Here is a 144,179-nt window from a genome sequence, read left to right on the forward strand (position 1 = left end):
TAGAATTTGATATATAATTCTGGTATTTGTAAATAAATGTAAAATACAGGCATGTTTCTTGAGTGTAAAAGAATATTGTGAAATGTGGAACTGCAAAATATGTCACTCTACTGGCCCAGTGAAGCATGTTGTGACCCTTGCATGTTAGAATTTGGCTCCAGTGCGTCTGGATGAAGGTTTCATGCCCATTGTTTTAAGGCTAAAGTTTATGACCAGAATTTACATATGGAAGGTGCTTTATTGCTCTAGTTTCTGCTAGAGTGTATATGTGAAATGTCTTGTATTGTTGTAAGTTTCAGAGCAGGTGTTAGATTGCTAAATAATGCAGTTTGTGGCCTGAGAACTCAGACTAGGTGTTAACATGATGCAATATGAATACTGGGAAAACCTAAGTGTCAAAAAGGATGTAATTTGGGAGGGCCTTAGAGACATGTTTGTTAGTAATGTTTAAATACTATTTCACACAAGAGACTAGGAGCATGTTGATCTTGGATATCTAACTCAGCACTCTGCCTAAGCTCACATGCACGTTTCTAGCACTGTGATTTCTTGTAGGAATAGTTAAAGCTAGTAAAGATTAATTAGGTATTTTTCTTTGAATTCAGACCTGCCCTACTGTATTATTTTAAGTTCCTGTGTGATCTCTGAACTCTTAGATATCTCTGTGGTGTAGTAGTTTTGTCTTGTGTTTTAATTATTTATTATTAAATATTTTTAAAACCTTCTACCTGTGGCTGGTTTGTGTAGAGATAAGCTCTAGAGTACATTGCATATTTATAGATGTTATTGTAATAGGCCACTCTAAAGTAAGCCTTGACTGTTAGTCACATTACCACTGGATTATAATATTGCACAGTAATAACTGGACACCCTTTTAATGGCCTTTTAGTAGCTGATATTTTTAGCTGGGTTGTGGCAGTGATTACTACCGTATAATCTGGGTAAAGGGGCACAGCTGGAGAATCTGTGTCAGCCTTCCCCAGGAATGTCTGAAGTTGTATAAATACTTATCTCAAAATGTGTGTGTGCTGTGTCAGCTACTTAGCAGGGACATAAAGCACTGGTTGGACAGAGAGGGTACTGGAGGTTCTAGCTTGCCCAGCTAGTCTGAGACCTGGACCCTATAGCTGTGCCAGTGGGTAGTCTTATTGGGGACCTGGTGAGGAAAGGAGCAACCAGCCCCATACTGACTGTGATCTCTGTGTGCACTTAAGGAAAATTGTACTTTACTGAGTGTATTAGTTGTCCTTTCCTGTCTTCTAGGAGATTACCTCCCTGGTGTTAGTGGTGAGGATTGAGGCACCTTGATTGCTGGGCCAGGGTACGGTCGTCACATGTACCAATAAATTATTTTTTAGTTTAACCAGTGCCTTCTGGATGACTTTCATAAAATAACCCCTTCTCAGGATCATATTTACTGAAGTACCCATTTCCTTGTATAATTCCTTTTCATCAGTACATAGTCTGTAGACTCTCAGTAACTCTCCGTAGGGTAAAGTATCCAGCAGATGAGATGGATGGCAACTGGTTCTATGTAAAAAAATGATTACTGCTGTCAAACTTTCGATGAATTTTAGTTTTAATTTTCTCCCCCACTACACCTGTCAATTAAATATCCAGAACACTTATAGTTTGGCCTTGTTGAAGTCCATCAAATTTTATTTGAAACCTGTTTACATCCAAATCTTTAACAAAGGCAGATAAATTGGTAATCCCATCCTTACACAAAAATACTAGGTCATCTATAAATGTATAATAGGAAACAACACAAGTTCTGAAAAAATGTTGTCTATATAAATATTCCACCTCGTAAAGGCCCATAAAAAGGTTAGCATAGGAAGTGCAAATGATGCACCCATGGCAGTGGCTATTTTCTGAAAATAAATATCTTCACAAAAACAAAAGTAATTATTAGAAGCAGAAGCCCGGGGAGAAAAGCTTCAAATAGACAAACTTCCATAGATTACATAAGAAGTTCAATAAATTTATATGCAGTATTTCCATTCATTTTGTAAATGGAGCTTTACTCCTATCCTGTATCAATTAAGGTAACATCTGTGGGGTAGAATTTTTTAACAGGGCAGATTTGCTTGTGCCCCTGGTTCACATCAAGTATTCAGATATAGCTGTTTTTGCATAAGTAGGGAGGACCATTGAAAGGGACATATCATAAAAAGCTTTTTTCACTGTAATTGTACTAACTGGAAAGTTTGGGTCCTCACTCTTAGACTGTGTATGTGCCTTCTAAATTGAATCTAAAACTTTTTGAAGTTGACCAGTGCACAATGCAAGGGCTGAGAGGCTGTTCTTCTATCAACATATAAGCTGTAAAGTTCTCCTGTGGTCTGTGTCTGAATACCCTTTAACGAACCCAGTTCAAACTAGTGGGTTAAGTATCTGTGGATGGGTTGTAGTCACTCTGCTAGACTTTTAGCATAAAATTTACCTTCAGTATTAATCAGGGAAAGGTGTCTGTATTTTTACACCTTAAGATCATCTTTCTCTATTTGAGCAGTGTGATAATGCTGGATTATTGAAGTGCTAGTTTTGAACATTTCTTGAAGCAATAGTAATATTGGATTGTTTAGTATATTTTAATATTTTCTATAAATTTGATGTCAGATAATCTTGCCCATAGGCTTTGCTACTCAAGGTAGATTCATTAGCTAAAGTGACCTAACCAAGGAAGATGGGTCTGTTGAGGAGGTCTAAATTGTGGGGGGGGGGAGGTGCAGTGATGGAAACTTCGTGTTTGATAAGAAAATGTTCTTCATGTTAACTCTTTGAGGTTGGATGTTTGGATTTCTCTATATAAAGTGGGGTAATATCTTGGAATAGCTTGAAAACATCTTTAGGGGATATAACCATCTAAGGTTCCTGTTCTTATGGGACAAGTACAAGCTCTCTTTTGATGCTTTTTAATCTGTAAACAAATAATGTAATGCTGCTCTTTGCTGCTTTGCTGATGTTCTTTCCTTTATCATGACGACTAGGTCAGCCTTAATAGCCTTATATAATTTCATGTCCTAGATTTTTTTTTTTTTCAAAACTATGCCTCCTGCACTTAGTTAATATTCTGATCACTTTCATTTTTAATTCTTTATCCTGTTTGCTAAAATATCATTTCTTTGGCAACTACACATAATAATTAGAAGTTAAGTTTGCAACTTTTCCACCAGTAAAAAATAGAACTCATAGAAAATACATAGCAAGTGGGCCATCTTACCATTTATGACTTGCTAGCCCACCCGTCCAAGAACTTTCTTTACTTTTTCAGGGAGAAATAGGCCAGTTGTGCCAGGTGGGGGAGAGGCTTGTCAAACATATCTAGTTGCCTAACTACTTTTTAACAGAAGACAATGTGCCATATTTCTTGATCTGGACTGTAGGTTTGATCCAGAGATGTGGTATTCATTGCTTGTTTAATCTCTCTCTCTCTCTCTCTCCTCTGTAATTTATCTGTTTGCTGAAGCAGGTTCAGATCTCTTTCCTAGTGTTTGCTGGACTGTTTGATTAGTAAATATATAAGAGGCCTTGAACCACCAAATCTCAAATGGCCCAAAAAGCAATGCACAGATTGCCTCCTAAGGAGTCTATAGGACACCGAAGAGAGGGACAGTGCCTATATTCTCCTCAGCTAGCTCAGGTATTTTAGTAACATCATATTTTTATTAAGAACTCTGGTGGGTCTCTAACTGCCTAATATGGCAGGACTGCTGAGTACAGGGAACATATGTGATACCAACGCTAGGGGATTAATAATATACAATTTTTCTAATTCGTGTTAACAATACTGGATTGTGTCTTTGCTTTGCAATGTCACCATGTGTACTCTGCATTGTTTACGTAGTTGACCTTCCTTAGGTGATGATGTGCATGTTAACAAAACCCCTTCATGTTCTGAAAGGACACACAAATATGATATAATATCTAGGATACCTTTCAGCAGAACAGGGGAATAATAAACAACAATCTGTTCAGCTTTGTGATACATTACTGTGAGAAAGGGACACATATGGCCTTTATTAGAGTTGTTCATGATTATTTGACATTACTGATAAACACAAAATGCTCTATAATATAATTCTTTGCATATAGTTCCAACCTGCTTTATATGGAATTGGGCATAAAATAAGAACAGGATCAGGGCAAAGGGCTGAAGGACTTCAAATAGGGGTGCAAAGAAGGAATAAGAATTAGTGTTAGGACCCTACATACTCCTTAGAAACACTGGTCCCTGCGTAGTAGTTGTTTTCAGTGAAGCCCACCAGCTTTCGTTATAACTTAAGAGTTAAGTACACACTAGACTGACTTTTCATTTATATAATAAGCTTCACAATGTTTAACTATTTTCGTTAAGCTTCACACCTGAAGCTTGTGTAATATGCTGTTTATGTTTGTGACGTTGCCTAGAGCAATTTTCAACATCAGAAAATAAAACAGTATTTTCTTCTTTTGGATAAATTCTACTGCTTCTTGTAGGGAATCAAAGATCTTCAGTCCTTCTGGCAAAGTGATTTTTATTCTTGCAGGAAAAAGAATATGAGCTTTAATATTGGCTTTTTTCAAGGACTTAATTAGAGGACCACACTCCATAGGGTCCTGGGTTTGAGACCTGCATGGCTGTTTATTTTTATATCTGACATGGCTTAGTGGTAAATCACTTTGGGTATAGTGTGCAGGGTCCTGGGTTTGAGACTTGCAAGGGCTGCTTATTTTGGGGGGAGGGTGGCCTAATTGTTAAGGTGTTTGCCTTACAAACAGAAGGTACAGTGTTTGAATCTCACAGGGGATAACTGGCTAGGCTTAAAATGGCTCGCGAGGGCAGTTAGCTTAGTACTAACCTATGAACTATGAACTTTCTTCTGGATATGACTGTAGAGGTATAGTCATAGTCAAAACGAATAACTTTTTCACCCATCTTGATAGGGGAGTTAGTCCAAGCTGATGTCAGCACTAAGTCCTTGTCTTGTGAGGAAAGAAATCTAACTATAATAGACCTGGGGTTAGATAAATTCAGAGATGAAGTTGAATTTGCCAGGGACCGATGAGCCTTCTCAGTTCCAAAAGAAAGGGATTCAGGCATGTTTAGTGCTGATGAAAACAACTTATTGAGGAATTGAATCATATTATCACCCTCTTCTTTCTCAGGAAATGTATGGTACCTCTTCTTCATTATATTGGAGATTTTATACATGGAAATTTATGAATAGGCGTTTCTATACTCCACATAAAATAAATCTTATACTCAAAAACAGTGAAAGTAAATGTTGGAAATGTGATGATTTACTAAAGGCCAACTGGGTTCATATGTTCATTGAATGTAGAAATGTTGTTCAATACTGGAAGGACTTCAGATATTATGTAAAGGCTTTATGGTTTGATAACTGTCATATTTCTAACTCACTAATCCTATTCAATGTTCCTTTACCTAATGTACTCTGATTCAGTTACTCTGGTCAATTCTTGCAATTGCCAGAAAAGTATTACTTTGAACTGAAAAGTAAACAAGATTTGATGTTTAAAGAATTTATTAATTTAGCAAAAGTTGTTTGTAAAAAAGAACTGCAAACCATTTGTTATAGAACTCATAACATTACTCATAAAAATAGCATGGCAAAAATTGGAAAATGTTTTGAACAAATACTAACTTCTCATTGATAAAATGATTGTTTATCATCGATGAATGTAAATATTGTAAATAGTTTTGTTATTGTTTTATTGTATCTGTTATATGTACATTTGCATATGTTTTTAATGAAAACAAAATAAAAATGTTTTTGGAAAAAAAAAAAGAAAACAAAACAGTGTCTAACAGATCACAGAAAGGTCGGTGGAGTACTCCATTCTATCTTCGAGTTAAGGCTTCTTATATTTAGTGCTAGCAGTTCACAAGTGATCATATGCACCTGGGATCTAAGTACCTTGCAGTCTCACTAGTAAATCCAAAAATACAACAAGAAAGTACCAAAAGTATGAAAATATGACAAAAAGTCAGTAAAAAATGTAAAAATCACCAGCTTGCACTTTATTAACAAGAACGCATCAAGTCTCTAGCGTTTCGGCAAAAAATGCCTTCTAGGAGTATATCACTAAGGAAAAAAACAGTGCCACTTTTTACAACATTAACTATCAATTGTAAAACACAACTAATTAATTAATATCTAAAACATTAAATACTGTATTTCTATTATACTAAGAAAACAAATATATCAAATGTTTCCATGAACTTCAGTATTAAGTCCACAAGGACTTAAAGTATTGTATTTTAAAATATAAATACTTTCTTTATATAACAAATTATGTTTATTCTTAAACTCAGAGTTGCCAACACCCCAGTTAACTTGTTCTAGGATGCTGGCTTACAGAGAGTCTGGAGTGCTATTGTGAACAACTTAAAATGCATGGCAACAGGACTAGCAACTTTTTTCCATTTTTATGTCTCTAATGTGCTCCTGCAGTCTCAGTTTAAAATTTCTCTTAGTTTCACCTATATAAAAGAGACTGCAGGAGCATCAAAGAACATAAATAACATTAGATGTTACACAAGTAAAATGTCCTTTAGGACTAAATGGAACACCATTGATATAACCTAAAAAATTAACAGCATATTTGCATGCTGAGCATCTAGTACAGCCACTCCTGCCCAGTATACCTAAGGTGCTGCATAACTTATCCACTGTCTTAACAAATTTATTGTGTGCAATAATGTCCTGTATGTTCCTATTTCTAGTGTACGAAAATATAGGAAATCTGCATAATGTATCACAAAATACTTTATATTTAAATAAAAATGGCCAAAAAATGCTTGATTATATTAACTTGTTCATGAGAAAAAACATTATAAGAAATAACAATATACATTTGCCTAACTTCTAACTTATCTTGTCTAGTATTACTGCCTGTATATCCTCTGTAGTGTTTCATAACAGAGGTACTGGCTGCTGATAAATTATTTTGTACTGTGACGGTTGGGGAGAGATGTGCGAAGGCTGCCAGCCTAATCAAATAGAATTTGATATATAATTCTGGCATTTGTAAATAAATGTAAAATACAGGCATGTTTCTTGAGTGTAAAAGAATATTGTGAAATGTGGAACTGCAAAATATGTCACTCTACTGGCCCAGTGAAGTATGTTGTGACCCTTGCATGTTAGAATTCAGCTCCAGTGCGTCTGGATGAAGGTTTCATGCCCATTGTTTTAAGGCTAAAGTTTATGACCAGAATTTACATATGGAAGGTGCTTTATTGCTCTAGTTTCTGCTAGAGTGTATATGTGAAATGTCTTGTATTGTTGTAAGTTTCAGAGCAGGTGTTAGATTGCTAAATAATGCAGTTTGTGGCCTGAGAACTCAGACTAGGTGTTAACATGATGCAATATGAATACTGGGAAAACCTAAGTGTCAAAAAGGATGTAATTTGGGAGGGCCTTAGAGACATGTTTGTTAGTAATGTTTAAATACTATTTCACACAAGAGACTAGGAGCATTTTGATCTTGGATATCTAACTCAGCACTCTGCCTAAGCTCACATGCACGTTTCTAGCACTGTGATTTCTTGTAGGAATAGTTAAAGCTAGTGAAGATTAATTAGGTATTTTTCTTTGAATTAAGACCTGTCCTACTGTATTATTTTAAGTTCCTGTGTGATCCCTGAACTCTTAGATATCTCTGTGGTGTAGTAGTTTTGTCTTGTGTTTTAATTATTTATTATTAAATATTTTTAAAACCTTCTACCTGTGGCTGGTTTGTGTAAAGATAAGCTCTAGAGTACATTGCATATTTATAGATGTTATTGTAATAGGCCACTCTAAAGTAAGCCTTGACTGTTAGTCACATTACCACTGGATTATAATATTGCACAGTAATAACTGGACACCCTTTTAAGGGCCTTTTAGTAGCTGATATTATTAGCTGGGTTGTGGCAGTGATTACTACCGTATAATCTGGGTAAAGGGGCACAGCTGGAGAATCTGTGTCAGCCTTCCCCAGGAATGTCTGAAGTTGTATAAATACTTATCTCAAAATGTGTGTGTGCTGTGTCAGCTACTTGGCAGGGACATAAAGCACTGGTTGGACAGAGAGGGTACTGGAGGTTCTAGCTTGCCCAGCTAGTCTGAGACCTGGACCCTATAGCTGTGCCAGTGGGTAGTCTTATTGGGGACCTGGTGAGCAAAGGAGCAACCAGCCCCATACTGACTGTGATCTCTCTGTGCACTTAAGGAAAATTGTACTTTACTGTGTGTATTAGTTGTCCTTTGCTGTCTTCTAGGAGATTACCTCCCTGGTGTTAGTGGTGAGGATTGAGGCACCTTGATTGCTGGGCCAGGGCACGGTCGTCACATGTACCAATAAATTATTTTTTAGTTTAACCAGTGCCTTCTGGATGACTTTCATAAAATAACCCCTTCTCAGGATCATATTTACAGAAGTACCCATGTCCTTGTATAATTCCTTTTCATCAGTACATAGTCTGTAGACTCTCAGTAACTCTCCGTAGGGTAAAGAATCCAGCAGATTAGATGTATGGCAACTGGTTCTATGTAAAAAAATGATTACTGCTGTCAAACTTTCGATGAATTTTAGTTTTAATTTTTCCCCCACTACACCTGTCAATTCAGTATCCAGAACACTTATAGTTTGGCCTTGTTGAAGTCCATCAAATTTTATTTGAAACCTGTTTACATCCAAATCTTTAACAAAGGCAGATAAATTGGTCATCTCATCCTTACACAAAAATACTAGGTCATCTATAAATGTATAATAGGAAACAACACAAGTTCTGAAAAAATTTTGTCTATATAAATATTCCACCTCGTAAAGGCCCATAAAAAGGTTAGCATAGGAAGTGCAAATGATGCACCCATGGCAGTGCCTATTTTCTGAAAATAAATATCTTCACAAAAACAAAAGTAATTATTAGTAAAACAAAATTCTATCAATTCTAATGCATAATTACTTAGTGGACTGTCTCCTAAGAAAAACTTAATAGCTTCTAAATCATGTTGATGTTGTATAGAAGTATATAGACTTTTAACATCAACAGACACCCAATACATGTCTTCAGTTCACTCAATGACTTTAATTTTACCTAAAAAATCAAAATAATCTTTTATAAATGATGGTAACTTCATTACCTAGGGTAATAAATAACTATGCAGAAATACACTTATGTTTCGTAAAAAATAATGAGTAGCAGAGGTAATGGGCCTACCTGGTTGGTATTGCATGCTTTTATGAAGCTTGGGTAAACAGTAAAAATATGCTATAGAATTATTTTCATTATATAGCTTTTTATCTACATTTTGTTTAGAAAAATACCCAAGACTGTAACCTTTAAAAAGTAAGTGCTGAAATTCATTTTGTGCATTTTGATAATCACTTACTGTTACCGTAACATATACTTCAGTATTACTAAAATGTTCCATGCACATTTCCATGTACTGGTTAGCATGCATTACTACTAAATGATTCCCCTTGTCAGAGGGTTTAAAGACCAGTTTGTGTTGTTCCCCCATATTTTTAAGAATTTTCCATTCATATTTTGACAAATTGTAAGAAAAATAATTCCCTGTTTGCATAAATTCTTTACATGTATGTTCTAAAGAAAAGTTGTCCATACCTGAAAATTGTTGCACACCCTCATGCAAAAAGGTGGGACAAAATCACTGGAATATTTTACAGATGTAGTGTCAAGATAGCAGTAAACATTTAACTTATCTATATCAGAAGAACATGAATAAAAACTGTCATCTGTATCTGAAATGTCTTCAGTAGAAATTAAAGTATAATTAATGCCAGCATCTGAATTATTTCTAGAAAAATAGTTAAGCCAATGTAATTTTCTACACATTCTATATACTTCAAGTTTAAACATGTAGGATCTAGGCATCACAGTAGGTACAAATTTAAGACCCTTATTTAAAATATGCATTTGTATTTCACTCAATTCCACTTGTGATAAATTTATAACAATGTTATTCTCACCGTTTACACCAGAATCACAATACATAAATTCAGTTCCATCTAGTCCTTTTGTTATGCTGTTGATAAGCTCCTCTATTACTAAAAGTTTGTTGTTGGTTGTGCAAAGCATCCCTGGTGTTTCTTTCCAAATCCACTGTTCTATTGCCATTCCAAAAATTATTGTTCAACTACTGAGGCTTTTGAGCTTGAGGCAAAGATGGATATTGCTGGTCATCCATGTCCCAGTCTGTAGAGCCTCTAGAAGTCTCTGAAAACACTTGATGTGAACTGCCTGCACCATTATAACCCCTTTTGATACTATTAACAAGCTGTTGACATGGTGTGGTCTTGTTTGCTTTCCAAATGAAAGCCTTGCGGTTATTGTAGTCCCTTGAATCTCTTTGTAGGTTTTTTCTTTTTCATGAGATCCTGTTCAAGATCAATCAATTTGTCATTAATGTCAACCAGCTGGGTCTGTAAGTGAGTGGGACTCATTTTAGCTGCCAAAGAATTACACAAAGTAGAAATTTCTTCCTTCAGCTTTCTCTGCAATACAATGTCCCATTCTATACAGATATTTACCCACTCAGTGGCACACCAATGGGCATCTGAAATCCATCTATCTTGAAGCAGTTTTTCTGCTTCGTCTGAAACATCAAAAGGTTTAGATGGATTTTTAAAGGCATGCAGCCCCCTTGGTGTATTGTCAAGCTGAATATAACATTGCAGGCTGAACATGTTAAGATAAACTGCAGTTTCTTTCATCATAAGTTGCTCTAGCTCCATGGAAAAATAAACAGAGTAGTTCTTACCAACACAGTTAAAAGGACTGGCTATATGTTGTTTACGACCGTCTTCAATAAGATGTTCCCAGTTGATAAAATTCTGCTCACCTCTCAAACCAGTTCCTGAAGATGTCTCTCGGTTAGACAGCACATACTGATTCCTGCTTTTTTGAGTAGCATCCATACTCTCATCTCTCAAAATCCTTGGTAGTTGGTTATTAGGATCACTGGTAATGTTGCAGCAACAAAAATACAAGAAGACAAAAAGGACCAGTAAAAAAATATAAAAATCACCAGCTTGCACTTTATTAACAAGAATGTCTCAAGTCTCTAGTGCTTCAGCAAAAAATGACTTCTAGGATATATCAGTAAGGAAAAAACAGTGTCATTTTATACAAACATTAACTATCAGTTATAAAATACTTAACTAATGAATTAATATCTAAAACATCAAATACTGTATTTCTATTATACTTACATTTGTATATGTTTATAATGAAAACAAAATAAAAATGTTTTTGGAAAAAAATAAAATAAAACAGTGTCTTTAACAGATCACAGAAAGGTCTGTGGAGTACTCCATTCTATCTTTGAGTTAAGGCTTCTTATATTTAGTGCTAGCAGTTCACAGGTGATCATATGCACCTGGGATCGAAGTACCTTGCAGTCTTACTAGTAAATCCACTTTGGAAAAAAAATAAAGAATAGTGTTATGTCAGTCAATGAGGTAAAATGTGCACTCAGTTGCAATGGAAAAAAATTAGATCGTATCACATCACGGAAAGAAAAAGATATGCACAATGGAAACCTAAGGTTGGTATAATGGTTAAGATGTTTGCCTTACAGGCACAAGGAGCAGCATTTGATTCTCACATGGGGTAATAAACTAAACTTAAAATGGCCCACAAGGGCAGTTTGACTAGTGCTTATCTATGACCCTAGAAGAACTGAAATATGTTGTGAACCTAATCAAATTTAAATAAAAAAATATGTATTGATATTTAGCTTACTTTTAATGACAGAGTGTGTATTGTTTTAAGTAGATTAACATAAACAAAACATGTAAACCCCTATATATCCACATTCCTGTACACTGCTAGGCCTAGATAAAAAGTTTAGATGAAGGGAATACTATCAAACTCAAACTCAATGGATAATTGCAAATTATGTAATGACCATAGATTACAATTTTATATGCCTTTTTTTCACTTCTCTTTGATTCCTTTTTCTATAAGGACCATTTAATAAGTAGTCTGAATGCACTAGCATGCAGTTGCTTGGTGTTGATTCTGCCTCTATAGAGATCCCTGGTATTTCTATCTACTGTGGTTCTATGTAGACTAATGCATGTCATTATTAAGTGACTTCAGTACTCAATGGTTTGCCAGACAACTGTTAGAGATTATGAATATAAGGCTGAAATTAATTCTGTTGTAAATATGCTGAAAGATAAAGCATAGAATAAAAAGATTGCTTGAATATCTGTATAGAGTTTAGCAATGTAAAATGTGCATTCATACTATATGTATAACAGACAGGCTTCTCTTCGCAACATCAGAAAAGCCTAACAAAGCAATATTGGAAAGCAAGTATCACATGCTTTTCTCAAGTTTGCAGAACAAATATCTAAACTCAGCAATACGCAATGTTTTTTCAATAGGAACAGCTTGCACAGATGTTTACTTTCATATTTCTGTTAATGGCATCCTCACGTCAGCAAAAGTGCTTACAAGTAAATCACAAAAAACACAATAGAAAAGTCTAAAAACAGACATTATGTGACTTCCCACAGAAGGCCAAAAAATATACCAAGAGAAAATAACAAAATCTATGTGTGTGACTAGCACTCTATATAATAATTGTTGTAATTCAGTTATGTGAGAAAGGGACAGAGAGAGGTATTTTGTAGAAGTCATCATTCATATCTGTAATGAAGGAAAACTTTGTAAATATATGCTACAAACTAACAGAAAGAGTACGTGTCATTTGTTATAAAATAAGTTATCTGTAACTGTGCTTATAGCGGCAAAATATATTTCTTTATTAGTGTGCAATTTGAAAGGCTTGGTGCTTTAAACAGACTACAGATAGAGTCATGCAAAGCTGTGTGTCTCTGATTCAGCAGTAAACAGCCAGCAAGATTGTGTGTCTTAAGAAGACTTTTGATCCAGCACAACATAGAAGCAGAGCGCACAAATTAAAATACATTTTTCGATGGTGACCCTAACGAACGTTCTTAGCCTGTATCCAAAAACAGGGGGAGTGAGTGGGTAATGCCTTCTATAAGGTCACTCCTGTAAAAGCACAGTAACTAACGTGTATGTGATGTACTTCAGATTTCTACAGTTTTCTACAGTTTGCAGCAATACAGTTCATTAGACGTCTAAATCCGGTGAGACTGCAGTGTAGGAAGGTGAGCAGCACCATACCATCTCCAAAAAAGGTACAATACAAAGTTGTAAGACTGAAACTGCCAGTTTTGCTGTACCAACTTCATAAGTGACTACAGAGACTTTTCAACCATCTACAGTAAAGCAGCTTGGTCATCTGCCTCTCTGTTGACTGGTAAGAAAATTGTTCTGTGTTACATACAGTATAAATGCCATAAAGGTAATAATAATAATAATAATAATAATAATAATAATAATAATAATAATAATAACAGAATGAAATGTATATACTGCATATTAGCAAATGTAAAACCTTATTAGGGCAAGTTAATAGTAAGGCATTATACAAATGGATTACAATATTTGACTGGTATCTGAAACAAAATCATGTGTGGTATAAAAAAATGTTTATTGTGTGTACAATGTCATAAAAATACAGTGCATGCCAATATTCAAAGGTTAGACTGTACAGACAAAACTTTTAATGGTAAAGAACCAGAAAAAGTTAATATGCTGACATTATATTCAGATGTTAGACAGTTATGTTCTGTCACCAGAAGTAAAAGGTTTATTTCAGAGTTGCAACAACAGTGAAATCAGTTACTGATAAAACCTCTAGTACATTTTGTTACAAAAGAATGTAATAAACTTCTAAAAGACAGACACAATGAGTTCAGGAAGCGTAGACAAGTTATACATACATTTTTTCAAAAGTGCTTAGGAGTTTCAGATTCAGCAGAACAAGTTACTGAAAAATATCAGAAAGACCATGCAACATTACAGGAAACTCTTCAACAGCAGTTGTAGGATAAAGGAAATAAATTAGCTGAACTGACAGAGACTCGGGACTTCCTGCATACACAGCTAATCTGTGCAAAAGAAATATATTTTATAATATGTTTGTGTTTTGAAAATGGTTAAGCATACATGCTAAGATCTGATGTCTGGACAAATCATTCTCAAACGTTTAAAACTTCCATTTAATTAAAGCAAGATATTTATCAGTACTACAGTAAAGTAGAGCATATGACTGCCAATCGCATAGCATAGTCAAAAGGTAAACAGAACTGTTCTAGTATATAAAAATTAAATAAAAATAGTTACACGAAACAGTTTTAGTGTATAAAAATCAAATGAAAATAGTTAATAACAGTAAAGATTTAAAGTCACAAGACTAACATGTTTAAATAAAGATTTAAAGTCACGAGACTGACATGCATGTATGTTCTTTTCATCTAAAATACATCTGTTACAATGTACAAGAATAGGCAGACAACAGCAAATATAAATAATGTAAATATAAACATATGTTAGTTAAGCTAATATCTATTTGTTTTTTTTTACATTTTTTATAATTGTATAGTAACACCACACCAAACAGTTAAAGTTATGAATTTTAAAAAGAAATAAAATCACAGATGGTATTAGTCAAACAGTCTTTGTAAAATTAATGGCAGGACAAGTAAATAAATAAATAAATAAATAAAAAAATACTGAAATCCATGTAAGCTAATTGTAAAATAATGTCTATTTATGTAGTATAAATGCATAGTTATGCAAATCACAATCAAATTAAACGAAAGTGCCAAAAGAATTAAGTATAGTTTATAGAGTCTGAAATGTGAGCTCAGACCTGCCTAGACTAGATGAATAGTTACAGGAAACATTGGAAAGATAAGATAAGAAACAAGACTGATTGCCAGACAAGTAGATTAAAATATAATTGTTAAAATGTTCACATGCAACATTATTTGGTAATTGCAATAAAAATGTCACAATTGTGCATATATGTCACTGATAATCTGTTTGCAAGTAAAGGTTAAAAGTAAAAAAAATACTCAGTTACATTATGTACAGCCAGCAAATGGGCTATAATATACATACAGTTCAAATAAATTATGCAGAAGGGTACAAATAATTACTAACTAATTACTAATAATAAAAACTAACAGAAAGAGTACGTGTCATTTGTTATAAAATAAGTTATCTGTAACTGTGCTTATAGCGGCAAAATATATTTCTTTATTAGTGTGCAATTTGAAAGGCTTGGTGCTTTAAACAGACTACAGATAGAGTCATGCAAAGCTGTGTGTCTCTGATTCAGCAGTAAACAGCCAGCAAGACTGTGTGTCTTAAGAAGACTTTTGATCCAGCACAACATAGAAGCAGAGCGCACAAATTAAAATACATTTTTCAATGGTGACCCTAACGAACGTTCTTAGCCTGTATCCAAAAACAGGGGGAGTGAGTGGGTAATGCCTTCTATAAGGTAACTCCTGTAAAAGCACAGTAACTAATGTTTATGTGATGTACTTCAGATTTCTACAGTTTTCTACAGTTTGCAGCAATACAGTTCATTAGATGTCTAAATCCGGTGAGACTGCAGTGCAGGAAGGTGAGCAGCACCATACCATCTCCAAAAAAGGTACAATACAAAGTTGTAAGACTGAAACTGCCAGTTTTGCTGTACCAACTTCACAAGTGACTACAGAGACTTTTCAACCATATACAGTAAAGCAGCTTGGCCATCTGCCTCTCTGCTGACTGGTAAGAAAATTGTTCTGTGTTACATATAGTATAAATGCCATAAAGGTAATAATAATAATAATAATAATAATAACAGAATGAAATGTATATACTGCATATTAGCAAATGTAAAACCTTATTAGGGCAAGTTAATAGTAAGGCATTATGCAAATGGATTACAATATTTGACTGGTATCTGAAACAAAATCATGTGTGGTATAAAAAAATGTTTATTGTGTGTACAATGTCATAAAAATACAGTGCATGCCACTATTCAAAGGTTAGACTGTACAGACAAAACTTTTAATGGTAAAGAACCAGAAAAAGTTAATATGCTGACATTATATTCAGATGTTAGACAGTTATGTTCTGTCACCAGAAGTAAAAGGTTTATTTCAGAGTTGCAACAACAGTGAAATCAGTTACTGATAAAACCTCTAGTACATTTTGTTACAAAAGAATGTAATAAACTTCTAAAAGACAGACACAATGAGTTCAGGAAGCATAGACAAGTTATACATACATTTTTTCAAAAGTGCTTAGGAGTTTCAGATTCAGCAGAACAGGTTACTGAAAAATATCAGAAAGACCATGCAACATTACAGGAAACTCTTCAACAGCAGTTGTAGGATAAAGGAAATAAATTAGCTGAACTGACAGAGACTGGGGACTTCCTGCATACACAGCTAATCTGTGCAAAAGAAATATATTTTATAATATGTTTGTGTTTTGAAAATGGTTAAGCATACATGCTAAGATCTGATGTCTGGACAAATCATTCTCAAATGTTTAAAACTTCCATTCAATTAAAGCAAGATATTTATCAGTACTACAGTAAAGTAGAGCATATGACTGCCAATCGCATAACATAGTCAAAAGGTAAACAGAACTGTTCTAGTGTATAAAAATTAAATAAAAATAGTTACATGAAACAGTTTTAGTGTATAAAAATCAAATGAAAATAGTTAATAACAGTAAAGATTTAAAGTCACAAGACTAACATGTTTAAATAAAGATTTAAAGTTACGAGACTGACATGCATGTATGTTCTTTTCATCTAAAATACATCTGTTACAATGCACAAGAATAGGCAGACAACAGCAAATATAAATAATGTAAATATAAACATATATTAGTTAAGCTAATATCTATTTGTTTTTTTTTTTTACATTTTTTATAATTGTATAGTAACACCACACCAAACAGTTAAAGTTATGAATTTTAAAAAGAAATAAAATCACAGATGGTATTAGTCAAACAGTCTTTGTAAAATTAATGGCAGGACAAGTAAATAAATAAATAAATAAAAAATACTGAAATCCATGTAAGCTAATTGTAAAATAATGTCTATTTATGTAGTATAAATGCATAGTTATGCAAATCACAATAAAATTAAATAGAAACGTGCCAAAAGAATTAAGTATAGTTTATAGAGTCTGAAATGTGAGCTCAGACCTGCCTAGACTAGATGAATAGTTACAGGAAACGTTGGAAAGATAAGATAAGAAACAAGACTGATTGCCAGACAAGTAGATTAAAATATAATTGTTAAAATGTTCACATGCAACATTATTTGGTAATTGCAATAAAAATGTCACAATTGTGCATATATGTCACTGATAATCTGTTTGCAAGTAAAGGTTAAAAGTAAAAAAATACTCAGTTACATTAAGTACAGCCAGCAAATGGGCTATAATATACATACAGTTCAAATAAATTATGCAGAAGGGTACAAATAACTACTAGTGGTAATAAACAGCAAATTCTTTATAAAAATTATCAAATCAGATAAAAGTCCATAGTTTATTAGTAACCTAATAAAGTAAATGTATAACCAAAGTATTGGGCTGACATACATTCTATTCTCACAGCATAAAGCGGATAAACAATAGTTCAATACTACAGGGGGAAGGGTACTCTCTCAGTTTTACACTAACTGTATAAGCAGTACTGCACAAGGGTCTAAAATAAAGTTACAGGAATAAATATCTCATTCCTTCTTGACAATACTATTTTAGGGGGGAAGGAAAAAAAAACAAGGTATTAGTGCATAAGAAACACTGGTAAACAGATTAAATCTGAAAGTCCAAGATATTTTATGCTAGTTATTATTGTATTGTTTGGTATTAAATTGTATTTACAACCTGTTAAACTGTAAAGCTATACAAGAGATGGTTTAAAAAACAAGATATGGCTTAAAATTGCTTTATTACAGCTATACAAGAGAGAATAAAGATATGTAAAAAAATGAAAAAGAATGGTCACTATTTTTAATATGTTTTTGGCAAAATAATGTTGGTATAAAAAAGCATGAATAGTTTTAATTGCTGTGTATGTAGTTTCAAATAACAGGACGTATGCCTTAGGTGCCAGTTCCACTAGATATTTCTAAAGAGAAAAACATTTTCCAAGATTTTGCTTAATATTAATGTTATTAAATTTGTAAGATTAGAAATGTACTTTACATTCTTTGTATGTACAAATGCAGAAGACAAATGATAGTCTTTGTACGTACAAATGCAGACAAATTCAGTACAAATTATAGTCTTTGTATGTACAAATGCAAAATAATTCAGTACAAATAATAGTCTTTGTATGTACAAATACAAAAGAATTCAGTACAAATTAAATTAATGTCTAGTAATAAATAAAATATTGTATTCATACTTCACTGTCAATTAAAGTGTATGGACAGTTAAGAAATATAACCACAATGTTATGGTTAAAATGACACTGAAACTGTATATTTTCAGCAGTGTATAAATGCTTGCAGTAACACATAGTTCTTGTCTCTTCTAGTTAATTCAACAGTTGCAAAGAGATAATGGAACAGTTCTAAGTCATAAATTAAATTCTGTAATTGCAAAAGAATACATTAATCAAGTTAAAAAAGTTTTTTAACAACAAAATTAAAACAGACACAGCCCATAACTGATGAAATATTTTCAGAGAATGGTCTGCAAAAGAAAAAAGTTGTTAAATACATTCAGTTTTGGTAGTAATACTTGATATATTGTATTAACTATGTAAAATTGCATTTTGACTTGTATCAAAAGAAGACTAAAGGTTTTGTTTCTTAATGTGTTTTCTATATAATGTGATAAAAAATACATATCAGTATAAAGTGTTTTGAGTATGTTTAAAAAAAACCAGGAAATTGTTAGAGATTATGAATATAAGGCTGAAATTAATTATGTTGCAAATATGCTGAAATATAAAGCATACAATAAAAAGTTTGTTTGAATATATGTATAGAGTTTAGCAATGTAAAATGTGCATTCATACTATATGTATAACAGACAGTCTTCTCTTCACAGCATCAGAAAAGCCTAACAAAACAATATTAGAAAGCAAGTATCACATGCTTTTCTCATGTTTGCAGGACAAATATCTAAACTCAGCAATACGTGATGTTTTTTTCAATAGAAACAGCTTGTACAGATGTTTCCTTTCAGATTTCTATTAATGGCATCCTCACATCAGCAAAATGCTTACAAGTAAACCACAAAAAACACAATGGGAAAGTCTAAAAACAGACATTATGTGGCATCCTCACATCAGCAAAAGTGCTTACAAGTAAATCACAAAAAAACACAATGGAAAAGTCTAAAAACAGACATTATGTGACTTCCCACAGAAGGCCAAAAAAGATACCAAGAGGAAATAAAATCTATGTGCGTGACTAGCACTCTATATAACAATTGTAATTCAGTTATGTGAGAGAGGAACAGAGACAGGTATTTTGTAGAAGTCATCATTCATATATGTGATGAAGGAAAATATATGCTACAAACTAACAGAAAGAGTATGTGTCATTTGTTATAAAATAAATTATCTGTAACTGTGCTTATAGCTGCAAAATGTATTTCTTTATCAGTGTGCAAGTTGAAAGGCTTGGTGCTTTAAACAGACTACAGATGGAGTCATGCAAAGCTGTGTGTCTCTGATTCAACAGTAAACAACCAGCAAGACTATGTGCCTTAAGAAGACTTTGGATCCAGCACAGCAAAGAAGCAACGCAAATTAAAATACATTTTTCAACAACCATCAATTTTATGATGAGCAGGCAATAATCTGGACATTCTGTGAGGATCCGGACAGTGGAGAGGTATCTGTGTACATGTTTTCCATAGAGTTACTGAAGCTGCACCTCTCAGCCTTCATCTATAAAATCTTATTTGCTTGTTTATTTGCACACTCCTGCAAAGATTGCTACCCTTATCCAATGCTATTAATGTATTTCTTAGGCACTTTTAGTCTATTTTCTGTCTTCAGCATGGCTTATGTCTACATATCCAATGCTATTAATGCTGAAACGCTAATTCCACCTAAAACGATGCTTTTCAGGGCTTCTGTGGATCCCTAGTGATATCTGCATTGCTTACTGTACTTATTTCCTTGTTTCATTTGAAAGAAACTTACTGTTTGTCATTTTTGCATTTAAGTTACCTGTAACACATTGCATTTAAGTTCCCTGGCACTTGCCCACTAAAGCAATTACATAAGTTAGCACTAAAAAATTAAAAGCACTACACCCTCACAAACTCCCCTTGAGTACCTTGTTCCCCATTAGCCCTTTTTTTTTCAATTATAAAGGAATTCCCAATACTATTCTAGCATGCCCAAAGGTCAGATGTCAATCTCCTCTCCGGTCCAGCTGGTGAATCTGGGAATCTTGAGGCAATGTTACAACTGCCTCATGTACATAGACAACCCTCTCCTCCTCCCAACAAATTCCAACACATGTGAGAGATGCAACCATATAGCCATACTGGAGGCTAAGCTCTCTCAACTCAGTACTGGTGTAACCAGTCAGGAAGAGAAGGAAACCACACTCACTACAATTCCAGTCTCACATAGACCTACCACAACAGCAAACCAAACACATAAACACACAAAACATACTGGAGGCTCTAAATAAAAATCTGCCTAAGCAGCAGAGACCTCCAAAGCAGACACCCAAGCAACCGCTACCCCAAAACAAAACACGTACAACACATAGCTCACAAAGCCAGTGTGCCGAACAGTCACAGCCCTTAAGGCTAAACAACACACCTGATACACTTGTAATAGGTGACTCTATCGTCAGGCACATTGACGTCCCGCTCACCAGGCTGAAGAAGGAGAAGGTCACGGTGAGCTGCCCATCAGGCGCTAGGATCCGTCACATAACACAAGCACTCAGGTCACTCCAAGGCAAGTACAAATATGACTCAGTCATTGTCTATGCTGGTGTGAATGACCTGAGATGTACCTCCCTGGACTACATGAAAAGAGACATGGAGGAGCTCTCTGAGCATGTAGCCCAGGCCGGTATGACCCTGACCTTGAGTAGCATCTTACCCTCACCAAGAATAATGCCACAATATGAAGACAAGATGATCAATTTCAACAATTGGCTTAAGTATTGGTGTCATTCAAAGGGGATCCAATGCCTGTCAGCCTGGGATGACATGCCGACAAGCCATGATGCTTCGCTAGGGATGGCTTGCACCTGTCACCCTGGGCTTCGGATATTGGCAAAGGCTCTTGCTACCCCCATAGTGCCTTTTTTAGGCAAGGCTCAAAAGACAAACCCACCTCCATAGGTATCACAAGGGATAAGAAACTAAGAGTAATGCTACTCAATGCCAGAAGTCTAAACCTCAAGATGCATGCACTCAAAACTCTCCTTAGCATGGAGAACATCGATATCTATGCAGTAACAGAAACCTGGCTCAAGGCTCCCGAGAGCACCCCAGCACTACCAGGTTATACCTCATACCATGCTTTTCGGCCCCAAAACTTGGACCAAACCACAAAAGGAGGGGGAGTATCAATATTCGTCAAAGATACCCACACCTCCAGGTTGGTGGCACAGCACGAAGCATCAGAGACTATCCATGTGCAACTAACAGTGGGTAAAACTACCTTCCAGTTTATCGCCTGCTACTGACCACCCTCCCAAACCCAGGAACCCCAGTCGGCCTTCCTGAGAACACTGGAAAATATGAAGGTCTCTCCAAACACCATTATATTGGGCAACTTCAACTACCCAAACATAGACTGGGAGCATTATTCTAGCTCCAACACCCTAGCCCAAAGGTTCCTAGAATTTATAAACTCAAATGCTATGGAACAACTTGTTACCACTCCCACAAGAGGGGAAAACATACTGGACTTGATCATCACCAACATGGGGACTCTATGCTCCAGACCAGAAGTGTATCCCTCATTGGTAAGATCAAACCATAAACTAATCTCACTGGATATTCACATCCCGACTCCACCCCCTGTACTGAAAACCACAGTGAAAAACTTCTCTAATGCAAATTTCACATTCCTCAAAACCGAGGTGGAATCCTTCAATGCCCCCGAGCCTGTGGAAAATACGGCCCAGACCGCAGAATCCTTTATAAACGCATTCTATGAACACCTTCAGGAATGCATGGATCATGCAATCCCAAATAAAACCAAGTCCCAATCCTCCAAAGGCAGACGTCCTGTCTGGTGGACCCCAGCCATAAACAAACTATACAATAGAAGGAGGAAGTTACTACATGATAGAGCCAAATCCCAAAAAGGGAAGGCATCTCTGATCAGTATTAGCAAAAAACTGCGGGCACTCATAAAATCGTCTAAGGCCAGCTTCTTGAGAAAAATTGCACAGGACACTAAGGATAATCACAAGGCTTTCTTTAGTTATGTTAGGAACCTGGGTGGGAATTCCCAGATATGCTCATAATTAGTCCAAAATGACAAAAAATACACCGAACCCACAGACATTGCCAACATCCTAGCTGACAGGTTCAGCGCAAACTCCCCACCAAAAGGGCAAATATCTATCCCAGCAGAGTGCTGCCCCCCTGAAATCTGAGATGCTCAGGAAAGAGGTGCCCTGTCCAAAGCAAAAACACAGCATCAATGGGACCAGACGGTGTCCCGGGCTGCATCCTACATGAACTCCAAGAAGAGCTAAACCCAAACATAAAACTACTGTTCAATCTCAGCCTTACTACAGGATATGTACCCAAAGAGTGGTGTACTGCAACAGTGGTCCCTCTCCACAAAGGTGGTGCCTCAACGGATCCTGGAAACTATCGCCCCATAAGCCTGACTAGCTTGGTCTGCAAAGCTATGGAAAGGATCATCATGGACCTCATAAATAAAGATATTGGGGACCTACAGACACTGGATCCTACCCAGTTTGGCTTTGTTAAGGGCAGATCCTGCCTCTTAAATCCGGTTGATTTCTTTGAAACAGCTACTAAGGCCATTGACGAGGGGAAGGTGGTCCACACAGTCTACCTGGACCTCTCAAAAGCCTTCGATACAATACCCCACTTGGGCATTATAGATAAGCACACCAGCTTAAATATAAACCCCTATGTCACTAGATGGGTTGCAAACTGGCTCAAGGACAGAACTCGCATGGTTAGAATTGCTGGAGCCATGTCAGACTCCAAACCAGTTACAAGTGGCGTCCCACAAGGCTCAGTCCTGGGACCTCTTTTGTTCGGTATATATTTCTCAGAGGTGCAGGCCAATACGGAAGGACTGTGGCTGACCAAGATTGCAGAAGACAATATGGGCGCCATAATCAACACTCCAGCCGACACAAGCATCCTCCAAAAGGGCCTCATAGAAACAGACAACTGGTGGAAGAGCTATGGCCTCAAGCTAAATGCCAAAAAGTGTATAGTCATCCCCTTTGGCAAAAACAAAGTGCCCACAAATTACCACATAGGTGGTAATCCATTAAGTACAGAAGAAGTAATTAGGGACCTGGGGACCCAAGTTGATAGCAATCTCTCATTTGACAACCACGTGGCCAAAGTGGTTAGAAAAACATTTTATACAGCCCACCTAATCATGAAGGGATTCACATCTAGATCAGGGAGGTCATCGTGCCTCTTTAATCATCCCTCATCAGGCCCATAATTGAGTACAATGCCCCTTTTGGGATGTACCTTACCAGACACCTGCAGCAACTGGAAAGACCCCAAAAGTACCTCACCAAGAGGATCAAAGAGCTCAAACAGATGCCATATGCTGCCCGGTTAAAGAAACTCCAGCTCTACTCAGTGGCATACCGCCTGCTCAGAGGCGATCTGTGCCTGACGTATAAAGCCATGTCCAACCCGAATTAATGGACATGCTGCACCTCAGAAAATCCAAATCCCATCGAGCTATGGCTCGAGAGACTTGAATCTCAGCACTGAAATAAATAGGACATGCTAGAGGGACAGATTCATAACCCAGAGGCTCCCTTCACTCTGGAATAAAATCCCAGTCCAGGTTAGGCAGAGTCCCTCATTGACTCTCTTCAAGAGGAATCTTGATGAGTGGATGGGAGATCATAGGTTTACCCCGGGTATCACTTCTGTGTCACTGTTAGACAGAGGCACAGTATACTAACCTCGAAAAAGGGCATAGCAAAATTATTTTAAAATGGGTGGTGAAAGCCAAACACACTCTGGCTAGGCTTACAAATGCCCTAGGGCAGATAGCCTAGTATGAACCTATGAACCTATGAACCTATATTTAGACAAAGTAGAACTGTAACTATGGTGGGGAAATGGGAATGGATGCTCATGAACTTACTGTCAGGAGGAATGACTGGTAGTACTGTGGAGCTGCCAATCAGGCATGAGTGGAGTGCGTATAATGCTGCAATTCATTTCCCCTGCCAGGGCTGGTATTAAGGCAGCTGCTGAAATTAATGCGTTTAATTACTTAACTGTAGCAAGGCGCTTGTATATACCTTGTGTTACAGTTCAGTACATCAGAAGACCTGTTTTTGTTTGGCACTCTGTTTTAAGTTGAGCAAAGTCACCTAGCTGGGACTGCCCAGAGCACCAAATGACCTATGGCTGTTCTCCAAAGCATTTAATTCCAGGTAGTAACACTGCAAATTGATGCAAACACACTGTAATGGTAAAGCCAGCCATAAAGAAAGCAGGAGGGAAAGCACAGGGCTCTCTTCCTTGATTGTCTGTTATGTCATTGACTTCCGAATTTCATGGCTATCGCCAAAATGTCAGATGTTGATAGGTAGATTTCCTCAACATGTCTCTGTGTATGGGGATCAGCAGACCCTGCCACCATGTTTCTGTACAGGTTAGAATGTTATGGAGTTAGAGTATTTTCACAGCTGTTGTAGTACCATTCTGACAGTTTGCACAAAAGTGAAGAAGTACAAAACAAGCAACAGTAAATATGGAGTAAGGTTATGTAAATTTAGTTGACATTTCAACAGGGTTCTCTGCAGCACAGATGTACAGATCTTCATTAAACGAATATGTAAAGCAATACATTACAAGAACTTAAAGGTGATCTAATGCAATTAATATGGAAGAACGTATAGTACAGCACAAATGTAAAAAAGAGAATTACTTACACAGTGCAGACAAAGTTCAAGTGATAACAATGAAAAGGGTATTTAATTTGCATTACATTTAAAATATAATTACAATACGTGGTGCATGCAATTAATGCTCTGCCCACGCAACTTACACAAGTTCCCCAGTATTCTGCATTAATACTGCTAAAATTATTCTAAAGCACGATGCAAGGCAGATGCATTTACTTAACCAGAAATGTACAAGTTGTTGCAGACATCTTGAGTGATAACAAACCTGACACTGTGAAGATAAATATACGCTATAGCAAAATGAGATTCAGTCAGCTTCCGAACATTAATATACAGGATAATTCTACATGGTGCGAGGTGTGGGAAACTTTTTTTTTTTCAGAAAGTACTGCTTTAGCATTTAATGGCCATTTTTACATTGCACTTAATTATTTAGTGGCAAAATCTGTTGTGGTTTAGAGCCTGCATTTGTTTCTCTTTTCAAGTAAATTCAAAGATTCATAGGTTCATAGGTAGGTACTAGGCTATTCGCCCTAGTGCCTATATAAGCCTAGCCAAAAAGGTACCCTGGCTTTCTCCACCCAAGAAAATTATTTTCCTGTCCCACTGTCGAGGAGAGCCACAGAAGTGATCCCCGGGGTGAATTTCCTATTTCCCATCCAATCATCAAGATTTTTCTTGAAGAGTGCTAATGAGGAGCTTTGTTTGATATAGATAGGTAGTTTGTTCCAGAATATTTGGGACAGGAATCTATACCTCCAGCATGTTCTGTTTATTGTGGTGACAAGGTTTAGGTCTCTAGAGCGTGTAGCTCGGAGGGATTGGGATTTCTTTAAGTGGAGCATGTCCAACAGCTCTGGGTTTGACATAGCTTTGCATGTTAGGCAGAGATTGCCAATGAGTAGGCGATATGTGATAGAGTAAAGCTGGAGATTTTTGAGACGGTCTGCATAGGGCATCTGTTTGAGGCTGGTAATCCTCTTTGTGAGGTATTTCTGCGGTCTTTCTAGTTGTTGTAGATGTCTTGTGAAGTACATACCAAAAGGGGCATTGTACTCTATAATGGTTCTAATGAGTGATGAGTAGAGGGGAACAATGACCTCTTTTTTCCTGGATCAGAAACCTTTTGTAATGAGGTGTGCCACGTAGAAGGAATTCCTGACTTCTGTGGCGATGTGATTATCAGAGGAGAGACTACTGTCCACCTGTATCCCAATGTCTCTTATCACACTTTCGGTGTTAAGTTTACTACTGCCTATGTGGTAGTTCATGGGTACAGAGTTTTTACCAAAGGAGATGACAATGCACTTTTTGGCATTGAGCTTGAGACCATGGCTTTGACACCAGACATCTGTCTCAGTGAGGCCCTTTTGTTGGATGTCCACATCGTTAGGAGTTTCAATTATGGCTTCTAGTTTGCAGTCATCTGCAAACTTCGTTAGCCAAAGACCATCTGTGTTAAAGTGTGTACTTCAGAGAAGTAGATACCAAACAGGAGAGGACCTAGGACTGAACCCTGTGGTACTCCACTTGTCAATGGTCTGAAGTCAGATTTGTAGTCTGCTACTTTCATGGTGTGGGTTCCGTCAGTGAGCCAGTTGGCAAGCCATCTTGTGACATAGGGATTTATACCTAGTTTAGTGAGTTTATCTATAATTCCAGAGTGGGAGATGGTGTCAAAAGCCTTGGCAAGATCTAGATAGGCTGTGTGAACCACCGTACCCTTGTCTATGGCTTTGGTGACTGCTTCAAAGAAGTCTATCAGGTTTAGGAGACATGATCTGCCTTTTACAAACCCAAACAGAGTGGGGTCCAGAGTTTGGAGATTACCAATGTCTTTGTTTATAAGTTCCATGATGATATATTCCATGGCCTTGCAGGCCAGGCTCATCAGGCTAATGGGTCGGTAGTTCCCCGGGTCCATGGTGGCTCCCCTTTGTGGAGTGGGATAACCATCGCTGTGCACCACTCAGTGGGCACAAAGCCTGAGATGAGGCTATGATTGAACATGGTACTTAGATGGGGTGCCAGTTCGCTCTGTAGTTCATGTAGAATGCAGCCTGGGATGTTGTCAGGTCCCATGGATGCTGTGTTCTTGGCTTTGGAGAGTGTGTTTTTTACCTGTGCAGCCGTGATTACAGGAACTTTGCATTCTTCCGGCATAGAGATGGGCCCTTTAGGGGGTGAGTGGGTGGGGGTAAAGTTAGCACTGAACCTATCTGCCAGGATGTTGGCAATATCAGTTGGTTCTGTATATTTAGTGCTATTGTGCTGTAACTCAGAGCAAATCTGAGTGTTGCCATTGAGATTCTTGACATAGCTATAGAATGATTTCTGGTTGTCTTTAGAATCAGTGGCAATTTTGTTTTCAAAGAAACTTTATTGTCATTTAGGAAACACAAGTGCTACCTAAACAAAATTTCGAGTGTCAGCACTTTTACAGGAGAAAACAAACACAAAAAGATAGGCATGATAGGTATTAAAGAATAAACAATAACTGTAGTACAAAATTAAATATCTAGGTAGCTAACACACATGCTTGTACACTATTAATATGCACCAGACAACACTGACTACTAGATGATTAACACATGAAAAGAAAAGTACACTATACACAGAGGTGAGATTGGTTGACAATGCACATAAGGAAGTGACTGGAAATGCACTTGAATGAGACTATATTAATTTTAGTATGCAATAAATAAATATAATTACTATATGGAAAAAAAGAAAAAGAATGAGAGAGTAACAATCTATTATAGTTCTGAAACATACAGATTTGCGTCTGCATTAATGAGTCTTATTGCAGTTGGATAAAAATTGTGCATGAATCTGGAGGTCCTACAGCAGATACCCAGCAACCTTCTACCAGATGCTAGTTTAGTGAACCAACCATACGCTGGATGAGAAGGGTCACTCAGTATTTTGCGGGACCTCATCTTATATATCATTTCAAAGAGCTCCTGTAAGGTAGGAAGACCAGTGCCCATGATCATTTCTGCTGTTATATTATTCTTTGCAGCTTCTTCCTTCCGGGCATTGTGCTGTTACTGAACCATACAGTGCAGTCGCTGGTGATAATACTCTTGATGGCTCCTCTGTCATAGGTATTTAGAGCATTCATAGAGAGCTTTGCTTTTCTAAGCCTTGTTAGGAAGTGTAGTCACTAGTGGGCTTTTTTAATTAGCTGGCCTGTGTTTGTACTCCAAGAAAGATCCTCTGATATATGTGCCCCCCAGGAACTTTGTAATTTGGACTCTCTCTTCACTTATTCAGCATTAATCTTGGGAGGGTAGGTACATGGCAGCGCTCTTTCTGAAGGCAATAATGATTTTTTTGTTTTATTGACGTTCAGGTCCAAATTGTTATTGCACCATTCAATCAGGGAGTTGACCTCATTCCTATACCTACTCTCATTATCAAGACTTATGAGTCCCACCACTGTGGTGTCATCTGTGAATCTGATGATGTGGTTGTTGCTAACTTTCGAAGTGCAGTCATGGGTAAGGACTGTGAACAGTAGAGGACTCAGCACACAACCCTGGCATACTCCAGTGTTGATTGTAATACTCCCTGAAGTGTTGTTATCAGCATAGGTTCTTTGTAGTCTTCCAGTCAGGAAATCAAGGATCCAGTTGCACAGCCCTTTATTTATGCCAAGGTTGATTAGCTTTTCTATAAGCAGCATTTGAATCATCAAATTGAATGCTGAGATGAAATCTATGAACAACAGCCTGGCATAGTTGTTCTTCTCTTCAAAATACTCCAATGTGAGGCAAAGTGCCACCAAAATGGCATCAAGAGTTGATCTGTTTGCCTAGTAGGCAAACTGCAGTGGGTCAAAGGATTGGGATAGTACTGTAGTCAAATCCCTTTAAACCAGTCTTTCAAAACATTCCATTGCATTTGATGTAAGGGCCACCAGTTTGCAATCATTTAGGCAAGTGGAGTTGGCTTTTTTGGGCAGAGGGATTATGTTGGTAACGTTAAAGCATGCTGGTACTTTTTTCCTGGACAAGTGAGGTAATGAAGATGTTCATCACGGCTATGCTGAGTTGGTCTGCACAACCTTTCAATACTTTCCCCAGAATGCTATCAGGGCCAACAGCCTTCCTGGGGTTTACTTTCCTCAGCTGGTTCCTTATATCCACAGCATTGAAGTTGAGTACTGCCTCCTTTTAGTCATCGAGAACCTTTACAGCCTTCAGGTTGTTTTTCTCTTCAAACCTGCCATAAAATGTATTTAGACTATAAATTCAGTGCTATCATCACATTGAGCTGACTTGGTTTTGTAGTCAGTTAGCTGTTGAATATTATGCCACAGGCTTCTTGAGTACTGGTAATAAGAATCCTTGCTTGTTCCACTGTTGATTTGTGTGAACTCTGATCATTCAGTGGATAGTATTTGCATAGATTTTCTTCTTTTGAGAACATATAATTCTATTTTCAATACATCTCAATTAATGAAGGTGCTTCTGAAATCAGCATCATTTCAATGCTGTGTTGCCTCATAAGTTAATGGATTTTTGAGTTCCTGGATTATTACTACCATCTTGTTTAGAATAAGTAAACAGTTTGTGATGCATGACCAAACTTTTTTTTTTCAAAATTTACTATGCTAGGCAGTAGATAATTAATCTATGTACTGTAATATATGTTTTTTTATCTTAATCCTTTAATCCAGATGTAGCAGGCTAATTACTTATGCACATAGTGGGAACAGTCCAGTACAAGATGAACCAAATATGGTTTACACATTCAAAAAACTTCCATTATCCTAAGAATTACAGTTTATAGAATACTTAAATTAAACTTACAAAAATTTCACAGAAAATCATTACCACTTCAGTTAATATATTTTACAACTTTTGTCCTTCATCAAACTTGATGATCCACATCTGTGTACTGTGATAGCTACCTCTATATTTAGTTTTACATATACATACAGAAACACACACACACACACACACACACACACACACACACACACACACACACACACACACACACACACACACACACACACACACGCACACACACACACACTCACTGCATTACAACAACTGTATATTGGAACATTGCCTATGGAAGGTGCGATGTCCTGCATTATCAACCTCACTTCAAATGTTTATTTTCTCATACAGTATATAGCATAGTGGCACAACAGTTAGCAGTGCTGCTTCAAGGAGCTTGGCTCTCCAGTTTTATTCTTGGCTGGGGTGCCTTCAGTATGGAGTGCTCAGTCTGCAAGGGTTTTAACTATACACTCTAGTTTCATCACATATCCCTAAGTGCCATTGCTAAATTTTCAATCCATCAAAATTACCTATAATTGTGCCAGCTGTGCATGTGTGCATGCATGCGCGCATGCCTATGCATATGTGTGTGTGTGTGTATGTGTGTGCGTGTGTGTGTGTGTGTGTGTATGTGTGTGCGTGTGTGTGCCTGTGCGTGCGTGTGTGTGTGTGTGTTTCTGTATGTATATGTAAAACTAAATATAGTTTGCTTACAAAGATATTTGCCCAGAAAGACATCTTGTGGCTGTAAAGAAGGGAGGGGGGAGTAAGTAGAAGGTTGTTATTGTAAGTGTGTTAGAAAGAGCTAAGATGAAGTGAGATTGAAAGGGTTAAGTGTTTTGAGGAAGTTAAGTGAGAATGGTACAATCTAAGGTAGGTAGGCTAGGCTTGAGGTTGTAAGTTTTTCTAGGTCTAGTTTGCAGATTGAAAGAGTCTTAGAACTAGCATCCTGGGCCAGTACTAGGAACCAGCACCCCACCCTTCACCTTTTCAAGAAGAACAACAACAACAAAAGGGATTCTCCTTCTATTAGCACACCAACCAGGTGAACAGATAGACAACATACCACAATTCCTCATACACCAGCCATTCAGGTCCCATTTCTGTGCCTTACCCCCAGCTCTCCTTCTACATTTTTTATTAAAAAAATTGTTTTATCTTTTAAATTGTAGCAAACTGTTTATACTCTGCCTGTACAGACCACTACAGTACTCATGTTTTAGTTTTCAAAAGAATTCTTCTTTTTAAACTGTAACAAACTGTTCACAGTTACTACAGTTTATAGCTACCTCTATGGAGTGCTACAGTGCTCAGGGTTTAGTTAAAAAATATATAATTTTTTTTTTACTTTTAAGCTGTAGCACACTTCAGTTTTGACCATAGAGTACTGCAGCACTCAGGATTGACTGCAAATGCAATATCAGGTTTTAAAGGCCAATACTGAATTAAAGAGATATCAGGATCAGCTGATCATGCCCCCTCCACCCCTACTCTGCCTCCAGGGTAGTTGCCTCTATTGTCCAACTCTAGATATGTTACTGGGTTTTTTGTGCCAAATACTTATCCACTTCCAAAGTAACCAGAAAATGTTGAGGCCCGGTAATAGGTAGTAGATAGCAGGCAGGGTTGTAAGGGGTCGCGCATTTGAAGTATGGTGGATGGTGGAAGTAAGGTTCTTGAATCAGCATAAATAAAAATAACAAAAAAAAAAAAAAAAAAAAACAGATGAGAAAGTTGTTTTATTTACTTCCCTGTCTGAGTATGTACTACTTATATACAATATATATATATATATATATATATATATATATATATATATATATATATATATATATGAGAGAGAGAGAGGGATAAACTATAGATAGCTATATATATATATATATATATATATATATATATATATATATATATATATATACAAAACCAACCCAAGCAGGAAGGAGCACTGTTGCAAAAATCGATGTATAGAAAATCCAATGAAACGTTCCAAAAAAACGTGCTGGAAATACCAAAAATAAGTAAAAGCTTTTAATAATTAACAGAATGTGAGCGCTTTCACGGATGCTATATCCGCTTCATCAGACATGTTCACAATACATTCAAAAACTGCAATAAATACTTTGCCACATCATTATGCATAATTATTCAATACACAATTAGTCAATAGGACAATAAAGCAATTAAACCATTAACCCTTAATGGGGTTAACAAAAATATATCAAACAACTAGAAATACTTTACAAACCTAATAATATATCAAAATAATGACTTAAGCATAAAATATCAATTTAACCAAAAAAGACTCTAAAACTTTTAAAATCCCTGAACTTAATAAAAATATCCTGCATACTATTGTAACTTTCTGCCTTTTAAATGGGGCTTAAGAGAGACAGTCTCATTAAGACCCCTACCCCTATGTGCTCCAAGTCTAAGTATCCAACGAAGCTCCGCCTGCTCAGTTTGGTTAACAATATCTCCAACACGTGCTTCCTCTGTTTGAACATGCAGTACCTGATACAAAAATACATGCTCTACTCCTTTTTGTAAACTATGCCTAGCTAGGGCACTATAGTCATGCTTCCTAGAATAACAATAGGCATGATCCCTGATACGTTCCCGTAGGGTTCTGTTAGTTTTGCCTACGTAGAAACAAAAACAAAAACAGGTTTTACAGTGTGCCACGTACACCACGTGTCTGGTGTTGCAACTACTACTATTTCTTAGTTCCCAAAGACGCCCACTGTCTGGATGTTTAAAATAGCGTGATTCATCTATTGAATCTCACTGTAGATGTGAGTTTTACCTCTTTTCATTTGAGAGGTTTTGAGGCGACTAAAAAATGTGGCAGGTGTCTACAGTATAATGTGGCACACTGTAAAACCTGTTTTTGTTTTTACATGACATTTATTTTGGGTAGGTGTTCATGGACAGTATGTCAGTTTCATCACATGTGTTCATGCTGGGGAAGGATTCATCTGGCAGCAAAATGTCGATGTAAGGAAAAGGGATTTGAGGGAGCAGCATCAGTGTCACAGGATAGTGTTAGACATCTGAATATTGGTCAGCCCCGTTTTAGGGGTAGGGTAATTTTACAAAAGGGAGCCTTAACTTTTCATGGGGTATTAGAAGTCTGTAGTCACTGGATAAATCCAACAATTTTGGGCAGGCTTTACATGGAAATCACATAGTTCAATGTTAGCTTCATTTTTCACCTTTGTCAGTCATTTGCCAGTTGGGGAGAGGGGCTGGTAATGAGATATTTGGTGCACAAATGGTCTTAGGGTGAGGCAGTTAGGTTGGTCAAGGTTCACTTAGCTCCTCTCAGTGTGGTGTCTAAGTTGTGTGGTTTAAAGGATGTAACAATATCTTGGTTGGTGAGAAGGATGCTAAAAGGCTGGGAGAGGGGTCATTGGATTGATGGAAGATAGTTGTTTTCCTTTGACTAAGCAGCTTCTTATAGAACTTCTGAAAGGTATGAATTAGTTGGCAGGAAGTCTGTTGTAGAACCCAGCCTGAAGAAGGAAGCATCACTCTGGCTGTGTTTATATATATATATATATATATATATATATATATATATATATATATATATATATATATATATATATATATATATATACACATATATATATATATATATATATATATATATATATATATATATATATATATATATACATATATATATATATATATATATATATATATATATATATATATATATATATATATATATATATATATATATATAGATGCATTTGGAGTGGGAGAATCGTTAGGTACCCTATTGTGAAAGGAGGTACACATTACGGATTCAGCTGTGATGATATGTTTGTAGTATTCAAGGATGGATCATGTAGGGAAAGGACAAACAGAAGTCTTACATAAATAATACAGAAAGATTGTTATGCCTAGTGGTATGGAGTAAACAGTTGCATAGTTTGAGTGGTGGTGTGCAGGTGAGCTTATATTTTGGTCAGGTAATAGTAAGGTCATTTGTGCAGGGCAGTTTGTTATACTGGTAAGAAGGGCACTGGAAAATCAGAGTGTTGTGGGGGACAGGTTTTCAGTCCATTCGGTTCATACTGGGATAGCATCTGGTTTAGCAGAGGAAAGCAAAGCAGTAGTGTTGATTAGGAGTGGGATGTTGGTCATCTAGAAAGCCTTTTTATCTTATATAAGATAATTGGTTGATGGTTGCTAGGTTAATTTTATTTTTGTTTTGCAGGTGGAAAATATGGTCATACTGGGCCATTCATTTATTTTCTGTGTGATAAAGAGAGCAGTAATAAGATCTGGAGGAAGCATACTGGCAGTACAAAAAGGCAGGTGGAATATCTTGTGGCATGGATTTAAAGGTGGAAGTAGCCCATGGTTAAATCTAAAGTGACACAGGCAGCATTGGGGGTTCCATGCATTTTAGAAATTTATTTAGTCAGTAATGATCTGGGCCGGATCCCTAAAATAAAGTTATTATCTCATACTGTTGGAGACTTGGCGAGTTTGAGGCAGAGATGTCCAGGGTTGATAATAGCGTGATTAGAACTTATGAGGTTGGTGTGGAGACAGGCTGGTAAGTTTATAGGGCTTGATAGAGCTAGGTGCTTTTTGAATATAAGTTTATAGGGCTTGAAAGAGCTAGGTGCTTTCTGAATCACAGAGTTTCTAGGACATTATGTGGATTAGGTATATATGTCATTGATCACAGGGAATTTGATGACGGGGATACCAGCTGGTATAGGAAGGGTGGGTTATATCTATGAGAGCTATGCTTGGATTTGTTTTATCTGCACATTTAATTTCCCTATTTCTGCAAGATTTGGTTAAAGCTTTATAATAAGCGGGGGCTGTCATGGCAGAGAGGTGGGTGGAGTAAAAGGGGTGTGTTTAGAACTCCTCTTCTGTTCCCTCATTTTGGTTATGGCAGATGTGAAGTGAGAGGTGGCACACTGCTTCATAAGCTTCATGTTTTGTTCAGAATGAGTGAGTGAGCAAAGGGAATAAATGCTGCTTGTAAGTGAGGGAGAAGGACAGTGAGTAGGTCCAACCGTGTTCTTTCTGTTCCATATTTTATGTTTACTCATTTACTGTTTGTGTTAATAGTTTTATTTGTTAATAAACTGGTCACAATGGCACTTTTGGAGTGTTTTATTCCTTTGAAGTGGATATGGACTAATAGCACATGGTAACTTAAAATCTAAGCCCATCATGTTGGTTCAGAATATGTCACCTGTGTGGGAGTCAGAGAAGGGATTAATGGTGAGTGGGGAAACTGCAGCATCTGACTGGCCAGGGAGGTTGGTCTCATAATGCACTATTCTTTCTGATCTTACCCCCGCACAAAATGCACAGCTGATTAGTTACCCCCCCCACACACACACACACACACACACACACACTATACAGCATTAGCTCTGACAAGAGCTATTGTGGTTGTGTGTCCCTGTGATGCCCTTCACGGTTCTACCCTACCACTACCAGCTCTGCTTCCTTCCCTTTCTTTCTGCTGCTTACAGCTAGACTCCTGTCTGTTGATTCTTGCTCATGCTCTCCTAATAAGAATAGTCAAAAAGTGACGGAATAGAAATGCGCAGCTCTTTTTAACAGCACTAGTCAGAATCATGATGTTATAAATATTTCCATTATGAATTTAGTTACTCTGTACCCAATTCACTGGAAAAAAAGAAAATGTTGTTAGAATCTGGTACCCATGAAATGACTATATTAGTTAAAGGAATGTAGAGGTCATATCTGAGTACCATTGTTTAATCCACTTGCCTTATTACCACATACCTCTAATGCCCATTAAAATCAGAAAGGCTACTGCAATGTAAACACAAGGTGTTTACATTGTGGCAACCATTTCTGAATATGAGAAATATATCCAAGAAAGATGGCAATAGGGTGCTCTTTATTCCACAAGGTTATATAAAGAGCACCCTATTGCCATCTTTCTTGGCTATATTTCTTAAGTATATACTTGGTCTGTTGTTTTTCATTTCTGAATATGAGACGACCCTTCAGTGGCACTGCTATATTAAGATGTGCAGCAACATGTCTAGTCTAGATGCCAGTAAGGCAGTCCAGGAGAGGAAGATATGGTAATTAGTCATGTGCTCTCCCCTCAGAACTGCCTATGGTAAGTCATTTATGCAGACAAGTGATTCGATGAATCACTTGCGTGCATAAATTAGAACAGCCACTCCGTACTGCTCATGGTAATGAACATGGCCAAAAAGTTGTGTTCATCCATCATTGTAGAAATAAGTGCAAGGGAGTTTAGTGGCCAGGTAGTGTTAGGGGGACTGTGATTGTGTGTATATGAGGGGCTGCATGTGTGAGTGTTTGTCTGCCTGGGAGGTATTAGTAGTGGGGCTTAGAGAGGGGTAGGTGTGTGTGTGTGTGTGTGTGTGTGTGTGTGTGTGTGTGTGTGTGTGTGTGTGTGTGTGTGTGTGTGTGTGTGTGTGTTGGTGAGTATGATTGGGTGGGGAGAGTGCTGTGTGTGTATGTTTGTGTGCTTATGCTCTTGTAGAGTTGTTGAGTTTGGGGTGGTTGTCATGCCTCCATACACCACTAGACTAAAGAGCAAAGCTTGCAACATTGTTTCCTGGGAGGATCACTAGCCATTAACTATGTGAGTCAGGGGGAGCACAAAACACAAGACATTTTATTAACTAAGTTAGCTGTGGGCAACACTAGACACAAGAAATTTCACAGACTACTTTGGTCGGGGAGGGGCACAAGACACCATGGATAAACTCTTACACCATAACCCCACTTACGCATAATAGAGATGGGAGGAGAACAAGATTCCTGTGATACCATATATAGCATTCCTTAAAGAAATTTAATTAAAAAAATGAATAAACAATGTGCAGCAGACCACTAAACACTAGGGATATTATTAAGTAACATGTCCTTAAGGCACAAAAAAGGAGGTGAAGCTTGCACCCTCACCCCAGTAAAACTTAGTACTAACCTTCTGCACTAAATGAGAAGTTTGAACAGCAAGGGTATTTGAAATGTATATTGTGGATCTTGGGTATTTTTTCATGCCTGCAGGAGTTTATGAAGTACAAGCAGGAGAGATAGGGAAGAGTAGTAATGTCTTTCAACCTTGAAGTGCAAGACAAGACAAAATTTGGAATTGATGTTACATTTGCCTCCTAAAATATTAGAAAATTGCTTTTGCATAAATGAAGATATCTGAAGGATATGAAGTATGAAACTCTAGTGTCTGGCATTCGTGACTGACTGAATGCATCCATGATTTAATAGGGCAGGAGAAAGGAGAAATCAGGAATCTTCTGACAACAAAGGGACAGGTATGTGGTATGTGCGCACGTGTATGTGTGTGTGTGTGTGTGTGTGTGTGTGTGTGTGTGTGTGTGTGTGTGTGTGTGTGTGTGTGTGTGTTTAAATGTGAGTACTGTATCTGGGAGAGTGAATGGGCGTCCATGTGATAACATGACTCAGCTACTGCTGCTGTTAACTGCCACCGGAGGTGATGCTTTGCATTCACTGTAGTTAAAAAGCTGATTCAGAAACATGTATGTTAGCTGAAATCACAGACACAAGGCCTTTTTACTGCAGGCATTTATTCAAGGGGTGGAGTTGATTATGAATCCTTGAGAATATAGATGTACTTAAAAATCAAGATCTTAACCAATGGTTTACCGTATAGCAGATTGACTTTGTCAGAGTTCATTGCAACACATTAAAAAGTAGGAATGTCCTTGATAGAATTCTACAATATGCTGTAGTATGGGATCATGGGTAGTCCAGCTAAATATATAAAACTGCATACAGTATCTACATACCAGAGAGATTAAGCAGCACAATTAGTATGTTTTTAAATGTGTGTTTAACTGTACACTTGAACATAAAACAGTCCTAGAATTAATTACATTCATCTTAAGAAAATATTTAACCAGACATTCAGAAAGACAACCAAAGGACAGAAATCACTACACAGCATATTACCAGCAAGCAATAAGTGTCCAAATTGTTACAGATACATTTCAATCTGAATCATTTTGAAGCTTTCCAAGTAGCAATTTTAGGATCAGAGTGAAAACCATGCCATTATCATATTTTGATTAACCTGTGCAGTTACTAGTCAAAGTAGTAAATGCTTACAATGTATTTATGACATATTGATCAAACAATGATAAACTCACCAATGATTTCAGAAATACTGGGATCTTTATGCATGTTATTCTGTTTGTTCTAATTCATCACATATTTCATCTTGAAACAGTGACCTTAAGAAATAGCTTTAGTTCTCATCAATGTAATGAAAATATTTTTATATGCATACTAAGAATTATTGTTAAGGATTGCATATAGACTATTAATTTATGAGTGTTTTTCTTTAAAGATTTGTGCAGCCCTGTATGCTGTTAACAGAAAATACTTTAGTGGTCTAGTAATGCATTTTGATTACTTTGTAGACTTCTATCCTGTATTATGTCAACTATCGTTTTGCTTTCATAGAAAAAATCCCACCCACTTTTTTTATATTATTTATGAACACGTGAAAGGCAATTTTAAAGCGATTACAAAAAGAGAGTCTGTAAGTGCCCTATATATTATTTTCTTCTGTTTCTACTTAGAAGAGAGGTTTGTATTACTTCCCTGATGCAAACATAAAAGAGACATTACAGCAAGTATTATCTAAATCTTAATTTACAGACAGCTCAGTAATGCATGGAGAGTTTTGTCTTTCAATGGACCTGATAGCAATGATTATCTACTCATAAGATAAGAGATCCTAATATGTTAAGGTCACTGATCCTACCATGTTTTCCCATTATTCTCATGACAGATGTAACTGAATACTGAGCCAGACTTTCAAATTGTTTCAGAGTTGGTTTCATCTGGGAGTATTAGGAAGGGCAAGAAGTCACCATTAGTATAACAGCATTCCTAAAACTGTCAAGAGGCAAGTGAAACTCTTTAACAGTATGTAGGTAGTGCAGATCTTTATGCACATTTAATAAGGTGCTATGACAACAGACCTTTAATTTATTGGGAGAAGCGTTTGGGTCAGTTCAGTAACAATTACCAGAAACAGCAATTCATTGTTGCAGTCCTGATTTAAGAGATCTTTAGGACAAGGAAATAACCGTGTTTAAGTCATAGTTACTGAATACTTTCTTAAGCATACAATTCTTTTTGTCAAGTTTTCTCTTTTTGCAGAGGATTAATAGTAGATATTTGTACTAGCAGTGCCTTAAGTTCTCTGTGGTTTCTTACAACATTATTAAACATTATAGCTATAACTGCCAATGTCTGCGTGGTATATTGAAGATTTATCCACAGCTGTTGTGGTTTAATCATAATGGCAAAGCCCGAGTGATTAAATAAAGCCAACTGTGGGTAAATCTTCAATATACCACACCAAGGAGTTGGTTATTGCTATTATACAATGACATTATTTAAGAAAAAAAAAAACGACTTACTTGTCTTATATAATGTCTTTGTATAACACCTCCGTGGTACCCTGCTGCATTTTCTCTGGTATCCTAGGACCTACTTGATGTACTACTGTTGTATGGGACTTGCGTTCCCATGCTTACGCAGTACATCAGTGCTATGTAAAGGAAGCAAATCTCTTTTGCTTTTATTTATTTATTTATTTATTTTTATTTATTAAGAAAAAAAAAAACTGGGAAACTTTTAATGTTCGGGAGAGAAAGTACAGAGAAAAAAAAGGATAATCGGGTAAGTTTCTTTAGTTTGGCAGAACATACCTGATTATCATCTTATTTTTCTCTGTGCTGTCTCCCGCATTTGTTTGAGGTCTTCAGTTTTGGAAACTTATTTAAAAAAAAGAAAAAAAAACTAAAAATGTTATGGGATATAATGGAAAAAAGTCTGGGCAGTTGAACCTTTTTCCATTTGTATATTCTTGGATTTACAATGGGCACACTGGTTGGGCTGACCAATCAGCGTGCTCCTTTTTGGATATTACTGGCTGGTCATTGTATAATAAAATGCAATACCTGTCTCAGATTTCTTTTCTTTTATAGCTACCATGACTTTTTCTGCATATTTTTTGGTAAGTGTAACATAACAAAGTATTTATTTTAAAGTTGATTTAGAAATAACAACTTCTCTTCTACTTGTGTTCTTTGATCTAATTCTAATATATTTTTTCGATAAAGTAGTTAAACTGGATAAGAATTATATCAAATGCTTGCACGACAATCAAACAGATACACAGACACTCACACATTGCATTTTAACAGCTTGTACTGTGGTAACAGAATCCATTTCAGTATTTTTTCTGAGTATGCAATTCATCATTGATGAAGATCTTAGCTGTAACAGATAACAATTATAGACTGTGGGAAAATTCACCCAGATCAAAAGCAACAGCACAGTTTGCAATGTTTGTCACAAGGTCTCATCATTATTCATGCAAAAGTGAAAAAAAGGAAGTAAACTATTGAGATATTTTTATGTATAAAATTGTTCTGCAGCCTAAGTGAAGCTAAATCAATGAATAGGATGATTGTTAATATGAATGCACAATGCTCTTGTTGATTTCCAGATGTAAGTTCTTTGTTCAATAAAAACCCTAAATGTTAAAGACTGCTAGCCAAATGCTAGCTCCATAAAATGTGAGATTAAAAGACCAACATCTACAAAAATCCCAAATTCATGTTGAATTGTAATGCTGAGGAAAACTACGTGAAACGTGAAACTAAGAAATAAAGTGGTACCAAGTGTTAGGGGGCAGTGTCCAACATATAGTCAATGCATAAATTTTACAAAGCTCTCATATTAAGTTTACTCTAAAAAAGTGTTTACTTTCCCCATAGCTTTTTACCTCAAAGCTTTAATATTAGTGGGGGCATGAAAGTCAAACCCTCCCATCTGGAAATCAGAGATTCTGCCCTGTAAAAACACTTCCAAGCTTAACTGTATGCATTTTTTTCTACCTGCTTTAACTCCTGTGAACGATGTTTCTTCAAATATATTTTTTTATACTTTCATTTTTTTATTTTTTTATTTATTTATTTAACATTTGTTGACCGGGCTAGTCCATCTGGACACAAGTCCATTTTCAGTAGAGGCCCAGGGAGAAAAGCTCCAAAAAATGACAAACAATTTAATACAAATCAAAGTTAGAGGGCACTTGTGATCATGAAGAAAATCCAAAATTGTTTGGTTATGTTAACAATAACAGATAAAATAATTAGAATACAACAACAGTTCAATTCACAAAAAAAAATCTCATCCCATTAAATCCACAATAATAAGTTTTTTTTTTTTTTTTTGTTAATACAAGGAGTAGAGAGGGGGATTAGTGATGGTACAATGAGACAAAAAGAAAAAAGGGGGGGAGGAAATACAGAGAGGTTTACTAAGAATAAGGTCGGAAGGAGAGGTAATGAAGCTGGGAGAAGTAGTTCAAATTTGCAGGTTATGTGGCATATAGAATCAGAATAGCACAATGTGAAATAATTTAGGAAGAGTAATCTAGTAGTATGCAGGAAGGGAGATTTTTAGTCAGGCTTGCTGCATGGACAGAGCCAGTGGTTTGTGAGATAAAGTTTTGGCTTCTTTTTGAAGAGTGAGGAAGAGGAGATTGTATTGAGGTCTGTTGGGAGTTGGTTCCAGCATTTCCCTTCTACATAGGAGAAAAGTGAGTCTCCTGCTTTATTATTGGATTTATGTGTGGATACTAAATGTTTGTGAGATGAGCGCAGGTTAGAAAGATTTTTATAGGGACTGATAAGTTTGGTAAGGATTGGTGTTTTTTCAGGAAAGTAAAGGATTTTTTGTGTTATAATAAGTTGCTGAGATAAGAGTTGATTGTGCAATTCAAGCCAACCAAGTTGTTTTAGGTTGAAGCAGTGGTGAGTTCTAAAAGGGGAGCTGGTAGCAAAACGGGCTATACTATTATAGGCGGTAGATAATTTATTCAGGTTGGTTTTGGATAGGTTAGTATATAAAGGTGATGCATACAAGAGAGTAGAGATGAGTTGTGTTGGGCAATGGTAGTTCTGGCTGTAGGAGTAAGGAAAGGCTTAATTTTGTAGAGGGAGCCAATTTTTTTGTTAATGGATTTAATAGTGGAATTAATATGAGTGTCATAGTTTAGGTTATGGTCGATAGTAACCACTAAAAGTTTGGTTGTTGTGTCAGGAGATATGACTGTGCCATTTTTAGATACGATAGAGAAATGGAGTGTGTTAGCTTTATGTGTGGGAGTGAATAGCAGTAGTTTAGTCTTACTTGGGTTAAGGAGGAGACAGCGCTGTAAGAACCAGTTTTCTACAAGCTGAAAGACATTTTGGATGAGGGATTGAAGTATGGTAGGGTTAGTGGCTGAGGAGATCAAGGTGGAGTCATCAGCATATTGAATGGTTACTGCTTGGGGGATACTAGAGGCAAGATCATTAATAAATATGGAGAATAATAGAGGACCTACGATAGATCCTTGGGGGACGCCAAGGGAGACAGGAAGAGGGGATGATAGAGTGTTTTCCAAGAGGACTGCCTGCTTTCGATTATCTAGGTATGACTTGAACCACTGTAGTGCCAGTGTATCAAGTGAGGGAGATTTTAGAAGATTCAAGAGAATTTGATGATTAACCGTGTTGAATGCTTTAGAAAGATCTATAAAGATAGCAGATGAGAAGATATTATTGTGGTTTTTATTTATGTGATCGGTAATGGAAAGAAGGGCAGTTGTAGTGCTATGGGAGGGACGAAATCCATGCTGAGAGGGGGCTAGTAGACCATTAAGAAGGAGGTGGTCGAGCAATTGTTGGTGTATGCCCATCCAATCGGCATAAAACACCAAAATTATTTCTTTGCCACTTGCTTTTGACATTTGATTTGTGGGATACTAACAGAGACTGAGGTTTAAAAAAGGTCAAGTATGTGGGCAGTGAAAAAAAGCACTCTATTAAAAAGTCATCTGTTGGCAGACAACAAAAAAAGAACTGTATATGAGAGAAGCTGGAGTACAAAAGGCATTTAAGCTTATTCTGTGGTACTATTTCTAGTAAACATTATGAATATCATTACTATTAACATTATTGTCAACATTTTATAAACAACTTCACCCAGGGAATTGTTCAGTTAATATTAAGATGAGCAGAGTAGGCCAGACTTTACTATCCCCAGGAACAGACTTCAGGTAATCCAATAATATCTCCAGATTTTCACAGGAAAGATCATAGGAGGTTACTAGGGTAATGGCCTTGGGGCCCTTACAAGCCTAGCCAAGAGTTTATCCCAAAGAAAGAAACCTCAGTCAGCACCTGTCTCCCCTGTCAGTGAGGGACAAAGGTGGAACACCTGGGACAAATTTGTGGTTTCCCATCCACCCATCAAGGTTGCACTTGAAGAGGGTCAGAGAGGTTCAACATGTATGGGAAGTCTATTCCAGAGACGGGGCAGCCTCTGGGAGACAAATCTGCCTCTCCAGCAGGTTTTCTTGATGTCGTATATTAGATTTAGGCCTTTCGAGCAGGTAATGTGTGAGGAGTTAGACTTACAGATATAGAGCATCTTTAGTAGGGCAGGGTCTGATATTGCCTTGTAGGCGAGACACAGATCACCTCTGAGCAATCTGTATGATACTGAGTAGAATGATACTGATTTGAGCCTGTCCACATAGGACAGGTGTTGGAGGCCATGGATTCTCTTTATGAGGTGTTTCTGTGGCCTTTCCAGTTGATGCAGTTGTTTAGAGAGGTACATACCCAACGGGGAGTTATACTCAATTATAGGCCTAATGAGGGAGGAGTACAGATGGTAATAACCTCCTTTTTAATGGATGCAATCCCTTTACTTATGATATGAACCAAGTAAAAGGCTTTTCTGACCACTGCTACTACATGATGGTCGAATGTGAGATTGTTTTTGCGAGATAAATTTAATTCAGCAAGTTTTGGTCTGCTCTGGGGCCTCCACCCAACCAGTGTTGTTTTGTGAACCACTACTGTGAGTTGCCCAAAAGGCATTCTTACAAGTTAACCAATCCACTTCACCTGACACCTGTCTAGATAGAGAAGTAACAATAATATTCTAATGTTCTCTTGGATTGCTAAGTGACATGTCATAAATACCCAAATGCCTCTCAAAGTAACCTAATTTCTGCTTCCTATATTATGATACATAGAGATAACTTACTTAAAAGGCTACAATGCCTTAAAAAGATATCTTGTAAGGACTGATTCAAAGCCCTTTCACTATATTCATATACTATGGGGTGGGAGGTTGGCATAATGGCTAAGGTGTTTACCTTACAAACATAAGGTGAAGGGTTTGATTCTCACATGGTGTAATTGGCTAGGCTGAAATTGGCCCATAACGGCAGTTAGTCTAGTACTAACTATGAACCTATGAATCTATCTGTCTATCTATATCTATCTCTATATATATATATATATATATATATTTATATATATATTCATATATATGTATGTATATTTAGTATATTGTTCATAGGTTCATGGCTTCATAGGTAGGTACTAGGCTATCAGTCCTAGGGCCTATAAAAGCCCAGCCAAAAAGGTACCCTGGCTTTTGCCACCCAAGAAAATTATTTTCCTGTGCCACTGTCGAGCAGAGCCACAGAAGTGATCCCCGGGGTGAATTTCCTATTTCCCATCCAATCATCAAGATTTTTCTTGAAGAGTACAAATGAGGAGCTTTGCTTGATATAGATAGGTAGTTTATTCCAGAGTATAAATCCAAAAAAATGCAGCAAGCTAGAGACACCAAGCTGAAACTATAAAAAAGGTTATTAAAACAATAAAATGCAAATAAAAGTGCACTGTTGAGAGCTTTAAAGCTAACAAGCCCTTCATCAGATCTGATCAAGGGCTTGTTAGCTACAAAATGCTCAACAGTGCACTTTAATTTGCATTGTATTGTTTTAATAAACTTTTTCATAGTTTCAGCTTGGTGTCTCCCGCTTGCTGCATTTTTTTGGATTTACACTTGGTTACTGGCAGAGGGACTTTGATGCAGGGTGACTTTTTAGCTGTTATTCCAGAGTATGGGAAGTCTCTGGGACAGAATCTATCTCTCCGGCATGTTCTGTTTATTGTGGTGACAAGGTTTAGGTCCCTAGAGTGTGGGGGGATTGGGACTTTTTTATGTGGAGCATGCCCAACAGCTCTGGGTTTGACATAGCTTTGTATGTTAGACAGAGATCACCTCTGAGTAGGCGATATGTGACAGAGTAAAGCTGGAGTTTTTTGAGACGGTCTGCGTAGGGCATCTGTTTGAGGTTAGTAATCCTCTTTGTGAGGTATTTCTGCAGCCTTTCCAGTTGTTGTAGATGTCTTGTGAGGTACATACCAAAAGGGGCATTGTACTCTATAATGGGTCTAATGAGTGATGAGTAGAGGGGAACAATGACCTTTTTTTTCTGGATGAGAAACCTTCTGTGATGAGGTGTGCCACATAGAATGATTTTCTGACTACTGTAGTGATGTGATTATCAAAGGAGAGAAAACTGTCCACCTGTGTCCCAAGGTCTCTTATCGCACTTTTGGTGTTAAGTTTACTACCACCAATGTTGTAGTTCTTGGGTACAGAGTTTTTACCAAAGGGGATGACAATGCACTTTTTGGCATTGAGCTTGAGGCCATGGCTTTGACACCATGCAACTGTCTCAGTGAGGCCCTTTTGTAGAATGTCCACATCGTTAGGAGTTTCGATTATGGCTCCTAGTTTGCAGTCATCTGCGAACTTCATTAGCCAAAGACCTTCTGTGTTAGCCTGTACTTCAGAGAAATAGCTACCAAACAGGAGAGGACCCATGACTGAACCCTGTGGTACTCCACTTGTCACTGGTCTGAAGTCAGATTTGGAGTCTGCTACTTTCACAGTGTGGGTTCTGTCAGTGAGCCAGTTGGCAACCCATCTTGTGACATAGGGATTTATACCTAGTTTAGTGAGTTTATCTATAAATTCCAGAGTGGGGGATGGTGTCGAAAGCCTTGGCAAGATCTGGATAGGCTATGTGAACCACCTTACCCTCGTTTATGGCTTTGGTGACTGCTTCAAAGAAGTCTATCAGGTTTAGGAGACATGATCTGCCTTTTACAAACTCAAACTGCATGGGGTCCAGAGTTTGGAGATTACCAATGTCTTTGTTTATAAGTTCCATGATGATATGTTCCATGGCCTTGCAGACCAGGCTCATCAGGCTAATGGGGTGGTAGTTCCTGGGGTCTGTGGTGGCTCCCCCCTTGTGGAGTGGGATAACCATCGCTGTGTGCCATTCAACGGGCAGAAAGCCTGAGGTGAGGCTGTGATTGAACATGGTACTTAGATGGGGTGCCAGTTCGTTCTGTAGTTCATGTAGAATGCAGCCTGGGATGTTGCCTGGTCCCATGGATGCTGTGTTCTTGGCTTTGGAGAGTGTGGTTTTTACCTATGCAGGCATGATTACAGGAACTTTGCATTCTTCCAGTATCAAGATGTGCTCTTTAGGGGGTGAGAGGGGAGTAAAGTTAGCACTGCACCTATCTGCCAGGATGTTGGCAATATCAGTTGGGTCTGTGTATTTAGTGCCATTGTGCTGTAACTCAGAGCAGATCTGAGTGCTGCCATTGAGATTCTTGACATAGCTATAGAATGCTTTGTGGATGTCTTTAGAATCAGTAGTGATTTTGTTTTCATAACTAGCTTTGGAAGATTTTATGAGGGATCTCAGCTTCTTACTGAGGATGACCAGGGAGCTCCTCCACTCATGGGATTTTACTCTCTTTTGCAACAGTTTCTTCCTTCTGTTGTACAGTTTGTTTATGGCAGGGAACCACCAGACTGGCTTCCTTTTTTTGGAGGATAATGTCTTGGTTCTGTTTTGGATAGCATGATCCATGCACCCATGTAAGTGCTTATAATGTGCAATTTTGTAGGATTCAGTAGTCATAACTGTATTGTCCATCTGCATGGGTGTCATGAAGTTCACCACTTCTGTCTTAAGAAGCATGTAGTTGGCTTTGGAGAAATTTTTTACCATGGTTTCCTTAATGGGGGGTGAGGGCAGGATGTGGATATCTTGGGTAATTAGCTTATGGTCGGGTCGGACAAATGAGGCGTTGACTTTAGGTGTGGAACACCGATCACTCATTTTGGTAATGACTAGATCAAGGATATTGTTGCCTCTGGTGGGATGTGGATAAGTTGATCCAGGGCATTGGAGTTTATGAATTCCAGAAAGCGTTGAGTGAAGGAGTTGGTACATGAGTAGTTTTCCCAGTTAATGGTGGGGTAGCTCAAATCACCGATTATTAGGGTGTTTGGTTGAGCCCTAATATTTTCCAGTACATCAAGAAAAGAGGAGTGGGAATCCTGGGGCATGGTGGGGGATCTGAAGCAAGCTACAATTTGGATTGCTGTTTTGCCCAGAGTTAGTTGCACTTGGATAACCTCGACTGCATTATGTTGAGCAACTAGCCTGGAGGTGTGGATATCCTTAATGAATATGGACACACCTCCGCTTTTGGTGTTCCAGTCTAGGTTACATGGCCGAAAAGTATGGTATGAGTTATAGCCTGGTAGTGCAGGTGTGCTCTCTGGAGCCTTGAACCAGGTCTCAGTCACTGCACAGATATCAATGTTCTCCATTTTAAGGAGTGCCTCGAGTGAGTGCATTTTGAGATTTAGACTTCTAGCATTGAATAGCATCACCCTCAGTTTTTGCTTGCCTGTTCCTGTTACGGTGGTGAATTTGTCATTTGAACATTGCTTAAAAAAGGCACTATAGTGGCGGTAAGAACCTTAGCCAGTATCTGGAATCCCACGGGTGACAGGTGTAGGCCATCTCTGGCAAAGCATTGTGGTCTGTCGACCATGTCATCCCAGGCAGACAGATACTGGATCCCTTTAGAATGACACCAGAAGCTTAGAAAATTGTTGAAGTCAATCATTTTGGCCTTGTACTGCAGTATCATTCTGGGTGATGGCAGAATGCTACTCAGGGCTAGGGTCATACCTGTCTGGGCTACAAGGTTGGAGAGCTCTTCCATGTCTCTTTTCATGTAGTCCAGGGATGTATGTCTCAGGTCGTTCACACCAACATGGACAATGACAGAGTCATATTTGTACTTGTTGTGGAGTGTCCTGAGTGCGTGGGTTATGTGGCGGAACCTAGAACCCGACAGGCAGCTGACAGTAACGTTCTCCTTGTTTAGCCTGGTTGGTGGGACATCATCGTGCTTGACTATAGAGTCACCTATGACTAGTGTGTTGGATACGTTGTTTTGCCTTATTGGCTGTGGTTGAGAGGCACACTGAGTCTGCGGGCTATGTGTCATTTGGGTTGTGTTGGGGGGTGGAGGTTACTTGCTTTTCTGTTTTGGAGGTCACTGTTGCTTGAGCAGATTATTATTGACAGCCTCCGCGAATGTTTTTGTGTTTCTATGTGTGGATTTTGGTGGTGTAGATTTAGTGAGACTATGTGATGAGTGTGGTGCGGTACAAGTGTTTACCTTCTCCTCTTGACTGTCAAGTTCAGTCTTGGTTGGAGAGAGCTTTACCTCCAGTTTGGCTAGATAAGTGCATCTCTCACAGGTTGTAGTGTTGGGTGGTAGGAGGAGAGGGTTGTCTGTGTACATGAGGCAATTTCTACATTGCTCCAAGGTGCCCAGATTCATCAGATAGACAGGAGAGAACACTGGGAGCTGATCCTTGGACATGCCTGAATAAAAAACTATTTTCCTCTAGATAAGTGAGGAAAGTGAGTACAAGAGCTGTTTTTCTTTAAGCAAGTGAGGAAAGTAAGTACCAAAACTGTTTTCCTCTAGGTAATGAAGGTTGAGTGCTGTATTAATTAGTATGTTATTTAGTGCTTACAACCAGTTCTGAACAAGTGCTGATCACTAATAAGCAACTTCAAGTGGTAAAACTAAGAGTCTGTATCGTGACTAAACTAGTTACAGGAAAGGGAGGAAACAAGCGCAAATGCGGGCTTTTAAATCAGAAAGTTGAGAGAGATGGAAAAACTGCAGAAACTACCAATAACTACAATTTCTGGGCCAGGACCACTCCTTATGTGGTAGATAGGTTACCTAGTGCTTACCACTCCCACTGATAAGCTAGAAGGCTTCCCTCCAACACAGAAAGCTTGGGGTCTGAGAAGCTTACATACAGTCCTGGATACAGCAAATCTGAACTTGGAATACACTAGTTACAGGAAAGTTAGGAAACAGGCTTATATATATATATATATATATATATATATATATATATATATTTTTTTTTTTTATACAGAAAAGTAGCTAAAACAGCAGTAAAAACAATTCAAATGCAGTGCAAGCTAGCACACTTGAGTATGTAGCAATGTTAGACCAAACAGTTTAAAAAAATGCAATTAAATTAAAAATGACTAAAAACAAGTGCAGAAGGAGTCTATTAGGTAGAATAAGGTAAAGAGATGGGACTAGGGGGAGTGTCCCAGATCAAATCTAAAGTGGAGGTGGGCAACTGCCAAAGCCAACAAATGTAAACAACAAGACAGGAATAGAGAGGGTGGGTAGGGGAAAACCAACACCTTCAACAGAGATCTGAAAAACTATACAGTGGCAGCAAAAATAACAGTGCACAACTCTGAAGTCAGCCAGCAATGATATAAAATTAGTCAAGCAACAATTAACAGTACACAACTCTGAAGTGCCAGAAAAATATACTCAGCTCTGTATATCTCCAGACAGTTTAAAGAGCACTCTGTCAGGACACAGGAAGGCTCCATCAATGATATGCAGTCTGTTACTAAGAGGGTCTAATTTTATGCAAGTAATCCTTGAGATAGTCAGATAACACACGGGATGTAAAACCAGTTATACCAACTTAAGACACAGAGAAATAGGGGGAGGTGGGGAAAACCAACACCTTCAGCAGAGATCTGAAAAACTATACAGTGAAGCAAAAATAACAGTGCATTTTTGTCCAGGTACTCTGGTTTCCTCACATGTTACAAAGACATGCTTCTGGAGTGTTTATCCCTGGGCCTCCACTGAAAATTGGCTTAGTTCCCAGTCAGACTTTCCCGGTAAACAAATGTTAAATAAATAAAATGAAATACATATTCAGTATTCTACTCACTGATAAGAGGTGAAATGAGTCTGGCATACAAGACATCCTGTAACTAATACTGATGGACCTACAGCACATAGCAAGTCAAATGGTAACATAAATACTCTGTCTAAGGAGCTAAGCCTCTTCTGCAACAACAGCAGAACAGTTTGGACAGGTATATCTCTGAGAGGTTATGCTGCTCTGGAAGAAACTCTCCATCCACATAAAACAAAACTCATCCCTGTCCATATTCAAGTACAACTTGGATCTATGTAAAGGAAACAGAACATTTGCTCCATGACTGCCCTGTACTACTAATGGAGGGATACAGCTCTTATATGCTTTATTCCATGTATGGGTGTCCTCAAATTATTTATGGTATGATCTCAGTTATTCTTACTAGGGATAATATATAATTATGGACTATGGGATGGCTAAGACCAACCTAACATCAAACTGGATAGGTTTATTCAAGTATGAAAAGGGAATTTGTTTAAAATTGTGCACAAGGAAAGCTAGACTAATAGGTACCTATGAAGCTATGAACTTAGGACCACAACATTTCAATCATTACTCAAAACTCAACACTATAGGAAAGGATAGGGAAAATGAATGACCAGTAAAATGAGAGATCGTCCTGTTACTCAACTCTCTCTTCCTTGCCATAGAACAGTACAATGTCTGCAGTACTGCCAGGATTCAACAGGGTAGCCCACATTTCAGGCATTAAACAATGTCCTCTGATTTTAAGGAGCTACTTTTTATCACATCCATTTGAAATTGTCAATTTAATCTTGCAGCAAGGAGACAAAACATAAACATGAATAGAAATGCTTGCCAATGTGCATGCTGGTGATCACATTCACTAGTGTCCTATATGACATCATAGTTTCCACTAACAAAGATGCAACCCTCACATACCCTAAATAGATACTCTGAGACATTGGTTGCACTAAACACCTTTGGTGGACTTTTGCTCTTACCTTAAATGTAATCAGCTTAACACTTAAAAGGGAGACAGAATATGTACTCTTCAAATACCTTGAACAAGTGGGATATGGCTACAGCCCAGAGATTCAATACTGTTGGAGCATTTTCCACAAGACATTCTCTAATATATGAACATATCTTTTCTCAAGTCTACAAAATCCATGCAGACTGTATAGCAAATACCCATTATCTTGCTAACATCTGTGTAAGACAGAGTTGGATGAATATTCCATAGTCAGGGCAGAATCTACACTAATGTTCCTAAATCAAAGGATCAACAGATAGGTAAAGTATTATTTCAGACACTTTTACTTATCCTTACTCTGGGAGGATGATGAATGTAATCACTCTTTAATTGGAATATACCATCCTATCCACTTTTTAAAATGTGGAACACTATTGCAATTTCCTAGACTTCCATGCAATATTGAAGATGTGCGTCAAACGTGACTATGTGACAATGTACATTGACTTCAGGATTTTGTGATGTCTTTTCTTCACTACTGCGGCCTTGCTACAGCAGGATTAGTCCATCAACAGAGTGTCCTCATCTGCCAAAATGAAAGCATTTCTACAGTCTGCTTTTGGCATTGCCTCATCAGAGAAGAGAATGTCTACTGGATCCTGTAGTTCTTTAAAGCAGTCCTTCCTCCTTTCAGCAATGTCCCAGTTAAGATAGGCATTTATTTCCCGTTGCTGAGGACAGCATTGTCAATATCCCTCCTCTTTTCTCCGGTTATTTTAACACTATCAGAAAGTCATTGACCATGGTCTCATGCCTTTCATTTTAATGACTATCACAACCGGTGCCTTCCAAGTGTGTTAAGTTCCTGAATTCCTATCACTGTAAGTTAAGTAGCCTTCTGTTACCATTGCATGTAAGGCCTCTTTCTTTAACTTGGCAGCTACCTCATTGAGGGTTTGTACAAGTAGATGCAAAGTATCTGAGACAATAAGTGACAATCACTTTTTAGCTTTTGTTTGCAACTCTTTGTTACTGTGTCAGCTGTTGTAGTCTTATACAACTTCATGTGTCTGACTTCTACAGGAACATGAAAAAAATCCTTCTGAAGGTGGGAGTTAAACTCATCTACACTGAATCATCAGTTTGTGCTTCTCAGGAAACTTTCATTACACATTTCGGCTTCCAAGATCTGTTAACCTCCACCCAGTCATCTGACCCAGGTATCAAGAGTACTACCAGATGCTGATCACACGACAGCTCAGTTCTTCTCTAGGCCTCAGAGCTCAGAATATTGAGCCTCAGGACTGATGGCACAGATGACATTTGGGATATAGTCAGTATCAAAAACACGTATGGGCATTCTTGTGTTTGTACACAGTATTTCTAACGGACAATCCATAACTAGTACAAACATTTAATAGAAATGTATTATCCCAGTTCAGATTAAGCAAGCCGTTCTGCCTAAACATTCCCCTCATGGACACTGAACTCTCCCAATACAGTGAAACAATCACAGCTGAGAATTTTTTTATAGTCCACTGCTAAATTTTATTCTGTCAGGAGGTCGACCTGTTGTTCAGCCTTAGAAATAACAAACCATGCAATGATTTTAAATGATACATTGGTGGGTGCTTTTGTTGAACCATGGCTCAGCTTTCTATAATAAAATTAACAGCATTATTTGAAAATAGTGTAGCTCATGGAATTGTAAGCTTCCCCATAGCAGTACAACTATGGATATTAGTGCCTCATTAAAAATCAAGCACTCACAATTGTGACACACAGCCTCTGTTACTTATATATACCAACTCCAAAATTGTACAACAGCTGGTTAAGAGCAAATTCCCTTACCCTACTGCACCATGATCCCATACAAAATGCTGCTGGCAAACACTCCTTTGTAAATAATGTTCAGTCATATTAGCGTTTACTGTTATTCACAGCCTGAAAAAGTGTTCTTTTATATGAGTGTTCAATGTTCCATACTGCAAGGAAATGGATATGAAAATGCAGGAAAGCTACTTTTTAGTTTGTTTTAATGCTCACTTGAATGCTGTACCATTTCATCACTTAATTCATATTTATATGTGTTTTTTTCTTGATAGTAAAAAATTGCAGAGCTTGACTTTTTATAAAAAAAGTGCTGCCATAGTGTACAAAATGCCCTATCAATCAGTGATGTGACATTCATGTTCTTAACATGAATTTATAGTTTCTTTAATAAGGTTAGATCTGCTCCTATGTGGGGACTAACTATAGAGTGTACTGGTACACAAACTGCAAAATGGCCTAAACTCTTTTATAAGAGCAATCGTAGGTAGTACTGAATTTAAACTTACATTATATACTGAACTGGTATCCCATCCTGATTCAACTGCTTCTCTGACTAAATGTGATGTTAACTAAAGCCTGCTCTGTTCATCTGCCACAGAATGTATCATAAATTCATTCTTGTCTGACTCTTATCTTTCTTACTGCTCCTCACCTATCACTGCTAGTCAACTATTGTTTAGTTTTACCTGTTTATCACCGTAAATCCTGTCCTGATTCTTCTTCTACTGTTATGGAGCCATCACCTTACACTTGTGAACTGTATCACTTTGTAGAACATGACAACTGATGAATGACTAAGTAATATGTTCACTGATCTGGCACTGCTGTGTTGCATTGGGTTAATCTATTTATCTATTCCATCCATCCATCATCAACCCCTTTTCCATTTTGCACATGGGGTCAGAGTGTCACTTCACAAGGTTTACACCGCCAGGTGGCCAGCCATGCCGTGGTAGTTCATTCATACCACACACTCACACCTACAGTCAATTTAGTGTGTCCAATCCACCTGCTGCTTGTTTTTGCAATCTGGGAGGAAACCAGAGCAGCCAACAGAAACCCACATGACTTCAGGGAGGACATGCAAACGCCACACAGAAGGCACCCCATCCGAGATTTGAACCGGAGAACCTCTTGCTGAGGTGACCATGCTAACCGCTGTACCACTGCGGCCACTCAAAGTTCCGATATATTGACACTGACATTCATTATTATACTGTTGCTTCAATGTTGCTTATTCTCAACATATATGCAAATTGTCACACCCCTTTTCATCTATGCCATTGTCAAAAATACTTAATTTCTCTGCAATTTTCTATTAATTATGTTACAGTTTTATATTTCTAACATTAAAAGATTTTCATATATATAAGTTTAATTTTGACTCCAGATATTTAGTTTTAATTGATTTGTTTAATGGAGATTTTCTCCCTGAGCCTTTGTTAGCAGAAGTCCTTCAGTAGAAAAAAATATTGCTGAAAACAATCAGTAAACAACGCTTATTTTTTTTTGTTTGTTTTTCCGTGAGACAAGCTCCACTGCATACCCCATGGGGGAAAGTGTAATGTCAATGATTACCAAAAGTAGTTTTGGGCAATATTTGTTTTTGAATGAGAGGGTTTTGTTTTAAAGCTGTTCAGTAATCTCACATGGATTCATTCAAAGTGGGATCTCCAAGTCAAATTACCAGCTGTGACAGTAGTACTGGACAGACATTTTGTGATGCAATGTCTCAGGGTAAGAGTTAGATGAATATATCCCCACTGGCAAATTTAGATGTCACTGAATGCAAAATGATGGTTGATGTGCATCTGTGTTTGGAGTGTGGGACACATGCCATTGATACATACCTTTGGCAATTAGCAGGGTACACCATGCCAGTTTTGTGTGGGGACAAGCAGCACACCATATATATGTGCAGATACAGTAAGGAAGAAATGAAGATGTTCTTCAGTGAATGCATTACTACATGGAGCCACCCCCATCCCGGACATGCCATGTATACTGTGTATCCATAATATGGACATCTATTTAGGGTATGTTACCAAAGAATGTGGGATTATGAATCTGCCAAATACTGTCAGGAAACTCCTTTATATGTAGGCATAAAGATACATACCCCATGGGTAAATACAGTCTCTTATTCCTTCCATTGCAACCCTCTATTATGTTGGAGTTTCCTTTACTCTTAGTGTAACATGTTGTTTTCCATGGGGAGACTCTCACAGCCATTGTCTATAGTGCACATAGCAAAAGTCATTATTATAGTGCCATGTCCAACACAGACAGCTTTGATCACACACAGAGAACAGCAAGCTGAGGGGTTTACAAACATTGAAGTCATGATACTGAGTGATTCCTAAAGTTTTCAGCATTAATTGACGTCACTGCATCAGTGCTGGTTTGAGCAGCAAGAGACCTCCATGATTGCCATATTATTTGGGGAACAATAAAAAATGAACTCACAGCATCAATCATAGCACTGCATTTTGCATTAAAAATAAAGAAATAAAAAAAGATTTCTGAGTAGTCATTCTCAAATAGTCATACTTATTGAATAAGTAAAATTTAAAACTCTTCATAAGTACTTTCATGTTGTTATACACAAAACTTCATCAGGCAATCTATAATATATACCTGACTGCTTAAGTCATTGCAAATGAATCACATGACAACTGAATAAGCCAATGACCTAATAGTGTTAACCTATTTAAATTAAAAATAATTACTTTCAACTTAATAAATTCAACATAGTTTAAAAGTAAGAAAACATGGCTAACAACATTTGGTTTAAATTGTTTTTAACACAGGGCTGAAAATTTGTTGAAAAATAATCAGGATTTTAATGGCCTAGACCTAGACTTTAAAACACATTTGTGATGAGTATCCTTATTATAAAAATTCCTTATTTTCTGCTAGAATATTTATACCTTCACCTCTGCCATCTAGTGTAATATTTTCTAAAACATGGAACTTAAATCATTTAAGGTAAACACATTTTACAAAACTTACATACAGGTGTTTATGATACACTGCACAATGTAACAGTAATGATTATGATACATTAGTGCTGGTTTGAGCTGCAAGAGACCTCCATGAAATAGGGTTTACAAAGTACGGACTATAGCTGAAGGATTTCTGCTGTTTGCAAACACCACAGCTATGTGTCTTTCCTTTTGCACACTTAGGAAGTTTTTAATTTTTACTAGATGACTCAGCATAATTTTTAAGCCCCATCCAATCCTTCTTGCACACAAGTAAGAGAAAAAAGATCTACAATTGTGGAAATAGTCTCATTGTCCATACACAAGTTCCATTTTTTAAAAACAGTCTCTTTAATTGCACCTGCATCAACAGCGTTGATCCAACAGTTAGACAGCACATCAAAGGCACTAACTCCAAAATGGTAAACAATTCTGATACATAAAACACACAAACATAGTATAGTTCTGTGAATAGATGATCTGTATGTCACCACTCCCCATGAAGCTTCATTTACTGCATTTTTTCACCACAAGTGAACTCCCAAATAAAACAGTGTATAGCTTTAGCAGGCCCTACTAGAATCAATTATAATGGGAAATTTAACAATAAACCATATTGGTGGTCTACCACTGTAAATAAGCATTATAACTACAGTAAAAATAAATAAAGCCTGATAAAAAATATCCTAACCAACTTAATAAAAAGATCAGCAAGAAGTTAAAATGACCAACAGAGAGGCCAAAACTGAATGTGAAGTACAACTGGCATCAGAAGGCAAAGAACATGACAAACTGTTCATAGTTACAATAGGAAACTAAGATATAAGACTTTGCAATGTGCAGAACTAATCTGAAATAGCATTACTCATTATGAATCAACAGACATGGATAGCACACTTGCAGACAGATCAAGTGCTAATTTTATTCTGCAAGTAGTCATTGAAATTCAGCAAATCCTTGAGTTATACTAACATATTGGTTGTCCTTTTTAAACCTGAAAACATTACTTCCATGACTCCACACAGTTTACCTGGATGCCTAACTAACAGTGTCAGACATGCCCTCACTAAATCCTTCATGCACTTTAACTTAATCATAATCAAAGGGTTTGTTCCTATGGTTTGAAAAACAACTGTAGGGATAGCCCTGCACAAAGGTTATCCTACCATTGACCTCAGTAAAAAAAACAGGGTCTATTTTATTCTGTCGAAAGACGATTCCATCGAATATGAATTGCGCGACACATAAACAGTGAAAGGCGAATACATCGAACCAACGAAACTGCAAAATTTAAAACACTGAACCTTCATAGTTGGCCAAGCCCACCGCCCGCAACACACTATGTACCCAAACACAATAACAAAAAACACATACGTACACTAACAAAAACCCTACTTCTAACCCTAAAGTAAAGCAGCAAAACCCTACTTCTAACCCTACACTATACCCCACATTCACATCTATCTATGCACTATCCTTAACCCCTCCCTAACCCTTAGGTCCGTAACTACTGCATACTTACCCTACAAAGCTATAACCAAACAAACTAAAATTCCACACACATACACTTAATAAAACCCTGCACTAAACCTTACATACATTACCTACCTATGCACTTACCTTAACCCGCACCCTAATCCTAGGTTCCGTAACTATAGCACACTTACCTTACAAAGCTATACCGCAGATGGGCCAACTATGACGGTTCGATGTTTTAAATTTTGCGGTTTCGTTGGTTCGACATATTCACGTTTCGCTGTTTATGTGATGCGCGATTCGTATTCGATGGAATCGTCTTTTGACCAAATAGAGTAGACCCAAAAAAACAGGCTTGTCCATCTAAATTAATTTGCCAGGACATGGAACACATATCTTTATCTACACAAGATGAATGCATATTCAGTCTAGACTATCATTGCTTATATTTGCCTTGCTTTGTTCTTCTACCTTCTTTATTGTCCATTGTATCTTTGTTAATACCCAGACTTGGCCTGTAATTAGGCATTACTGATTAGTGCCCAACCCCAGTAAACATCCATACACACCCAAATGAAAATATACATTAAACAAACAAGCAGACAGACGCATCATATCTAACTTCTTAAACTAATGTATAAAAAATCTAATACAACTGCAAAACAAATACATTGAACTGTGGATATTCAGTACCCAAAGCCTTTGACACTGCATACTGGCATTGTAAACAAGATAAAAGTGCTAAAGATAAACCCATGTCCTGGCCAAACTTCTAGAGGTGCTCACCATCAAGCGAAATGCCTTATTCATGGGTGACTTTAACTACCCCGCTCTAGACTGGGAAATGTATACTGCCTCTATCTCAGAGGCATCATTTTTCCTGTATGTTATCAACATGAACATCCTGTGCCAGACAGATCCTTTGGTTGAATAGCTCACTAACATACTGGACCTAATACTCACCAACATGTGACAGCAGTGTACCATACCCAGCGTCATGTTCTCATTGGTGAGATCTGACTACAACGCTGTTTCCTTTGAAATAATAATCAACTTGGAAAACCCAACTAAACATGTAACAGTTAAGAACTATTCTAAAGCAAACTATATCCTATTAAGTGGTTTTGTTAAGAGAAGGTCTTGTCTACAGAACCTGGTAGACTTCTTCGATAAGGTCAGTTTATGGATGAGGGGGAAAAATAGTGCTTACTGCCTACCTTGACCAATCCAAGGCATTCAATATAATACCCCTCTCAGTTTTCTCGACATACACTCAGAACTAGGCATAAATCCCTATATAACCTCATTGGATTCCTGGCTTGCTCACAGATAGTAGCAAAGATGTCAAGATTAGTGAGACCACCTCTACCAGGAGACCAGTCATGCACAGAATACTCCAGGGCTCCATTTTGAGCCCGGTCCTGTTTTGCAACCACTTCACTGAAGTCAGGGCTAATGTTAACGGTCTCTGGCTTACCAAGTTCTCAGATTGCTGTAAATTTGGAGATATCATAGTTTTCCCCATGACACTGGCATCCTACAAGATGGTCTAGTTCCTTTTGGGAAATTTTCCACCAAAGCTAATTACTCCATCAATAAAATACCTCTAAGAGTTGGCCTGGTAGTTAGGGATCTGGGAACATATGGCAAATGTGGCACATCTCTTTACCAAGGGTTTTGCATCCAGGAAGAAAGAGGTCATCATCTCTGTCTACTCTTCCCTCATTAGGCCACTCATTGAGTATAATGCCCCATTTGGCATGTACCTCACTAGACACATGCAACAGCTGGAAAGACCACAAAAGTACCTCACAAAGAGGATCCTAGGCCTAAAACATGTGTCCTACATGGACAGACTCAAAAAACTCCACCTATTCGCTGTCTTATATCATCTACTACGAGGCAATCTCTGCTTAACTTATAAAGCCATGTCTGATCCAGCTTTGTTAGAAATGCTACATCTAAAAAAATCCCAATCCCTCCGCACCACACACTCCAGAGACCATAACCTCATTACCATAATCAACAGAACATGCTGGAGGGACAGGTTCATAACCCAGAGACTGCCCATGCTCTGGAATAAACTTCCCATACATGTCAAGCAGAGCACCTTACTGGCCCTCTTCAAGAGAAATCTTGATGAGTGGATGGGAAATAGAAAGTTCACCCCGGGGATCACTCCAGTAGATCTGCTTTATAGAGGCACTGTGAACTAACGTTGAGTGGCATGATGCCAGTGCATTTCTATGGGCTAGGCTTGTAAAGCCTCCAGGGCCATTAGCATAGTATAAACCTATGAACCTATATGTTGCTATGTTGTCAGTAATCTGACACTCCACCAACTTTAAGCCAACATAGTAAGAAAATCATTCAATATCCTGAATATGGATCCTACCCAGTTCAGCTTTGTTAAGGGCAGATCTTGCCTCTTGAACCTGGTTGACTACTTTGAAACAGTAACCAGAGCCATAGACGAAGGGAAAGTAGTCCACACAGCCTACCTGGACCTCGCAAAAGCCTTCGACACAATACCCCACTCGGGCATCATACATAAGCTCACAAGCTTAAATATCAACCCCTATGTCACAAGATGGGTTGCAAACTGGCTCAGTGATAGAACCCACATGGTCAGAATTGCAGGTGCTATGTCAGACTCTAAACCAGTTACAAGTGGCATCCCACAAGGCTCAGTCCTGGGACCTCTCTTGTTCGGTATATATTTCTCTGAGGTACAGGCTAACACAGGAGGACTATGGTTGACCAAGTTCGCAGATGACTGCAAACTGGGTGCCATAATTGACTTTCCAGCTGACACAAGCATCCTCCAAAAGGGTCTCACAGAGATGGATAACTGGTGCCAGAGCCATGGCCTAAAGCTAAATGCCAAAAAATGCATAGTCATCCCCTTTGGGAAAAACCAAGTGCCCACAAATTACCACATAGGTGGTAATCCATTAAGTGCGGAAGAAGTAATTAGGGATTTGGGGACCCAAGTAGATAGTAATCTCTCCTTTGACAATCACATTGCCAAAGTGGTAAGAAAGACCTTCTATATAGCCCACTTTATCATGAAAGGATTCACATCTAGATCAAGAGAGGTCATTGTGCCCCTCTACTCATCACTCATCAGGCCCATAATTGAATACAATGCCCCATTTGAAATGTACCTTACCCGACACCTGCAGCAACTGGAAAGACCCCAAAAGTACCTCACCAAGAGGATCAAGGGACTCAAACAGATGCCCTATGCAGTTTGGCTAAAGAAACTCCAGCTCTACTCAATTGTTTACCGCCTACTCATAGGCGATCTGTGCCTGACGTATTAAGCCATGTCCAACCCAGAATTAATGGACATGCTCCACCTCAGGAAATCCAAATCCCTTAGAGCTACACGCTCCAGGGACTTAAACCTCAACACAGGAATAAATAGGACATGCTGGAGGGACAGATTCATATCCCAGAGGTTCCCCTCACTCTGGAACAAAATCCCAGTCCAGGTTAGGCAGAGCCCCTCACTGACCCTCTTCAAGAGAAATCTTGACGAGTGGATGGGAGATCGTAAGTTTACCCCTGGGATCTCTTCAGGGTCCCAGCTAGACAGAGGCAAAATAAACTAACCGTAAAAGGGCTATCTTCTGTGACCTACTATTCAAAGGCACAGTCTACTAATCTAAAAGGGTGGCGAAAGCCAAACACACTCGGGCTAGGCTTATAAATGCCCTAGGGCAGATAGCCTAGTATCAACCTATGAACCTATGAATACCCTGTTCTACACAAAACACGTTAAGGCTCCTACAGGTTACTGAGAGGCGGTGTATACCTAGCATATAAGGCATCATGAGTTCTAGCTCTGATGGATTTCTTGCACATTCACAAACAAACAGCACCAGAAATACTATATCCAAGGACCTGAATTTTGCCTGTAACATAAACAGGAAAGACTGATATGCATTTCAAAAGATTGCCACACTATGGAATAAGCTCTATGTCCAAGTGAAGCAGAGTTCATCCCTGACCCTATTCAGAGAAAACAGTAATTTACCCCTGGTTTGACCCACTGTGTATCTGAGGGACAGAGGTCAACAGTGAGTAAATTAATCCCCAACAAATATATCCCCCCACATGACTCTTAGATGCCTCCTTACTAACATACCCCCTTCATGTAGGCATCCAAGGTACTCAGGATAAAATGTGGTTGGTTGCACGGCTAGGCTTATAAACACCATGGTATCATTAGCCTAGTATAAACCTATGAACCTACAAATCTATAACGTAGATTACAAACTGACTGAAAGATAAAATTTACAGAATGTGTCAGGTGATACATCAGATAGTAAGAGCTCAGTAGTTTATAGGTTGGTACTAGGCTATCGGCCCTAGTGCCTATACAAGCCTAGCCATAACAATTCTCAGGCTATTTCTTCCCACACTATTTACTTCCCTGGACCCCTGTCTAGCAGGGCGACTGACATGATCCCCAAATAAACAGCCTCTGCAAGGCTCAAACCCAGGACCATGCACACCATACACAAATTTATTTTACCACTAAGCCATGACAAATACAAAGTGAGAACTCATATATTTTTCTCACTTCCATGTAACAAACCCTTATGAATATCTTAACTAAATAAACTAATCACTGCAAGCTGGGTGTCTTTCTCCATAGCCCCATTGACATAGAAACACTTCAGGAAGAACTAGTCCTTAGAAGCCACAGCTCACAAAGAAAATGCAGAAACAAAATGAAAAAAAAGTGCAGCATTGCCACCTTTGGGAAACATCCCATTATTTATGTACAGCATAGTCAGTACCCCACTCCTAATGGGCATAGTTGTTAGAGATTTCAGCTCAGGACTTACTAATTTCCTTTGCACTGACCACCTTGTTGTATCTAGGAAATATTTATGTGTAGCATAACTGATTTTCAAGGGTATTTCATCTACATCAAACAGTGCTATTGTTCCTACATCCTCTTCTTGCTAGACGAATTATTTACATTTCTACTTTTGGCATATACCTATCCAGGTGTATCACATAGTTAGAATGGCTCCAAAGGTTCATGACAAAAATATTATTGACCTAAAAAACATTTCCTCATTCAAGACTGAAACGCCTTTTTGTACAGTTTAAGTTCACACCCATAGCCCCTTATTGCATCCAGAAATTTTTTGGGTCTGTCTTCTACTCTCACTTAGTGATTTACAGGCTAATAATAGGCAGTATTAGAAAGGGCAAGGAGTTATGAACAAAATGAGTGTGCCTGTTATTCTTTGTCCTGGTCTGGTCTGTGGTCTGCACACTTGTGGCATTACTATCTAGACATATTTTTTTAACTACCAGAACATCTGGTTTGCTCATAGCTGAATGTTGCTCATCAAGCAGCTTGTGTTATTGACTTGTTCAATATTTAAGTTTCCCTCACTCCTCCCTAGTAAATCAGTGTCCATGGATATGTGCTTCCTGACTCTCTGTTTGGCCAGTCTGGCTGAGATGGGAATTCTGAGGCATTGTAGCAATTGCCTCATGTTCATTGACCATGCACTTATTCGTAGATGGCACAGTGGTGCAGCGGTAGCATTGTCACCTCACAGCAAGATGTTCTCCGGTTCAATTCTTGGCTAGGGTGCCTTCTGTGTGGAGTCTGCATGTCCTCCTTGCATTTGTGTGGCTTTCCTCTGGGTACTCCAGTTTCCTCCCACATTACAAAGACATGCATCTGGAACCTTCCTCACCAGGCCTCCGCTGAAAATTGGCTTCATTTCAAATCAGACTTTCCTGGTTAACAAATGATACATAAATTAATAAAGCAATTTATGTATGGCAGAGGTGTATATACACTTTAATGCTTGAGGCAAAACTCTCTCATACAACCAAAACAAATTCTATAGAGGTTTTCAGTGACCCATGCACCACACCTACTGCACAGGGTAAAGACCCTACACATAAAACTAAATGCTGAGGCACTTAGAGGTAATGTTCCTAAAACAATAAGACTTCCTGCACAGTGCAATCAAAGAAAGGGTCTTTATCCATCACATAAACACTCTGTTGAAACAGCTACACATTGTATCATTTTATCCAATGTCTCCACTGCTAAGCCTGTAAGGGAAATCTGCATGCAGCCACATTTTCTGGTCATTAGTGATTCTATAGTGAGGCACGCTGATATCTTCCTCACAACACTGAGTAAGGATAGAGTCAGTCACGGTTAGCTGTCCTTCTGGGGCTAGGATACATCATGTCACATAGGCACTGAGGATATTGAACCACAGATACCAGTATGACTCTGTTACAGTTCATGTGTGTGTGAATGGCCTGAGATGTACATCCCTTGACTATATGAAGAGACATGATCGAGCTCCTTGATTATGTGTCTTAGGCAGGCATGAGCCTAGCACTGAGCAGCCTACTACCCTTCTCCAAGAAAATGATTGATTTTAACAATTGGCTTAGCTTCTGGTGTCAATCCAGGGGGGTACGATATTTCACAGCCTGGGAGGACATGGTTGGCAGGCCATGCTGCTTTGGCCGTGATGGCTGTGCTTGTCTCCTTTAGGCTGTTGGGTACTGGCAAAGACCTTTTAAACTCCCATAGTGCCTTTTTTAGGCAGTGCCAAACTGATAAACCTACTGACTTAACTGAACATATGAAGGAATATCTGAATGTGGTACTGCTTAGTGCTAGAAGTCTTAACAAGAAACTCCACTGCCTTTAAGCCTTTTTTTCCCTGGAGCATGTAGACATCTATGTAGTTCATAGGTTCATAGGTGTGTACTAGGCTAATGGCCCTGGGGACTTTACAAGCCTAGCCATAGGATTACCCTGGCATAGTGCCACCCGACCTTAGTTCCCATTGCTTCTGTCGAGTAGAGACACTGGTGTTATCCCCGGGGTGAATTTTCTGTTTTCATCCACTCATCAAGATTTCTCTTGAAGAGGGTCAGCGAGGTGCTCAACTTGACATGTATGGGAAGTCTGTTCCATAGCATGGGCAGTATCTGGGTTATGAACCTGTCCCTCCTGCATGTTCTGTTAATTGTGGTAATGAGGTTGATGTCTCTGGACCGTGTAGTGCAGAGGGATTGAGATTTCTTTAGATGTAGTATTTCTAACAGAACTTGGTCAGACATGCCTTTGTAAGTCAAGCAGTGTCTGTCCATATAGGACATGTGTTTAAGGCCTGGGATCCTCTTTGTGAGGTACTCTTGCAGCCTAGTAACAGATATATTTTAAAAGCCACTGAGAGTACCCCAGCAATGCAAAGTTATAATGCATTTCACACCTTTAGACCAACTACTGCACAAGAGGGAAATAAAGGTGGAGTAATGTCAGTCTATATTAAGACTAATCTCACAACCAGACTAGTTAAAGTGTATAACCCACTGCAACTCATACATGTGCAACTCACCATAAGCAGGGTGGCTTACCATATCCTTGCAATATATAGGTCCCCATCCATCTCCCAGGAAACCCATACTACCTCTCTCAATGTATTATAGTCCCTCACCGTTCAACCCAATATGATATTCATGGGGGATCTCAGCAACCTTTCTATATACTGGGAATACTACACCACTTTTAATTCTCAAGCCCAATGTTTTTTTTCCTAAACTTTGCAAATGCCAACATCCTGGAACAGTTTGTCCATTCTCCTACCGATGCAAACATCCTTGACCTTGTACTCATGAACATATGGTGCCAATATTCCTCACCCAATGTAGTATATTCACTCATCAGATCTGACCATAAAGTAGTATTACTGTAAATAAACATTAAATCCGGGGATCCAGTAAAACAAAAAAAAAATAGGAACTATTCCAAGACTAATCTGTCTCTACAAAGCAATACCTTGGTTACATTCCAAGAATGCGCACAGTAAACACCATAGAATACACTGAGCTATTTACAAAATCTCTGTACAGCCATACTGATAGCTGTATAGGCCATGTTGTGCCCATTCATAATAAGAATAAGACGCAGTCAAAAGAAAAGCCACCCTAGTGGAATCACACTATCAATCACTTATACAACAAAATAAAAAATCTTGGTCAGGTGTAGAAGGAACAAAGTCATACATACTAAAAGCTCCCTGACCAATCTAAACAGGCAGCTAAGAGCGTTAAAATTATACTTCAAAGGCTAAATCTGAAGGAAAAAAAACAGCTTTTTAGATTAAGAGCAACCACAGAGCTTTCTACTGCTATGTCTGTAATGTTAGAGGAAATACACAATGATATGCAGAACTTATTGTAAATGGCATCACCCACACTGAATCAGGGGCCATTTCCAACCTTTTGGCTGACAGATTCAAATCAAATTTTTCCCTATGCTCCTCCTGATAGTCCAAAGGAAATACCACATAACACAATCCCCCCAAGCATTACTAGAGAACATGTCATTAATGCAATTTCCAAGGCCAAAAAACTGCATTGATGGGCCCCGATACCGTTCCAGAATGTTTAATAGCTTCATAGCCCCTACCCTCAATGATGGCATGGACACCTATACTGGGATTTACACCAATGTCTTGTATAAGCATTTGTACAAATGTATTGACTCAGCCATACCTTATAGGATCACAACAAGATCCTCAAGAAAGAACAAGCTTGCCTGGTGGACGCCCACCATTAACATGTTATATAATAAGAAAGAAAGTGTCTACTTTGTTTCGTTAAATCTCATTTCACTAAATTTCATTTCACCCTGACCACTTCACTGAAAACTCAAATTACTGAAAACTCATTTCACTGTATCTCATTTCACTGAACTGCAGTTAGTATATATGGCACTGTCTAGAGTACTCTAAGGCCTTTTTCGTATTTTACCAACAACTTCAAAACAATAAATTTTTAACAATAGACATGCATAGTTGCAACACCAATGACTAACTCTCTCCAGAAGACAATATGTACTCAAATAAAGTGGGGGGAGCTAAGCTACCCCCCCCCCCATGTGGGGAGCTGTGCCCCCCACACCCCCATGGGGAAAAGGGCATATACCTTTTACTTGCCTTACAGTAGTGCAATCCTAGGTGTTCACTAGGCTAATGGCCACAAGGGTCTGTTTAATCCTAGCCATGAATCCCAAATCCCTGACAAGTTCTGGTACCAGTGATAAGTGTAAGCACTGGCCTGGGTGATGAACCATTTTCAGGCTGCCTGTGTCCATTAGCGACATAGGTACCAAACCAGAGATGTATTTTCATTTCCCTATCCAAATGTCCAAGTTACTCTTGAACTGGGTTAGGGAGAAACTCTGCTTCACATGGATGGGAAGCCTGTTCCATAGAAAGTGTAGTCTCTGGGGTACATACCTGTCTCTCCAGCAAGTCCTATTTATATTACAGGAAAGGCTTAAGTCTTTAGAATGGGTAATAATTCTGGTACTGTTTGTTTTGCAGATATGCAGGAACTCCATCAGATTGGGGGTCTGACAATGGCTTGTATGCCAGGCATATATCTCACCTCAACAGCCTGTAGAAGACAGAATACAAGGATAGATCCTTGAGGCAGTTAGCATAGAATATGTTACTAATGTCCTGTATTCTTTTAGTGAGGAACCTCTGTGGATATTCCAATTGTTGGATACACCTTGGTTAGGTACATTCCAGAGGGGTCACTTTACTCAATGGTAGGTCTGATGAGTGCCAAATACAGTAGAACAATGACTTCCTTGGATCTAGATGCCATACTTTAATTTATAAGTTGCACAATATAGAAAGATTTCCTCACTACTGTAGACGTATAATGGTCAAAGGCTAGATTACTGTCTATGTGTGTCCCCAAGTCCCTGACTACTGGTCAGCTCCTAGGGTGGTGTTCTCAATTGATAGTTACCAGACTATCTACTGTTATTTCTCTCTCACTTTCCAACCTCAGCCCTAACTTGCTATCAGTCTTTTTACTTAGCATAACTGTGCAAACTTACCCTCTGGCTCTCACACTCCACTGATAGTTTCCTCCCATTGTCTCCTTCCTTTGGCTCTACCCACTCCGTTCACCCTATGGGCTCACTCCGCTCCCCTACCCTGCCCCCAATTTCCACCCACCCCCAGCACCTCTACATTTATCCCTACCTAATCCCCTCCCACCCAAATCACTTATCTAATCACCTTCCTCTCCTTAAAACCACTCCCTTCCCAACTCCTCCCTACCCCACATGACCCACCCCATCCTCCTTACTCAGTCTCTCTCTCTCCCTGTAAAGACTTAAAACCACTTCTACCTCCTCTACCTCTTCTCCTCCCTTACCTATAAAACGTCCTCACATCTCTCCCTTCATTTCCATCACGTTCTCCAACTATGTTCTCCCACACCATTAACACTATCCTTGTCCCATACTCCCTTCTTGTGCTATTAATTCCTCTTTACTTTGCTACTTTTTACTCTTACAAACCCCCCCCTATGCCTACCTCCTACACAAACCATCCCATGCACTCACCCTCAAGCACTCCTTGCATCCCACTTCCATACAATAATATCCTCTCTTATCTCCCCCAGCATACTGCTCCTATTCCACCCCAAACTCTTCTCCACCACAACAAATACCATCACTCTTAAATCTACACTAGCCTCAAACTACTTCCTTCTCAATAAACCCAAACACACACTACAAACTCCTCCCCACTCCCACCTCATCCACTACACCCATCCTATATTCCCTCTTCCTCCCCTTTTCCTACGTCCTCTCCCAACACCCTTAAGTTCTTCACCATAAATGCCCAAAGCCTTAATAACAAAATACACCAAATACAAGCTTGGATTTCCCATAACCAACCTGACATCTTAGCCATCTCAGAAACCTGGCTAAAACCCCATATAGCTGACTCTGAAATCCTTCCCCCTGGATTCCAAATCCATAGAAGTGGCTGTTTAAACAGAAAAGGTGGAGGTTCTGCTCTAATCTACTCCAATCTTCTCTCACTAATCCCTCTACAAACTCCAATTCCAAACTTCAAAAACACTGAACTAACTGCCAGTCTCCTACAACTAAATAAACATGAAAATATATGCATTATCTCCCTATATATTTCCCCAGGTGATAACATCTCTACCTTTGAAAAAATCCTTCACTGGGCCTCAACTAAAATAAAATTCGAAACCTACATTCTAGGTGATGTCAGTATCAATTGGAATAAAATCAACTCACCTTCCCCCTCCTTATTCATCAACCTCTACAGTTTCTCCCAAGTAATTCATACAACTACTCGCCCTAACAAACACCACCCCCCAGGATCCATCATCGACTGGATCCTAGTCTCCCATCCTGATAAAATAACTCTCTCTGGTACTATCCCAGACACTTTCAGTGACCATCTCCCTGCTTTCATACATCACTCAACCAACAACAGTAAACACCAACATCACTATATCCACACTCGCAATCTCAGCAACTTCAACCCCCCCACAATTCTCAAACACTTTTAAATACACAAACTGGCAAAGCCTTTATACTCTTCCCCTTGACAATGCAGTAGAATATTTCAACTCTATCTTCCTAAAAACCCTCAACTCCCAAGCCCTCCAAGAAACAAACAAATCAAGACTAATTCTGCTCCTTGGCTATCCAAGGAAACTAAACAAATCATGCACTGCAGGGACAAATCCTGGAAGCTATACCAAAAAAATAAGATACCTTCTACCTTACTTCAATACACCCAACCCCGCAACCAAGTAAAGAAACTAATAACCTCAGACAAAAAAAAAACTACTACAACAAACTTCAATCCAGCAATAACAAGAACCCAAAACAATTCTGGAAAGGTATAAATTCCTTACTCCACCCAGGATCTAGGAATAATCCCTGCCCTGACCTTAGCTTAACTGACTCAGAACTAAGCTCTCACTTCAACACATTTTTTACGGAATCCATAGCTACTCTAACCAAATCTTTTCCCAACAACAATCCATCCATCTCTCTCTCCTCTACTCACAACACCCCTAATAACAGTACGCTTAATTTTCAACTCAAACCTGTACCAGCTACTTTCATAAAAAGACTCATATCAAAACTAAAGCCTTGCTCAAATGCCCCTGAAAACTTACCCTCCTCCTTCCCAAATCTGCTGCTGATGGTATTGCACTCCCTATCAGCATCCTAATTAACAGATCTTTAAAAGAATCTTACGTACCCAAACTCTGTCGATCTGCCTTCATTCTACCTCTCCACAAAGGAGGCAAAAACTACAATACCTCCAATTTCCGCTCAACTGCCCTTCTCTCACCACTTTTAAAAATACTTGAAAAATGTGTCCATCACCAACTCATGCCTTTTTTAACTCAAAATCACCTCATAACTCCTACCCAGCATGGCTTCTGCCCTGGCCACAGCACCACTACCACCTTATTATCCTTCTTAGACACAGTAAATCGAGGACGTGACTCTGGATTACTTGTATCCACAATACTGCTAGACCTTTCCAAAGCCTTTGATACCATTTCCCACAAGCATCTTCTCTTTCATCTCTCCAACCTTCATCTCTCCCCTGACACCCTTTCCTGGTTCTCCAGCTACCTAGCTGACAGATCTCAAGCTGTCAAAAGGAAGAACTCTACTTCCTCCTTCTTGCCAACACCCACCGGTGTTCCCCAGGGGTCCATCCTCGGACCCATGCTTTTCAACATTTTCATTAACAACCTTCACTCAGTCATCACTGATACAACAGTTATCCAATATGCAGATGACTCTACCTTAGTCTGTACTGCCTCCAACCTACCTGAACTCCTGACTAAAACTCAAACAGCTTTTTCCACTACTGAAAACTGGATGCACCACAACCATCTCTCTCTCAACTCCAATAAATCCAAAATACTTCTCTTTCCTCCCTCTAAAAATTTCTCCCTTGACAAGAATGCTTTCACAGTCCTTAGCCAAAACAACTCTGCCATAGAAGTGGTTCCTTCTGCAAAATTCCTCGGCATTACCATAGAGGAACACCTTAAATTTGATATCCACATCCAACAAAACATAAAGAAAACCCATCAAAAACTAGGCATGCTGTATAGAAATAACCACTTTCTCTCCAACTTCGCAAGGCAAACTATCACTAATACCTACCTCCTACCCTTTCTATTATATGGAGCCCCTCTACTAACTAACCTTTCTTCTACAAACACCTCTAAACTCGAAACTTGCTATAATAAAAATCTCCAAATTTGCAGCTAAATCCAAAACCTCTACTCACCACTGCCTAACCCTACAATCTCTGAACTGGCTGGAACTCTCAAACCTCCTTGACTATCTCCAACTAACCATTGCACACAAACTAATATTCTTTCCAGATAAATGCCCAGCCTTAACAAACATCCTCCCCCCATACATCCCAACCAGATCTCTGAGATCAGAACACCAAAATGTAATCTCTGTCCACAAACCCAAACACCCTGCAGGCCAACTCCTTCTCTCCTTCACTATAGGCAAAAAATGGAACTATCTCCCTTCTTTACTCAGGACCACACCTAACCCTGAAACCTTCAAAACCCTACTTTTCTCTTACCTATCCACTAAACATAAATGTTCCTGCTTTCACCCTACTTAAAATCTTACAAATTTACCCTTTGAGCTTTCCATACCCCTGCTCTTCTCTACACTATTATCTCTTTTCTGTTCTCCTAACTAAATCTAGCTAACTTTCTCAGACTAAACAATCTCTCTCTCTCAACTCCAAGTATTGTATATATTGTAAATATCAAGTAATTCACTGATGCTTATTGTCCAGTGAGTCTTAACTTACTGTTCTGAATGTAAATACCTACTAACTGTTCTACCTATGTCAAAATTGCATTTCAGTGTCAAACTATCCACCTGTACCTGACTGCATGACCTTATATATGTATTTACCAACACTTTATGTAACCTTCGTAACCATATATGTATGTATTTCCATTGCATTATGTACACTTTGTAACCATATTGCTTATTGGAGCTTTTCTCCCCGGGCCTCCACTGAAAATGGGCACACCACTGGCCCAGTGGACTTCCCCGGTAATCAAACTGAAATAAATAAATATATATATAGAGCTGAGTATATTTTTCTGTATTATTCTGTATTATAGAGCTAAACTGTTGCTTAGATATCTGTTGGCTTACTGTTCTGCAAATATACAGAGATCAGTATATATTTTTCTGGCTTTATAATTTGCACTGTGATTCCTCACATCTCTGTTGAAACTGTCCTCCCCACCCCCCTTCCCTGTTCTTGGTTGTAGTTTAAATTTGGTGGCTTTTGCAGTGCCCGCCCCACTGTAGATTTGATCTAGGACACTCCCTCAGTCCCATCTCTTTACCGCATTCTACCTAATAAACCCTTTCTTCACGTGCTTTTAGTCCTTTTTAATTTAATTACATTTTTTCAAACTGTGTGTGGACTAATATTGCTACATACTCAAGTGTGCCAGCTTGCACTGCATGTGAATTGTTTATACTACTGTTTTTGCTACTTTTCTGAGAAAAAAAAAATAAATAAATTGTTAGCCTGTTTCCTACCTTTCCTGTAATTAGTGTTCCAGATACAGATTTGCTGCATCCAGGACTGTTTGTAAGCTTCTGAGCCCCCCCAAGCCTTTCTGTGTTGGAGGGAAGCCTTCTAGCTTATCAGTGGGAGTGGTAAGCATTAGGTAACCTGTCTACCACATAAGGAGTGGTTCTGGCCCAGAATTTGTAGTTATTGGCCGTTTGGGCGGTCTTCCATCTCTCTCAACTTTCTGATTTGAAGGCCTGCATTTGCACTTGTTTCTGTCCTGTAACTCCTGGGCCCATCTCATTTGCTCACTCAAAAAAAAAAAAAAAATGTATCTGCTTTTACTGTATTTGTGTTTCTTCCTACTTTATTGTGCTTTTGCGTCATCTTAATAGTACTCAATTGTATTTATTACTGCTTGGTGTAACTCATTCTAAGCCTTTTAGTTTAAGCATATATGTATAACTTCAGCACTAATCCAGGCATTCTTTAAAATATTCAGTTGTATTTATTACTGCTTGGTAGTAACTTGATTAAAATGTAGCTATCATTCTAAGTCTTTTGGATTAAGCAGTTGGGCTTCAGACCACTTCTTTTACATTAGGAAGGTTTGTAGCCTACACTGTGGTGGCAGGACAGGTAGCTTACATCCTTCTAAGTTGGGAGCTGCTGATTGAGGGCTCAGTGTCTCTTATTTTAAAAGTGTATTAGTTCTGGTTTAAGCACTTGGGCTTCAGGCTAGTTATTTTACATTAAGAAGGTTCGTTGTCTGCACTCTTGTGGGAGGAGAGGCTGGACTGAGCTGGGAATTTCTGGTTAAAGGCTTATAGTGCCTGCATATTTGAACTGTTTGTTACTGAAATTGGTACACCTTGTTTGCTGTAGCATAGACTAGATCCAGGCCTGCTGAATCTAGCTTTGTTTGTATGCTTGTTGTTTGTTTGCTTGTTATTTCCCTGAAACACTAATTCCACCTAAAACGCGGCTTTTCAGTGCTTCTGTGGATCCCTAGTGATATCTGCATTGCTTACTGTACTTATTTCCTTGTTTCACTTGAAAGAAAGTTACTGTTTGTCGTTTTTGCATTTAAGTTACCTGTAACACATTGCATTTAAGTTACCTGGCACTTGCTCACTAAAGCAATTATATAAGTCAGCACTAAAAATTAAAAGCACTACACCCTCACAAACTCCCCTTGAGTACCTTGTTCCCCACTGGCCCTTTTTTCAATTATAAAGGAATTCCCAATACTATTCTAGCATGTCCAAAGGTCAGTTGTCAATCTCCTCTCCGGTCCAGCTGGTGAATCTGGGAATCTTGAGGCAATGTTACAACTGCCTCATGTACACAGACAACCCTCTCCTCCTCCCAACAAATTCCAACACATGTGAGAGATGCAACCATATAGCCAAACTAGAGGCTAAGCTCTCTCAACTCAGTACTGGCGTAACCAGTCAGGAGGAGAAGGAAACCACACTCACTACGATTCAAGTCTCACACAGACCTACCACGACAGCAAACCAAACACATAAACACACAAAAACATACTTGGAGGCTCTAAATAAAAATCTGCCTAAGCAGCAGAGACCTCCAAAGCAGACACCCAAGCAACTGCTACCCCAAAACAAAACACGTGCAACACATAGCTCACAAAGCCAGTGTGCTGAATAGTCACAGCCCTTAAGGCTAAACAACACACCTAATACACTTGTAATAGGTGACTCTATCGTCAGGCACACTGATGTCCCGCTCACCAGGCTGAACAAGGAGAAGGTCACGGTGAGCTGCCTGTCGGGCGCTAGGATCCACCACATAACACAAGCACTCAGGTCTCTCCAAGGCAAGTACAAATATGACTCGGTCATTGTCCATGCTGGTGTGAATGACCTGAGACGTACCTCCCTGGACTACATGAAAAGAGACATAGAGGAGCTCTCTGAGCATGTAGCCCAGGCCGGTATGACCCTGACCTTGAGTAGCATCTTACCCTCACCAAGAATGATGCCACAATATGAAGACAAGATGATCAATTTCAACAACTGGCTTAAGTATTGGTGTCATTCAAAGGGGATCCAATGCCTGTCAGCCTGGGATGACATGCCCGACAAGCCACGATGCTTCGCTAGGGAGAGCTTGCACCTGTCACCCCTGGGCTTTCGGATATTGGCAAAGGCTCTTGCTTCCCCCATAGTGCCTTTTTTAGGCAAGGCTCAAAAGACAAACCCACCTCCATAGGTATCACAAGGGATAAGAAACTAAGAGTAATGCTACTCAACGCCAGAAGTCTAAACCTCAAGATGCACGCACTCTAAACTCTCCTTAGCATAGAGAACATCGATATCTGTGCAGTAACAGAAACCTGGTTCAAGGCTCCCGAGAACACCCCAGCCTTCCAGGTTATACCTCATACCAGGCTTTTCGGCCCCAAAACTTGGACCAAACCACAAAAGGAGGGGGAGTATCAATATTCGTCAAAGATACCCACACCTCCAGGTTGGTGGCACAGCACGAAGCATCAGAGACTATCCATGTGCAACTAACAGTGGGAAAAACTGCTTTCCAGTTTATAGCCTGCTACAGACCACCCTCCCAAACCCAGGAACCCCACTCGGCCTTCCTGATAACACTGGAAAATATGAAGGTCTCTCCAAACACCATTATATTGGGCAACTTCAACTACCCAAACATAGACTGGGAGCATTACTCTAGCTCCAACACCCTAGCCCAAAGGTTCCTAAAATTTATAAACTCAAATGCTATGGAACAACTTGTTACCACTCCCACAAGAGGGGAAAACATAATGGACCTCATCATCACCAACATGGAGACTCTATGCTCCAGACTAGAAGTGTATCCCTCACTGGTAAGATCAGACCATAAACTAATCTCACTGGATATTCACATCCCGACCCCACCCTCTGCCCAGAAAACCACAGTGAAAAACCTCTCTAAAGCAAGTTTCACACTCCTCAAACCGAGGTGGAATCCTTCAAAGCCCCCGAGCCTGTGGAAAATATGGCCCAGACTGCAGAATCCTTTATAAATGCATTCTATGAACACCTTTAGGAATGCATGGATCATGCAATCCAAAATTAAACCAAGACCCAATCCTCCAAAGGCAGACGTCCTGTCTGGTGGACCCCAGCCATAAACAAACTATACAATAGAAGGAGGAAGCTATTACATGATAGAGCAAAATCCCAAAAAGGGAAGGCATCTCTGATCAGTATTAGCAAAAATCTATGGGCACTCATAAAATCGTCTAAGGCCAACTTCGAGAGAAAAATTGCACAGGACACTAAGGATAATCACAAGGCTTTCTTTAGTTATGTTTGGAACCTTGGTGGGAATTCCCAGATATGCTCAGAAGTAGTCCAAAATGACAAAAAATACATCGAACTCACAGACATTGCCAACATCCTAGCTGACATGTTCAGTGCAAACTCCCTCCCCCTCCCCACCAAAAGGGAAAATATCTATCCCAGCACAGTGCTGCCCCCTGACATCTCCAGATGCTCAGTAAGAGCCGCCCTCTCCAAAGCAAAAAACACAGCATCAATGGGACCAGACGGTGGCGTACAGCAACAGTGGTCCCTCTCCACAAAGGTGGTGCCTCAACGGATCCTGGAAACTATCGCCCCATAAGCCTGACTAGCTTGGTCTGCAAAGCTATGGAAAGGATCATCATGGACCTCATAAATAAAGATATTGGGGACCTACAGACACTGGATCCTACCCAGTTCGGCTTTGTTAAGGGCAGATCCTGCCTCTTAAACCTGGTCGATTTCTTTGAAACAGTCACCAGGGCCATTGACGAGGGGAAGGTGGTTCACACAGCCTACCTGGACCTCACAAAAGCCTTTGATACAATACCCCACTCGGGCATTATAGATAAGCTCACCAGCTTAAATATAAACCCCTATGTCACTAGATGGGTTGCAAACTGGCTCAAGGACAGAACCCACATGGTTAGAATTGCTGGAGCCATGTCAGACTCCAAACCAGTTACAAGTGGCATCCCACAAGGCTCAGTCCTGGGACCTCTCTTGTTCGGTATATATTTCTCAGAGGTACAGGCCAACACGGAAGGACTGTGGCTGACCAAGTTCGCAGATGACTGCAAACTGGGTGCCATAATCGACTCTCCAGCCGACACAAGCATCCTCCAAAAGGGCCTCATAGAAACAGACAACTGGTACCAGAGCCATGGCCTCAAGCTAAATGCCAAAAAGTGTATAGTCATCCCCTTTGGCAAAAACAAAGTGCCCACAAATTACCACATAGGTGGTAATCCATTAAGTACAGAAGAAGCAATTAGGAACCTGGGGACCCAAGTTGATAGCAATCTCTCATTTGACAACCACGTGGCCAAAGTGGTTAGAAAAACATTTTATATAGCCCACCTAATCATGAAGGGATTCACATCTAGATCAAGGGAGGTCATCATGCCTCTTTACTCATCCCTCATCAGGCCCATAATTGAATACAATACCCCTTTTGGGATGTACCTTACCAGACACCTGCAGCAACTGGAAAGACCCCAAAAGTACCTCACCAAGAGGATCAAAGGGCTCAAACAGATGCCATATGCTGCCCGGTTAAAGAAACTCCAGCTCTACTCAGTGGCATACTGACTGCTCAGAGGCTATCTGTGCCTGATGTATAAAGCCATGTCCAACCCAGAATTAATGGACATGCTGCACCTCAGAAAATCCAAATCCCATCAAGCTACACGCTCGAGACTTGAACCTCAGCACTGAAATAAATAGGACATGCTGGAGGGACAGATTCATAACCCAGAGGCTCCCTTCACTCTGGAATAAAATCCCAGTCCAGGTTAGGCAGAGTCCCTCATTTACTCTCTTCAAGAGGAATCTTGATGAGTGGATGGGAGATCGTAGGTTTACCCCGGGTATCACTTCTGTGTCACTGTTAGACAAAGGCACAGTATACTAACCTCGAAAAAGGGCATAGCAAAATTAATTTAAAATGGGTGTCGAAAGCCAAACACACTCTGGCTAGGCTTATAAATGCCCTAGGACAGATAGCCTAGTATGAACCTATGAACCTATGAACCTATAATGGTGGATGACTTCCCAAAGAATACTGTTATGCATTTCTTGTCATTTGTTTTAGTCCATGGCTCTGGCTCCAGTGGTTTGTCTGTATCAGCACTTTGTGGAGAACATTTGTGTTGGTGAGCTATTCAATGACAGCTCCTAATTTGCAATCATCAATGACAGCTCCTAATTTGCAATCATCTGCAAATTTAGTCAACCAGAGGCTATTGATAGTAGCCTTCACTTCAGAAAAGAAGAGGTCCCTGAGGGACTCCACTTGTGAATGGCCTCTTTGTAGAGGTGTCCTCCCCATTTCTAACTTCCTGGGTCCTGTCTGTGACCCAGCTGGCTATTCACTGGGTTATATAAGGGTTTGTACCTAACCTCTTAAGTTTGTCAACAATGCCTGAGTGAGGTATTGTGTCAAATGACTTGTCTATGTCAAGGTAGGCAGCATGTACCATTTTTTCCTCATCCATTGCTTTGGTGACCTTGTTAAAGAAAACCACCAGGTTGAGTAGGCATGACCTACACTTGATTAAACCAAATTCGGTTGGATCCTGTGTCTGGGGGTATCTTGCATCATTATTAATCATTTTCATGATAATTCATTCCATGGCTTTGCATATGAAATTAGTGAGACTTATGGGTCTGCAGTTTCCAGGGTCTGTAGATGGCCCACCATTGTGCAGAAGGATGACTGTTACTGTTCTCCATTCATGAGGCATGAAGCCTGTTTGGAGGCTACAGTTAAACAGCAATTCCAGGAGGCCTGATAGATCATACTTCATCCAGTACTTGGAAAAAAAGCTCCCCAGTCTTATATGGTGGCCTTGAAATGCAGAAGCTAATCTTGTCCTGATGCTGCATTTATAGTAATCAGATACTGCAGTTTATACCCCTCACAGACATCTACAATACTCAGCTTTAACTTATAAAACTCTTTTTTTTTTCTGTTTAAAACTGGATTTGAAGCCAGCAGGTGTTACAGTTTATGTAATATAGGGAGCACTGCAGCACTTGGATTTAGCGTAAAAATATAAATAAAAAAACCCCTCTTTTTTTTGTTTTAATCTGTAGAAAACTGCTTACAACATTTACATCAATCAGTTGCTACGGTTAGACTGCACAGAGTGCTAAGGTACTCAACCCTGACTGCATGTGTAATATCAGCATTTAAAAGCCAGTATGTACAGTACTATTACTAAAGAAGGATTGAGATCACCCAGTCACTCCCTCTAACACTTTGTGCCTTTGGACAGCAGCCCCCTTTGCTCTGCTCTTGCTGTAATAATGAGTATTCTTTAATTTCCTGGCATAACTGAAAAAAGAATTGCAGTTGAATTTACTTTCTCTGGTGACCTTAAGCTTCTTCTCTCATTTATGTTTTCTAACATGGTCCTGAAAAAAAGAGGATGAAAATATTTTACAAATTTTCATTTATTCATTTATTTATTTATTTATTTATTTAGTGACGTTTGTTAACCGAGAAAGTCCAATCATTAGCGGACTGGAGTTCCGCTGTGGCGACCCCTAACCGGGAAAAGCCGAAAGACACAACAACAACAACAAAGTTAAATGAGAAAGTCCACTGGATCAGTGACCCATTTTCAATGGAGGCCGGGGAGGGAAGCTCCACAAACAATGTATAATACTAAGAAAAGCATAGAAACTCCAAAAAATAAAAAATAAAAAAGGCACTAAAAGGTCACCAGTAACAAAATCCAAACAAGTGCCTCAGAAATATGGAAAACTGCAGTCCACAGCTTCAATGCCAATATTTTAATAATAAAAACACCAACACATAAACGCCTCACAAATAACATTGCATTTTCATCCCTAGTGTACAGACTTCATCAGATGTGGACAAAAAACATTAACCCAACTTTTATACCCCTTTCATTATTCAATTAAAACAGTAAAAATAGTAATATAATTAGTTAAAATAAAACACGTTAAAATGCTGTTAAAAAGCCATTTAAAAACGTTTATAAGAAACATACTGACAAAATACATCCTAAATGTGCATCTGCAAAAACATACATTGCTCTAATTAAAACAATACTTAGTTATAAAAATGTTTTTGCATGAAACCTAAAATGCATGGTTAAAAAGTATATTAATTTATATATATATATATATATATATATATATATATATATATATATATATATATATATATGTGTGTGTGTGTGTGTGTGTGTGTGTATATATATATATATATATATATATATATATATATATATATATATATATATAGATAATCATGAAGCAGATAAAAAATAAAGGTCCAATCAGAGAGAAGCAAAAAGCAAAAATATACATTTCTTAGCTATCTGATGTGGATTGTATTTGAAGTAGTAGTAAAAGCTTTATGTGAAGAGGGATAGAAAGGTTATGGTGGCTTAAAATGTGTTGTACAAGAGCAGGTGGGGTTGTTTAGAAAATGTTTTTTAGAGCAGATTTAAAGGCTTTGAGTGAGTTAAGTTGTTTGATGTGTGAGAGGATGGTTTTCCATACCTTTATCAATACTGTGGGAGTACAGGGACTCACCAGCTCTATTAGGTTTAGATACATTTAAGAGAAGTACATTAGTGGCTCTAAGCATAGGGGTAGGAGTGAAAACTTGAAGAATAGAGTGGAGTGCAGGGCGATTATTTGGTTTAAATAGTAAGTTGTGGGCAAGAGCAAGTTGAGTGTAATGTAGGTAGTGGAGGAACTCAAACCATTCGAGCTGAGATATAGCTTGGCAATGATTTGTGCAGTTGGACAGACCAGAGGTAAATTTAAGTATTTTATAATAACATGCTTGGAGCTTATTAAAAATGGTTGAATGGAGGTTGGTGAAAATGGGACCTCCATAGAGAAGGGAGGGAATGAGTAGAGTGTTGGGTTGTTTCACTTTGCTGTTTGTGTCAAGATAAAGTTTATGATGGTAAAGTTTACCTAGTTTAAAATCGGTTTTCTTTACTGTGTTAAGAATATGTTGCTCAAATGTGAACTTACTGTCGATAGTTATACCTAATAGTTTTGGTGAGTTTACTAGTTCAATTTCTATCTTGTTATGTGAAAATATTTTTAAATCTATGTGTGGTGGTTTTATAGAGAATAGAAGGAGTTTGATTTTTTTTTGGGTTCAACAGAAGTTGAAAATCATTTAGCCAGGATTCAATGGATGAAAATAACTTTTGTGCGAGTGTGAGGGATCAGAGAATTTTTCAGAGTAGGAGATAATAGTGGAATCATCCGCATATTGAATGAGTTTGCTTTGTAATGAGACCTTATGAAGGTAATTTATAAAGGTGTTAAAAAGTAGGGGCCCGAAAATGGATCCTTGTGGGATGCCTATACTATTGGTCTGGTATTCGGACTGGTTCATTGAGCCATTTGACTGATTGTTCTCTGTTAAGTAGGAGGAGAACCATGTTAGAGCATTAGAGGAGCAGCCTAAATTCCCTAGTTGCTTTAACAGTAAAGCATGAGACACACCGCGGGATACAGCAAACTTCCGTGCAGGAATAGCTTATTCCTGCATGGAAGGGACTGTTTCCATGCAGCACGGCAGGGCATCATGCATATTCATGAAGGCGGGGTGCTGTGCTCTAAATCGTACACAAGGATGTTTACGAGTGCAGGGGACATGTCTGAGAGCAGTGCTCTCACAATACACATGCCCCCTGCACAGCAGAAATATCATACTGCAGTTTAAAAAGAGCGAAATCGATGGTCACACCACTCAACCCGTTAGAGTAAGAAATCTGGACAAAGCCATAAAAAAGTGCAACAAATAGGGGGGCAACTTTTGAATACTACTATTACAAACCTAGAAAGTTGATAGAATAACAGGTTTTGCATTAGCATGAATTTTCTGAAGGGTATGAAGTCTAAAACGTAAATGTCTGTCATTATTTTAAAACTTCAGTCTTTAATGATGTGCCAGAAAGTCACACGTTTATGAAAAATGGATCAAGAATATAAGGCAAAAATCCGGACATACTGTGAAAAGTTATATGTCATCAACGTTTCCAAAGCACAGCCTCCAACAAATAAATTGTTTCTTTTTTTCACATCTGCAATAAAGTTTAAGAGTAGCTCTGCGAGTGTGCCTGTTGCTTAGCTATGCTTAGCCCAGCTTAAGTAGCACAAGAAGTTAAACAGACATCCAATATAAGCAGTAATGCAATAGTTTAGTGGATAGAGCATACACTTTGTATGTAATCATTCATGGTTTGAGCCCCACCAAAGCCATTCATTTATTTGTATATTTATGTATTAAGTAACTTATATTTCTCAACCAGAGTAGTGTAGTAGGCCCAGATGTGAAGTGACAGTGTACTGAAGTTGTGAAACCACCATAAAAACACAAGTGCCCCATAGACATAGTTACACAAAAAGTAATGTCAGAAAAGCACATGGGGGTGTTATAAAAAGTCAACATAAACATCATAAGCTATCCTAAATGATGAATGAAACCCACCATCATGATAGCCCAAAAACTGAAACCTGAACAATGCTAAGTTATGCTCAGCTAAGCTGAGGCACTGGAAGCATTGCTGAAACATGAATGCTAAGCAGGAATTACTGTAGCTAAGTAGATTTTCACACTGGTAAGCTTTGCTTAGCAGCTACCTCTTTAAGCAGTGCCCACACTAGCTCAGGAGGTGAACCGTCCAAGAGCTTAGCTTAGCTCAGCATTTTCAAAATCATCCAATCATGGCAAAGTGTAGGAAATCAGCCTTATTTAAACCTCGTAGGCGGGAATGCAGCCCATAACCAGTTGTAGCTCCTCACTGCAGGCACCATAGGTTCATAGGCTCACAGGTTCATAGGTAGGTACTAGGCTATTGGCCCCAGGGCCTATACAAGCCCATCCAAAAAGGTACTCTGGCTTTTGCCACCCAAGAAAATTATTTTCCTGTGCCACTGTCGAGAAGAGCCACAGAAGTGATCCTCAGGGTGAATTTCCTATTTCCCACCCAATCATGAAGATTTTTCTTGAAGAGTGCTAATGAGGTGCTTTGTTTGATATAGACAGGTAGTTTATTCCACAGCATGGGAAGTCTCTGGGACAGGAATCTAACCCTTCGGCATGTTCTGTTTATTGTGGTGACAAGGTTTAGGTCCCTAGAGCATGTAGCTCGGAGGGATTGGGATTTCTTTAAGTGGAGCATGTCCAACAGCTCTGGGTCTGATATAGCTTTGTATGTTAGGCAGAGATCACCTCTGAGTAGGCGATATGCGATGGAGTAAAGCTGAAATTTTTTGAGACGGTCTGCATAGGGCATCTGTTTGAGGCCAGTAATCCTCTTTGTGAGGTATTTCTGTGGCGTTTCCAGTTGTTGTAGATGTTTTGTGAGGTACATACCAAAAGGGGCATTGTACTCTATAATGGGTCTAATGAGTGATGAGTAGAGGGGAACAATGACCTCTTTTTTCTGGATGAGAAACCTTTTGCGATGAGATGTACCATGTAGAAGGATTTCCTGACTACTGTGGTGATCTGATTATCAAAGGAGAGACTACTGTCCACCTGTGTCCCAAGGTCTCTTATCGCACTTTTGGTGTTAAGTATACTACAGCCCATATTGTAGTTCATGTGTACAGAGTTTTTACCAAAGGGGATGACAATACCCTTTTTGGCATTGAGCTTGAGGCCATGGCTTTGACACCAGGCATCTGTCTCAGTGTGGACCTTTTGTAGGATGTCCACATTGTTAGGAGTTTCGATTATGGCTCCTAGTTTGCAGTCATCTGTGAACTTCATTAGCTAAAGACCTTCTGTGTTAGCCGGTACTTCAGAGAAGTAGATACCAAACAGGAGAGGACACAGGACTAAACCCTGAGGTACTCCACTTGTCACTGGTCTAAAGTCGGATTTGGAGTCTGCTACTTTCACAGTGTGGGCTCTGTCAGTGAGCCACTTGGCAACTCATCTTGTGACATAGGGATTTATACCTAGTTTAGTGAAATTATCTATAATTCTAGAGTGGGGGATGGTGTTGAAAGCCTTGGCAATATCTAGATAGGCTGTGTGAACCACCTTACCATCGTCTATGGCTTTGGTGACTGCTTCAAAGAAATCTATCAGGTTTAGGAGACATGATCTGCTTTTTACAAACCCGAACAGGGTGGGGTCCAGAGTTTGGAGATTACTAATGTCTTTGTTTATATGTTCCATGATGATACATTCCTTGGCCTTGCAGACCAGGCTCATCAGGCTAACGGGTCGATAGTTCCCCGGGTCCATGGTGGCTCCCCCTTTGTGGAGTGGGATAACCGTCACTGTGCGCCATTCAGTGGGCACAAAACCTGAGGTGAGGCTATGATTGCACATGGTACTTAGGTGGGGTGCCAGTTCATTCTGTAGTTCGTGTAGAATGCAGCCTGGGATGTTGTCTGGTCCCATGGATGCTTTGTTCTTGGCTTTGGAGAGTGTGGTTTTTACCTGTGCAGCTGTGATTACAGGAACTTTGCATTCTTCCGGTATAGAGATGGGCCCTTTAGTGGGTGAGAGGTGGGTAAAGTTAGCACTGAACCTATCTGCCAGGATGTTGGCAATATCAGTTGGGTCTGTATATTTAGTGCCACTGTGCTGTAACACAGAGCAGATCTGAGTGTTGCCATTGAGATTTTTGACATAGCGATAGAATGCTTTGTGGTTGTCTTTAGAATCAGAGGCGATTTTATTTTCGTAACTAGCTTTGGAGGATTTTATGAGGGATCACAGCTTCTTACTGAGGCTGACCAGGAGCTCCTCCACTCATGGGATTTTATTCTCTTTTGCAACAGTTTCTTCCTTATGTTGTACAGTTTGTTAATGGCAGGGGACCACCAGATTGGCTTCCTTTTTTTGGAGGATAGCGTCTTGGTTCTGTTTGGGATAGCACAATCCATGCACTCGTGTAAGTGCTTATTAAGTGCAATTGTGTAGGATTCAGTAGTCATAACTGTATTGTCTATCTGCATGGGTGTCATGAAGTTCACCATTTCTGTCTTAAGAAGCATGAAGTTGGCCTTGGAGAAATTTTTTTACCATGGTTTCATTAATGGGAGGTGGGGGCAGGATGTGGATATCTAGGGTAATTAGCTTATGGTCGGATCGGACCAATGAAGCATTGACTTCAGGTGTGGATCACCAGTCACTCATGTTGGTAATGACTAGATCTAGGATATTGTTGCCCCTGGTGGGGGTATGGATAAATTGATCCAGGGCATTGGAGTTTATGAACTGAAAACGTTGAGCAAAGGAGTTGGTACATGAGCAGTTTTACCAGTTAATGGTGGGGTAGTTAAAATCGCCCATTATTAGGGTGTTTGGTTGAACCCTAATATTTTCCAGTATATCAAGAAAATAGAAGTGGGAATCCTGGTGCATGGTGGGGGATCTGTAGAAAGCTACAATTTGGATTGCAGTTTTGCCCAGAGTTAGTTGCACTTGGATAACCTTGGATGCATTATGCTGAGCAACTAGCCTGGAGGTGTGGATATCCTTACTGAGTATGGACACACCTCCACTTTTGGTGTTCCGGTCCAGGTTACATGGCCGAAAAGTGTGGTATGAGTTATAGCCTGGTAGTGCAGGGGTGCTCTCTGGAGCCTTGAACCAGGTCTCAGTCACTGCACAGATATCAATGTTCTGCATTTTAAGAAGTGCCTTGTGTGAGTGCATTTTGAAATTTAGACTCCTAACATTGAGTAGCATCACCCTCAGCTTTTGATTGCCTGTTCCTGTTACAGTGGTGAATTTGTCATTTGAACCTGACTGGAGTTGGAGAGAGTTTTGTGCACAACACTGAGGCATTCAGGAGTCCACGGTCACTCCTTGTGCAAAACCATGAAGTGAGACTGCTGCAGGGCCAGTACCAGGCCTTGGAGTATCAAGCAGAGGCCTGGGACCATCTCCCTTGTGACCTCACCGGTGCTACTGGTATCCCTCAGACTGGTGAGCAGGTTCAGCATCATTATTCTGATCTGAAATGGAGGAAGACTGCTTACAACTGCGTTAATCACCCTGCCTGCATCAGCTACTGTTGTGCTCAGCAACAACAAAAAAAGCCCTTCCAAGTCACGAACTCAGGACTCTGTACACCATAGTCAGAGCAATGTACCACTACACCATCTGAGTTGTACTAATGTCTGTTGATTTTTCAAATATATCATTCAGTACAGATACTGAAGAGTAGTGAAAAAAACTACATTTACTACTTACATATATATATATATATATATATATATATATATATATATATATATATATATACACACACACACACACACACACACACACACACACACACACACAGGTATATACTACAGATATATGTATATATATATATATATATATAAAAAACTATATATACTATATATATATATATATATATATATATATATACACACACACACACACACACACACACATATATATATATATATATATATATATATATATATATATACATATATATATATATATATACACACACACACACACACACACACACACACACACACACACACACACACACACACACACACACACACACACACACGTAGTGGAGTCATACCTCAGCACCATACATCTCCACCTCTCAGTGCAGGGTGACATAATATGTAAGTATTGCATTAATAAATGTAGGCTGTTGCTAGAGTAACAGGCTTTGTGTCAGCTTACACGTTGTGAGGGAAGGCAGTTATGACATTTAAATTTACACCATCACTTACTGAAAGACATCTTAACATCATCACAGTGCAGTACCACACAAACCACAGTAATGAATCTGTTGAGTAATCCAAAATATGAGCAATAAACATGGACAGTCTGAAACAATCTGATCAATTAAGAGGTATAAACACAACCCCTTAGTGCAATAAAGCAGGAGCAAGCCTGACAAGGGCGGTGGGACTTAAAACCATGCAAATGGGGCTATATTACAAATACTGAAGTAAATCAGCTGACACAGCTGATGCAGTCACACCCTCCTGTCTGTTCTAACATGTCACAACTGGAAGAACACAATTCTCAAGCCCACTTACTTCACACTAGTTAGCAACGTACATCTATACATCACCCCACTGATTTGTCAGAAATACACGACACCTATGGCAGCCAGACAACAGTACATCTGACAAATATCTGGACATAACATCACACTAGTGCAAGTACACTCAGCTGCTAAGCATGTCACCAAGCACTGTGTAAACTACAGGCAGACTGACACAACAGCAACCCACAAGTTTTGCTATGGGGGAACACACATGTAATTGCAGATACAGATGACACTACAGGAATGTAACAGCACAGGGTAACAGACACCAGTGTGAAAATGCATACCCACAACCAATCACACCACAGTCACAATAACATACTGGTAAGCCAAATTCATAGTAAAGTATATGGACTGTGTGAACAAAACCCATCATCATGTTTGCCAGTCACACACTGCACCTACATATACTGGCCCATTTCACAGTGTAGTCTGATGCCTGTCTGTGGTATGGGACATGTCTCAGTCTGCCCCTACAAACATATAAGCTGATAGGTTCCCAGAAACTGGAGCAGCATGCAATGTCAGATAGGAAAGGATCATGAAAACTGACATCTACCCCACTCTGTACTCAGGCCAAATAACACATTCACAATACACTGCTAAACAACACTGACACTCTGTCAGCAATCACCATAAGTACACAAACCTCACTACTGTACAGACTCCTAAATAATGTCCAGGTTTGGTCCTCAAATATAAGGCCTCCTATACATAACATGTCTGGCAGTCTGGTATATCACTGGGTTGATATCAGGAATGAAGTCATTAAATAATGATATACTGTACATATCCACCTCTTACTGCATGACATATGGAGAAAGGGTGACAGACTTGGGGGGCACAAACACAGGGGCATTAGTGACATATTATTGTTATAAACTGAGAAATTTGCTGGTGTAACAGGGTTTGTTTTAACATATCTCCCCTGAGGGATATGAAGTCAGAAACACACATGGATGTTACCATTTACTGTCTGCAATCCTCAGAGTATGCTTCTGAATGTATAAAGACAAAATATTTGTGAGTAACACACCAAATATAAGACACCAAACTCTGGCCAGTCTGATGATAGCCCTACAGGTGAGAGTTATGTCAAACACATAACACCGTAATGTCAGACTTTAAATCATGCACAACAGCCATATCCACACAAACCATGTTAACCTAACACCACTCCAAATGTATTACAGCAATACTTACATTCTGTCCCCATGTCTGGAACATCCTCCTCCAGTCTGTTGGCCTGTCTCCACAGTGTTTGTTGTAAGAGGTATTTCCAACTACACTCTGTGATGCTGTTTGTCAGGCACCCACATGAAGTCCTGCTCACAGTCACGGAAAAGGAAAAGGGCAAACACCCACAGGAAGTACTTAGTTATGGGAGTGTGTTTCCATGCTATTGGCTATAGAAATGATACTACAGCTGTTCTACATGCAATTAGCAAGTGGGGGACTCCAGTTTGTGCACAGGCCATCAGCTGATCATACCTACAAAATTCAAGCTGCTGCCTATGCAAAACCGATGTATTTGTGTCCAAGACAGAGTGAGAGAGAAAGAGAAAGAGAGAGAGAAAGAGAGAAAAAGAGAAAGAGAGAGAGAAGAGAAAGAAAAAGAAAGAACCCCAACAAAGAGGACAATAATCACAAAGAAACTACACCAAACAACCTGTGAAACAAATCTGTCGACCTGGGAAATACAGCAAATGAAACAAGCAAAAAAAAAAAAGGTATGTGAAACAACTAATCATGTAATGGAATGTAGTAGGGGGATATAAAAGGGTTAAATAGGAAGTTCAACAAATATCTCTCAACAACACTTGCTGTACTGCTGATCACAACATATGGCCATAGCATCTGTGTCTGTCTGTACTGACATAGAACACAGCTCACACACCTGAGATATGCACATATTAGTGCTACTGGAGTGTGTGTTGCACAATACTGACTGTGACACTCCTAGGCCAGCTACTGAGATGTCACTTATATCCATATGTTAATTGTGAATACTAGTATGATATACATGTATGTATCAGAAATGTGAGGTACCTGTACAGAGTACTGGCATACTGAAATATTGTTGCAGCTGTGTTTGTGAAACTGCATAAAATATACTGAGTTCATAGCATTCAAATGTCCAGTGTTATGCACACTGCCCATATGTGTGCCTCAGGTTTGTGGTTATGTACTCAAACAGTTGTGTAATGTCTGGCAAATAATTGGCAACCTGTGAACACTGACATTACATCTCCTTACTTTTCAATTGGCTGCTCCCGTTAGGGGTTGCCACAGCAGATAATCTGACTACATGTCTCCCAGTTCTCTGCATCTTGCTCTTTCACACCAACCAGCTGTATGTCCGCTGTCAACAAATACATACACCTTATCTCGCGCCTTCCCATTTTCCTCTTACCTGGCAGCCTCATACTTTCACAAATAAACTCAGCATAGCTACTCATCACATGACAAACATATCTTGCTGCTCTCTGCCTTTGGCCCCAAGGCATCCAACCTGGACTGACCACCTAACATACATGTTCCTACTCCTGTACACTCTCTCCACACCCAGTGCAAATCGTAATGTCATTAACTCTGGCATATCCAGCCCTGACTCCTGGCGTATTATACAATGGCACCATATAACACAGCTGGGCTCCCCAACCTCTTGTAGACCTTCACTGTCACTCTTACTGGTACCTGTCTGTCACAAATCACACCTGACACTCCTCTCCATCACCTGCGTCCTACCTTCACTCTCTTCTGTACCTCTCCCCCACACTCCCCAGTACTCTGAACTGTTGTTCCCAAGTATTTAAAGTTATCTACCTTTGCCAGCTGTATGCCCTGCATCCTCAGCATTCCTCCATCCTCCATTCCATTCACACACAGATATCCTGTCTTAGTCTTGCTGACCAACATTCCTCCCTTCCCTAGACCATAACTCAACCTCTCCAGGGTATCCTCAACCTGTCTGCTCTCACTACAAAACACAATATCATCGACAAACATCACAGTCAACAGGGATCCCTGTCTGATCATGCCTGTCAACCTATCCATCACCACTGCAAATAAAAAAGGACTCACAGCAGATCCATGATGTACTTCCACCTCCACCTTAAATGCACCTGTCACTCCCAAACCAAAAATCACTGCTGTCACTCTAGCCTTGTACATATCCTGCAGAACTCTTACGGATTCCTCTTCCACTCCTGACCTCCCTATACAGTACCACAACCCCCCTCTAGCCATCCTGTCATATGCTGTGTGTAAGTCCACAAGGACACAACACAGTTACTTCTGACCTTGTCTGTATGTCTCCATCCACACTTTCATAGTAATTATCACATCTCCACTGATCTTTCCTGGCATGAAACCATACTGCTGAGCAGGAATCCTCACCACCCTTCTTAGCATCTACCACCCTTTACCATTACTCCATGCTGTGACTGATCAATGTTATCCCTCTATAGTTACTACAGCTCTGCACACCACCATTATTCTCATAATCAGTGCACAAACACACATACTCCTCATGCATCCTCTCAGTTTTCAAGATCACAGTAAGCAATCTGGTTAACAAGACCACTGACACTTCTTCTAAACAACATCAAGTGTCCACAGGTATGTGTTGTGGGCCAACAGCCTTACCAATGCTACACCTCTTCGTAGAAATCCTTACTTCATCTGTGATAATCTGTTGCACTTCCTGATTCCCCAAACCCACATCATGCAACTTCCTCCCTCTCTCTCTCTATTATCCTCAAGCAGCAGAGCATCAAAGCATCAAAGTACTGTTTCCATTTGCTGTACACACTCTCCTTGCTTGTGAGTATGTTTCCAACATTATCCTTTATCACACTTATTTTCTGCACATCCCTCCTATCAATGTGCCTTTGTCTAGCCAATTGGTACAGGTCTTAACTCTCCATCCTTTCTGTCCAACTGTACATACAAACATTCAGATACACCATCCCTAGCCTTTGCCACCACTCTATTTGCCATGAACCCCATCCCCTTAACTCCTGTCTACTTGATTCATGTGTCTGACAATCCCACTTCTCTACAGCCAACCTGCTGCAGAGTAGTATATACCAAACATCACCCCCCTGGCTCAACATCACTATAGGTAGATATGCACACCACACGCACCCCTACCATCATCATCATGGATCAGGTGAAAACTTCCCACTGAAATGTAAAACTAGCAAGTCATCTTGGGTACTCATAACATTCCAGTCTGCATCCTACATGAACTCAGACATATGCTACCAGCTCCATTACATACTTTATGCAAGCCAAGCCGGAGCAGCATTAACAGCCCATCTGCAAGGAACACAGACACTGTCTCCCTTCAACACAAATGTGAATGGTGGTTTATGACATGTTCTGGCCCTCACAGGGGGGAATATGACACAACAGGACAAGGAGTACAATTCATGTTCATACAGTGCTGCATTGCATGTGTTTGTATGTAGTGTACGCTGCAGATAATTAGTGATATGCTGTCTCTGTAAAGAAGTCCATGCAATGTCTGAGGACCTGTGATGTGTTTCCCTGCTTATGTCTTCCAGGTGCCATGCCACGGCAGTCAGACTATACTGAGCAGGAGAATGTGGCCATAACTGAGGACATCCCGCAGAACTATGCCGTCATTTTTAGTCAAGGTCATTAAAACCTATAGGAGACGACTGCACTTTGGGATGACATCATCCAAACAATGAACAACGTGGCCCACCATGGCCACACATACAAGCAGGTACATCACAGAGCAAGTAACCTGATTCAACGTACCCAGCAAAGGGCTGCTGCCATAGAGAGGGACCATTCCACTACAGGTGGGAGGCCAGCCACACAGCCCCTCTGAAGGCAGTGCAGGAGCTCCTGGGCAACCATGGGTTAGCTCCCACAACAACATCTACACATGAACTGTCAGTCGTGGAGGTGGGTGGCACCCCGGCAACAGGCGAGGAGCATCCAGGTAAGGCAAAAGTGCACATCAGTGTACTGAGATTGCATTACAACTCTGTTCTATAGTCTATAGATGCATATGTCAGGGCAAAATACTGCAAGTATAACTGCTATATCACTTTCACTACTAACACTTTCCTCATTCATTGTCTGCTATATGGTGGCCCACTTCTTACCAACCTTCCATCTTCCCTAAAAACAAAGCTATCCTCCTGTTATGAGAAAATGTCTAAGTTTTCTACCAGCTCTAAATGCAACTACCACCATTGCAATGCCTTACACCAACTACATTGACTTGAACCTCACAACCATCTCATCTGCATTCAACCTACTCATGCCCATAAACTCATCGGTAATCCCTCCATCTACCCCTCCCTTGCCTCCTCCTACAAAATGCAGATACCCAGCAGACACCTAAGATCAAATAACTAGAATTTTCAGTAACAGCAGAAGCCTGCTCATCCTCCAGGCAGACACCTACCATCCTTTTCCCTAGCTCACCTCTGGAAATCCCTGCCACTGCTTCTTGGTACTATGGACAACCACTCTACCGTTAAGACCTTGCTTCATTCCCATCTCAAGAGCCTCTAGGAATGTTCCTGCTCTATCACACATGACAGACCTGTTTTCCCCATTTCTCACACTCTTACTTCCATCTTTTCTTCAACATACTGAGCTTCTCTGTGTACCACCATCTTTATTTGTGTCATTTCCTTGTACAATTGCTCTACTTTGTTTACTTTTTTGTTATTGTCCCACCCTTCTTACATTCAACACTTTCACCTATCACCCATCCTACTTTAACTGTGCTAAGATATGTAAAACTGTTATGTCAGCCCAGGGTTGCCAGATTTCCAACTGGCCAGGTAGGGACAAAGTGAAGACTAAAAAAAAAAAAAGGTCTTTTTCACAGCAAGTGAAGACTAAAAAAAAAAAAAGGTCTTCCAACATCAGAGTACCGCATTAAACAAAAGTAGCTCTGTGTTTTTTTTTTTTTTATTGGCCCGGGCCAATCAAAAATAAATAAACATGGAGCTACTTCTGTTTAATGCGAAACATCGCAGTTCTGCATTAAACAGAAGTAGCTCTGTTTTGCGATTTTTTGATTGGCCTGTATACCAGTATATGGGCCAATCAAAAATCGCTAAACATGGAGCTACTTCTGTTTAATGTGGATCATCACAGTTCCGCATTAAACAGAAATAGCTCTGTTTTACGATTTTTTGATTGGCCCGTATACCAGTACATGGGCCAATCAAAAATCGCTGAACACGGAGCTACTTCTGTTTAATGTGGAACATCGCAGTTCCGCATTAAACAGAAGTAGCTCTGTTTTGCGATTTTTTGATTGGCCCGTATACCGGTATATGGGCCAATCAAAAATCGCTAAACACAGAGCTACTTCTGTTTTATGCGGAACTGCGATGTTCCGCATTAAGCACAAGAGGCTCCGTGTTTAACAATTTTTGATTGGCCCGTATGCCGGTATACGGGCCAATCAAAAAGAAAAAAAAAACAAAGCAGAGGCTTGCCCGAGATTTAAACCGGCAGTGCGGGACTCGGGATCAGGCTGCTGATCTCGGGACAGTCCTGCCCAAATAGGGACGTCTGTCAGCCCTTGTGTTATTTAACATTCTAACAAATGTAACAGGAATAAGCAGTAATGCAGTTTTCTCATTCTAGTTGACTAATATATGTGTGTGATAGTACCATTTACATTTGTAACCATATTTTCACTGCAATTGTTGATTTTTTATAATGTTATGTAATACCATTGTTCTTCAATACTATTGCATAACAATATGATTGTCTTCATATTATATTGTTGTTCATGTATCTTTTCTCCACAGAACTCCATTGAAAACAGGCCTTTCATGGACCAATGGACTATCCCAGAAAAAAAAAAACGTAAATTTGATAATTTAATAAAATCAGTGGATGGGGTTTAGTAGTGCACACAAGTGCACATCTGTGGTGAAGGACAGCAAATTGTGTAATAACCTATAGTTTATACTGTACCTGTGCAGAAATGTAGCAGTAATCGTTGACAAATGCATATTGTGAATCAGCTAACAATACCACTCCCTCCCTACTACCTAGGTCCCTCTTCTCTACACAAGGTACAGCAGCCTGAAGCCGGTGAGTATGAGATTTTACTGTTTTGGTTCACCACTACCCCAAGCATGTTAAGGTGTTGCACACAGCCATCTGGCAATATCTGCATGATCACTTGTGGTGGGGTTCACTGACTAATATCACAGTGGATATCACAGGGGACTATTTGCATGTGATGTCACATATCTGTAGCATACCTACCTCACAAACCTGTCATTGCAGGACATATGGATAAAGACTGCCAAAATGTGGAGACAAAGGGCCAGGAATAGGGACATATTGTGCTATTATACAGTGCATATGAAATGTGTAAACACCTGTTAGAATGGCAGGTATTTCTGATATATGACTATGTAATCCCAATACAGTAGACCAAATATATATCCAACCTTTCCTGTGACCTTTAATCTGTACAATGCAACTGACAAACAAACAAATCTCTTAGTGGAACAAGTATGTGACATGGACATTGTCCAATAAACTAGATGCATATGTGTGCACATGATGACGCTCATACTGTGGTGTAGCACCATGTGACAAAACCACATCAGTACATCATATTGGAGACTTGCATAAAATTAGACCTGTTTGTAACAGCCTACATTTCATTGCTGGAACCTGTGTTCTAAGAGACTATTTTTCAATCTGTCTGGAAATATACAGAGCTAAGTATATTTTTTTGGTTTTAGAGTTTGTACTGTTAATTGCTGCTTATAGTTTTTCAGATCTCTGCTGAAAGTGTTTTGCCCCACCCACCCTATTTCTAACTCGTAGTTTAAATTTGGTGGCTTTTGCAGTTGCCTGACCCACTGTAGATTTGAGCTGGGACACTCCCCCAGTCCCATTTCTTTACCACATTCTACCTAATGAACTCCTTCTGCAATTGCTTTTAGCCCTTTTTAATTTAATTGCATTTTTTAACTGTGTTTGGTCTAATATTGCAGATACTCAAGTGTGCTAGCTTGCACTGCATGTGAGTTGTTTTTTACTGCTATTTTAGCTACTTTTCTGTAAAAAAAATAATGTAAGCCTGTTTCCTACCTTTCCTGTAACTAGTGTAGTCCAGGTACAGATTTGTTGTATCCAGGACTGTATGTAAGCTTCTGAGCCCCCCAAGCCTTTCTGTTTTGGAGGGAAGCCTTCTAGCTTATCAGTGGGAGTGGTAAGCACTAGGTAACCTGTCTACCACACAAGGAGTGCTTCTGGCCCAGAAATTGTAGTTAATGGCCATCTGGGCAATCTTTTCCATCTCTTTCAACTTTCTGACTTGAAAGCCTGTATTTGCACTTGTTTCTGTCCTGTAACTCATCTAGTGCAGATACAGATTATTAGTTTTAGCACTTAAATTTGCTTATTCATGCTCAGCACTTGTTCAGAACTTGTAAGCACTAAATAAGCTACTAATTACTATAGCACTCAACCTTCCTCATTACCTAAAGGAAAATAGTTTTGGTACTTACTTTTCTCACTTGCTTAGAGAAAAACAGCTCTTGTACTCAATTTCCTCACTTATCTAGAGGAAAATATTTTTTTATTCAGGTTCCCTGTGTTCTCTCCTGTCTATCTGATGAATCTGGGAATCTTGAGGCAATGCAGAAATTGCCTCATGTACACAGACAACCCTCTCCTCCTACCACCCAACACTACAACCTGTGAGAGATGCACTTATCTAGCCAAACTGGAGGTAAAGCTCTCTCCAACCAAGACTGAACTTGACAGTCAAGAGGAGAAGGTAAACATTTGCACCACACCACACTCATCACATAGTCTCACTAAATCTACACCACCAAAATCCACACATAGTAACACAAAAACATTCGTGGAGGCTCTCAATAATAATCTGTCTAAGCAACAGAGACCTCCAAAGCAGAAATGCAAGCAACCTCCATCCCCCAACACAACCTAAATGATGCATAGCCCACAGACTCAGTGTGCCACTCAACCACAGCCAGTAAGGCAAAACAATGTACCCAACACACTAATCATAGGTGACTCTATAGTCAGGCACATTGATGTCCCACTGACCAGGCTAAACAAGGAGAAGGTTACTGTCAGCTGCCTGTCGGGTGCCAGGATCCACCACATAACCCACACACTCAGATCACTCCACAACAAGTACAAATATGACTCTGTCATTGTCCATGTTGGTGTGAATGACATGAGACCTACCTCCCTGGACTACATGAAAAGGGACATGGAAGAGCTCTCCGATATTGTAGCCCAGGCAGGTATGACCCTAGCACTGAGTAGCATTCTGCCATCACCCAGAATGACACCGCAGTACAAGGACAAAATGACTAACTTCAACAATTGGTTAAGCTTCTGGTGTCATTCTAAGGGGATCCAGTATCTGTCTGCTTGGGATGACATGATCGACAGACCACGATGCTTTGCCAGAGATGGCCTGCACTTGTCACCCCTGAGATTCCAGATACTGGCTAAGGCTCTTGCCGCCCCTATAGTGCCTTTTTTAGGCAAGGGTCAAATGACAAATTCACCACCATAACAGGAACAGGCAATCAAAAAATGAGGCTAATGCTACTCAATGCTAGAAGTCTAAATCTCAAAATGTACTCACTCAAGGCACTCCTTAAAATGGATAACATCAATATCTGTGCAGTGACTGAGACATGGTTCAAGGCTTCAGAGAGCAACCTTGCACTACCAGGCTATAACTTATACCACACTTTTCAGCCATGTAACATGGACCGAAACACCAAAGGTAGAGGTGTGTCCATATTCATTAAGGATATCCACACCCCCTGGCTAGTTGCTCAGCATAATGCATCCGAGGTTATCCAAGTGCAACTAACTCTGGGCAAAACTGCAATCCAAATTGTAGCTTACTACATATCCCCCACCATGCCCCAGAATTCCCGCTCCTCTTTTCTTGATGTACTGGAAAATATCAGGGTTCAACCAAACACCCTAATAATGGGCGACTTCAACTACCCCACCATTACCTGGGAAAACATCTTGTATACCAACTCCTTAGCTCAACGCTTTCTGGAATTCATAAACTCCAATGCTCTGGATCAACTTATCCGCACCCCCACCAGGGGCAACAATATCCTAGACCTAATCATTACCAACATGAGTGAGTGGTGTTTCACACCTCGTCAACTCTTCGTTGGTCCAATCCGACCATAAGCTAATCACCCTTGATATCCACATCCCGCCCCCAACCCCCATTAAGGAAACCATGGTAAAAGATTTCTCCAAAGACAAATTCATGCTTCTTAAGACAGAAGTGGTGAACTTCATGACACCCATGCAGATGGACAATACATTTGCAACTGCTGAATCCTACACAAATGCACTCTATAAGCACTTACATGGGTGCATGGATCCAGCTATCCCAAACAGAACCAAGACGCTATCCTCCAAAAAAAGGAAGCCAATCTGGTGGTCCCCTGCCATAAACAAACTGTACAACAGAAGGAAGAAACTGTTGCAAAAGAGAGTAAAATCCCATGAGTGGAGGAGCACCCTGGTCAGCCTCAGTAAGAAGCTGAGATCCCTTATAATAACCTTCAAAGCTAGCTACGAAAACAAAATTGCTACTAATTCTAAGGACAACCACAAAGCATTCTATAGCTATGTCAAGAATCTCAATGGCAACACCCAGATCTGCTCTTAGTTACATCACAACGGCACGAAAATTACAGAACCAACTGATATTGCCAACATCCTGGCAGATAGGTTCAGTGTTAACTTTACCCCCCCCTTACCCCCTAAAGGGCCCATATCTATACAGGAAGAATGCAGAGTCCCTGTAATCACAACTACGCAGGTAAAAGCTGCACTCTCTAGAGCCAAAAACACAGCATCCATGGGACCGGACAACATCCCAGGCTGCGTTTTACACAAACTTCAGGACGAACTGGCTCCCCACCTAAGCACAATGTTTAATAATAGCCTCACATCAGGCTTTGTGCCCACTGAATGGGGCACAGCAACAGTTATCCCACTCCACAAAGGGGGAGCCACCACTGATCCCGGGAACTATTGCCCTATTAGCCTGACAAGCCTGGTCTGCAAGGCCATGAAATGTATCATCATGGAACTCATAAACAAGACACTGGTAACCTCCAAACACTGGATTACACCTAGTTAGGGTTTGTGAAAGGCAGATCATGCCTCCTGCACCTGATCAACGTCTTTGAGGCAGTCACCAAAGCCGTAGATGAGGGTAAGGTGGTTCACACAGCCTATCTTGACCTCGCCAAGGCTTTCAACACCATCCCCCATTCTGGAATTATAGCTAAACTCACTAAACTAAGTATAAATCCCTATGTCACAAGATGGGTTGCCAACTGGCTCACTGACAGAACCCACACTGTAAAAGTTGCAGACTCCAAATCTGACCTCAAACCAGTGACAAGTGGAGTACCATAGCGTTCAGTCCTGGGAACTCTCCTGTTTGGTACCTACTTCTCTGAAGTACAGGCTAACACAGAAGGCCTCTGGTTAATGAAGTTCACAAATGACTGCAAACTAGGAGCCATAGTCAAGTTCCCAAATGATGTGGACATCCTACAGAAGGGCCTCACTGAGACAGATGCCTGGTGTCAGAGTAATGGCCTCAACTCAATGCCAAAATGTGCAGTGTCATCCCCTTTGGTAAGAATTCTGTACCCATGAACTACCACATAGGCAGCAATCTACTTAACACTGAATGTGTGATAAGAGACCTTGGGACCCAGGTGGACAGTAGTCTCTCCTTTGATAGTTACATTGCCACAGTAGTCAGGTAGTCCTTCTACATGGCACAACTCATCATAAAAGGATTCTCATCCAGGAAAATAGAGGTCATTGTTCCCCTCTAATCGACACTCATTAGACCCATTATAGAGAACAGTGCCCCTTTTGGAATGTACCTCACAAGACATCTGCAGATGCTGGAAAGACCACATAAGTACCTCACAAAGAGGATTACTGGCCTCAAACAAATTCCCTACACTGACCATCTCAAAAAACTCCAGCTTTACTCCATAGCATATTGCCTACTCCGAGGTGATCTTTGCCTAACATATAAAGCTATGTCAAACCCAGAGCTGTTGGACATGCTACACCTAAAGAAATCCAAATCCCTCTGAGCTACATGCTCTAGTGACCTAAACCTTTTCACCACAATAAACAGGACATGCTGGAGGGATAGATTCCTGTCCCAGAGACTTCCCATACTCTGGAACAGGCTACCCATCTATGTCAAGCAAAGTTCTTCATTAGCACTCTTCAAGAAAAATCTTGATGAGTGGATGGGAAATAGGAAATACACCCCTGGGATCAATTCTGTGTCTCTGCTCAACAGTGGCACAGGAAAATAACTTTCTTGGGTGGCGTAGTTCAGGGAACCTTTCTGGCTAGGCTTACGTAGGCCTTTGGACCGATAGCCTAGTACCTACCCATGAACCTATACACATCTGCCATCAATTATGGACACTTTGATTAACTGCAAATAACACTCATCTCACATACCTAGGATATCCTAACATAGATCCACAGTTGCCTGCTACAGAAAAAGCCATGGTTCACATACAGCTTAACATGCTGCAAAGGGATCACATGTTATAAAGACATCAGCCTGGAGAAGGCTACAGAAGCATACCCACAGCATTGCATATGCCATGTAAAACAGTGCAGATACTCATGTAAAGGTGTATCACATATGGTGCAACAGTGACATTGTGAAGAAGTGGACATCCCTACATATATGCGGAGGATATAATACCAACAATGTCCAGGGAGGATACCAGGAGCCATACAGCAACGGCCAAGGAGTGCCAGACATCTCTGGCAAGTACTGTGTGTGTGTAACACATGTGACAACAATCTTAAATGGTCTTCACATGTCTTGTGTCTTGGCTATATGTTGTGTTTGGAAGATGGCAGCTATTCCTCACAACAAACAACATCCAGTTCTCAGTTCTCGACAACAAGACATCAGCTTTTCAGAAAGCATGTGTGTAAATGTGTTCAGGTGTTATAAGACCGATGTTAAACTGTCTTTGTCCACAATGTAGTCATGTCATTTTGGACATATAAAATCACTGCACAACAGCAGAAGCACACTACCCACACAGTGAAGCAGGCTGATGGCAGTGTCCTGCTGTATGTGTGCTGTTTACAATGTTGTACTGGAGCTGTGGCCACTTTGGAGTGTATTATGACCAGTTGCAAACACCAGTCCCTTATGGCTATAGTCCTTCTGGTGTCTGCAACATACCTGTGTATGGGGAGGTATTCCAACATTGCTCACAGCATTGCCCCACACCTTACATCCAAAAGGATGGCTTCACAGGAACACAATCAACAGTCCACAGTGGTAAAGCCTGATTCCACACCTACATACAATACACAATCTTTGTGGTGACCTGACAAATGCTGTACACACGGGATGGCTTTGCAATCTGACAGATTTTGAGGTGTTTTCCAAGGGAGAGTGTGCAAACATTGCCATGTCAAGATGTGCCATAATGATACACACCTTCCCAAGATTACTGAATGCTGCGATGAGATGAACAGGTGCTTTATCAAAGTATCAGTTTACAGGTGTGCACCCCTATGCCACCCAGCTATTGTAGTCATATCACATACTATATCTTAAACCTACCTGATGTGTATGTTCTCCAACTGGAGTGCACAGGTTATATGTCATATGAAATGTTGGGAATATTATAGCAATATCACTGTTGTCTCATGTGATCTATCACTAAATCATTGCATGTTAAAAAGGTTTTCTACACTTACTGTATCCACTGTAAGCTTGTGAAGTTGTTTCAGTAATTGCCCTTGTTTTTACATATATGTACTGGAGGTTATGCCATCATCAAATCACAGTATGACATTATGTAGGGTAACCAATCCACTGGAGCAACCAGTAATGTATCAGACCAACATAGCAGGTATAAGCAGCAGACAGGAAAGATGAACCACATATGTAGATATTCCTGGAAACTCTGTACAGTTAGTAGGTATGTTCCATAGGTTTGGCCACAGTGCTATACAGATGAACAGCAGTAATGTTTACATGGGTGCAGTATGTTGTAGGTGAAGTCTCACCACCAACTAAAAACAATCTACATATTCCAGTGGTGTACATTTGTAGTTACGGTAAATTGGAAGGTATGCACTGCATGATGTTGATGTCTGGTCCAGAGTGTGTCTCTTTGGGTTTGAGTGTATGTCATGACTGTCATTTGTTGCCTAATATGAGGTCTATGTAATGCCTCTGTGACACCTCATGTGTGTGTGTGTGACTGAGTGTGTGAGTGTAACTGTGTGTGTGTGAGTGTGTGCGAGTGTGTGTGTGTGTGTGTGTGTGTGTGAGTGTGTTTGTACCAGCAAACTGTACAGTGCCAATGGTAATGTACATATGTTGTCTGTTTCTCACTTGTGGCCATGGTGGTCGCAGTCCCTCCCGGTGAGTAAGTGACATTACTTTTTTTGGCAACTCTGACCATGATGATACATAGTGAGGCACAGGTGGGGTTGTCAGAGGCTGCGACTGTGTCATCAGTTGACATACTACCTATATCTACCCCAACCTCGCACACAGTCACAAGGCCCACACATTCCCCATCACCAGTGGCCACAATAGAAGGACAGCTGGGTGCTGACACAGAACATGCAAGTGTGGTGACTATGGCAAGAGAGCGGCCAGGCACTAGCCATAGCCAGAGTGCTGGCGAGGTCCCACAGAGGCAGCCGGGCAGGGGTGCTCAGAGGAGAATGGCTGCCCATTCAGCTCATGTTGAGAGTGTCACTACTGCAGTAATGAGGCACATGTTTTGGTCCATAATTGATGCACAGGCACATAATGAATGTAACACCGGAAAGATGCACAGGCTGGTGGAAGAACATCTCCCTGGTGCCAGTGGTGATTTACGCAAACTCTTTGCAGCCATACATGAGGGCAATGAGACTGCACATAGACAGTGGGGTCAGGTCATGGCAATCCTCCACCATGGGATATCTGTGCTTGAAGGTATTGCAGACAGGAGGCAGCAGCCACATAAAGGTAGCTCAGAACCACGATCAGTTGGGCATGCATGTGGCCATGCATGATCACGCTCCCATATGGGCAGTCACACCAGCACTAGTGAGGGTGGTATGCTGATCATGCCAAGATGTGGCAGACCATGGGTACATGGTCCTGGATGGTCCCAACAGGGTCGTGGATCCAGCAGACATATGTCTCCATGAGGGAGCAGTACTATCTCCAGCCATCTCATTGATGGTGCCCATGATACCCTTGGCAGATCCGGTTCTCGTGTCCATGGCCGGAGCTGGTGAACTGTACACCCTGCCAAGTATGGGCCACAGCTGTCCTGAAAACATCAGTGTAGGGCAGCCCCATGATGTGTCTGTGTGCATACACACACACACATCACAATCACAATAAAGTCACCTCCACACACATGCACCACACCTGCACAGGCCATGCCATTGCCATACAGCAAACATATACCCATGTTGTCAAACAAATGGCACAGCCTAGCTCTCTGGCAAAACCACACAGCACCCTGTGCATATGATGAAACCTCTGCCATATCCCTGACATCCAAAATATCGATGCCAGGACATGCAAATATGGGTCTGATGCACAGGGTGACATTAACAGATTTTATGTAGGTAATGCTACACAGCTGTCATCTGGCATTTGTAGGGGGTACACATCAGAGTGTGTGTGTACAGTTTACACCATGATGTATTCTTGCTATTATTAATGCTGAGTGAATGTGATCTCACATGCTGTATCCTGTTTGTGGTCTAGGTGCCTGTGTGTCACCAGGATGTGGCCCTGCAGCAAGACAAAGGGGTATGGCAGTGTGGTAACATCAACCATGTTATAGGCATGGTACAGCTGTATATGCATGGATTACACAGGTCTGTACAACAGTGATTGTATATGCCGCACAGATTATAGGGCTGAGGGTTGTATATAGGTTTATGTTAATTGACAACAACTGTTTCAGAGTGCGTAATGGTAATTGTGATGGTTTGGACACACCTCCAGTTGGTAATAACCACACCCCAGGGGGTATTCATCAACCAATCACACTGAGATTACTATTCACACACACACACACACACACACACACACACACACACACACACACACACACACACACACACACACACACACATACACCAATTTTTATTTGCCAGGGTAGTGAGGACAACTCCTACCCATGTATTTCTTGCTACTACAGTGTTATTCATTTATTGTATATGCCACAGAGGTTCTGGGGTGATACTTGCACTAAGGTACTACTAAGGTGAGGGACATCAGCAAGTGGCAGTAAGCAGTGGTATGCTATCACCGTGTATGCAGCAGACTTTGTTCTGCCCAGAAAAAAAAAAAACAACAGACATGCAAGGAATTGAACCTGGAACCTGTGCATTGGAGTCACTGAACATAACACTATACCATCTGCGCTGTAGTGAGTATTAGTGTCATTTCACTGTTATCATGCCATCTGCGCATTTAACAGGTATGAAAAAGGCAGCAGTCCCATGACTTAAACCCAGGACCGTGTGCATTAATGTCCAAGTACTTACCAGTACACCATCTGAGCTGTGGGAATTGGTCTTGTTTATTAGCAGATATCATGCAATAGAGGCATACAGCAATAGTGAGACAGGTGTGTGGAAACATTCATGTGTTGTATACAGACATGATATATGTATATATATATATATATATATATATATATATATATATATATATATATGTGTGTGTGTGTGTGTGTGTGTCTCTCCCTATATAAGGTATCTAGTGAATTACATGGCTAATGGGCCATTGTACCTGCTGATTGTCCTAATGAGCATGAAGTATGGGAAACATTTATGTCTTCATTCATTAGTTATTGAATGTGCCACATGGGAAGACTTTCCATCTGCAGTGGCAATGTTGTGGTCAGAAAAGAGGTTGCTGTCAAGCTGTGTTCACAGACTTCCTATGTTGACATCTTTGTCCATTGGATGGTCATTTGTAGATGACACACTGAGTCCACAGGAGATTGGGACACATTTTATGACATTGATACTATGGACAGTGTTGTGACAACAGTCAAAGGTGTCAGTGTTGATGGCACGCAAAATGTATACATATTCTGACATGTATACATAGCCCCCAATTTGCAATTCTGTGCAAAAATTGTTAGCCACAGTTCAATTCTGTTGGGCTGTATGTCAGAGGCACACATAATACAAGAGTGGACCCAGGACAAGGCCCTGTGTCACACCACTCCTGATGTTTGGCAGGCAAACATGCAGTCCGCTGCTTCCACACTGTGGGTTTCATCCATGAGCCAGTTTGCAGACCACTTACTGACATAGGCAGTAGTGAATAGACGAGTGTGTTTGCCTATGCTTCCTGGGTGTGGGATTGTATCACTGGACTACAAGGGCCGCATATCTTGTTGTGGACTCCATACTGTTACAAAGTTAATTCACATGACAAACAGTTGATAGGACTGCAGTCTCCATGGCTACTACAACAGTATGCCCTGTACAGTGGACATGTGGTACTGTAATGGGTGGATGACACAAAAGTGTAGCAAAACCCACCCCCAATGGATATGTATCACAATATTAATGACACAAACACAGACAGACACACAGAGACAACACACCCACACCCACTTGCCAGGTGTGTGATTCGAACCCCTACCTATCAAGTTATTGCTATTACAGTGTTATGCAGTTATCCGATGCATCATGGAACTTATATGTTTGACAGTTGTCCAAAAGTATCTTTACAGGTGGGTGACATCAGCAGCAGTGCTTAAGGATGGAAAGGGTAGTAAGTGGGAATGGCTGCAAAATCATGTCTCAACAAACACACACACACTCTCACACAAACAGACACACTTTTACATTTGGCAGGACTGAGAGTAGAACCCCTACTGCACTATAGTAGTATGCAGTATTGCAAGCACCATGGAGCTTATGGGGCTACAGAATGCTGAAAGGGATCTTTCAAGGGGGCTCACATTAGCAGGTGTGATAACGAAGGTCAATGGGAAGTGAACTGAGTGTGAAGGGGCCCAAACTGTGACACCTACAATCATGTATAGATATCTACACACACAAACACACACACACACACACACACACACACACACACACACACACACACACACACACACACATGTGGCAGGAGTCATATTATGATCCCTACCTATGTAGTTCTTTGTATTATGTTGTTAGGCAGTTACCACACACACCTCAGAACCTATAGTTTGGAGATTGTCCCAAGGAACCTATGTATAGTGTATAACATGAGCAGTACATGTATGGTATGTCTATGTAAGGTGTCAGGGGTGAAAGTGGGCCTCCAACTACTTTTGCCCAGATGTGTACACACTCACAAACACTTTCATACACAGTAATGCACGCAAACAGATTTGACATTACTGGGATCCATAGATGCAATGCTTCATAGGTGTGTACTAGGAAAATAGCCATGGAGGCTTTACAGGATAGGCGATGGGAATACCCTGGCAGCATGGCATCTGATGATATTCCACAGTGTGTCTACTCATTATGGCCACTGGGGTGGTCACCAGGGTGGGTATACTATTCCCCATGCACTCCTCCAGATGTCTCATGGAGAGGGCCAATGATATGGTTTGCTTGAACATGTATGTGGCAACTATTCCGTAGCATGGCCAGTGTCTGTGTTGTGAACCTACCACCTAGCATGTACTGTTGACTATGCGGATGGGGTTGAGGTCTCTGGGCCATGTGGTGTGGACACCCTCGTTTCGTCAGATGTACCATTCACATCAGAGTTGGATCAGACATGGGTGTGTAAGCCAGGCATGGATTGTACCTACATAGCCAATATGGGATGGAGATTTGTTTGGGTTAGTGAAGTCTGTCGATATAGGGCAGATGTGTAATCCAAACAGTCATCCTTGTGTGGCACAATTGCAGCCTTCCCTGTTGTAGCGGCCATCCAGTGGTGTACATGGGCAATGCACCATAGTACACATGTATTGACCAAGTGACCTGTGAGTATTGGAAAACACAGTCCTTTTACATCTGGGATCCAACACCCTTACTCAGGGAAGCTGACACATGTAAGTGTTTTCTGAAGACAGTAGCACTGTGGTGGTCAACAGAAAGCTGACTGTCGACCTGTGTTGCCATTTCTGTTATACCAACATCAGTGTTCAGTGGTTTACCAGCAATGTATTACTTTACGGGACCCATGTTGTACCCAAAGGGGATGGCCGCACATCATCTGGCATTCAGGTAATGTCCAAGGTCTGAAAAAGTGTAAGGTCTCAGAGGCCATTGTGTAGGGTGGTAACCTCACGTGCGGGTGTAATATTGGCACCCACCTTGTAGTGATTTGCAAACATTGTCAGCCTGGGCACCTTTGTAGAGTGCTAGTCCTCAGAGGTGTTGATCACAAACATGAGGGGATCAAGGTCCACAACCTGTGGGACTCCACTCATAACTGTTCAGCAGTCTGACATGGAGTCTGCAGCATTCTCACTGTAGGTTGCATGTGTAAGTTGGCTTGCAGGCCACATACTGCTATAGGGGTAGATGCCTACCTGAGTGTGTATGTGTATGATTCCTGGTTGGGAAGGGGTATCCCAGGTGTAGATGGGCTGCCTATCTTGTCATCTGTTCCATAATGTCACATGGATATTGCACATGGCACAACACTTTTAGGGCTGCAGATTGTCCACACACACCCCTCTACAGTTGTTGACAACTGTTGGCCTTGTAATATGGTTGTTGGGACATATACTAGGTCACCAATATAATGATTTAGCAAAACCCACCCCCAATGGAAATATAATAATGCAGCAAAATCTGCCCCCCAATGGATCTTGTTATTACACAATCACAGCACGCACACAGGATACTGTTCACACACACAGACAGAGAAAGACACACTTGCCAGTACTGAGATTAGATCTCCTACCTATCAATGTATTGTTACTAGAGTGTTACGCCTTTATCGCACACAGTACGGAGCTTATGGGGGAGTGTTGTCCCAAGGTACTTCTAAGGTGAGAAACATCACCAGGCCTTTGAAATCATGACATTGGGTGATGTTGTGCGTGACAGATTTCATAAAATATTTTACCCTACAAACACACACACACACACACACACACACACACACGCACACACACACACATTTAACATTTGCCAGGACTGAGGAGAGAACCTCCATCTCACTAGGTATTTGGACTTCTATGTTACACAGTTACCACATGTACCACTGCGCTTACAGAGCTCAGGGTTGCTGAAATGTACTTTTAATGTGAATGGGATCTGCAGAACTGCTAAAGTAGGGCACTGAGAAGTGTACTAGGTGTCTATGGGCCCAAAATCTTTATGCTACCAACAAATATATATGCACACACAAACACATGCCAGGAACAAGATTCAAACCCCTACCTATGTAGGTAGTGATACTACTGTGTTATACTTTTAGCACACGCACCACAGAGCCTATAGGTAGACTGGTGTCCACACATACTTCTAAGGTGAGTAACATCAGCAGCCATTGTAAGATATTACACTCTGAAATGTACTTGATGTGTATGGACACAAAATACATGAACCTACAATTATACACACACTCACAGATACACGTTTGAAGTTGGCAGGACTGGGATTAGATCTCCTACCTAACTAGTTTAATACACTACAGTATTACACAGTTATTGCACAGTCCATGAAGCTTAGAGGGCTGAGACTTGGCCAAAGGGTTAGTTCAAGATGACTGACATAAGCACACACACACACACACACACACACACACACACACACACACACACACACACACAGAGTTTAACAGTTACCAGGTCTAGGATTAGAACTCCTACCTAACTAGTTTACTACACTACAGTATTATGCAGTTATCACAAGCACCACAGAGCTTCTAGGGCTGAGATTTGCCCAAATGGTTATTTCAAGGTGACTGACATCAACAGGAGTGCTAAAGTAGGGAATGGGAGGTGTAAAAGTAAAGCAATGGGAGGTGTAGTGAGTGTGAATGGCCTCAAAATCATTCATCTCCAAACACACACACACACACACACACACACACACACACACACACACACACACACACACACACACACACACACACACACACTCAGTTTAAGAGTTGCCAGGTCTAGAATTATAACTCAAGTCCTACCTAACTAGTTTGCTACACTACAGTATTACACAGTTATCACAAGTGCCACCAAGCTTATAGGGCTGAGAATTGCCCAAAGGTTTATTTCAAGGTGACTGACATCAGCAGGAGTGCTAACATAGAGCAATGGGAAGTGCATTGCGTGTGAATGGACCATAAATCATTCCTCTGGAAACACACACACACACACACACACACACACACACACACACACACACACACACACACACACACACACACACACACACACACTCACACACAATCTTACATTTGACAGGACTGAGTTTACAAATGCTACAAGAATACTTATTTGTACTATAGTGTTACACAGTTATCTCAAGCACCACAGACACTATAGGGTTGAGGGCTACCAAAATGAATGTCTACAGTGATTGACATCAGCACATCATGTGATATAGGCCAGTGGGATGTGTAGAGGGTGGGGCAGGCCTCATAATGGGATTCTCTCTGTCACTGTCTGTCTCTCTTTCCCACGTCTCTGTGTGTGTATGTTTGACATATTATAGTCTGTTGGCCTTAGATATGTGTGAGTATTCCTATCCAATGTGTGTGTGTGAAGCATAAATAGTATACAATTTGGTGTGTGTGCACAGACATCTGCAAATGACAGATATGTATAGTCCACTGTGTTGTCAGACATGGGCTTTATTTCTCAAAGTGTAGGAGCATGCCCAGTATGACCTTCTGTATTGAGTGTATGAATCCATTCCAGGTAGGGTTGTACTACAGTCCAGGGTTTTGTGTTCTACACCTACAGCTAGCAACCTGTTTCTGCAGGATATCTGTAGAAAGGTTGACAATATGCAGTCACAATGGGCGAAAGATAGGAGGATACTGTAACTACTGCTGTCTGAGCTGCTTGTGTTACATGGTTGGTGTTAGCAGAGATATTCCGACATATGTCCTGTTTTACACTGTGCTGTATTATGTCATCAATTACTGACAGATATAATTATTTGCTCACAGTTATTTATCAGGAAAATACAAGATGAATGAAGCTGAGTCCAGTTTTCTGGGCCGCAGCCTACACATTCTTGCACACTCCTGCCATTCTGGAGGGGTATCTACAGACACTTGCTGATGGGTCTGTGTAAATGGTCCAGTACCTTGGTAGTATGGTGGTTGAGGATCCCCTTTTTGTACATATATCAACTTAACAGAATGGCCGTATCCTGCTGTGGCCATACCTCTCAGCTGTACAGATTCACGCATGTTACCTAGAGGCAGGACTCATATATCTGGTCAGTTCCCCTTCACATTGTGGTTTACGAGCAGGTTTGTAGCCACCCATTAATGGGTTTGTAGGCAGGAGTAGTATGGGCACATTTCAGAGTTTCAGACTTCTCACACTCCATAACATCCATGCTTCTACACCCCCTCTGTTATTCTATCCTCTTCCTAACATTATGCGAGCGATATCTGAGAAATATCCCTATAGTTGGCCCTTCATCCCAGCAGTATTTATGTATTTGTCCACAGTTCTTGCAGTAGGACCTGGGGTGCATACTACTGGGATTTGTCAGCATGGCCTTGCATTTGTGTTCTGTTGACTGTGTTAGGTTGTTAGTTAGGACCCCGTGAGATACCATACAATGGCACTATGGGTGAGGCACAGGCCTTTGACAGAGGACTGTAGGCCATTTGGTAGTGATGCGGGCCATGTGTAGCAGGCCAGTGCATTCTGTCACTCATACATTCCCAGGCTGTGAGCCAGTGGATTCCCCTGGGGTGACAGGGTACATGTGGGAGGTGTTACTCACAATATTTCCTGTCCATATTGATGTAGTCTGGATGTGGGCTGGGTGCTGCTTACAGCTACGGACACACCTGCCTAGGACACCTCTTCAGCATGCTGCATCCTGTGGGTATTCCCATACAGAAGTGGGGTCATACTGTACTCATTCCCAACAGCAAGAATATGACCTGTGATAAATCTGTGGCTGATGGTAGGGTGAGCTGAGTGCATGTGTGATATGGAAGCTACTGGCAGCTGACTCACAGATATACTTGGGACATTCCCCTTATGCTGCCTTGTGCGTGGACATAAGCAGTCTCTCATTACTTTATAACTGTGCCTTTTGTGGTCTGCCAGTGATTGGCCAGACTACACCAGTATTCCATACTACACAGACAACTAATGTGCTGCTAACCTGTATGTACAATTCCAAAGGTGTGTGCAGTTGACAGTTACATTTTATGCACTCTGTCTAGGGTACTTCCACCTGTGTACTGTGTCTATGTATGGGCCCACATTCATGGTATGTCCATCTTTCAGATGGTGACAGATATTGACATCTGGACAGTGAGTATGGATGACTGCTGACATGGGTATCACTGAGTAGCATTGTGGTTGGCACTGCAGTTGTCAGCACATGGCCCTGTCAACCACAGTACTGCCCATAGACCACTGAGACACAACCCTCCCGGCTTACATGCTGACCACTTCCAGACAATATTGAAAACACAACAACTTACCACACAGACCCCTGCATATTGTACACATGCAACAATCTATCCTGTACATTTTGGCAGCTCAGGAAATCTGTGCTCCACTGATATTACTCCTCATGCTTACATGTTACTGGATTTCTACATAGGATTGTGGGGGGCACACCTGATGACTTTACACATTTGCTATGACTGTACTGGTATTTCAAGTACTCTGTTGGCTTCCATTTCATATTGTATTCTGAACTATCTTGCAGACTGAGGCTTATCAGTAGAGTACACATCTTAGGTTTTATTGACCTACATTTCAGTTTCTGACTTCTTACCCTTCAGAACTAACATACAACTGCCAGACCTGTTGTAGTATGTCTGTGTAGGTCTGGAGGGGGGCTGTTCACCATTGCCATCATTTGGAGGCCTTAGCCCAGCCTTTCGTTATGGTCATCTACACCTGTCCTGCTGGCTGAGGCTGGTGTTGTGTATGTGAGCCTCACTGACATGCATGTGTGTGTGTCCTATGGACTCCCACAGTTATTTGGGCCATCGCATGTACTGCATTATGATTTGTCACCTTGTCTAGTACTGCCTAGTATGTTGAAACCAGTATTTGTTATGGATTTCATACTTCCCATATAGGTGTCCACTATCTGCTGCTATCCCATTCGGCCGGGCAGTTCCTTTGCATGCTTACATCCCTACCATAGATACTACTAGAAAATACTACTCCATTCAGTAAGTGATAGGAAGAGTGACTTACCTTGTGGCTGGCAAGTATTGAGGATGGTGCTGGAGGGCTGACTATGTCAGATACATGAAGTAAACTCCCTAAACATGGTAAAGCACAGGTAGTGTCATGTTTGGCATCCATTTTACTGTATGTGCAAGTCAGAGAGAGGTATTTGGGTCCTTACAGTGTCATTGTGTGTGCTATGCATTGCATCTTTGCCACAGCCAGGGCATACTGCGCATGCCTATGTCCGCCTAAGGGGCAGGCTGTGTACGTTCCTCCTCAGAGTCCCACTGTGCCTGTTGTAGCCTTGGTAATTGTGGGGGGGTTGGCCTCTCCCCGTGCTGTTCCTGCTGCAGCTGTTTATTCAGGATCATATTGTGTAGCATGGCACATACTATGAACATTTGTCCATATGTAGCTGGAGAGTACTGCAAAGCTCCACCGGATATGTCAAGGCAGTGGAACCATGACTTGAGCATCCCAAACAAATGCTCTGTAATGATCCTGGCTTGTGCATGTGCCTCATTATGGCACTGTTGTTTGGGGGTGTGTGCATTTCTGATGGGTGTCTTCAGCCACGGCTCCAGTGCGCAGCCAGCATCCTCCACTAGATGGCCAATTGGGATGTCCCACTGATACATCTGAGAGGAATGCCAGATATTGGAGTCATGATAGCTTCCAGGGCTGCCAGCACACGCTTGTACAATAATGCCCTGGACATCGCACACGACTTGGCAGTTGATGGAGGAGAAGCCCTTGCAATTGATGTAGACCCTACCCTGCTCACAGGGTGGTGCTTTGATGTGTATGTGCATACAGTCTATAGCACCGACTACCTCAGGGTATTCTGCTATATGGTGGAAGTGATGCATTATGCTGGGCAATACCTCATGGTTGCTGGGGAAAATATGTGTACTCACTGGCATGTGGTAGTATGGCATCCTGGAACTGGTGGAGTACTTCGGATGCTGATGCCTGTGAGAACCCCATGATATCCCCAGTTGGTCTTTGGAAGGTACCTGTTGGGTAGTATTCCTAGGGCTACACATACCTTGGTATCGACTGGGATGGGTTCCCCTCTGTTGGTTCTGGATCTGAAGAGAGGCTGGCACAGCTCAATGATTTGCTGTAGAATGTTCCTGTCCACCATATAGTGCTCCACTGCCTCCAGCTCATGTAGCCCCTGGTAGGTTACCCTGAGTCTGTACACGCCCTTTTTTTTTTTTTTTTAAACATGTTTTTAATGTGTGCAAATGTATTGTGGAGCTTTTCTTCGGGGGCCTCCTCTGAAAATGGACCTGTGTCCAGTCAGACTTTTCCCAGTGAACAAATCTAAAATAAAAATAAGTACATAAATGTAAATAAATTCTCCTTTTCCTTACTGCAGGTCGGTTGTCAGCGTTCTCCTCCTCAATACTCCCACCGTCTGTTGCACAAACTGGTAATTCAAAGCCACAGCAGCCCCTAACATGTTTTGTGCATTTAACATTTCCACACTGTGGTGTTGTGTTTGTGGGAAAAAGTCTGTAAGGTGTTTGCATAGTTTATAGTGGTGTGCTGGGCTGCTGCATGTGTAATTGGTTGATTCTGATACATTCCACCTGCCATCTATGTTAGTTGTCCTGGATTGCCTTCCTACTGCTGTTTCTTCTACATTCAGTCTGAAAGGTGTTTGGATAGTTTATAGTAGTGTGCTCAGCTGCTGCATGTGTATTTGGCTGATTCTGATACATTCCACCTTTCAGCTATGCTAGTTCTCCTGGATTTGCTTCCTAGTGCTTTTTCTTCTACATCCAGTCTGCAAGGTGTTTGCATAGCTTATAGTAGTGTGCTGGGCTGCTGCATGCATATTTGGCTGATTCTGATACATTCCACTTGCCAGCTATGCTAGTTCTCCTTTATTGCCTTCCTACTGCTTTTTCCCCTTCCTATTTCCACCCTGTTTAAGCCCTTTCCTTTTTTTTTTTTAAACCCAGTGCCCACCTCACACACACGTTCAGGACATGTACACAGTACTAAGCAACTTCAGACACACCCCCTTCCTTAGCTGTGCTTAGCTAAGGTAAACACTGGCCTCAGGGCTCCAATGAGCTTACAGCAAGCTTGACACACCCCCTTCTGAAGTCATCAGGCTCTTATTCTTACTCTGCTGTGTGCCTGCACCTACACCGTTAGGTGTAGACTGACACTTAGAAGAAATCTGTGATTCATCATTAATCCCCTCATTTACATACCCTCGAGTGTAAGTCCATAGTTACTGCACTCAAGCAACAAGCACACCCTTTCCCCTTGAAAACCACTGCTCCCTGGTTTTGTGTACATTCTGCATGCCATAGACTATAATGGCAAAATGCAGATTTCTTTAAAATTGTTTTTTTTTTTATTTTCCCCACCCCCATGTTTGCGTGTGACTGCCCTGAGCTTAAATGGCTGAGATCAACCAATAAATAAAAAAGTTTTATTTTTATAAAAATTAACATATTTTAATGCCAATGTCTTATATTTGGCCATTGGCATGTGTGTTTAACATTAATACATGCTTTCCATGAGCTGTCATGCCTCCATTTGGTCAGATGCAGAAATGTATTCAGTTACCAACTGAATACATTTCTGCTCTGACATTGTTCCTGCACAGAGTCCGGGCAGGTTCATGGATCACAAAATCACCTCATTTGCATGGTTTTTACCAGCTGATGAGGTGATTTGCATCTTGCATGGCTTCCATGCAGGAACAGTGTAGGGCCGCTTGTGCATGTAGAAACGGCACATACGTGGAGAGCAAAGCAGCCATTTTCTGTGCAGGAGTGGTTACACTGTTCCTTCACGGAAAATAAACATTGCTGAATCCCAGAGACAATGTTGAATGCCTTAGTTAGATTTAACAGAACTACTGTTGTAGCTAGGCCTGCATCTAGGGCTTTGTTTACCATGTCAGTAAAGGACAGAAGAGCTGTAATGGTACTGTGTGCTGGACGGAAATCATGCTGGGTTGGGGCAAGGAGATCATTGTCAGTGAGGTGTTTAAGAGGTTGAGCATGGATGCATTTTTCCAATATTTTTGATAGAGGGGAGAGTATAGAGATAGGGCAATAGTTAGAGTTCGTTGGAATTCCCACCTTTATGTAATGGGGTTATGATATATTTTTTTCCATATATTAGGGACGTATGATTCTGAGATGGAGCAATTTATAAGGATACTGACTAGGTATGAAATTGCTTTGGCAGCAAGTTGTAGATATATGGATGGAAGTTTATCAGCAGATAGGGAGCAATGTTTTAGTTTGGATAACAGTCAAAGTACTAGGGATGTAGGTACTTGTTGAATAGGGAAGTGAGGAGTGTAGATGTTAGTATTAGTTGAGTTTGTCAGAAATGATGAGAGAGGGATATTGTTTTCTAGTACTGAGCTGTTTAAGTTTTGCAACTCTAGGTTTCTGCCACTATTGGTGTCATTCACAAGTTTCTGGATGGAAGTAATAAAGTGGGTATTAAACATACTGGCTATTTGTTGTGTTTTTTTTTTCTGGACAGGGTGATGGGTTATTTAAGGTTCATGGATTTAGCAAGGAGGAGACAGATTTCCAAAACCTTTCTGGATTGTTATGTTGGTTGGAAAGGCACCATCTTTTGACTTAGCTTTTCTGCCATGCTTCATAGGATTCCCCAGTAGTGTGCTCGCATTCCCCATCAGCAAAAGTTTCATCCTGTGTCTTGGCCAACCTCCAATCAACCCAAGGCTGTCCCATTGCCCTGCACTGTGAGATCCTGCATTAGTGGAACACTAAAGTGCTTTCAGCTACACTAGTGTACTAGTGTATGTTAGAGTTGTATTTAATCTGTCCTCTAAACTGAAGACTCTTTTCGCTTTCCACTGTACATGTGCACACTACTGGTCCCCCTCTCCCATTTTTCTTTTCCTATTGTACTCCTAGGTCAATTACTTAAAACTACTTTCTCTTGGAAAAAGTTTACCTATGTACCTGCAGCCCATACTTCAATTGTTTTTCCCAGTAGAAGTGGAGGCCCTTTTTCACCACACTGTACTGGATTAGTAGCATAAGAGTTGTAGGTATTAAGAGGATACTGCACTACACTGACCTGGAATTGACTTAGTTTGGTTTTCCTGTTTTCTTTTTAGCAGCTGGCCTAGTCCAGTTTTTCTGACTCAAACCTTGTATTACTTTGTGTCTAACCCCTTTCCCACCTTGAACCTGCACAACTCCCTCCCTCTCCTGTTTAATTACAGAGGTATCTTCCTTTTACTGTTCTGACCAGCCCTAAAGATAGGTTCTGCAGTCTCGAAGACTGGTGTATGGGAGTGGAGTGAACCGAGCATGTAAAACTACCACTCCTAACTCCACAAATGACAACAAGGACATTGCCTTCCAATTCAATCACCACTTCACAGAATCCATCTTAACACTATCCTCCCAACTATCCAAAAACAGCTGTACATATAATCCAACCAAATGCCCTGACAACATTCCATCCTTTACACTCTCACCCGTTCCCATCTCAATAATTAAAAAACACCTCCTAAAACTGAAGCCTACCACCCTTGCCACTGACAATCTACCAGCCAACTTCCTAAAAATAGCTGCTGAATCCTTATTCTACTCTATTTCTATTCTTATCAATCGTTCCATACAAGAAGCATATGTCCCACAGCTATGGATGGTATCATACATTATTCCACTACATAAAGGCGGAAACTCTTACGAATATGTTAGGGATCTTACGAAGCTAGTTACGAAAACAAAATCACCACTGATTCTAAAGACAACCACAAAGCATTCTATAGCTATGTCAAGAATCTAAATGGCAACACTCAGATCTGCTCTGAGTTACAACACAATGGCACTAAATACACAGACCCAACTGATATTGTCAATATCCTGGCAGATAGGTTCAGTGCTAACTTTACCCCCCTCTCACCCCCTGAAGAGTCCATCTCTATACCGGAAGAATGCAAAGTTCCTGTAACCACAGCTGCACAGGTAAAAACCACACTCTCCAAAGCCAAGAACACAGCATCCATGAGACCAGACAACATCCCAGGCTATGTTCTACATGAACTACAGAACGAACTGGCACCCAACCTAAGTACCATGTTCAATCATAGCCTGACCTCAGGCTTTGAGCCTGCTGAATGGCGCACAGCAATGGTTATCCCACTCCACAAGGCGGGAGCCACCATGGACGCCGGGAATTACCGCCCCATTAGCCTGACGAGCCTGGTCTGCAAGGCCATGGAACGTATCATCATGGAACTTATAAACAAAGACATTGGTAATCTCCAAACTCTGGACCCCACCCAGTTCAGGTTTATAAAAGTCAGATCATGTCTCCTAAACCTGATAGACTTCTTTGAAGCAGTCACCAAAGTGGTAGACAAGGGTAAGGTAGTTCACACAGCCTATCTAGATCTTGCCAAGGCTTTCAACAACATCCCCCACTCTGGAATTATAGATAAACCCACTAAACTAGGTATAAATCCCTATGTCACAAGATGGGTTGCCAACTGGCTCACTGACAGGACCCACACTGTGAAAGTAGCAGACTCCAAATCCGACTTCAGACCAGTGACAAGTTGAGTATAACAGGGTTCAGTCCTGGGTCCTCTCCTGTTTGGTATCTACTTCTCTGAAGTACAGGCTAACACAGAAGGTCTTTGGCTAATGAAGTTCACAGATGACTGCAAACTAGGAGCCATAATCGAAACTCCTAATGATGTGGACATCCTACAAAAGGGCCTCACTGAGACAGATGCCTGGTGTCAAAGCCATGGCCTTAAGCTCAATGCCAAAAAGTGCATTGTCATCCCATTTGGTAAAAACTCTGTACCCATGAACTACAACATAGGCGGTAGTATACCTAACACTGAAAGTGTGATAAGAGACCTTGGGACACAGGTGGACAATAGTCTCTCCTTTGATAATCACATCACCACAGTAGTCAGAAAATCCTTCTACATGGCACACCTCATCACAAAAGGTTTCTCATCCAGAAAAAAAGAGGTCATTGTTCCCCTCTAGTCATCACTCATTAGACCCATTATAGAGTACAACGCCCCTTTTGGTATGTACCTCATAAGACATCTACAACAACTGGAAAGGCCGCAGAAATATCTCACAAAGAGGATGACCAGCCTCAAACAGATGCCCTACGCAGACCGTCTCAGAAAACTCCAGCTTTACTCCATCGCATATCGCCTACTCAGAGGTGATCTCTGTCTAGCATACAAAGCTATGTCAAACCCAGAGCTGTTGGACATGCTCCACTTAAAGAAATCCCAATCCCTCTGAGCTACATGCTCTAGGGACCTAAACCTTGTCACTACAATAAACAGAACATGCCGGAGAGATAGATTCCTGTCCCAGAGACTTCCCATACTCTGGAATAAACTACCTATCTATATCAAACAAAGCTCCTCATTAGCACTCTTCAAGAAAAATCTTGATGATCGGATGGGAAATAGGAAATTCACCCCGGGGATCACCGCTATGGCTCTGCTCGACAGTGGCATAGGAAAATAATTTTCTTGGGTGGCAAAAGCCAGGGTACCTTTTTGGCTGGGCTTGTATAGGCCCCAGGGCTGATAGCCTAGTACCTACCTATGAACCTATGAATACTCACATTATCACCCTATTGCCATTCTACTCCCTTTATCTAAAATACTAAAGAAATGTATGCATTCTCAGGTAACACAATTCCTAAACTCACACCATCTCTTCTCCCCCACACAGCATAGCTTCCGACAACACCATAGCACAACCATCACTTTGCTCTCTTTCATCAATCTGATCAACCAACACAGAAATAATATCTTTGTATCTTTAATATTTTTAGACCTCTCCAAAGCATTTGACATGGTTTCATATTCCTTACTACTAGACACCCTGACATCCCTATTATTTGCCTCTTCTGCTATAGCCTGTTTTAAAAGCTATCTGTCAAATAGGCAACAATCTGTCCAATGGCAAAGTGTACTATCCCCCTTACTCCCAACTGTCATAGGTGTACCACAAGGCTCCATATTAAGCCCACTTCTTTTCTCCATATTTACCAATAATCTACATGCTACCGCACAGCATGCTTCACTTATACAATACAGTGACGATTCAACTCTTATCTGTTCAGCTCCATCACTTACCACCCTACAGCAACTCACCCAGGAATCCTTTAGCTCTGTGGAAAGTTGGATCACTCAGATGCAGCTTATCTTAAACCCTAATAAAACCAAATTACCACTTTTCACCCCCAACAAAATAATTTCCACCCCTCTATCATTCACTATTTCCTCCAAAAATAGCACTATTATCTCTCCCTCTGACCATACCAAACTCCTAGGTGTTGAAATCGATAAATATCTGCACTTCAACATCCACATTTCACAAACTGTCAAAGTCAATAAAAAAAATGGGAACACTATATAGGCACAGGAAATCCCGCTTGAAACAAGCACAGATTACCCTAGCCCAAACTCACCTCTTGTCTACCCTAATGTCTATTGGTCCAATTCTTACCCAGCTTAGAAAACTTGACCTTGCCAGATTTGAATCATGTTATAACAAAATTGCCAAGTTTGCAAATAACGCAACCTTTAGAATCTACCATTGCCTGGCTCCAAGGGAACCGCAATGGCTGGAACTTCCCCAGCTACTAACCTCCCGATTAGTCATTGCCTACAATGTGGTAACACATCCAGAAAAAACTGCTGCACTAGCATTCCATAGCTAGAACCTGGAATAATATCCCTCCTGCTCTGATTTCTGCCCCTACCTCTTCTCACTTAGAACACAACTGAAAGAATAAGTGGCTATACCCATGTATTACATAAGTCCTCAAATTATTCCACTTGTATACCTCACTTCCTAATATGCCTACTGTAATATATATATTACAGTGTAGGTCTTCTCCCTAATGCTGATTGAATTTGTATACTTATTCTGTTATTAACCATGTGTAAATATTTTTTCCTATATATATAGGTCTTGTGTCCTGCTGTATACTGCATTTTAACATATTCTTTGAAAATTCTCTGTATACTGTATTTTAACATATTGTGTAAAATTTTACTTACTGTGGAGTTTTTCTCCCCGGGCCTCTGCTGAAAATGGACCTGTGTCCAGTCAGACCATCCAGGTTAACAAATGTAAAATAAAATAAAAATAAATAAAACTGATTTAGCTGTACTCAGAAGAACTTTTTCTTGCCATGTTTTACTAGGTTTTTGGCCTTGTTATGGAGCTGCTTCATTATTTTCATTTAATTCTTTAATTGTACAGTTTATTGGTATGGGAGCACCACTGGGAAGGTTTATTCCAAAACTTCCTGGTATATTGAAGTGGATGAGCATTGATATTCCTATGCAACTGTTTAGGTGCAGTTAAATGTGGAAGTGAATGCTGCATTCCCCTTCGTTGGATTCGTTTGCAGGGGATTTGGGGGAATGTTTTTGTAGGTCTTCTGCAAGCTAAAGAAATTTGCGCTGTTGAAGTTACTAGCTTTACAGCAAAGATGACAGAGTTGTGGTGAGATTTAACCAGGGATGAGTAAATGTGGGGTGGGGTACAGATGAGGTCTAGTTTGGTAAGGAAATAGTCAAAGATACTAGAGACCCTTGTGGGTAGTTTTACAATTTGCTATAGTGCATTGCATTTATAAAGTCAAGGAAATGCTGAGCATATTCATTTTTACAGGAGAAAGAGTGCTAATTAATGCTTGGGTAACTGAAGTTCCCTAGCAAGAATGCATTTGGTTTGATGTTTAACCCCTCGATGGCATTAAGCTAATTTCCATGATCTGGGTGAGATATTAGGAATCGATAGCTACCAATGAAGGAATAGTTGGTTTTAATAATGGTGACTGAGAGCTGCACGAGTTCCAAGTTAGGGTTATGGGTAATTTTATTGTGAGGTGGTAGTATTTCTGGCAAATACAGATACTCCTCCACAAGTTAATGTATACCCTGTACGAATTATATGCTCTAAACCTTGGCATAAAGGAACCATGGTGGAAGCAGTCAAGTGGCATGTTCCCCTGGCAGGATGCCTTTAGGTTCTACACCAGCCTCAGCCATAAAACAGTGATAGTGCAGGGGCAGTAGCAGTACTGCCTATTGCCCCTGGGAAAGCCATACAGAATGAAGCAGATGGAGAATTAAAAAAAAAATCACTGGTATAGGAGTGCTGTCACTTGACTGAAACCATTTATTTTATTTATTTACATTTGTTTACTGGGAAAGTCTAACTGGGTCAGAAGCCCACTTTCAGCGAAGGCCCGGGGAGAAAAGCTCCACAGAAATATAACCAAAGTACAATAATTAGGTAGTACAATAGTATACATACAGTAAGATGGAGAATACACATCATCTAGTAAGTCTAGCATTCAGTACACTTTTCTAGTAGATACAGGTTCAAAAAGAAAAGTACAAGTATTTCAGTGAAGATCACTGTGAGAAAAATAAAGATAGTAGTGTGTACATATTAAATAGGAGTTACGAACAAATGAGATTTCCTCATATATATATCTAGATATATATATATATATATATATATATATATATATATATCTATATCTATATCTATATATATATATATATATATCTAGATATATATATATATATATATATATATATATATATATATATATATATATATATATAATTTTTTTGAGTAGTAATAAACACTGAGGAGAGGGAGAAAATGAGGTAAGGAGTGGACAGTGTGTTGAGAGAGTTATACATATCCTGTCAGTCAAGTTTGGCACGAGAGCAATGCCAGTTCTTGGATGGATGTTCAAATAGTATTTGTTTGAACTGGTAGATTCAGATGTGCTTTGGAGGGTGTGGGGTAGAGAGTTCCATAATTTGGTTGTTTGATTTGAGAATAGGGCTTTACCGTGAGTGTTAGCTTTGTTTACTGTGAGAGAGCTTCTGTCTGCAGATCTTAGACTTCATGGGCGAGAGTAGGGAACAAGTTTCTTGTGGGATGGCAGTTGTCAGGATGGAAGATGATATTGTGTGTGAATTTTAAGTTGGTAGAGATGGACAAGGTTAGGTAGCTCGAGTCAATTTAATTTATGTAAAGCAATATCAATATTGGGTTTGGTGGGGAAGATTTGCTGTGAAGTGGGCTATTTTGTTGTATCAAGTTTCCAATTTGGTTGTCTTGATTTTTTTAAGTTGGTAAGGAGGGGCAAAGCAGATAGCAACGTAAAGAGGATGAAGGTTCTGGATATGGCTAGTGGTTCTATATTATTACCTCAAAACTACATTTCTTTGAACACCTAAATGTCAAAACTTAAACAGTGAAATCTGAAAAGCAAAAATGGCCACTTCCTCAAATTTTTTCACAGGGAAAAAATCGCTTGGCCGACCAACAACAAAACAAACTTTCAAACCCTAATCAAGTGTGAGGCTTTGCCCACAACACCTCCCCCCAACTAAATATACCAACTCCGAGATCACTCTACATTGGAGAAAAGGGCAAATTCTCGATAACTGTCAAACAAATGTTTTCTCTCTGAAAGAATTCATGGAAGTGACTTTTTGGATTTTACTGTTAATGTCGACGTTTAGGTGTTCGAAGAAATGCAGTTTTGAGGTAATAATATAGACCCATGGCTAGTCTAGTATTGTCAGTGAGGAATGGCTTGCTTCTGTACAGTGAGCCAAGTCTGATGTGAACTTTGTGATGGCTATGTGTTGGTCAAATCTGAGTTTGTTGTAAATTGTCATGGCAAGGAGTTTTATATGCTCCACTGGTTGGATGAGAGATAGAATGGTGAAAGGAGGTGTAATCAGTGAATGTTTGCTACTGGTAGATACCATTAACTGTCTTTTTGGGGTTGAGGATTAGTTGTGATTTACATAGATATATTTCTAGATCATTAAAAGCTTGTTGGGCTACTATTTGGAGGTCTGGTATGGTATCTGCTGAGCAGATTAAAGTTGAATCATCCATATACTGAACTACTTCACCATGTGTTGTGGATGAGGCTAGATCATTGGAAAAGATGGTGAAAAGAGGGGTTCCTAGTATTGACCCTGGGGAACTCCAACCAAGACAGGCAGAAGTGGTGAGAGTTCAGATTTCCATCATATTGTTTGTTGTCTGTTAGAAAGATACCTTAGGAACCAGGAGAGGGACGTCTTTAATAGGTTTAGTGAGGCAAGAGTATTAAGGAGTTTCTGAAGGGAGACAGTGTCTAATGCTTTTGATATATCTAGGAAGATTGATGCTACGTGCTGATTTGAATTTCTCAGTTGGTTTGATGGTGATTGAGAAATTATTAGGGCTGTGGTGGTGCTGTGTTTTGGTCTGAAAATGTGTTGGAAGGAGGAGATGAGGTTGTGAGATAACAGGTATTGTGGTAATTGAGTGTGGAGACATTTTTCCAGAACTTTGGCACAGGGAAAAGGATGGCTATGGGTCTGTAATTGTTTAATTTTGTTGATGTTCCTCCTTTAGGTAGAGGGGTGATATAGGAACTTTTCCATAATTTTGGGACATATTGTTCTCCTATAGACCTATTTACCAAAATGGAGATAGGCAGAGCGATGGCATCAGCTGAAAGTTTGAGGTACTCATTGGGGAGTTGGTCAGCTGCTATGGAAGAAGGTTTCATTTTTTTTTTAGCATTGGTCTTATGGTGTTAGTTGGGACAGGTTTGAGGTCAAAAGAGTTATTGTTAGTTTCCACATAGGTGGAAGAGACAGAGGGGTGGTATTGTTCCCTGTAACTAAGGAGAGGATGGTGTTTATAAAGTAGGTGTTGATTTGTGAGACAATGCTCACACTTTGGTTATTGGTTGTTTTTTCTGGGGTTGTAGCTTTACCTGGGTGGAAGAGTGAGTTAATTGTTTGCCAGAACTTTGTGAGATTGTTTTCATATTTTTTTTTTGCATATATACCATGTCTTAGTGACTACGCAAATATGAATTTGTTCAAGTTGTAGGAAGGTCTCAGGTTCAGACATCTTTCTATGTAGACTACTAGCACTGACTAGTGCAACCATCATATTTTCTGAATATGAGCTTGAGTTTGCTATGCAGGAATGTACAGTAGGGAACTCTGAATAAAAAAAGGCACAATGGGGCAGAAAAAAGCTTTATGCACTATGACAAAACCCTGGTATGACATGTCTAAGCCATCCCTAGCAAAGCAGGAAGTTTTAGCTACTGTCTCATTCCTGGGAAATAAATACCAGATCCTCTTGGAATAACACCAACTACTTAGGCAATTGTTAAAGCCATTTATCTTGTCTTGATATCTAGTTATTATTTTTGGTAAAGACAAGACATTACTCAAGATTAGTGTCCTTCCAGCCTCTAATAAATGTACAGTAGGTTCTGTCATGTTTCTTTGCAAGACCTTCTGGGGGCAGTGCCTCAGATCATTCACTCCAAGATGGGACATCAAGAGGTTGCAGTCATATTTGTTCATTTTAAAGGCTGTTCATGCCCTTGTGAAATTACAGAGCCTGGCAATGGACACACTGCTTATGGTCACCCTGTTCTTGTCCAGTCTAGTGAGTGCCTAGTCTGTATGCATAACTATAGAGTCACCTGTGACTAAAGCATGTCCCTACCTTGTTATAGGTTCATAGTTTAGTACTAGGCTAACTGCCCTTGCGAGCCAATGTAAGCCTAGCCAAATATCCCTTGTGAGACTCAAACTCTGCGCCTTGTGTTTGTAAGGCCAACACCTTAACCATTAGGCCACCCTCCCAACAAACTTCCCATCTCCATGAAACAGTCTGTCCCTCACTGTCTTTCAAAGGAATTTGGATAAATGGATGGGAAACTGTAAATTCACTCTCAGGGTACTGCCTTGTCCCTTATGGACATGAGCAGTCTGTAAAATGACTCGGGGACCAAAACCCACTACCCTGATAATACCCCATCCAATATTTGGGGAATTAAGATATAATATTGTCATATCTTGGGCATTATTGACTTGGGTTCTAAAGGCTCTTGCGCCATTAGCCTAGTAATCACCTATGAACCTGTGCAGAAAAAGACTTAGTGCTCCTTATGGACATAGGTCTGCTTTCATGATGACTCATAGCTTAGCTGCATGGAATTTTAGTATGTGTGACTGAAGAACGAATAGACGTTGCCTTGTGTGCTAGAATCTTCTAGAGTGTATTCTAGTTGGCTTTGGCAATATTTTATCATTTGAATGAAGTAAATTTTATTGAACATGTTTGTCCAAAGAATATATTAAGTCAGTTGAACTTGGTTGGCGATTGTCAGTGAGTCCTCTGAGGGTGTATCAATTGTAACAATTTATTTACAATCTCAGCTTAATTTTTGGGCTTTGTAGTGTACTAGAATTGATGTGGTGACCTGGGGGCATGATGCATCTTGATAGTGAGTTGATTTGAGAGGTTTTCCTCTATATTTTTTAAATATTTACATCAATTACATTTTGTACTGTCAGATAGTAGAAGCAATGATTACTAAGTTGGCATAAGGCAGTTATTACACTGTCTTAGAACAGTTAATGTAATCAGACTGCCCACAGACAGAGTGAGAACAGATGTTTGAGCCATGTTGGCAGAAAGTGCAGAGTTAAGGCATGTCACAGAACTCAAAGGGTTGGAGGGGGACTTTTAGAGCAGACTATGATAATTTATTTATTTAACAATTATTGACTGGGAAAGTCTGACTAGGACAGAGCCTATTTTCAGTGGAGGCCCAGGGAGAAACGCTCCAGATGCATGTCTTTGGAATGTGGGAGGAAACTATAGTATCACGCGGAAATCCATGTGAATGCAGGGAGGACATGCAGACTCTGCACAGAAGGCACCCCAGCTGAGAATCAAACCAGAGACCTCTTGTTGTGAGGCGACAACATTAACTGCTGCACTGCTGCACCACCTGAATAAATATTTAGAAAGTATGCTGAAGTTAGGTGAGATGGTGGTTGATCTAGCAATATCTGCTTACTGAAAAATTAATTCATAGCATTAATTAATAGGAATCAGAGAAATTTACTTTCTTATCTGCAGCTGCCTATGCATCTGTTTTATCTAAAGATGTAAACAGTAGGTTGAATTAAATTTACTGAATCAAATTACAATTGCTGCATGCCCTATAGCCATAAACTATGACTGAATGATGTCTGTGAGTTCTGTAAGGACATTCCATTGCTTTCTTTTCCAAATCATACCCCTATCCAGCATAGTCTACAGCTGCCATATATTGCAGTTTAAATAGTCCTTTAACTCATTGCATTTGCAGTCACCTTTATCAAAAAACATTGTATACTTCTTGAGACTCATTAAATGAGAACTGTTTACTTAATTAGCTTCCAAGGCATTTAGTAACTAAATTGATGCACAACTAAAGACATCTCTAGACTTTGTATAAGAAGATTACACCAACAACTTGTCATATTCTGGACAGATTTCTCTTGAACAGAGTACATACATGCTTGTCTCTTTCTGCAACAAGTGTTTGACCAATAAAACAACTGTACTGTACTAGTGTTACACAAGGACATATTGGGCATATCCTGCAGCTATTTAAATGAGGAACTCTTAAAGCAGAACTTTGATTTCCCCTGAAGTCTAGTTAATATTTATCATGTTGACTTAAGGAATGTAATTCAACATAATTCTCTCTGAAACATAAAAGCAGATTATTTTTTGATGGGGAGCTAGGGTCTACTACAGGCGATCATGTGCTAGAAGCTTGAGACACACTTGATCACTGCCACTTGCTTGAAAAAGCAAGTGCTTGAACTCAAACTAGCCTGATTGCCTTTTTCTAATTAGTTCTTTCAACACCCAGCCCTGTAACACTGTGTAGCCTTACCAGAACCTTAACTCTAATCCTAAAACTCTAACCAGTTGCCAGCCTAAGTCATTGCTCCTTCACCCTAAAACTCCAGTCCATCTTCCTAACCATAAAGTCTCATATTGCTCCCTAATGTTCAGTCTTTGCTAACAATTCATGTTATGCATGGGGCAATAACTTGTTGCGTCTTGCCCCTTAATAAAAAATCAGAAGTATATAATAAACAATACATCTCTGATAAGCTATGCCTACTGAAAGTGACAACATTTACTAGGGAACTGAAGGCAAGGTTTGATAGTGTACCATGGCTATCAGGGTCATATATATACTAGACAGCTTAGATTATATCTGAAGTGACAACTAGTCTTAAGTTACATTTACGAACTGGTATGTTTGTGTAAAGGTGAATAAGGTCATGTACTGATCAAGGATTAGCATTATCAGAGTAGTTGTACATGTGCCGATGCTGGAATCTAGAACAAAGTAATCCATACACCCTATTCCTTATTATTCTGTCTATAAAAGTTTTCACATTCAGAAGATATTTAATTACAATTATTTTGTTAAAATGAGCTTGAATTTGAAGATACAGGGAACCAAAGTCGTATACTTCACAGAAAATCAAAACTAAACAATTTATTAAAATACAAAAAGAAAGCTGATAAAGAGTGACGAAGATGCAGGAAAACATTTTTTTTTAAATGTAAAGAATGAAAAATGCAAAAACAGATGAGGGCAGCAGGGCAGAGTGACACTTATATATAGAAGATTTCTGATTAATTTGATAGTTTTATGTCAGCTGCTTTCTGTTTTAAGTGGAATGCCAATCAGTCTTTAATTGATTACTTTAAAGGTTACCACTGTGATCTAATAACTGAACTACTGGCTGACATTTAAAACCTGCTGCAATTTCAAAAAGAAATGATGGCTGCTTTCAGAAGTTTGGTCTAAACTGTTATGTACAAATGCCTTTTCAATGAAAACATCACTGGCTAAACCATTAACCCTAAAATGTACCAAAATGTGGCTGTTTGATGTAAAGAGGTATATTCCCTTTTCTGTAAAAGAGAATAAGACATATTCCATCTGTTTTTATGATATATAATGGCCCAAAAATCAGAAATAAAGAATTATCTTGGATACCCATGAGAAATGTTTGCTTTAGTTGGTTAACAAATGAGCAGCAAAGCAGAGGAGTGCATCCTAGATAGTGGAATTAAATCACATTGTTATTTAATAATGCTAATTTTTATACTTTGCATTTTACTGATGCTCTGTAGATTATCTAGGTTTTGTCACTCTTGGAATTAAATCACATTGTTATTTAATAATGCAAATTTTTATACTTTGCATTTTACTGCTGCTCTGTAGATTATCTAGGTTTTGTCACTCTTGGAATTAAATCACATTGTTATTTAATAATGCTAATTTTTATACTTTGCATTTTACTGCTGCTCTGTAGATTATCCAGGTTTTGTCACTCTTGGAATTAAATCACATTGTTATTTAATAATGCTAATTTTTATACTTTGCATTTTACTGCTGCTCTGTAGATTATATAGGTTTTGTCACTCTTGGAATTAAATCACATTGTTATTTAATAATGATAATTTTTATACTTTGCATTTTACTGCTGCTCTGTAGATTATCTAGGTTTTGTCACTCTTGGAATTAAATCACATTGTTATTTAATAATGCTAATTTTTATACTTTGCATTTTACTGCTGCTCTGTAGGTTATCTAGGTTTTGTCACTCTTCTCTAGTGGCAAATGAAAAAAATGAAGTATCTTGGAAACATTATACTATGTATAGTAAGTTGTTCTACCTTGCTATTAACACTTATAGTAATTTATTTTCATGTGATTGTTGAGACTAGGGGGAATTTTGTGAGGATAAAGTTCTGCATTTTTTTTATTTGGTTGAATAAATCAAGCAAATTCAAAAGTAAGTTATTCATCTGCTTGTCATTTCTTTGGGCAACTTTCATATATATTGTACATCACAGGGTTAAATGGCTTGGTATGCTGTAGAACTGTGTACCAAATCCCTATGTGATTTATCTCCAGTGGAGTAATTTGAGACTCCAGCAACATACATGCATACATGTAAATTATGCAGCAATTGTCAATGCAGCAATTCCTCCTTTCCATCTGGATGTGTTGCTGCGATGGATGATGACATCAGTTTGCAATGATCATGGAGCAAATGACATAAAATATAGTCCAATATGAAATCAGAAGCATCATGGTATATGTCTTGGACTGTTGAAGTATAGAATCTGGTGCTTGGACATCTCTGTTAGCAGTACAGTATAACTCTTAGATATACAGTAATTTTTTTATAGAATGCAGCACATCACACAACATGGTCTTGCAAAAACAGGCTGTTAGCTAGATAACATAATGGCAGGACATGAATTATCAGATATACCATTAGTAACAGTACAGAAAGGCGATGACAGATGGAAGCCATAGCTGAGGTAACAATGTGTGCAAGACACTGCAACACTGGTAAAGTGGTATTACCTAGTCCAAAACTAAGTGCTATGATATAGACAACACAGAGTGATATAATGTATGCTGCTGTAATCCACTTGAATTATGCATGGCAGTGCATAGTCTCTGCACACTGTGCATTAGACATTAACCTACCCAAACAGAGTAGGGAGTAGGAAGACCATATTTTTCAGCAATTGTAGAATCAAATGGATCCAATGACAGATGGCTGCAACACTGCAGTGCAGGGTATGGTCATGGAGTTGAGGCTGGTAGTTTAATAGTATTATTTATTTAGCCTTTTTTTAAGCAGTTTCGTCCCAAGGTTTTATTTGCACTGCAATGGGAAGTTTGGCCAGGACATTGGGGGGGGTCCCCTACTCTTCATAGTTGGGGGAAGAGTTTGGTGTTACACATCCTGACTTCCTGCTTCTTGTCTAGTTGTGGAGGCAGCCAAGAGGGACAGGGGAAAAAATGGCAGATTCATCTTTTGCTGAAAATAGAATGAAAGTTGCTGAAAATATAGTTGAAATGTCGATGAGACACACATGGATTCAGAGAAAAGCTTTCAGAGGAGATAGTTTGAAGGACAGACAGTTAACCTGTGAAAAATGCATAATTGCAACACTTCAATCGGGGTGAGGTGGGGCTGTGAGATTATTATTTGGAAGAAATGGTAAACCAAAGTGAGCCAGAAAAATGCAGCAGTACTTTCATGGAGCAACATCATGGAAAAAATAGAAGAAGAAAAAGGAGAAGAAGAGACTGTGCCAGAAAGAGCTTCCATAGACAAAAACGTATACACAAACTATGGGAGAAGGAACAAAGAAGAAGAAATAAATAAAATAAACAAAAAAGAAGGATACAGTATGAGTGAGCAGTACAGAAGAAGAAAGTCTGGATGTGTATGAAATTTGGGACTCTGCCATAGCACCTTTGGGTATCAAGGCAAAAGAGGTAAGAGCTTTTATTTCTTTAATAAGGGGACTTATTTGTGACTTGATATTTGAGACTGGGCAGGCCATGGAAATTTTTTTGGGTGCATATGAACAAAAGAAAAATATTTATCCATGCTCAGAGTATGTGGTGCAACTTTTTACAGACAAAAAAAATAATAATGATCCAGTTTAGAACTGAAATTGAAGTAAAATAACTGAAAAAAAAAATAACTATATGTAAAGAAGTAATGGACACTACAAAAATATATGATGAAAGAGGATCGTGGACTGGGGGATGGGAATGTGGAATAATACTGAAAATGGAAAATGATAATGTTATACATGTACTTAGTTCATAGGTATGTACTAGGCTAATTGCCCTTGGGCCTTTACAAGCCTAGCCATAGGATTACCCTGGCATTGTGCCACCCGATTTTAGTTCCCAGTGCCTCTGTCGAGTAGAGCCACTGGAGTTATGCCCGTGGTGAATTTTCTTATTATTAATGTTCATGGTAACAGGGGTTTTGTGAAATATAGGGGTCACCCAAATACTGTTATTTTTGTGGAAAAAATGATCATTCAGTTAATGAATGTGATAGAGATGTTATTTATGTGGTAAAATGGGCATAATGCAAAAAAAGTTATTTTAAATTGCAAAAAAATGAAGCAATACTGTTCATTCATGTCTAGAATGTGAAATTAACGTACTAGAAAATGAAAATGAAGTTATACAGGAGAAAGAAACAGAGGAATGTGTTATACAAGAAAATGTACAAAAAGGTTTGACTGAGGTTGTGCATGAAGTTGAAGAAATTAACAAGGAAAAAGAAACAGAGGAGACAAGTGAGGAAGAAAGTGATCGGCATACAGTAAGAAATAAAGAGAATTTAATAGGGAAAAGAGTTAAAGAATTGAAAATTCAAAAATATAATGCTTAAAGAAAATAAGAAAGGAAAAGGATAACCATTTTATTATACTGTGTTCCTAAAAGCTGTAAATATTAATTTTAAATTGAACAGTATGAAAAATCTTAAGAGGAGAATAGGCATATTACAATGATGTGCTGCAATAGATGCGCATATTATTGTTTTAGTAGATATCAGATTATTAACAGAGGAAGAAAATACAAACTTTGGAATGGTGTGGTAGTTTGGAACATGGGGAAAGAAACATGATCGGGCATATGTATATTATGTCAAGAAAGCTTAAAATATTAGATGTAACCATAGTGGAAGTAGGATGCAGTATGGTAATAGACTTGAAATGGAAAAATGTGTGTATAGAATTATAGCTTTATGTGCATATGTAACAAAAAAAGAGAGAAAATATATTTAAAAGTATTCTTGAACATGTTTTTTAATATGGATATTATAGTGGTGAGTGATTTTAATTGTAATTAAAAAAAATAATTGTGATGTTAAAATGGTTAAAGAAATTATGAAACGTTGAAGTTAAATGTATGGGAGAATAAACACTGGACCTACAAAAGGAATTAAATTAGGACAGAAATTGATTATTTTTTAATTTCAAATAGTTTAAGAGTTAAAGAAAAAGGAATTAAGTATGCTGAATTTTTGTATCCTGTGGCTATATGGGTCAAAGTACAGGAAAATGAATGAAGAGAATTAATGAAAAGAAATTAGATGGAGAATAATAAAAAAGAACTTATGAAATTATGGAAAATCATAGGAATATGAGAGAGTCTTATGAGAATTGTACTACTTTGTGGCTTAATTTTAAGGAGAAATAGCTTAGGTTAGTACTAGGCTAACTGCCCTTGCGAGCCATTGTAAGCCTAGCCAATTATCCCCTGTGAGACTCAAAGCCTGCACCTCATCTTTGTAAGGCAAACACCTTCACCACTGGGCCACCCTTAAATGGTTTTAGAATCTGTAAGGAAGAAAAGAAGAAAAGAAAAAGACATATAAGATACGAAGTTGAGAAACATTCAGAGACTTATTAGAGAAGGAAAATTCCTTTTTATGAAAAAGAAAGAAATATATTAAATGAATCAAATTAAAATTAACAACTTGTAATGTAAACAAAAATATTGTTTAAAAGGAAAGAAAGAAGAGGTAGCACCATATTTGAGTAAAATAATAAAGTAAAAATAAGAGAATTAAAGAATAAGGAAGGTAAGCAAATAGGACAGCAGGAAGGACTATACAAAAGAATTACAGAATATACACTGGAATTATTTTTTAAAAGAGAAGAAAACATATAAAAAATTTATAAAGTTGAAAAATTAAATAATGAAGATAAGAGTATTTCGAACAAAAATAACTATTAAAGAATTGAATGAAATTCTAAAAGATATTAACATTAATTCTGCAATCGGAATGGACATAATTGAATATGGTATGTATAAAGTAATGGAGTGGCAGAACATAATTTTTACAGAATTTATGAATGAATGGTTAGAAACTGGAATTAAAGAAAAAGAAATATGTACAGGACTTATAAAATTGATATTTTAAAAAGGAAATAAAGAGGAGATAAAAAAAACTGTAGAACTATACCATTGAATAATACAGATTATACTTTGTTATGAGAATAATAACAAAAAGGTTACAAAAAATGGATAGAATATATGGCTAAAATGTATTCAGAAGAAAAGGAAGTCAAGAGTTATTATGGATAAGAGAAATAATTGATGATATAATAAATAAAAATGTAGAAGTGAAGGTTATAATGGGGAAAATAAGTAAAGCCTATGGTAATATTCAATATAAATCATTATGGGGAATTTTTCAGGCATATAATGTAAGCAAAAAATTATTACAATTAATAAAATCTGTTTATGAAAGGAACTATTTTAAACTAAATGTAAATGGCTGGATTGGGGAAGAAATATAAATAGAATGTGGAATAAAGCAGGGCTGCCCAGAGAGCAGTATACTTTTCTCATTAGTTATGAATGTAATAGTGAAGGAAATTAAGAAAATGTCAAGTAGCAGTGGATACAAAATGATGAAGGAAGAACAATTGCCAATAATGTATAATTATGTGGATGATATTGCACTAATTGTTAAAAAGAAAGTATGGGTGGAAGAAGTAAATGAAAAATTAAGTATAAATTAAAAAAAGTTTAAGTACAAATAAAGAGAAAAGTAAAGGATTTGGTTTTGAAAGTATGATATGAGGTACTGAGTTCAATGAAAAATATTTAGATATATTAGGAATAATATTTGGAAGGAATGAATACAGACAATGGGGTAATATAATCAAAGAAGTAAAGGATATGACATTTTGGTAATCATATATATTTTTATATAGGATAAAAATCACACTTGTTGAACACCATGGCAATAGAAAAATTGCTTATGTTGCTAACATCTATATAATTCCTATTAAGCATGAAAAGGAACAAATGTTGATATTTTCTTTTATATGGGACTCTAGACTGAATCCAATCATGAAAGGGATTCTATATTGGAAGGAGGATCAATGTGGCTTGGGTTTAATAAGCCCAACAGTACATGCGGCATCTGTTGTTTTATACAAGGTATTAAAAGGAATTATGAAGGAAAATAAAAACTTGATTAAAATGATGATACTACAAAGAAGTGTGGGAAGGAATGGAGAATAAAATGGAAGTAAAAGCATTGTGAATGAAGAAATGAAAGATTACCAAAACAAGATTTGTGTTATGGGAAATAAAAAAAAAATGAGAAAAATAGAAAGGAATGGAACTTAAATATTATGAAAGCATTTTATTGCATTGTTCCATGGGAAGATTTAGCAATAGACGAGAAAAAGCCACAGTGATGAGATATATTAACTATAGAAAAGATTAAAGAATGTAATGATTTTTTTGTGGAGCTTGTCTATTACAAAACTACTGGTTAAGTCATATGTAATATGTAATAAATGTGGAGAGTTTGAGACTACTGAGCATGTATTTTTGAAATGTGAAAAAGTAACGTGTTTTTGCAATGTGAAAAAGTTAATAATTTGTAGAAAAATAAGTAAACATGGTATGGTGAAAAGTTTGTTAAAATTTGAGCAAGTAAATATGGACATAATAGAATTTGGTTATTATGTTGCATAAGAAGTAGTGGAGAAAATGGACAATTATGTTTTATGGACTATATGGAATGAGAGACTAAATGAAATAAAATACAATGGAAAATAGACTTTGACAAAGATTCTGGAGAAAATGCTTTGGCTGTGGATAAGAGTGGGGGAATGCTTAAATTGAAGTTTATAATGTATGGGATTTGTAAATGTAAATAATGAAATATATAAACATGTAATAATATGTACTGTATATATCAGTAAAACAGCCCTACTTATTAGGACAGTGCTTGTTCCTTTCCTTGTACAGTGATGGCTGGGAGAGCAGCACTCAATGAGAATCAAAATGACAGCTATCAGAGAGGCAAATACCAGCGCAGTGTTTGAAGCTCTACAAAATTCTGAGGAGCTGTTTCAGCAGAATTTGTTTGTTTCATAGGAAGCAAATTTTCAAAACAAGGATGGATGTGTTATTACAACCCTTCAGTTGGGAGGGTTGCAGGATGAAATTTTGGGTGAATTGCTTTTGCAGAGTGAGCCAAAGAGTGGAAAATATGTTTCATGGGGTGAAACTATGGACAAATTTCAATGGAAGGAATCTGAAGCTATTTCAAGGAATATTTTCAGAAAAAGAAATCATATGTTGAGAATGTTAAATAAACTGCTGGGAAAGTGATGAACTGAGGAAGAATGTCAACAATCAATGGAAATGTATGGTGATAATTCAGAACAAAGAAGAAAAAATGGACAGATATGACATAATGTAATGGTCCCATTAGGAGTGAAGGCTCAGTAGGTAAGAACTTTTATTCTTATTCATAAAGAAACATTTTGTGCCATTATTTTTGATACTGGTTCTGTTCTAGATTGTTTTTCAGGGGAATGTGAAAAGAAAAAGAACTGTAATCCATGGAATTCCTATGTGGTTAAAATATTTGACAGAGAAACAAAAAATAAAATACATGTTGAATTTTTGAACTAAAGTTGAAAAAGACACTTTAAAGAGCATTTCAGCAAACTTTATAAAAAGATTAGTGAATAGCACAAGATTATAGAATGGGGATGGCACGGTCACATTGTACTGAAAATGGAGAAAGAAAAACATTGTTCATATCCCTAGTAAGATAAATGCCGAGGGTAACAGAGGTGTTATAAAATAGGGGGTGCAACTGAAGGCATATTTTTTTCTGTTGAAAAGATGCATTTATCATTTGATAAGTAATTATGATAAGATGAAATGTTATATTTGTGGGAAACCAAGTCATAATACCAAAAAAGTATGAATTGAAATGTTATAAATATAACAAAACTGGGCATTTATGGATGGATTGTAATCTAGAGAAAAGGACCAAGAAGAAGAATGCAAATATCAAAAATATAAGTAGAAAAATAGGCATCTTTAATTGGTGTGGGAAGTGTTGTTGATTATAATAATAATGGAAGATGTAAGATTTTTGACACAAGAAGAGAGATTACAAAGAAACTTTGGGGAGGAGATACAATAAGGAACATAGGAAAAGAACTATGCTCAGGCATAGTTGTGCTTTGTAGAAAGTCAGTGAAAATATTGTTGGCAATGATGGGAAGAACAACTATTTTAGATCTCAGATGGCATAATCAGGTATATAGAATTATAGCATTTTATGTTTATGTTACAAGTAAAGAAAGGAGACATTTCTTTCATAAAATTTTGGATTATGCAGTATTGAATATGAATAAAATTATAACAGGAGATTTTAGTTGTGATTTAAGAGGAAACATGAAGAAAAGAGGAATGATAAAATTTTTTGAAGTTATTAAATGTGACAATTTAATAATTTGGAATAATTTGTGGACATACAGTTGAGGTACATTTAACATGGAAATCATGTATTTTATTATATCACAAGGTTTAAATATAGCTAAGGCAAGATATACTTGTAATAGACTTTTCAGATCACTCAGCCATATGGATAGGAATACAAGAAAATAAGTATAGCAGATTAAGAAAAGGAATGAAAAGCATAAATGAGAAATTAAGGTATGAAAATGAAAAATAAGTATGCATTTATTGAAAGATTATATTTCTACTAGAGTGTGTTATGAAAACTGATCTGAATGGTAGTTAGCTTTGAAAGAAAAATGTAAAGTATGTCTTAGAATAGCAGTCATATGTAAGAAAACCAGACAAAATGTGTTTATGGATTTGAAAAGGAACAATAGACAATATTATGTGATAGAATAGAGAACTTATGAAAAGAACAAAGAGAAAATGTAATTATTATTGAAGCAAAACTGTTATTTACATGAAAATTAAGAAGAGGTATCAGCTTACTTAAGTATTGTAGTTAAAGACAAACCTAATACATTAAGAGAAATGAAAGATAGAGGATAGATAAGATCTCATGAAGAAACCATAAATGTCTTAATAAATTCTGTAAAGAAAATGTTTCAAGATAGAAAGTAAAAAAAAAAGAATGGCATGTTAAAACTTAATAAAACAAGAAAATATGGAACTTGAGAATGAGATTTCCTTATATGAATTATATAAGGTACTCAGACCAGTTAAGTTATAGTAAATTCCAGGATCAGATGGAATACAACACCAATTGTATAAGAATTTTATGGATTGGCAGAAAAAGTAGTCTTAAAAGTTATGAATGAGTGATTAAATGAGAACATTTATGTATAAGATCTATGCAGGAGTATACTTACATTTGTATGGAGAAAAGGATTAGCATTAAAAATTGGAGACTTGTAGTATTGAACATACAGACTATAAGATTTTATTAAAGTAATTCTGAAGAGAATGGAAAGTAAAATATAAAATATTAAGGAAGATAGCATGTATAGATTAAAGGAAAAGGGGTGTCAAGTATTATTAATCTTTTATAAGTGAGTGCATGGATGATATTATAAACAGTACTGATGAGACCAAGATCATGATAGGAGATTTAAGTAAAGCTTTTTATACATTACAATATGTGGGCAATTATGGAAGAGTATAACATTAGTAAAATAATTAAGGATGGATTTTGTTTTCCTTACAAGTAAGAATTTTAATGAATGGATGATTAATCAAAAAAAGAGATGTAAAGCATAGCATACGCTGGGGATGGACCATGAGTAGTGTAAAAACTTGAGTGAAATTGTGAGCATTAGTTATGAGTGATTTAGTAAGAGATGCAAATTTGCACAAGAGGTTCTAATTATATTCCTAATGAAGAATAAAAATCCCAGTTGTATTTAATTATGCAGATGATATCATACTTATTACAACAACCAAAGTCTCTAGATGGAAGAAGCTATATGTTATATATATCAATGTTTAAATATAATAGACATGACTTTAAATAAAGCAAATAAAGGCCTGGTTGATATAGTAAAGATAGGAGGAGTATCTTTTTCAATGAAATAAATCTCTGTGTTAGGAATAAGATTTGGGGATAATAGTGGGAGTGAGGAACAATGGAATAGGATGCTAGATAAACTAAAGGAGCTTTGTTGTTTTTGGAAAATATACATGTCCTCATTTAATAAAAAGGTTTATTTGATTAATTCAGTTATACTGGGAAAGATTGCATATTTAGCTCATGCTTAAATGTTGCCAATTTATGAAAAAGAAATACTAAAAATATTTGTTTCTTTTACATGGGGTTCAAGATTGAATCCATTTAAGAGAGAAGTCATTGGCAAGGAAGATGGAGGTTAAGATTAATAAACCCAATTGTTTATGCTAATTCTTTGAATTTATATTAAGTTTTGTTTTGGATAAATGATAAAATTGAAAAGTTAGTGGTAAATTTACTCAAGTACACATGTAAGCGGCATTGGGATATGTTAAGAAAATTAAAATCAGGAAAAGTATAGGTTCATGAGTATATTTAAATGAAGTAATGCAATATTATCAAGAAAAAAAATCTTATATAGAAATTAAAAATTGATGAAATAGAAAATGAGAGGAGAGCGTGGTATAAAAATATCAAGATAAAATATTATTCTATTAATCCTTAGGCAAAGCTAGAAAATGAAAAAAGTTAAAGCTATAAAAGTATGAAAAGCATGGCATAATAAGCAAATAGAATGTTACGATTTTATGGAGATTAGAGGTTATTAAATTATCAGTAAAGGAAAACAGGCTATATAAAACTCAGTAGCTGATTTTGCGTATATTGTGGTAAAGAAGAAACTACAAGGACATATTTTCTTATGATGTATAAGAGTCGCAAAATTGTGGGAAAGCTGTGCAAAGAAAATTTATTTGAAAATATAAAAAAAGTAAATGAAATAAATATGTATATGATCCTGTATGGGTATTATAGCCATAAAACTAAGGAATATATTAGTGATATAGATAAGATTATTTTAGGTTGCGTGGACGATTATGAATGAAAGGCTAAATGAAATCATGTTTAATGGCAAATGGAGACTAGTCTTATTTTTAAGAAAAATTAGATGGTGGTTGTGGAAAAAGGAGTGGGGTCAAATAACATAACAAATAAATAACATGTAGAAAGAAGTTTAATATAATGAAAAGTAGGATATCTTTGATTGTATGACAATAACAGAAAGGAATGGAAATTTGTACACTATATATATTATAAATCTGTAAATAGTATTGTGAGTAATGTTTTTTTTTCTATAAAGAGCCCCTACTCTTTTCAAGAGGTGCCATGGGATCTTTTACATCCAATTGAGTTACCACTAACTCTAGCAGATGGGGCCTCAGTTTAATGTCTCATCTCAAGGATGACTCACTCGCAGGTGCAGCACTCTCCTTATTTTGCACTGCAGTGTCAGCATTCAGTCTACCTGTAAGGGAATAGAGCCCACAGCCTTCTGCACCAAAGAATTAGAGCTATCAGAACTGTATAGACTTATAATTGATGATGTAAATACTTCACTGTGTGTACCTGTCTTGTAATTCTTTGTTTTTTACTGAAAAATGTAACTGTTGTTTTTCTGAGAAGTGTCTGAAATTCACTTGTTAGTTTAAATACACTGTGATGGAGCTTTTCAGGGCAGTCCTCCTCTGAAAATGTACTCTGCCCAATTGCATTTTCCCAGTCAACAAAGACAAATTAACTAAATAACTAACTAAAATACCTGTTGCATCTCTGACAATGATGAATAGACTGAGGAATAGTTTATCGGGGATCTTCTCTTGCAGTGACTCAGATGTGGTGCCACTATGAAACCATCATCTGTGTCTGCTTTGCCAGTTATCTGACAGATCTTTCCCATGGCAGGGTATGATGTAGAATTACTGGAACCTGATGATGTACCGTGAAGAGGCATAGATTATTGGGGATATATTAGGCTGTAAGCCTAGCCATGCAATCCAATACCATTGTGTCCCTTTGTATCATGGGCTTTTATTAGGAAGGGTATACTAGTTAGGAAGTTTCTAGAGTTATGTGGGGGAAGGTATGTTAGTTTGGACATTCCTGTCTGCCTCTGTCTATCAGATACATGGGAGCAAGACCCGGCATGAATTTCTGATTTCCCATCCATTGGTGAAGGTTATGCTTAAACAGGGTTAGAGATGAACACTGCTTTACATTGATGGGAAGCTTCTTCATGAGCATGGGGATTCTCTGAGACAGACACCTGTCTCACAAAATTGTCTGTTTATGTCATAAGCAAAATGTAAATTATTGGATTTAGTGAGTCTGATGCAGTTTGTTTTGCAAATGTCCAAAATGCACATTACAGCTGCATCCAACATCTCTTCTCAAAAACCTGTAGGGGACAGAATATAGCAGATGGGGCTTTAAGGTGATCCATATAGAGCAATGTGTTTATGGGTGAATTGTCTTGGAGAGGAACCTTTGTGGACATTACAGGCATTGCATGTGTCTGGTCATTTACATGTCCTATGGGATGTTTTACACAATGATGGGTCTGATGAGGGCCAAATAAAGTGGTGCTATGACTTCCCTGGACCTGGATGCCATGCCCTTAGTTATAAGTTGGGCAACATAGAATTATTTTCTTACTACCTTGGCCACATGTTGACCAAAGGACAGATTACTCTCTAGATATGTTCCCAGATCTCTGACTACTGGGTTAATTCTTTGGGGTGCCTTATCAATGGAGTAATTAGCCTAGGTATTAATTTTCCAAAAATGCACTACAATAGCTCCCAATTTACAGTAATCTGTGAACTTGGTCAGCCAAGGACACTTGACATTAACTTTCGCCTGCAAGAAGTAGATGCCAAATAGGAGTGGTCCCAGCACAGAGCCATGAGTTACCCTACTGACATGCCAGGGGATATAACCTGACAAATGTCACTGATTACAACCAGGGATTTTGCCTTTGATGTGGGAAATGTCAAGCATATCCATCTGATATTCTGATGTTCCTATGTTCACAGACAACATTGCCAATAGCAGCAACTGGAGGACAGCTGTTACATACTTCATGGATGCAGTTATTGAGTCAGTATTTGCCTTACCTCATTGGATATCTTTTTTCATCTCTTCATGCCACAGGCCACAGTGAAAAAATCACAGTGCTGTGCACAGCATCTGTCTGCACCTGGATCACAGACCTGCACATCTATTGGTTAATTTATTTATTTAGCTGTTGACATTTGTTTACTAGGAAAATCCAACAGACCAAATCCTTGAATTTTCTTTGTGAAGAACCTTTGTGGTCTCTCCATTTGCTGCAGGTGTTTTGAAAGGTACATTCCAAAAGGGACATTGTCCTTAACTATTGGCCTAATTAGTGAAGAGTACAGGGAGGCGATAACTTCACTTTTTCTCAAGGCAATGTAATGCCCTTACTTATGAGGTGAGCCATATAGAATGCCCTTCTTACCACTCTGGAGACATGATAATCAAAGGCAAGGATGCTGCCAAACTGAGTGCCAAGATCTCTCACCACTGAGTACATACTTAGCGTATTGCCATTGATGTGGTAATTTGCAGGAACATCCTACTTGCTGAAAGGGATAATACATTTTTTTTAATTGAGCTTGTGGCTATGACTTTGTCACCAATCATTTGTTTGCATAATACCTTCTTGAAGGATATTGACATTGTCTGGAGATTCTATGCCCACACCAGCTTGCAGTCATCAGCAAACTCTATCAGCCACAGTCCCTTGGTTTTAGCTTGTACTTCAGAGAAATAGATTCCAAACAGTAGAGGTCCCAGCAACGATCCCTGTGGTCTGCTGTTGGAGGTGGATTCATAGGTTCATAGGTTCATAGGTTCATACTAGGCTATCTGCCCGAGGGCATTTACAAGCCTAGCCCATAGTTTTGTGGCTTACGCCACCCCTTTAGTATGGGGAACTATACCCATTATTTTGCTGTGCCTCTGTTGAGCAGTGACACTGAGGTAATCCCTGGGGTATATCTGCGATCTCCCATCCATTGGTCAAGATTTCTCTTGAACAAGGCCAGTGAGGTGCTCTGCCTCACATATACCGGGATTTTATTCCACAGCATAGGGAGTCTTTGGGTGATGAATCTATCCCTCCAGCATGTCCTATTAATAGCCGTGTCGAGGTTTAAGTCTCCCGCCCTTAAATTTCTCCTAGTTTGTCCCTGTGGTCTGCTGTTGGAGGTGGATTCTCCTAGTTTGACTGTATTGATTCTATCAGTGAGCCAGTTCACAACCCCCCCCCCCCATGACATAAGGGTTGATGTCTAGGTGGGAGAGTTTGTCAATGATGCCTGAGTGAGGGATAGTGTAATGCCTTGGCCAGATCTAGATAGGCTGTATACACAGATTTCCCCTTGTCCAGGGCCCTTGTGACTGTCTCAAGGAAGTCCACCAGGTTTAGCAAGCATGATCTCCCCTTGACAAATCCAAACTGGGTAGGATCTAATGTTTGGAGATTACCTATGCCTTTGTTGATAAGGTCCATGATGATTCTCTCCATGGCCTTGCAGATAAGGCTAGTCAGGCTAATAGGTATGTAGTTCCAGGGGTCAGTAGAAGCACCACCTTTGTGCAGGGGGATAATGGTGGCTGTTTTCCATTCAGATGGGAGGAAGACAGTGCTTAGACTGTAACTGAAAAGAGTAGTCAATGTTGATGCTAATTCTTGTTTGAGCCCATATAGGATGCAGCGTTGATGTTATTAGGTCTCATTGATGCTGTGCTTTTTGCCTTGGAGAAGGCATTTACTACCTACTCTTTTTAGGGATACAAGGTAGGGGACAAGGTGGTAGGGATGTCATGAAGTACATTTGGTGGGAAAGGGGGAGTGAAGTTTTTCACCAAACTTGTTGACTAGCAGGTTAGCTATGTCCACCAGCTCAGTGTGTATGTTACCATTAACTAGCAGTTCTGTGCAACTCTGAGCCTTACCTTTTAGGTTATGGATGTAAATAAAGAATGCCTTATGGTTGTTCTTGGTTGAGGAAGCTAAATTGGATTTGTAGTTTGCCTTGGAATTCACAAGAGGTCTTATTTGCTTTTTTAAGCTGAGGAAGGAGTGTCTCCAGTTTAGAGCCCACTCCTTCTTACTCTTGGACAGCTGTTTCTTCCTTTTATTGTAAAGCCTGTTAATGGTGATTGTCCACCAGGCAGGTAGCTTTTTTAGTCTAGTTGCTGCTAGGGGAGGGTGAAGTAATTTAGTTACCTCAAATGAGACTGATTTGTGGTCAGATCTCACCAGGGATGAACTCACAGCGGGGGAGTTACAGTGGTCTCCCATATTTGTAAGCACCAGGTCCAAGATGTTGGTGGCCCTGGTGAGGGTGTCAACCAGCTAGTCCTGGGCATTGGAGTTTACACACACAAGGAACCTTTGGGCAGGTGAGTTTGAGCACAAGTAATTGACCCAGTCAATACTAGGATAGTTAGGCATGATAGTCTGCAATGACTTTAGTCAGTAACTACTTGTCATGGACATAGCAGCACATTATTCTCTGGTATGTGAACTTCTGCAGGCTCTGCTTCACCCAAGCACTTATATCAGTGCATGCGCACATGCAGGCAAAACATATGATTCTGTGTATACATGCTAAGTTAAACTATATGGCCAAATCAAGAAAAGAAAGGTTTTCCATATTTTCTAAATGTATTATAAGAAAAGTCTGCTAGGACTTTGTGATTGCCCCTATAAAAAGGACAATGCCAAATTTGACCTGGCACAGGTGCTATCCAATGTCACAGGCATTACCCCTACAGATGTGCAATATTGACATCATTATGAAGATCTGAAGTGCCACCACCTTTCTTTGCTCTGGCAGAGGCAGAGATTCAAGAGTTAAAGTGAGAAATATAGTAAAAGTATATTTTAATGTGAATTTCTCTCTTTCTGCCTTCAGTGTTTTCCACGTATGATTAACAGTATTTCAGTTATATCCAGTTGCTGAGGAGCATTGTCTGAATGTGTCTGGCTAGAGCAGGAGGCAGCAGCACAGCTTCAGATAGTGTGGTGTGTATTTATTGGATAGCACATTGGATATTCCAATGTACAGCTACAATGTTGTATATGTCATGTGTGTCTTAGCATTTTATTCCTTCTATGTCTGATGAAGGAGAGCATGAAGAGTAGTCACAATCGTACACTGATGCCTTCTAAGTCTGCATCTCTGAAGGGATGTAATATCTTCTCTATTGAAGTCAGATACTGGGTGTTGTCTGTATTATCTTTTCAGTAAGTACATAGGTTGGTATTTTCTGAGGTGTGCTGGTAAAGGAATTTTTAATACGGACAATCTTCTGAAGCAAACAGGATTTTAGCTCAACTGGCAGTCTCCAGCCATTGGGCCTCCAGGAGATCAATCTGTCCATGATATTGGACACTCAGGTTTGTGACACCTGATATGTTGCCTGCTTTGTGGGTCTGATAGCCAACCATAATGGCAGCCATCTGCTTGCCTTGAAATCTTAGCACAATAACTCAAGGGCAGTTTTAGAAAGTAGCAGTGTGGAGTACAGTCAGTGGATGCAATCATTAATGACTATTGCGCTATAGTTAACAGCTACCCACTGATCAAACATTGACAATAAGTCATCCAGCAAAAAGCTGAGACGTATCATGGATTGTTTTTTGCTTGAATTGTCAGGGATAATCCCACTTCAGTCAGACTTACTACATTTGACTTCACTTTGCTTCTCTATTCTACCTAATTTTCACTCTTCCAAAGATCCTTTCTTTTATACTCCTCTATTACACTACAGATATCTCCCCTTTTCTTGTTTATAACATTTGCTGTAAATTATCTCACTTCTGCTTATTCTCTGTACTTCATAAACTCTCTGCCATATAAACACCAAAGTCTTTATTCTTTCACCTCAAACCAAACTAACAAAATGCACCTATTCTCAACTGCATTATTAAATTGTTTTGCTGTACTAACATACCTTATCATCATTAGCACAACTATTACAACTACAGAATACCTGACCTCAATAGTATTTCCTCTTTGTTATCAAATGTTTGTATTTAAATTTCTGCTTTCATAGGTAAGTACTAGGCTATCTGCCCGAGGGCATCTATAAGCCTAGCCAGAATGTGTTGGCTTTCGCTGACCCCTTGGATTAGTTCCCTGTGCTATTGTCCAGCAGAGCCATTGGCTCCCTGTGGCTCTGTCCAGCAGAGCCACTGCAGTGATGCCCGGGGTAAATTTTCTGTTTCCCATCCACTCATCAAGGTTTCTGTTGAAGAGTGTTAGTGAGGGGCTCTGCCTAATGTAGATTGGAATCCTGTTCCTAAGGATGGGGAGTCTCTGGGACAGGAATCTATCCCTCCAGCACATCCTATTTATCGTTGTGGTGAGGTTTAGATCCCTAGAGCGTGTGACTCTTGGGGATTTTTTATTTTTTTTTAGGTGGAGTATGTCCATCAATTCTGGGTTGGACATGGCCTTGTATGTCAGGCAGAGATCACCTCTGAGTAAGCAGTATGCAACTGAGTACAGCTGGAATTTCTTCAGTCAGGCTGCATAGGGCATCTGTTTGAGGCCAGTAATCCTCTTGGTGAGGTACTTCTGTGGTCTTTCCAGCTGTTGCAGATGTCTTGTAAGGTACATCCCAAATGGGGTGTTGTACTCTGTGATGGGTCTGATGAGTGATGAGTAGAGGGGCACAATAACCTCTCTTGTTCTAGATGCAAACCCTTTTGTGATTAGGTGGGCCACATAGAAGGATTTTGTAACCACCTTGGCAATAGTAATCTCTCCTTTGATAATCATATCTACTTGGGTCCCCAGATCCTTTATCACATTTTCTGTATTTAGGGGACTACCATGTATGTGGTAGTTCGCGGGTACTTTTTTTTCCAAAGGGGATGACTATGCACTTTTTGGTATTTAGCTTGAGGCCATGATTATGAGACCAGGTATCCATCTCAGTGAGACCCTTCTGGAGGATGTCTGTATCAGCCAGAGAGTCATTTATGGCCCCCAGTTTGCAGTCGTCTATGAACTTGGTCAGCTATAGTCCTCCTGTGCTTGCCTGTACCTCTAAGAAGTATATACCAAACAGAAGGGGTCCCAGGACTGAGCCTTGGGGGATGCTACTTGTAACCGGTTTAGAGTCGGACCTAGAGCCTGAAACTCTTACTGTGTGGATTCTATCTGTGAGCCAATTGGCAACCCATCTCATGACATAGGGGTTTATGTTCAGGTTGGTGAGCTTGACTATAATACCAGAATGGGGAATTGTGTCAAAAGCCTTTGCGATGCCTAGGTAGGCAGTGTGGACCTCCTTTCCCTCGTTTAAAGCCATGGTAACTGTCTCATAGAAGTCCACCAGGTTTAAGAGGCATGATCTGCCCTTAACAAAGCCAAACTGGGTAGGGACCAATGTTTGG

Source organism: Protopterus annectens, chromosome 2.part1 (assembly GCF_019279795.1).
Source record: "Protopterus annectens isolate FY-2018-M chromosome 2.part1, PAN1.0, whole genome shotgun sequence".
NCBI classification, from domain to species: Eukaryota; Metazoa; Chordata; order Ceratodontiformes; family Protopteridae; genus Protopterus; species Protopterus annectens.